The 103402-nt window shown below is 43.0% G+C and overlaps 8 protein-coding genes and 1 long non-coding RNA gene across 11 annotated transcripts in view; 6 read left to right on the forward strand and 3 right to left on the reverse strand.

Moving 5' to 3' along the window:
• The window catches only part of mrpl15 (mitochondrial ribosomal protein L15), a 1975-nt gene extending 1068 nt beyond the window's left edge, over positions 1–907 (forward strand). Inside the window, exons 3-5 of the mRNA XM_062479538.1 lie at positions 1–83; positions 307–430; positions 526–907. The exon at positions 1–83 is cut by the window's left edge and continues 83 nt beyond it. Of these exons, the coding sequence (XP_062335522.1) occupies positions 1–83; positions 307–430; positions 526–863 (545 nt within the window). The 3' untranslated portion in view covers positions 864–907. The remainder of the gene's footprint in view (positions 84–306; positions 431–525) is intronic.
• A 6418-nt stretch (positions 908–7325) lies between these two features.
• On the forward strand, positions 7326–8589 carry sox32 (SRY-box transcription factor 32). Its single transcript, XM_062479857.1, has 2 exons — positions 7326–7643; positions 7832–8589. The coding sequence occupies exons 1-2, from the start codon at positions 7343–7345 to the stop codon at positions 8494–8496; spliced, it is 966 nt and encodes a 321-aa protein (XP_062335841.1). The 5' UTR covers positions 7326–7342; the 3' UTR covers positions 8497–8589.
• A 16494-nt stretch (positions 8590–25083) lies between these two features.
• Positions 25084–27391, forward strand: sox17 (SRY-box transcription factor 17). Its single transcript, XM_062480129.1, has 2 exons — positions 25084–25582; positions 26088–27391. Exons 1-2 carry the CDS (start codon positions 25276–25278, stop codon positions 26996–26998), a joined length of 1218 nt encoding a protein of 405 aa, XP_062336113.1. The 5' UTR covers positions 25084–25275; the 3' UTR covers positions 26999–27391.
• Positions 27392–30610: 3219 nt separating this feature from the next.
• LOC134035311 (uncharacterized) lies at positions 30611–32948 on the reverse strand. 2 transcript variants are annotated; one of them, XR_009932343.1, is made up of 3 exons: positions 32801–32948; positions 31853–31878; positions 30611–31219 (listed from the first exon to the last, which is right to left on the reverse strand). It is a non-coding gene; the product is annotated as an uncharacterized LOC134035311 (long non-coding RNA). The 2 variants fall into 2 exon arrangements; XR_009932344.1 differs by having other exon boundaries at positions 32682–32948.
• A 5252-nt stretch (positions 32949–38200) lies between these two features.
• LOC134035357 (oxygen-regulated protein 1-like) lies at positions 38201–48526 on the forward strand. Its single transcript, XM_062480353.1, has 5 exons — positions 38201–38382; positions 39535–40185; positions 40788–40944; positions 41430–43058; positions 45783–48526. Exons 2-5 carry the CDS (start codon positions 39544–39546, stop codon positions 48524–48526), a joined length of 5172 nt encoding a protein of 1723 aa, XP_062336337.1. The 5' UTR covers positions 38201–38382; positions 39535–39543.
• A 2264-nt stretch (positions 48527–50790) lies between these two features.
• Positions 50791–59364, reverse strand: esco1 (establishment of sister chromatid cohesion N-acetyltransferase 1). Of its 2 annotated transcripts, none has more exons than XM_062479449.1 (10): positions 59255–59364; positions 54517–58690; positions 54308–54395; positions 53990–54146; positions 53788–53896; positions 53500–53631; positions 52687–52776; positions 52371–52514; positions 52066–52250; positions 50791–51725 (listed from the first exon to the last, which is right to left on the reverse strand). In XM_062479449.1, the coding sequence occupies exons 2-10, from the start codon at positions 58687–58689 to the stop codon at positions 51557–51559; spliced, it is 5247 nt and encodes a 1748-aa protein (XP_062335433.1). In that variant the 5' UTR covers position 58690; positions 59255–59364; the 3' UTR covers positions 50791–51556. The 2 variants fall into 2 exon arrangements, with proteins under 2 accessions (XP_062335433.1, XP_062335434.1); XM_062479450.1 differs by lacking the exon at positions 59255–59364 and adding an exon at positions 58955–58973.
• Positions 59365–59565: 201 nt separating this feature from the next.
• On the reverse strand, positions 59566–71751 carry vps41 (VPS41 subunit of HOPS complex). Its single transcript, XM_062479873.1, has 29 exons — positions 71571–71751; positions 71044–71082; positions 69255–69362; positions 67714–67791; positions 67434–67508; positions 66459–66521; positions 66181–66246; positions 64747–64866; positions 64351–64497; positions 64184–64250; positions 63968–64065; positions 63729–63858; positions 63445–63560; positions 63244–63300; positions 63079–63140; positions 62885–62966; positions 62638–62730; positions 62394–62521; positions 62097–62241; positions 61854–61895; positions 61689–61739; positions 61334–61471; positions 61174–61228; positions 60842–60982; positions 60528–60664; positions 60312–60411; positions 60180–60224; positions 59978–60057; positions 59566–59872 (listed from the first exon to the last, which is right to left on the reverse strand). The coding sequence occupies exons 1-29, from the start codon at positions 71589–71591 to the stop codon at positions 59798–59800; spliced, it is 2559 nt and encodes an 852-aa protein (XP_062335857.1). The 5' UTR covers positions 71592–71751; the 3' UTR covers positions 59566–59797.
• A 622-nt stretch (positions 71752–72373) lies between these two features.
• Positions 72374–75102, forward strand: LOC134035358 (B-cell receptor CD22-like). The gene is made up of 3 exons (XM_062480355.1): positions 72374–72419; positions 72664–72738; positions 73702–75102. Exons 1-3 carry the CDS (start codon positions 72374–72376, stop codon positions 74772–74774), a joined length of 1194 nt encoding a protein of 397 aa, XP_062336339.1. The 3' UTR covers positions 74775–75102.
• Positions 75103–79783: 4681 nt separating this feature from the next.
• Positions 79784–99376, forward strand: LOC134035359 (POU domain, class 6, transcription factor 2-like). Its single transcript, XM_062480356.1, has 5 exons — positions 79784–80058; positions 93487–93584; positions 97228–97447; positions 99097–99188; positions 99305–99376. Exons 1-5 carry the CDS (start codon positions 79884–79886, stop codon positions 99374–99376), a joined length of 657 nt encoding a protein of 218 aa, XP_062336340.1. The 5' UTR covers positions 79784–79883.
• Positions 99377–103402: the final 4026 nt, after the last annotated feature.

Genomic DNA, 103402 nt, shown 5'->3' on the forward strand with positions numbered 1-103402 from the left:
TTGACCTGACACAGCTGGTCAACGGTAGGGGCTTGACCATTCAGCCCCTGAAGAGAGACTATGGTGTACAGCTTGTTGACGAGGTAACTTTAGGTCTAGATTTAAATGCTGTTTAACTTCAGCAGAAATGGTGATTCACATGACACTGTCCACTATCCAAAATCACCTGCATACTCCCAAGTTTATTATTTAGTGTGTTTTGCCATTTTACTATACCACTAGGTGGCACTCTCTAACAGCTTGTCCTGACAGATTACATGTTAGTTTGTTCTCATAAATCCATCTACTCTCTCGTTGTTGTCTTAGGGGGCTGATATTTTTGCTGCAAAAGTCAACATTGAAGTTCAGATGGCGTCAGAGGGCACCATTGCTGCCATAGAGAGAAATGGAGGGGTCATCACCACAGGGTTCTATGATCCCAGAAGTCTTAGTAAGTAACATTTCAGTTCATAGACTTCATGCTACATAATTTGAAATGCAAATACAGTATTGGTAACAATGTGCCTCACCACATTTATTTTGCAGCAGTCCTCTGTAAGCCTGTCCCATTCTTTTTGACCGGTCAGCCAATTCCAAAGAGGATTCTGCCAGGGGAGAACTTGGTCCCTTACTACACAGATGCCGTTAACAGGGGTTACCTGGCGGACCCAGAGAAGATCCAACAAGCACGGTTGGCCCTGGCCAAGAAGTACGGCTACATTCTGCCAGACATTTCTAAGGATGAGCTGTACCACATGCTCTCCATGAGGAAGGATATGAGGCAGATCTTCTTTGGCCTTTCACCAGGATGGGTGGTCAATATGGCGGAGAAAAAGATCCTGAAACCTGTGGACAAGGAACTGCTCAGATATTACAACTCGTAAAATGCTAGTCTGTGAAATAAACCTGGTTTGATGTATGTAAATGCCATGGTGGCGAGTCTATGTCTCATTGCGTAATTTGTTAAGTCACTTGCCTATCATGTCCTAATGTATCAGAGCCAAGTGTGTTCTTCAATGTCATTTGACCACTGCTTACTTTTTTTACATTTGATTTTTAACATTGATTCTGTTTCGAATGGAATGGATGATGTTTCAACAATAAAGTACAGAATGTAAAGTAGAAAAGTTGGTCTTGGTTTTACATTTGGTTTAAGGAACTCAGATTATAGGGGGAAATTTATTTCTTTTTGACACTCACCACACTAAGATGAAAGAGCCATATGTACCCTGCTGGTGTCGGAGCTGAGAAAATGACTTGCGCAACTTAATGGAAGAAACGTGGACTGTAACAGGTGAGGGGGAAATAAGGAAAATAAGATAACTCAAAGAATGAAAACAGGAAACAGATGCCTGGTGATGTGTGTTACATGTGAAACAAGCTGCCTTGGCTGTAGATGGGGGAGTTTGAAATTAGTCATAGGCAGCTGTATCCTGGCCTGGACGTTCAAACGACTAACCCCCCTCGGAACACAATCAGAGGCACACACTCCTGTCTTTGCCCCTGTTATGTTGTAAGTACCATTGACAGTATAGGGAAAAGGTATTTTGAAAATGCCATGGAGATATTTCTTGCAATGCTGGCAAAACACTTCCTGATTAAAATGATAATCCTGTCCTGAAGTCACTGAAGGTGTTCCACCGAATGTTACATTCCTGAAATTCCATTCTGACACTTTCACTGTTAAACATGTAGACATACAGTACATTACTACACTAGGCCCATCAATTGACACAATTAAACATTTAAATAATATGGCTAAACCTACATCAGATCAAATCTTCCTGATTATTTTGTAAAAACAGGTATATGTATTTAATTTACTGTTTACCCAATGGAACTTGTAATGTGCCATTAGTATCAAACAGTAACTGTTTTATCTGCTTGCTGTCAGCTGTCATCAGCATTAGTTCAATAATAAATGTCAGAAGCACACACAAACCCCTAAGAAAGGATTTTGCACCACTACTTGAGTAAAACATTGGCTACTCAATCCCACAGTGTTCCCAAATTACTTTTTAAGACCTGATTGTTTACACTTTAATTCCCACAGAATTTCATGTACCACTGCTCCAATATTTATTTTAAGTCTAAATGTATAATGCTGTCTATAAATAAAATGGTATTCTTGGCATAAAATGTCCTTAGGGCCGTTGACATAGCACTCCTGGTGGAATAAAATTCTTTATCAAAGGAAGCATGTGTGTGTGTGTGTGTGTGTGCGTGTGTGTGTGTGTGTGTGTGTGTGTATGTTTGTGTAACTTCTAGCATTCTTCTAGCAAGTAGTACTCATTGCCGTGTTTGTCATTGTACGCCTGATTTCTGAAATATGGTAATGCTTTGTAGGTTTAATGAGCTTGTGGTTATTATTATATTAAAAGGGTAGGGGTTCTCATGGTTAAGTATTTTCCTGTATCTCAAATAATTGACTCTAATAAATGACACACCAATACATGACCAGTCCTGCCAGGAAAACAAGCCCAAACCTTACAGCATTATACTTTAAATAAATCACTGCACAGGAAAGAAACTGCACAAGCATTGTTTATGGCAGAGCAACGGCCCTTATCTTCAAAGCAGCAGAAATCCTTTTGAATCCAAATCTGCTCTACAACTACAGTGTGAAGGTGAAAAGAGAGACCATTTAAAAAAAAAATACCAGAGGGTTTGGGTGGAGAATGAGGGGGCATCAAGAGAATAAACGCTTAATAAGCTAATTTCGCAGAAAGTTAGGGAGAAAATAACTCAAATCTTTTGTTTTTCAAATCTATCAAGGATTGCGTCATAGTTTGTGATCCCATTGATCAAATGCCTGAGTCTAACCAGTTCACACTATCTAATTAAACGTTTAAATATTCGTTGTTTAGTCGTTGTCGAAGTAGACCAGATCAGATTATTGTGGTTATCTCCTAACGGTGAGTAGCCATTGACAGGCAGAAAGACAGAGATAGCACAGTGTCTCACAGGTTTGAGGGCTTCTAGGATACTAGATAATAATTAGAGTGGATTGCTGCTAATTGGAGTTCTGTCTGTTTTGTCGTTTTGTCTTCCTATGAGCCACTGAATGGTGTCTGGGTTCAGGGTCAGGCACCCAGACAGGCGAGAGGGCAGTCAGACAGACTGACAGACTAAAGTCTGACTGTTCTCATTGGAGCTGGAGGAAGAGAGCGGAGACAAGTTGAGCTTGAGACTGTAGACATTGTGCCATGGCCTGCTGTGGCAATACAATACTCCATCAAATGCCAAGATCTCTAGAGCCCAGACAATAAGAGACTTGGGAAATTCACTCAGTTAAGCAGATAAGGGTCTTATCAGAAGACAGGTATGGAATACAATCCCTCATTTGCAAAGAATAGAATTGTATTTGGGCATGTCTATCTTTGATCACTTTTTGCAAGGTTTCTAGAAGCTAGACAAATGTAACAGTGTGAGATATTGTACTGTATGTATTGATGACTCAGAGCTGGGGTTTTTTACACATCAGTCATTTTAAAGGATTTTCTACTGGCTACATTGTGGCACATCAAGGTTTGAAACATACTTGAAAATAATTTTCTTTTAACATGTATTGCATACCTTCTATTCATGTCACATTCTTACTGCCTCCCACTTGACCATTGTATGGAAGCCAGTCTGGCTTGGGGTCTAAGTGTGTCTGCAGGCTTTGTCAACTCTGTTTCGTGTCTAAATGTATGTGTGTGAATGTATGTTTGTGTGAGTGTTATCTGTGTTGAGAGGTGGGGACATCATTGTGTTCAGCTAATGAGGCCACATTAAGCCAGTCTACCCCAGGGTGTGTGTAATCCCTTCAGCTACTCCTTGGTATGGGGCAGGGCAGGGTGCTGTTTACTAGGGAGTGTGAGGCTCCAGCTCAGGGCTGGGGCCTGGGTCCTCTGTGTGGGCTCCAACACCTGATTAGCACGGACTGGCTGCAGGGGGAGAGGTTAAGAAGAAGGGGGTGTAGGGGGCTGGCTAGGCCACTGCATAGAATGGAGTCTTGGGTGAGTGTATCTGATGCCAGCCTGCTGTGTCTGGAGGATGCATACAGTCACCTGAGTCCCTTGTGGAACAATGCTGCTACTTGGAGTGTGTGTGTGTGTGTATGGGGGGAAATGATGAGGCACTGTGTGGAAAACACAGATTTCCGTGGGCTGGCAGTTAAGTGAGGAACCCAGCAGAATACAGAGCTCCGTTACCTAAGTTACATCGGCCGGGAATCGAACTGTCAACCTTCAGATTACTAGCCCGATTCCCTAACCGCTCAGCCACCTGACTTACATACTCTTGTTATTTTTCCCTTCATTCTCTGTCTGTTTCTGCGACATAAAGCATTGAAGTTCCTTTAAGCTAATGACTGTTTTGTTTAATGGATTGGAATAAGTCTGGTCTGCATATAGAACTGACATGGGCCTTCATGGTAGCATACCACATGTATCATCAGAGGTACAATATTATCCGCCCTAAAAAATATTTCCATCACTTTTAAAAGATAATCCTACCTGCAAAATAAAGCATGTAAACTGGTAAAACAACTCAATGTATGTCTGTATCCTTACGAGTATCCTAACATTCAACCTTAGAGATCAGTCCTTCCCTTTAGACCATAGACATTTGATCCAGTTTGTCCTAAGCAACAGGTGTATCCATCACATCCTCAAACACGCACTAACATCATTCGAATTGTTCTTCTTTTTCCCAGGGAAATCCAGTTAGGGGAAAAAATCTCAAAATATTAAGCATAATTCCAGCAATATTCAAGTCCCAGAATAGATGGTGCTTAGTCAGTGTCCTGTGAGTCTGACTGCAGCTGTACGTGTTGCCAGTCTGATGTAAAATGAAGAGGGAGAGGAGCGTCCCACATTTGACTTGTGTCCAATACAATAGAACATTGTGATCGGAATGCCTGAGAACAATCCCCATTCAGACATCATGGTTACAAATCAACCGCTGCCTTCTCCATGTTTGTGCACAACACAATGCACTGTCTTCCTTGAGCACCCCACTGTCCTCCACTAAAGAGACCCACCGAGGGAATCCTGTAACAGAATATCTATGGTCTACCAAATAATAATAGTCATGTTTTGAAAACGGTAAAGTGCACTCGCAATTATTTGTATTATTGGTTGTATGATTATCCAATCAAAAATGATTTTGGTCTGTGCTGCAAAAATTATGCGTAAAAAACACTTTAAGAGTTAAACAGCTTTCAGCATTGTCTAATATTTGCCCTTTTTTACATAAATGGCTGCCGAAACTAAAATTATTGTATTCATGCTGAGTCCTTCAAACTAATTGATTAAATCCATTAGCGCTTTTCACACGACAGCGGGGATGTGTGTTCGATTTGACACTTCGATGTGGATTCCAGCTCTAATTCTGACAGCCTGGCTTTAAAAATAAAATCATGTCCTTGTGTTTGTGAATAACCATCTGGATTTCCAACGTTTTAATACACTATTGTATCACGAAATGTATTACATCTTAGGAATTAATTAGGCTACAACATAGCCTATTCAAAAAAACAAGACGAAACACATCGGCCTTCATGGCCTACAAGAGAATAGCCCTAGTTAATTTCACGTTTGGACCGTCTAGGCAAAGTTAAATAGGAACACTTCTCAAATTCGATTACTTCGTTTTGGTATCTTTAGACAGTCTAAAAAGCAATCTCGATTGTATCGATGAACAATAAACCGGCCTTTAACTCTGATTGCCCAAAGTTTTGTTGAGCCGATGCGCTGGATGATCCCTCTGCTTTGATGAGAGCAAAAGATGATTAGCTTAAATAAAAACCCCTGATCACCCTGTTAATGAAACGATGTCACATTGAACTGTCTGTTTGATCAAGGTGTCAAGTTCCTTCAGCCTAAAGACATCCATCATTGACCATGCCAGAAATCCGTCTGTCACAACACTGTGCAGGTGTGCGAGATGTTACGGTCACCTTGTAATCTAACAATGACAATCATGGACTATACCCTTTCAGACTTGAGATGACAGCTAAATGTGAAAGCACAAATAGTCTGCCAAAACAATACAGTACAGGTGCAGGCCACAGCGACAGGCATGAGGCTAGCCTACTAACCTGTGTATTCTGGAGTCAATAAACTGCCGTAATTAGCTCCATTGTGTGCGTTAAAATGCATGTACTGTCAAATGTGGTCTTGGCTATTCAAAGTGAGGACGGACTATTCGTTGAAACCGAGGAGATTTTTGTTAAGTTTATTGGACTGGCTAATGTGATAGCACATCAAATGACAAGCCTGCAGAACAGATACCTAACAATGTTTATTCCAGCCTGCCGAAATGCTCTACTGCTGTTTGCCACTGAAGGCTCAATTTAGCTGAACAATATTAGAGAACAAATACACGTTCTATACGAAAACAAAACCGTCCTCTAGAGAGTTAACCTCACCCTTGTAGGCTACCACTCACGTCTAGAACTTTATTTTCCTTCCTGACCTTTCAAAACTTCCCGTACAAATCCTTATCACTCCAGAAAACCTGACACTGCACAACATGCATCTCACAGCAAGGCTGAACCAGAGTTGTTATTGCATATGCTTTTTGTGCTTAACACGATGAATGTAGGCTTTATTGTATACCCCGTTTACTTATGTTATAGCCCTTCATTATTTATTTGTAAAATCACATCTGAACTTTCTGAATTCAACCAATTTAACTGTAGAAAATGGTTATTGTATTAACCCTAGGCCTATATGATAAACTCATGTGTCCTTATCGAGAGTTAGATATCTTGCTTGTTAGGTCAATATTTATCCCAGGTAATCGTATAATAAACTTCCCTTGATGATCTTGTTTGTTTCAATCCTGTAAAATGTGCTTCGATAGACAGTGGGCTAGATAAGCGTCGATGTAATGAGTAACCAGTTCCGCCAGAAAACTTTGATGTTGGAACCTTTTTGATCTTAAGTGATGTGATTTCATTGATCTCGTGAGGAAATTAAATGTCATTTTAACATCCTATTATTTTCCTTTCGATAATTCATTATTATCTGTAATCCTAGAACAAGGCCAATAATGCACTAGCCTAATGTAGGCTACTTTAAATCGAAGAAGTAAAATAGACTATACGCAATTGAATAATGTGAAATCGAAGTCGGACTGATTTGACAACACAAAATCTTTAACTTCACTTGTAGATTAGGTTATAAAAAAAAAAGATTTGGTTTCTGGTGTCTGTTGATTGAGCCAGATCTTTCTCTGACTTGAGGAAACACCTGGTTTTCACACCTTAATCCATTCCTGGCCTCCAATTGGTGGATGTAGCGCATATAGTCCGTCTCCATCAGTTGCTGGAGGATAAGAGCGGCCTTCAGCAGACAAACCCATAGACGTAACCATGTACTTTGATCGGATTAAATCCGATTTTGAGCTTTGCGCAACCAAGGCAATATTTGAAAGCGAAAACTTCATTGCAGCGTCGTCCACCAGCGTGACAGACGTGCGGTCTCCAGGCTCCGGCCCCTCCAGTCCGCACTCGGTAAACTCGGACTCAAGCTGCTCCAGTACGGAGGCTAAATCGGTGGAGCCTCGAGTAAGAAGGCCCCTGAATGCCTTCATAATCTGGACCAAGGACGAGCGCCGACGCCTGGCTCTGCTTAACCCGGAACTGGAGAATACCGACCTGAGCAAAATTCTCGGTAGGTTACATTGACATACAATTTTACTTTCAAACAGTAAACATTTTTTTTTACATAATTAATACCAATTTGTTGACTTTGGATGGTTGATACTTGAAAAATGTGGGGTAGGTCTATTGCCTGTGAACACGGAATCAGTTTCAATGTTTTTCATGAAGTTTGATTACTAACTTCACTGTGTTTTTCAGGTAAAACATGGAAAGCCATGTCTTTGGCAGAGAAGCGCCCCTACATGCAAGAGGCTGAGCGTCTCAGAGTGCAGCACACCATCGACCACCCCAACTACAAGTACCGTCCTCGCAGGAAGAAGCAGTCCAAGAAGGGCTTCAAAGCCCAGACTGAGGAGGCCCCTGTGTTCACACTCTGCACCAAGGGCCTCACCATACCCTACGACTTCAACTACTCTTTTCAGAACCAAGTATACCCTGCACCCTCAGCCAACTTCCATGACTCCTCCACCCAATTCTCCAGTATGCACGGGTCGTTTTCAAACGTGTCGGAAAACCCAGAACCAGCAGCAGACTTTTCAAACAAGTCTCTGATGTTCCCCAGTGCTCCTTCCTACCCAGCAGAGCCTCATATGTCCTACCGCAGCCTGCAATACGTGCCTCAGTATGGAGCTACCAGCCCTGCGTGTCCTAGCCATCCGGGAGAGCAGAAGGAAATGATGCCCTGTGTTGGACAGTTGAACTCTACAGGCCCTACCCTGGAGTTCTACCTTGAACAGGTCCAACTGGACATGCTCTATGATCTGGATCGAAGTGAGTTTGAACAGTACCTAGGCCCACCCTCACACAAACCAGAACCAATGGAATCAAGCTATCACCAACAGATCAGACTAAGACATTTTTAGTAATTAACTGTATTGTTGATGTAAAATATGGAGTTATTTTCAATGTATTACTTTTATTATAATTGTGTAAATTTTGTCAAATGTTGAATGTGTCATGTGTCATGTGCTGTTTAATAAAATGTTGTTGTTTCAATAAATTAACCTAAAATAACTGAAAGCATTAATGTCTTGAATATAGTTTGGTCAAAAATAGTTTCTGGTGCTTTTGCGATGATGGATTGCCAGTTATAAATTGTTTTCAAGATATTTATTAGTTAAGTCAACAAATGTAAGGCTGATTGCTCACCCGTTGGCAGAGGCAAAGCTGTTGACACACAGCTTTATCTCTGGCTCTCTGTCTTTCTTAGCTAAGGGAGGGAAATAGGGTGGTGTTGGGGGCATAAACTTCCCAACTTCCTGTTTCATTTTAAAACATCTCACAAAGGCTCTAAAAATATGCCAAATATCGACACAATATCTCCCGACTCATGTGCCATTGGCTGCCAAATGTTTATTAATTCATGAACATGTTTATCTCCGAGCCTGCCCTGCTGGCCAGGGAGCAGAGACCCAGCCCTGCCCTGCATGGAGGCAGAGCACGAGGTCAGCTCCACTGGCCAAGAAATAAGTACTGCAACAGTGAAACCCATCACATCATGACACATTCCCCCCCCCCCCCCCCCCCCCCAGATCACTACTCAGGCAAACCTACTCATCACAAGCGTGAGTGGGCTCCCAGAAGGAAATATTATAAGATGAGTTATGGTTTGTTGGAAGGAAGTTCTTGATAAAGGCCAGGGGGTAAGATCCAGTTGCCTGCGCAGAGAGAGATACAGAGAGAGACAGGGGGAAGCAGTGAGGGTAGAAAAGCAGAGAGGGGCGGCAGCGAGAGAGAGTTAGAGGGGGTGGAGAGAGAGAGAGAAGGAAAGACAGAGAGAGAGCTGATTAGGACTCTGAGGACCTGCACTTCCATTCCTTCACCACCTGAATAAACGGAAGATACCTGACGTCAGGGCTGGTCCCATGACACCCGGGCAAAAACACAACGTAAAATACAACAACAATCTCAAATGGACAGGAAATTTGGGAGGTCAGAAATCTCTTTCTCCCTCTATGCCTCCCTCTCTGGGTCTATGGGTCTCATCATGGTGAACGGAGCTGTGTTTCTCTGGTGTGTGATTTGGTCTCCTAGCAACAATTAATATTCAGTTTCAGGAACTTCCTGAAGGATAAACAAGTAAGTTAACGTCAGCAAATGTGATCAACAACAAACCTGAGAGGAGTGGGTAGTCTTTATAATACCACGCTTATTAATAAACATGCTGAAATAAAGACTGAACATACAGTCATTTAGAAGATGGTGTCCGGAGCTGTCAACGGTTCAATAGGAGGATGAGGATTGACCATCATTAAATATGATGTACTGTATTTTCTGTGACACAGAATATATGTAGATGTATAGTATATCATTATAAATAAGTGATACGTGTCTTGTTGTTGGGAGGAATGTATTAGAAATCCATTCTTAGACCACTAAGGAATGGAAGAACTTGTTATCAGTCCTACAGAATTTATGGAATCTATGCTTGAAATGTGAAATGGTCTGGAGTGGACATTCCAAGAGCACGAACAGTCACATAGTTAGATATTAAATCTCTAAATATTAGAATTATGTAGGTAAAATATTGATATGTGAATAACAGGAGGTTTACAGTAGACCTTAAAATAGAACTGTATTTGCTTACATGGTGCATTCTTCAGATTTAGTGAACTATAATTAAACATGCTCTTCTTTCAACTCGTCCATGAAGGTCATCAATAATTTCCTGCTTCAATCTCAGGGTGTATTTTGGGTGAATTTGGGCCTGTTCTGCTCAGATAGTGCTCATCCGTGAATTCTCTTCCCACTGGAATGTGTCCACTGTCGAGACAAGACAAGGAAACAGTAACAGGAAACATTCCTGAGACACTCAAAAGCTTCTTACTGTAACTTCAATCCTTGTGTCTCCTTAACCCACAACAGGGAGCCTTGATGATGAACTCCTCACGGAATCTGACAGGAAGAAGGATAGGTGTTTTAGTGGGGAGAACCCTTGGTAATCTCTCACAAAGGTCACGTACAGGCATGTCCCGCGGCTTGGTTTCAAATTAGACCTATCACCATCAAATCACCTCCAAACTCAATCAATTATTGTCTGAACTGAATGTGTCCTGATTTTGATGGCAAATCTGATGGTGACACTTAATTATGTCTAATTATGCCTCTAATCAAGGACTCATTTGGACAATCAGGGCTATCAGCCCTAAGTCCTACAGCTTCAATGATTACTGACCTGTGTGTCTCACAGGTCCATGTGGCCTAGGACTGGGCAAGAGGACATATGAACCTCGAGGATGAGTTTATGTGGATGGTATGTGGATGAGTAGAATGTAATTACTGGGACATTTCTGACTGATCTTTATATAAGTTCAAAGAATCTAAGACACGTATCTAATTTGATTCTTAAAAGAACATCCTGAACTCGTACTTTGATTGTCGGCTGGAACACGGAAGGAGGCAGTTGTGTTCCTCTCCTCTGGGAGACAGCGGTCACACTGGGAGACGCTGCCAGGGCATCAGACAGCTGATTACCAGTGAAGGGGGCCTGACACACACTCAGAATATAATAGGGTACTTGGGTGTGTCCCAGTGGCCTGCTGGGCAAATACAATACTCTATCACAGCCTTCTAAAGCCTGTCAACAAAACACGTAGGAGTCCATAACTATACACAATGCTTACTTACAGGAGTGTGTGTTTAGTGTCTGTGTGTTTGTTTGTGGGAGAGTTAGATATATATGGTGTTTATGTGTGTGGTTTTTTATCAATAAATTACATGAAGCTATGACTTAACAAAAGTTAAATAGAAGCTTTTGCTTCATACGCAAACCTGAGATCATTCATTATCATTACCTAACTTTGGACCCATGTCCCTTTCTCTGGAAATAACATCACACCTCTTCCTTAAGCCTAATGAGAACACAATGACTCAATGTAATGGTATGTATATGAGTGTGTGTGTGTTAGTGTGTTAGTGTGTGTATGGGAGGGAGAGAAAGAGAGAGAGAGAGAGAGAGAGAGAGAGAGAGAGAGGGAGAGAGAGAGAGAGAGAGAGAGAGAGAGAGAGAGACAGTGCATGCGTGTGTGTTTGTATGAGAGAGACAGAGAGAGACAGTACGTGTGTGTGTGCCTTAGGAGAGGGTGGTGTTTGTCTGCGTGATCGCAATGGTTTAATGATTCATCCAGATGTCCACATGCCATGCAAAGGATTCCCTGTTTTTTCCAAACAACATGCACCTGAAACACTCAACAGCAAAATGTTGGGTTACAGAGCCATCTTATTACTTTGATGAAAGTTGTGAGAAAGAGAGAAGTATTTATTAGCTAATAGGTGATCCAACTTCTAACATGCTGCTTTGAACCATCAAATAAATCCTAAGCCTCCTCTAAACCCTAAAGTAACCCTTTACAAACACCTAAATTGTATTGTACTTCGACGAACACAACCATACTATCAGTCCTGCTCCAATACATGACAGTTCCTCTAACAGTCTTTGATCTGTCTTGGGAATTTTAACTGTCTGGTTGACCTGTTACTGTTTGGGGTAAAAGGAATCTGTTGATTATGTGTGAATTCGGTATGTGTGTGTGTGTGTGTTAGTTTGTCTTTCCATACAATGGCCCTCCCAGGAGTCATGGTGAACTGCATTCCTCTCAACCAATCACACTCCTCCTCCCCCATCTTCCTCCTCCAAATCCTTTTACTCTTCCTCTTCTTCCTCCTCTTCTTCTTCCTCCTCATCCTCCTGCTCCTCTCAGTAGCATGCACCTGCTTTTTGTTGACATCAGGACTTTAACACCTCTAGTAATTGGTTTAACCGAGCAAGCGTCAGTGATATGGTCCTCTCTGAACTGTATGCCAATGTCCTGTCACCTATGTCCTATCAACCAGGGACCTGGCTACCTGGGAGACCCTACCTGTGAAAAGAAAGACACGTCCTTTCAGTTAAGCTAACTGGCAGATGAATGTGCGTTCATGACTTTGCAGAATTTTATGTGTTGAGAGGAGTATGCATTATACACCGTGGTAAATAACATGTTTTCAGACTTTTGATTTAGTGGGATGTGGCTTTCAGGGCTGTGTGGAGTTGTACAGGGGCATCTGGGTGGAGTTGAGATTCAGGGCAGCATGGCTTTCTATTGGGTTGACTGACAGGGGGTTTTGAGTCACTGGTGGTGTCGGGAGAGTAGAAACCCCCCCCTTCAAACCCTCAACCCGTCAACCCTCTCGCTAAACCTCTTAGACCGAGCAACAGTGCCTTTCAACTTGTATTTGTGTTGTGTTTGTAAAGGCTGCGTTCTGCGGACCTGCCGGCAACCTCTGTTATTCTTCCTGTGCTGCCTGACCCACTTGCAGCTGGAGCGGCAGGAAAACCAATCTGGAAAACTACTCTGTGTATGTCATCGGGCATCGCACGAGACTGGTTGTGCCCGCATGTGCCCTGTGATGGAAGGTCTGGGCTGGGCCCCCGAGACCAGTGGAGTGAGGGGGGTGGTCAGCTGAGTAATGTGCTCCCTAAAGGAGGGGGGTACCTCGCCTCTTTCTCGCTCAAGGCCTCTCTCATTCTTCCAGGCAAGGAACTGTCGGCATATGAGCAGGTCCTGTCCACCTTCTTCCTGTGGAGTAATGGTAGAGGAAGCCATCCACCCTGAGGTGGCCTGGCCAGCAATCCTCCCAACTTTCAGTTTTATGGTCATGCCCTCCCAGAAACTCACATAAACACATTTTAACAATGGCTTGAGTTATTTCATTTTTACTTTACAAGTTCATACTTTGATATCATACACAAGGACACAGCACTTCTAACATCCAAGCGTTTGACCAGTCAGAGCTAGAAACAAACCAGAGCACAGGGACTTCAGCGAAGCAGAAGTGCTTTAAGAGCCAGCTGACTCGCTAAGCAGGCCATTTTCGTGTAAACATCTCAAGGAGATCCCTGGGCTGCAGTTCACCTTATTGTTGGCCTTTCCTTTCCTCAACTGCCACTTTCCCATGCTGAGGTCTTGGAGTGGCAATCCAGGGGGGATGGGAATGACAGAACGGCCCGGCCTCCCATTGTATGTGTGCGTTTACTCAGCATGGGAGAGCAAGGACAGTTAGGCAACAGGAATACAATAGGCTCATATTTATTTACTGCTTAGAGGCAGCCAGGGAGGAACCTGTACCTGATAGCAGTGCTCTGATTCTCAGCCCATAAACTCATCTCGGTGGGATACTGAGGAGGTGGGGTGGCTCTGGGCTCCCTGCCGGAGACTGTTGGGACCAGATAGTCTGATCGGTCACAAGACTGTCAAACTTACATTTATATACAGTACAATTATGTTCATAGTGTGTCTTCATGTTGCTGCTCTTTGATTGATATATATTTTGGCATGTTTTATATGTATATAATCACACAGTATGTGTCTCATATTGCTCATTTAAAGTTCCACATAAATATGTTCCATATCAATCCATCACGTTTATCTATGAAGCATGTTTAAAATAACATTGTGAACCACAGCGCTGTACAATCACACAATCAAATTAATCTATGATGAATAATCCTTTACTTCTCACAACTTCAGGTAAACACACACGTGCGTGCAGGAAGCAGCGAACACACACGCATTCCAGGGTGTCCCACGGAGAGATTCTCCTCTGCATTTTTATCGTCATGATGTTGTCCTGACATGACAAGTTGACATGACAACTGATTGTAATGCTGCTACATTTATGCAGTCTGTTTTGTTATGATGGGCTATCCCCATAAGGAATACATTGCACACTGGAAAAAGCTCCCTTTATGATGGGTTATCCTGATATAGCAGAGTGCAGCAGAGTCCTGCTGCAGTGCCTGTAGACTCCAGTGGAGGGCTCACTCTGATGACTGGTTCACTGTACAGCACAGCCCATTCATTCTCTACGTGTTGAGGTCCACCTAGATCATGGATCCTCAAATTTGTTTCTTCTAACTGAAATCTAAGTGCACGGAACTGAATTATACAGAGAGAGACAGGAGCAAGACTTATTTGACTCAGGGTCAGTACTGACTTGTACTTCCAGAGCCATAGTCCTGAGAGGGTTAGCCAGAATACACAAACCCCTTGATATGAGGTCAGATCTCGCTGCACCCAGTTTACACTTGACTCTACGTTCATAACATTTGGGGCCATCATCTACTTCCATCTCTAAGCATATTTGATCAGACAGGAAAATACCGTGAAAATAAACAAAAAACAGCTGTGACTGTTTGACCTACTTGACCATCGGCAGTTCTCACTGAGCTCCGCAAAATTAATTTCCAGAGAGGCATTATGAGAGCTTTATTTATTGGTCACCTTGATGTTTGTGTCTGTAATTGTGAGAGCAGGACGAAGTTGAGTGGCTTTGATGCGCCCGGCCATCCTCCCTTCCAATCCCAGAGTTTGGGAGATTAACACAGACCCTGGATTAAAACTCTCAGAATAGAGAAATCCTTTTTAGATGAACAGACTGATTAAAAAAAAGGGGAAATACAGAGATATTTGTGTGTGTGTATGTGGTGGAAGAGAGCTTCTGCCTTTCTCAACTTTGACTTCACAAAAGTCCCTCTGCAGTCATTTTACTGGATCAGACTGGGCAGACAGGTTCTCCTCAACATATTGATTATTCAAAGTAACCATGGCGACAAAAAACATTGCTGTCAAATTGGAGGTGCTGTTTGGTTTTGAATGTTAATTTAGTGGAGGTGCATCAGTGTGTTGAGGTAGTGGGGTAGGTATGTTTATAGTACATAATCTCATTCCTTAATCTAGTTCACACTGAGTGAATTTGAAACTTTGTAGGTTCATATTAACAGATTTATTAGCAGATTGATCAACAGTCGTTGACATCTCTGTTACAACCCTAACACAACACTACTGCAACCGCATCTATTGCTGCAGCTATGTAAACAATGCAACAAAAAAAACTAATAGTCATAATGCTTGATATCCTGGTAATTGTGTGGTCTGCTAGAGTTCTGGGAAACAGGTGTAGGTGAGTGTTTCCTCTAACCAACTCTGGCCTCACTGACCAAATTTAGTCATTTGTCCACTTCCCCTCTGCGGCCTCTGCTCTCAACCTTTGCAGCCTTTTCCTTGTCCCTCCCTCTCTTTCTCCCTATCTTTCTCTCTTGCTCTCACCTTTTCCCCTCTCTCGCTCCCTCTGCCCCACTTCTTCTCTCCCCTCCTGTCTCTCTTTGTCCCTGTCTGTCTCTTTGTCTGTTCCTCTTTCTCTCTCCATCTTTCTCTTTTTCTCCCCCTCTCCCCCTCTCCCCCCCCCTCTCTCTCTCTCGCTCTCTCTCTCTCTCTCTCTCTCTCTCTCTCTCTCTCTCTCTCTCTCTCTCTCTCTCTCTCTCTCTCTCTCTCTCTCTCTCTCTCTCTCTCTCTCTCTCTCTCTCTTCCAGAGGCCTGAGCTCTCTTCCTTCCTGCCCTCTTGCGTCTTCCTGCTCCGGCTCTTATCACTAGAGAAAACGTGACAGGGTTCAGCCTAGTCAGCCCAGCAACTCCCCCTCTGCCCTCCCCCCTTTTCCTTGGCCACCACCGCCTTAAATGGAAGCATTCTGCTACAGTTCCTGGGACTGGGGGGCGTAGGTAAGGGAGGGGGCCTGAGGGGGCCACATAGGGGGATATCCCGGGGCCCGTCAACCACCTGGGCCAAACCTGTTGCTGGACTTATTTATTATAAACAATATGGTTCACTACTTCACAGCCCAATGAGAAACAATAAATCTTGAGTGTTCGGATGTGTTTTTATTTATGCATTTTATTTATCTGAGAGGAAGCCCAGGGCTCTTTGGGGTTATTATCAGCACCTTCTCCTCTGAAGGAGGTTTCCTCTCCATGGAGGAAATCAGCAGCTCTGATTTACTCTGCAAATCTGGGCATTATAAATCACAGGGAGTGCATTGATGTGTCATCTCAGAAGAGACGTGGAAATCGTTGTGGTTCTCACAGTGAGAAAGTACAGCACAGTGTGTTATTATCATCTATGACATTGTACACATTTTTATTTTTTGCATCCCATGAAGTGCTATTGATGTCATAAAAGTGTGATGATAAACAAAGCTGTGTCTGATAATGGCATTATTGCATCATGACTACCATTTCTTGTCTGACAATGATGAGTCAATGTGTCGATTTGTACAGTAACAGGAATGCTAATTAGTAGCTTATTATTGTATCACAACACAATCTCATAAAAGTAGACAGAGATAGACTGACTAAAAGATGCACTAGGTAATGTTATAAAATAAAATAAATATGAGAAACAGTGCCCCCAATTAACCCCTGCACTTTCCTCCAGTGCGAGTTTGATTGACACAAAAAGTCAAGGAAGAAGGCTCACCTCACCACGAAAGGCACAACTGGAAAGTATTCGCCCGCTCCAATTTTTTTTATTGTCATTTCACTGCTACTGAGCTGTGTGTTGCTAAACAACTCTCGGAAGGCCTCATAAACTCACACAAGGTGTTTTAGGGGACATGATTTATTTTATTAAAAAATCCTACTATTCCTTTAAAGTTCAGACAGAAGATAATGAAGCCTACCAGAATACCAGCCTACTAGAACGTCACTTACCGTGTGCATCTTTTGAGTTTCTTGTATGCTATATGACATTATCTTTCAAACATACTTCCTCCTCACATTGATTTGTTCCCGTCATCAGTCATTTTGTTGAATGCCAGAATGCCTCTCTAGTGGTTGGTAAATGCACACCCAGAGCCATGCGCATCTTGACTGGGTGTGTGAGTGCATGTGTGCTAGTATGTGCTTGTGGGTCTGTGTGTGTGTGTGGTTTGCATGCTGTATTTATTGTTGTTGTATGGCAGTGTTGCCAGATAACGGCCTGCCCGGCCCTGATAGAGCCTGTGTTATTGTAAGGCCACAAGGCCATCAGATAAGGACCCATACTCCTCAGACCCCTCAAGCGATAAGACATGTTTTGGATGGTTCTGAGCCAGAAAGCCTAACCTGTTTCACAAATGCAACAATAACTGCAAAGTTAAAGGTCCACTTGATGTCCATTGATCGCAATATTAGAGCCTGGAGTTCACTGTGAAGAAGTTCATTCGAGGTCTCCAGCTTTACTCTCAGAATGTGAGGATGCGTGGAAAATGCTTGTCTGTATTGAGTGAAGATAATGGTATTGATGTGTGTTTGTGTGTGTGTGTGTATGTTTACCTTCTTATCTTGTGAGAATATCACACGGGGAAGTTCAGCAGCTGATGCTGTTCACTGGGGATATGTTGAAGGGTCAAAAGTAAACTGGGTGTCAGTGTTGTGACTTGATTCTGACACTGTGCTGTCACACCAGAAGTGAATGGATTTCTATTGTAAAATATGATTTGAGCACTCATGAACCATTAGAAGGAAAACAAATATTTTACACAAAGTTGTTGGAATTTAATGTATGGAGTGTTTTATAAACATAGTTGTGTGCTGAGCACAGTGCTGTGACCTTTCGCATCGAGGTTAAGGTGTCCATGGTGCACTGACTTGGTGAGGGTGATGGGTTGATAGTGACACTCCAGACCATTGTGTGTAAATGACCTGCGAGTAGATAATCTCTGTTCCAACATCAGGCGGACTGAGAAGTTAACCTGAGCAAAGCATTCCCTTGATGTTTAAGATAAAGGAGATATCTGAGCTGGTGTTGATAAAAAAGATTCCTAACCATGCATGTCAGGGAACTTAAAGGCAAAAGAGAAATTTACCATATGATTTGGAGGGGTAATATTTTTAGCCACTGTATGGCATCTTAATTGCACTTTACACCCAAAGTCGATAAGAAAGAAAAAGAAAAAAAGTGTCAGTGTCAGTCTGAAAAAATCGGTACATTTTCACAGGGCAGGTATTGTTTTTCACAATGATTATTGGCACCCAGCCATCTGTTTAAAGATATGATTGAAAATCTATGAATATTAATTGTCTAGGTACAAGTTACTTGTGGGATTTTTTTCCACTGTTGCAGTCTCCCTGCAGTCTTCCGCGTTCGTCAATCAGAAGCAGGTATGAAGTAGTCTTCCTGTCTGTGATACTTGTTTCTTTACCCCGTTAGAGTAAAGGGAACAGCTACGGGAGGAAGCACTCACACTCAGTGCATTTCCTCCATAAAACCACAGCTGTGTGAAAACAACACAGGACGCATTCCTCCTGTCCTCCCTGTGCTTTACCTAACACCATACAGGACAATAGAATCTCACTTTATGCCCCTTCAGCTAGAGATGCATACAGTAATAGCTTGATGCAGAAAAATATGAAATGTTGTTTAGAATGGCAAAATACCAACGAAAATACCTTGCAAAGAAGTCATAACATAGATTTGTAATTTAATCAAAAATCTCCCAAATGCAGTATTACGGTGGGATCATTAACACCATTAATAGTTGGTTTTGATTGTGTAAAGAGGATATGAAGAGACAGTAGTATCAAGCTAACTAACCACAAATAACCAAAACAGAAGTCCATTTGGTCTGTGAGGAAGTTCTGGAAACCAGTATTGACGTGTTATGTCAGTGACACATAACTTCAACACATTATCATGTGAGCAATAAAGACCCAACATAGACATAATTGTGAGTCAAGTGGCTGAGCGGTTAGGGAATCGGGCTAGTAATCATAAGGTTGCCGGTTCGATTCCCCGCCGTGCAAAATGATGTCCTTGTACTTACGGCAAGTCGCTCTGGATAAAAGTGTCTACTAAATGTAAGTCAAAACAACACACCACACAATTTATTGTTACATCATTACAGTGCTATGCAGCTGTTGTCATAAGACAGTCTCAGAGTCCATTCTGTTCTGTATTGTATTGACACAGAAGTCTGCACCTGCAGGAGTGTTTCAAGGGGGATCCAGTGGTCTTCCTCTTTATCTGCAGCTCCAGAGATCATTCTTCCCTTCCAGCTCTCGTGCTTTGTTGTATTGATCGACAGAAGCCCGGCCTGTGCCAGGGATTCTTACTGATCACACACTATTGATCACCTTCAATACCCCCCAGCCAACACGGTGTCTGTTTAGCACCCTGGGGGGGTGTCAGCGTTTTGTTCTGCGGTGACGCTTTAGCACCTTGACAAGGCAAAGGGCACACATGAAAGGGTGGACAGTGTTTGATTGCCTTGGTGGTCGATTCACACCCTGATTGTCACATACAAAGGCCCCACTGTCTCTGCCCACCCATTCAAAGATATAAGCCTGGGTCTGAGATTAGTGATTAACTCATATCAGGGCTCATCGCCACTGCTGCATCCGACACAGATTAAAACACATTTATCTCTACAGTGTGCTGTTGAACCAGGGATGAAAATGAACAGTAATCTGGTGTTCATGCATTGTCCCAGCGGGTTTGCAACAGATTAGATGGATTGAGGGACTTCTTTGGGTAAAGGGGTCAAAAACAGGTCAAGTTGTGGAGGTCACTTTGTGTGGCTGCTTGGTGTCTGATGAACAACACTGCTGTTTTAAGATGATCTGTTTCTCTTCTCTTTTTCTGTAAATTCCCAATATCAATGAGTCTTGTTTTCTTTGTCCGATTTTTTTAGGCACAGAAATAATGACGTTAATTGTAATACTTGATTTATACTTTAAAAGTTATTTTTGTCAACTTTTTTTTCACTAGGGGTTTCTTGGGTAGTTTTATTTTTTACGGCGATGCTTATGGGTCAAAGACAAATTACTCTTGGAGAGAGAACTTAAAATAAACGTGTGTTATCAGTTCGGGAACAATCCTTACATTGGCCAGAACAATCCAAAGATGTGTGATTGGAGCCTGCCGTTGACCCTAATAACGCGATTGGTCCACATTGGAGCATGGAAAGTCAGGAAGTCAGCCATACCTCTGTCTTCACGGATAAAGTCATAAAAATGATGAACACTGGTCTCAATTAGCCCTAGCCAAGACAATGCCCTGGTCATTGGTGGAGAGTATTAAGGTCAGGGCGGTAAAATGGTGGAGATGAAAGAGACGGCCCTCCCTTGGGACTGACCTCCCTGGTCATTTGGGTAAGGAAACCTTGGGTTTTCCCTTTCCCCGGTAACCCCTGTGATTTCACCATCCAATCATGAGACTATAAATAGATGATGATTTATGTGCTAGGCTTTTCTCATTTTTCCCACCAGTGGAAGTGAAAGAATAGTGATGACAGATTTACTAATCAATCACATGGATGGTAGGTATCAAAGACAACTGAGGGTCAGGATTAGTAATGAACCTCAAACTAGCATATTAACCCCAAACCTGGCTGCATTCCAGTCATATATTGTAGTCTTTCTTATCTTCTCCCAGGTAAATTGACCTTTAATGAAACTACTTTTTTTTTCTTTTTTTATACATAGGACATTGACACAAACTTGACATTATTATTGTACCGGTCACTTAAAACGTCAGTTTTAGAAAAACATATTCATTTTCTGTAACATAATTGAAATAACCTTACCATAGATGTACTCAGGGAAGTGACTTTGATTATTTAACTTTTCCTTTCCGTCTTATTGTTGATAGGCCCCAGGCGGCCACGATTCCAGAGGTCATCACAACTTTTGGTGAACAATTTCCAAACATCCGCATGTTAGCATGAGTAAAGGAATATTGAAGATTTGTCTTGGATCCGAGAATCAGTGGAATCAAACAGAAGGAGAGTTGAAGGCGAGACAGGGAGTTAAGGAGGATGGACCCTTCGGAGGTAAACAATAAAAGGTTTAATCATCCAGGCTACCAATGATAAACCAAGGAGATGGTTTCACCATTAGGATGAGTGTGTGTTTGTAGCTGTGTGTCTGTTTTGTGTGTTCTTCTTTGTGTGTGTGTGTGTGTGTGTGTGTGTGTGTGTGTGTGTGTGTGTGTGTGTGTGTGAGTGTGTGAGTGAGTTAGTGGGAATGTGTCTATTTTGTGTGTTTACATGTGTGTGTGTGTGTTTATGGGGTTGGCTAACAACATGCTCCATGTCCCTCATGGGACAGACAAGCCAGTAACAATGGCATGCCCAAGGAGATTCCCACCTGATTCCCAGCAGATCCCTGACAGATTAACGCCTCCAGAACAATGAGAAGAGAGCGGACAGTGTTTCCTATGCGTTGTGCTAGTCTGCAACACACACATCCTTGTGCACCCCTTTTCCTCAGGCTTGCGGTGTGGGCTCCTGCCACACCGCATGTTCCCAGAAATCCCCTGAGAGGGACTAGCCCCCCCCCCCCCCCCCCCCCATAACACACAAACAAAAACACACATACAGACAGATAGAGACTCTCTTTCTCTCTCTCTCAGGGACCACTGACCATTTTGACCAACACAGGGAACTGAGGAAAGACCCCAACCACAGTCAACCAGCCCGCTTTCACAACCGTCATCTCAGCATGAACTGACCCTTGACCTTTCAATTATGCTATCAGTCTTGTGTAGTTCATTCTCAGGAAAATAAATTACATTAACTTGCAGCATGCATGAATGACACTTCCACCATTCAAACATATATACAACACAGAAGGAAAAAACAAACACAAAACATCTCTGCAAATGATACTGAACATAAATGGAGATGGGGATTAAGTCTGACTTCACAAACTTCACAAACTGACATTTACATTTACTCCTTGCGTCAGTGAAGGTGTGACTTCTATTTTCAGTGATGATCACAATGAAGTAAAGGCAACAGGTTTTTTTTCTCCTCAACCCAGCACCTGTTACAGTACTTGCTCCCTCCTCCACCACCTCTTCTCTCCTTCCCTCATCCCCCATTCCTGACGACACCGTCTCCTCGCTGTGCCATCAGGCCAGGTGCAGGAGGATCTGACAGTATGAACGTTCTGTCAGTCACCCTTTTTCTTTTATCAAACTTCTTTTACCAGATTACCATTAATTGTTTCTTACAGTAACTGAGATTGATGAGATCTCATCGAAAGATAGATACGTTGCCACAAATAGGAATTGATTAGGTCCAATTTATCAAATTGAACCATCTAATGTTGTACTCAATCATTTAAAAAATAATGTTGGTACCAACAGCACACCTTTATCTTTATAGTTATCATGCCATTGGTAACTTTGAATCTATAAATATGTGCTTTTAATTTTCGCCTTCATAGCCACCTTAATAATTAGCTCACAGTCAGTTTGGACTTAAATGATTAGCCAATTGGTAACCCTTTGGCCTCCTTTAGCAAAGACCAAGTTCATGCCTTTACAACTGTAGAGTGTCTGGGGACCTGAGCAGAGTGCTAACATATATACGTCTTCCGTCCCAGTGATTTAAACTAACACTACTGCCTCGCAACTCAACACAAAGGGAGCCAGAAATCGCATTGTGCAATTCCCAAGAAAGACGCCCACGGACATTTATACAGTGGGTCTGGCGACCAGCAACTCAACTGTGTGTCAGAACCTCGCTTGGAAGGCGGACAGTTTGTGCTGCTGCGCCAAGGACAGGAAGTGCTTGCGGAGCGACAGGAAGTGCTCACCGCTGCAGTAGCCGAGGCTGGAACTGAGATAATGCCATTGTGTAAGCAAGCCGAGTGACCTCTCCCTGAGCGCGGAGCCCAGAGGCTGGCGTCGAGAGCCTTGGCCCCCACCCAGCCCCAGACTCCCCAGGCACGGGGTGGGGGACAAGGGAGAAGGGAGGGGGGGGGGCTCAAGGCGTGTCGCCTCCCTGTACAGCCGCCCCCCCCGCCCCTTCCCTCCTCTGGGTTGACTCTGAACCTCACCTTGTAGAGGAAATGTGGCCGCGACACCAGACTTTATGACTTCTCCCATCAAACGAAAGTATTTCTCTCTCTTCTCACACACACACACTGAGCAAGAGAGAGAGAGAGAGAGAGAGAGAGAGAGAGAGAGAGAGAGAGAGAGAGAGAGAGAGAGAGAGAGAGAGAGAGCGAGAGAGAGAGAGAGAGAGAGAGAGAGAGAGAGAGAGAGAGAGAGAGAGAGAGAGAGCGAGTCACTGCACGCACACACACTTACACACACAGTTTCACTGCAGTCTCTTGGGGCTTGTGGGGGAAAACTGTATCAGGTCATCAGTGGTAAAATAGACGATGACAGTATTATAGGCCAGATCCTGTCCCTGTGCTGGGCTGGGACTGAGCAAGACCCCCCCGCCCCGCCATCGCCCTCCTCCAACGCCCCTGGGGGGTCAGCCAGGGCTCTCTGGAGCGCCTGCTCCTGTCTGCACAGGGCACAGAGGGGCTGCACAGGCATCTCATGTTTCTGTCAGCTCTTTTTGACCTGTCAGGCTCTGGGAGGAAAGGCCCATGTCTGACACATTGCATCGGACCATATTTACATTGCATGATGGGAATCAGAGGACGGGCAGAGGGAAGACAGAGCGGACAGGTTAAGCCTTGCATGCACTGATAAGAAAACAAGGTAGTCTGCAAGTCTGCAGGGTTCTTTCTGACCACTAGGGACAATTGGGCTGCTTGGTTTGTTGTGTTCCAAACTAATATATCAGCAGTGCTTCTTTTAACCATTTGGTTTTCAAGCCCTCTTATAAAGGGTATCAGCTGAGTACCGTTTACTGGACATAGGAAAGAGTTGTGAATATGCAATGTTTTTAAAGAGTATTGAAACAATCTGGTAACATATGGTAACAGGAAACAAGAAGTGATTTTTGTCTTATAAAAATTCCTATACTTTAAATGGGGTTGTGGTTGTCTTTTAGTTGTTTGTCCTTCCATGTTTTGCAAAAATCTTACTTTTCACTCTTCTGTCTGATCATCACCACTAGGGCCCATAGCCCGACCACATTTTGCCAAAAGCTCCTTGTCCAACATTTTCTATGAACATTTTGATTTCTCATTTTCTATAGAACATTTTGGTCTCAGGACAAGCAGCAATCACGCTTGGCAAAATCCAGTCGGACTGTTGTGTTAAAGGTGGGTTCGTGCGTATACGCACTTCCCACCACCGTTCAGAAGCCTTGTGGTTCCTCAAACGTGGGTTTTCATGTTGCAGACTACAAAGGGCATATACAATTGGTGTTTATCTAGTCAATGTCTACTCTTCCCCAACTTAGTGATGTCCCATTCACTAGCATACAGTCTCCTATACACATTTATAATCCTCAATTAACGCCGTTTTCATTGACATAATTTCGAATGTTAAAGTCTGTGAGCAATGGCTGTCTCCAGACTGATGTGTTAATTGCTCTATAGATAATGTTTTGCATAGACATGTACCACCAGTTTAAAAAACGATCATTACAATACACAAATTCGAGTTGTTGGCTTTGAATGCCTACATCCAATGTTTATCAAACATTAGGCCATATGCTGTTCTGGAAAGTTAATTCATTTAACACACGCCAAAAAAATCGTGTGTTTTGGGGGGATTTATGTTGAACCTCTAGACAAGCCAAACAGTGCTTGTCCATTCTATCTCTCTCCAAAAAAGCCGAGAAGGCGGGTTACTATAAACTTTTTACACCTTTGGCGTAGTGGGCACTCCCACCCCATTGCGATTGGTTGTCTCTGCGCTTAAAGCCTCTGAATCTTTGGTTAGGAAAGGCAGTATAGTCCCCTGGTTCAGTCTCACTGCACTGAGACCATATCGTTTTTTTTTTCAATTTACTCTGGAAAAGTTGAGTATTGCGAATTATCTTTGTAGCTTTCAAATATTTCCACAGCCTGTAAGTAAACAGCAGTTTTTCTGTTTTTGGCTTTTTTTTGCGCGAAGAAAACTGGTGGTCCACGATAACTCACAGCTGGACAGAGATGAGCAGTCCCGATGCGGGTTACGCCAGTGACGATCAAAACCAGGCAAGGAGTGCGATGTCAATCATGATGCCTGGAATGGGACACGGACACTGTACGTGGCCGACAGACTCTATCAGCCCTCTCGGGGACACCAAAGTGAAAAACGAGTCGTGTGCATCCAACTCCGGGAACCAGAATCGTGGCAAGAGTGAGCCGAGGATCCGCCGACCCATGAACGCGTTCATGGTTTGGGCAAAGGATGAGCGCAAGCGGCTGGCGCAACAGAACCCGGACCTGCACAATGCGGAGTTGAGCAAAATGCTAGGTAAGAAATGTTACTTTTGTATACATCCTGAGTTCTGTCTTATTGCCAACGATGTGATGTACCCATTACAGATCTTTTGCATTCATATTATAGCCCATGTTTAATTTACTGCGTCTATTTCACCTATAAAACTCTCGATTTTACGCATTACACGTGTAATCGCTTTTATAGCCACATTTATTATAGTAGATTATTATAGTACTAAGAAAAATGAACATGAACAATTCATATATCAATGTATTGATATGGGTTAGGCTTGTAAGCGGTCTTATTTTAATTGGATATACCTTTTGTGTATTATGATGTTAAACAACTTAAATTAATCAACTTAATGACGTGAACACTGTTGTTATAACCTTCCACCATAACCGACCTTAACTGACAGTGATGTTCTGAAGTTCCCTGTGTGGATGCTAAAATGGTGATGGGCTATTTTTGAGCATATCACCAGACTGCATGCCTGATGGTACAATGTCTGATGTACAACTATGTTCTTGATCTGCAGGAAAGTCATGGAAAGCCCTCCCTGTGACAGAGAAGCGGCCTTTTGTGGAGGAGGCGGAAAGGCTGCGGGTCCAACACATGCAGGATCACCCCAACTACAAGTACCGGCCCAGGCGGAGGAAGCAGGTCAAGAGGATTAAGCGTCTGGACTCTGGGTTCCTGGTTCACGGGGTGTCTGACCACCAGGGCGCCTCACTGAGTGGGGATGGCCGTGTCTGCCTGGAAGGACTGGGGCTGGGCTACCACGAGCACGGCTACCAAGTACCCCCACAGTCTCTCAGCCACTACCGTGATGCTCAGGCCCTGGGCGGGGGCTCCTACGAAGCCTACAGCCTGCCAACCCCCGACACCTCCCCGCTGGACGCTGTGGAAACAGACTCCATGTTCTACTCTCCACACTCACAGGAGGACTGCCACGTGATGCCCACGTACGCCTACCACTCACAGGGAGCAGAGTACCCACCCCAGGACCACCACACCACCAACCACCACAGTACCCCACTCCTACACAGACACCTTTCCCCAGCCCCCGAGCAGGCAGGCCAAGCTGCCCCCCTGCCGCCATCCTTCATGGGCTGCCCCAACCCCCTGGCCATGTACTACAGCCAACACTGCAATCCCAGTCACCCTAAACGCCACGCAAGCCACGGAGCAGGACAGCTCTCCCCCCCACCAGACTCCCACACCCACTCAGCGGACAGCGTGGAGCACATGCACCCATCAGAGCTGCTGGGGGAGGTGGACCGCAGTGAGTTTGAGCAGTACTTGAACTCATCGTCAGTCCGGGCGGACATGACAGGTCTGGCGTACGGGGCACATGAGGCCAACATGCAGGGACCCGAGAGCCTCATATCCTCAGTGCTCTCTGATGCCAGCACAGCTGTGTACTACTGTAACTACAACAACTCGTAGCCTTCCCCCCGCCTGTCTGTCTGTCAACTAATACAACACCGCATATGTTGAACTCAGTTGTGTGTCTCTCATTCTGACACCTCTCTCTGTCTTTAATGACCTCACCAGTGCCCTTCCAAGACAACACAAATATGTGTACTCTTAAAACAGTTCGGCAATACACATGGTTATTTTGGTCTTGATTTAAAAAAAGGTTTTAGTATTTTAACGGAGCAAGATGAATAATTGTAATGTGATATCATTGTTCACACATTGGCTTTCATAATCTTTTTTGTGAGATACTCCTGAGCTGAAATATAAATGCATTTTGTTTTAATAAATGTACAGCTACTATTTCAAAGTGAATTTATATGTGTTTTATACTTTTGCACTTTTGAAAAATAAAGTTTTGAACCTAAATGTTGAATCTTGTCTTGATTTGATATGAGTTTGTTAAAATAATATTTGTACCATATGTTCCAAATAAGATCTATTTCTATTACAGGCCAGTGCTGTTTAATTAAAATAAAATAAAAAGCCACATAATTTCGATTTATTCTCTATATTTGTCGTGATACATGTGATACGTGATACATACTTGTTAGTTTTTTAAATAAAAAAAACCTACTTGGTGGAGTCAGCAAATTCCTCAAATATGCTGATCAGTTGTAACTACATTGATATCTTTTCAACCAGGTCCAACTTGATGACCTCATGGTAAAACACACCTCACCTGGAAGCTGGCTTTCTCCCCAGTGGTGAGCAGTCAGTTGCTCAGTTTCCTGTCCCAGTGAGAGCAGAGGTGATCTCAGGGGCTGACTTACACATGGCGCCTTGTTTTCCCAGCATGGGAGCACGGTTTATGCTCCGGACATCCTGCCTGTAAATGATTTAGTCTTTTGTGATTAATGGTATTTGCCATTAAATATTATTGTGCTTGCTACACCTATACTAAACAATTGAGCTGTTGTATCAATAAATATATTGACGGCACTCCTGTTTTTACAAATAAGGTGTATACATTCTTCCGCAGACATTTTTGATAAATAGCAGCCCAAAAAAACCTAATGACCAAGTGCGCTTCTAATGATGACTGCCTATGCAAAATGAACTTGTTTTTTGAATCATAGCCATTGTGTTCCTTATAGGCCAATATTAACGTGAAAGTTCGAGGCTCGTGGCTCAGATAGTAATATAGGATAAAGAAACAATGTTATCAAGAATACCAAGACCCCCCACAGGTTTATTCATAGCTGACTTAGAAGAGGCTGTTTTATAAATACCAATTTTCCTTTCAAAGGAAGAGCTTCTTCTCCACAGGGTCAATCACCCTGACCTGAGAATCCATTTTTAGCACTTCAGAGGAAACGTGTTACCGAAGCGTATATTCACCCACTTTGTTCATATCCAATGTTTTGAAATCTCTCTTGTGTCACACAAGCAGAGGTTGCATCTCAAGGTAAATATGGCGAGCCCTTCCCACGGTCCTAACGGTGATGTCATCCTACTGTTTTTTTATGTTCTCGACAAAGTGTTTGATCCTGTATTCTTTAGCTGCATTATCCTAGCATGGGAATCCCTCTGTGAGTGTGTATTCTGTTTCAGTCAACTGTGCTTCTGACTTCTTTAAACACAGCTTAGTTGCAACACAACAATGCGCTTGTGGGATGAACCAACCCCTATACAAGACATGGCCTCAACCTCAAAACAAACAGGCTACAGGTGAAATGTTTAACTCAGTCTTCTCATTCCCCCACTCCCCCTCACCCCCTACCCCCAACTCCGCTGGCAGGTGACACACTTCCCCTAGGGCTGGGCCAGGCAGGGGAATCCAGGCTAATTGGTGTGAATCTGTTTAAACTGAGCATACAGCTGGACGGCAGGTCTTAGCTGCTGTTGTGTTAGCTAATGGGTACATAACGACAGGCTCAGGCCACTATCCCTGCAGCAGCATGCAGGATTTGGTGTGGATCACCTGGAAGGGCGGGACGACAACAACCACAAGCAGACCTCCCCGAGCTAAAGTTATCTCTCCCTGACTAATTGATGTTAGCAAACCGTTGAGAAAATGTACTCAGTTGATATTCATGCCAAAGAAAGAGAATGAGATTGGTCGTCAAAAGCCTAGTCTTTGTGTACTTTGGGAATTTTGAATGTCAGCACAAACACTTTGAGAAGATTGGCTAGAGAAGGCTAAAAAAGGCAAGAAAGAAGGACAAAGAGAGAGAGATAGTTAGAGAGAGGTAGAGACAGAGAGAGGCAGTTACAGACATAGTCCGCAGCCCAGGAAACGGGTTTTCAGCAGTGTTCCTGTAGCTGTCCGGCCCGGGGCCTAGCCGACAGGGAAGGGTTAGAGGGAGGGAGCAGGGGAGAGAGGGAGGGAGCAGGGGAGGGGAACAGTCAGGGAGATTACAGCTTGGCGGCTCGCTACATTAACACAGGAGAACTTAATCACAGCATAGAACTAATCTCACCTGAGGTAGCAGCCTTTTACAAACACACAGGCAAATGCAGCATTGTTTAACCACAGACACAATAACAAATACTGCAGTAAGCAACGCTTATATCATCCACTAATATTTGTAAAGCTTTCCTAATAAAAGGCCTTTAAACCTTTGCAAACAATATTGGATTGTAGCAAAGATAAAAACAAAACCTTATCAGTCAAATCTAACTTTATTGATATTACAGGTGGGTTTTTTGTATTGCAAATCAAAGATGTGACTAATATGATTGTATGACACTCTCTTTAAGAAGTCCACTCACCTCAGGCATCAACTATAGTTTTTGTCATGGTTTACTATGACAACAAATCAGCATCGGACATAATCTCGGAGCTACAATCAAAGTCCAGATATTAGATTAGCTGTGGGGTTTTATCAAATTGGCCACCCTGTTTAAGAAAACATACAAATTGTCCTTCCAAATTACTCTTGGTAGCGTACCTAAAGTGAAACTTAAATTGCTCTCTGACACTTTAAACCTTATCTTTTTACATTTACATTTAGTCATTTAGCAGACGCTCTTATCCAGAGCGACTTACCGTAAGTACAGGGACATTCCCCCGAGGCAAGTAGGGTGAAGTGCCTTGCCCAAGGACACAACGTCAGTTGGCATGACCGGGAATCGAACTAGCAACCTTCGGATTACTAGCCCGATTCCCTCACCGCTCAGCCACCTGACTCCCTTATCTTTGCACAAGCCAATCAATCAAACCCCATCACCAAAAGACAAAGAGAGCGACATATACTGTAGAGCGAAAGAAAGAGAGGAGAGAGGAAGAGAGTGTGTGTGTGTGTAGAGTATGTGACCCTGCAGGAGCCCCAGCTGATTAAGTCATTGATAGTAGATTGCATATACAGTATGTGAGACAGCTGCAGTGGAGGGTGTGTCCCCGTGTCTAAACCAGGGTTCTGGGTGGAGGGTTGTTTGTAATCCCAGGCATATGGACTCCTTCTCTGGCCTGATCGCTTTCATAGGCCCGCTGGTTAGTCTGTGGCCCAGTTGTACTGCCACTATATATAGTCCACACATAGTCAATCTCTGCTTAATGCAGTGACTCAACACTTTATTTTCCTTCTGATTCTGGCTCTTGCCGCATCTCATACAGTTATAAATAGTTCTGGTCTCCCACAAGAGTAGAGGACAAGGAAAATAACGTGGGTCCCTCTTTTTTGTTGTCATGACCTCAGTTCGATATTACTTTTTGTGCCATGATTCTTTGAAAACTATATAAAAACACTGACTGAACTTTCCACTCATATACTGTAATGACAAATGTTTTTCATATTTTTGTATGTTTAACCCTTTTCAGAACACTATTGACACCCTTAAACATTACATGTTTTGAAACGATTATATTAAGCCTCAATGTCCTGAATTCACTAGGTGTACAAAAACTCTGCACAATTTCAGACAATGAAGGAAATCCTACAGTATCCGCTGAATACTTATTATATTTTATTATATTATATATGATTGTAACTTATAAGACTAAGTATTTCAAAGAGTTCTCAAACTAGGACTAAAGTCCAGACCAGTGCACTAATTACAGCAGTAGGCTCAACAGTCACAGGAATTGAGTCAGAGAAGTGCATCAGTTCCAGAGGCCATTCTGATCAGCTCTGTGTTCGCTTCTCCCAATCCCCTTCAACTTCCCGGAGCATTTTTAGCTGGTGTCCAGTCAAGCAGTGATTAGAAGATGACTGCATCAGCATTCAGTTTCCTTTCCACTGTGTTTTCCTATGGAAGCCCGAGAGAAAAGAGGGAGGCAGGGATGAGTCCACTCTTCACACACAGACATGTCACAGTGTTTGCTACTGGTATATTTTCTTAACAGGAATTCCCCGTGGGTCAAGGCCTAAGCACTTCTCAGGAAATAATGAGAAATGTTGCAAAGCGCAGGTCGTCACTGTACATTGACATACTGTGAGTAACTCTCACCCGTAATGTCTCTGTTTTACCATAAATAAAAAAGCTGTGATAATATGTAATGATTTAAAATACAATTTAAAAATAGCTATGTTTGAACAATAGAATACATGAACCAAAGAAACATGTTGTTAACAAGTGTGAATGATTTTCATTCAGATTATAAAATATAATTAGAATGATTAGAATGAACTAAATGAAGCTTAATGAAAATGCTTTAATAATATAGTTGCTTTTTCAAAGGCACAACGAGAGGGCGTTCTGTGGCATTGCTGAAATGATAAATGCAGAGGGCCATTGTGCTTTATTCCTGTGGATCTTTCCAAGAGCACCTGTCCACACTTCCTGGTTCCAGTGACTTCTGTTTGCTCCATCCATGAAAGATGGGATGAGAACATCCTTTACCCGACAGGATACCAGGTTCTATAAAATTCACACTCTTACCATTTTGGGACCACCGGTAGGATTTCCTAAAAAACAAGAATAAATGAAAATATAGTCTAAATAAAGTGGCAGAGGGGAAAATGTCATGACCTAGGGCAGGACTCTTTGTTTGTGTGTGTGTGTGTGTGTGTGTTTGTGTGTGTGTGTGTATATTTATGTCAGTTCAGGTGCAACTTAAAAAACACTGTCATAGGATTTAGGGATCCCCCTAACTTGTGTCAAATGATGAGAAAGTTAGTGACCGGATTTACCCACATTATCACAATAGAGGGGATTATATTTGGTGCCATCACACAAAAATTAATTCTGAACAAACCCAGAACATATTTTGATGTTTATGGGATTGCTGTAACGTGGAGGTTTAATGAGCTCCCATTATATAGGCATAAACCATATGTACAGTCTATGGCATAAACATACAGTACTGCTCTTTCTAGAACAATTTGTTTTATTCCACATCAACCCTCTTCGAGGTGCAGCCATTGGTTTGATCAGTGTCTTTCACACACTACAGGGAATGTCCCTATTTATTTTTGAGCTGCAACTACTTCAAACAAGTACACTGTGTCATTAAAATAGCAAACAGTTAACTTCCAGTTCCCCAAGAACAGACTGCGGTTTCCTCCATGATAGAAGCAACGTCTCCTTTCCAGAAGACCCGGCTCATTGTAAGGTCAATATAAATGCAGACGCAACGGCGAATGGCATTGAGCCGACACATTTCGTCATTAATTAGCAATTTGTCTACAAACTGTACATATAATTAACGTCGAGTCTATTTTATCAAATACATTTTAAATATTGTCTTTTGAAAAAAGTTGTTGCCTACCCAAAATATTCTCATCAAACGAGATGCAAGGGAGCCTAGAGATGTCATTGTTTTCCACTAGAGGTCGGTCTTACGCAGTTTGTTGGAGCGGAATGTTAAACATTAACCTTAAACTGTACCTTTCCACAGGTAGAAGCAGATTGGTTCATGTCGTTCTATAGTTGTAGCCTACTCAGCTGATTTAGCGGTCAATTTACACACGTAGACCCATAGTCGGCTTGGCGTTGGCTACTTGCCCATTTCAGAAAGTTCACCCTGCAATTACAAATGGTAAAATGCCAGAGAGACCTCGTGTCAGTTTTCCACTGGCTCATGGAGTTACTGGTAAATTGGATGACGTTACCCTGAAACGATGTTCTCTTGCATATTTTTTTTTTATTAATCTCGAGACTCATTAAATCACTTTGATATTGGACAGTGTTAACTAACTGGATTATGTACCCTACAAATTACACGACATTAAACCAAGTGACACAAGTCAGATTATAAAAACGTTTAGATATTTCTACATTCGTTGTCAGAACGTAAAATTCAATAATAGGATAAACCTAGCGGCCGGACTAAGGTAGGCTAACAATTGTGTCAGTGATCGACGCACAGTGAATTGATAGGTGTCACGGTGGTATACTGATAAGTGCGTCTAACTGTCACATGAATCGATGTCAGTGTTAGAGAGGACAGGTGAGGTGGGGATTTGTTGCTAGGCAGTTCTTGGGAGAGAAGCAGGTGAGATAGAGTTCAAACCACCATGAGATCCAAAAGGAGTGCCAAAGGAGGGGTAACTGGGCTCAGTAATCCCACTCAGAGGTGAAGGTGGGGCTAAATGGCACGCCACAGGGTTTGTTTCACATGACACACTACACGCACTGTTCTTGTTGATAGACTGCTACCTGTCTTATTTCTTAACATATGTTAAACAAATGTGGATTTGTGTTACCTGTAGTAGGCTATTTTATAATGGAGTCTTAAACTTGGAGTAGAGGGACAGTATGGTTAGAGAAAAATGGAAGGAAAGTGAGGTCTGTGGTCATGCATCTGATCATCTGCATCTCACTGAATTTAATTTAATATGGCATAAAGAGTCGAGAAAATAGTTTTGTATTTGTATTAGAGTTGTATAGAATGTAAAAACAACAGTGGCTGTATTAAGATACGTAAGGACACAGTTGCTTTATGATCATTCAATTTAAAATGCTGTACATGACATCACTTATGTAGATCTGTACACACAGATCACTCATAGTTTATTGTTTTAGCATCTAAAGAGAGCAGCTTATCGCCCACGGAAACTGGTGGTAAATGTTCTAGTCTAGTCTAGCCTTGTCTGAGTTCGTATGGTATATTTCCAGGGTTTGTCCTCCATTTCCTGGGATACTGTGGACAAGAGAATTGTAGATTTATGGAGAGGGAGGGGAGAGAGTAGCTGTGTGGTCAGTTTACAGTGTATTGTTCAGCATTTAATCTACCCTGATTAGCAGTCATTTCCTTGAATGACTGGGAAAATATTTCAGACAACATACACTAAGTCTAGTTTGTGATGTGAATTTGCTTTATTTTTCTGTCTCACAATTCTATTTTGAGGATTTTAATGTATGTTTTCTTCCATAGTCATTTGTTTTTGGTCATTTTTTTATTCTTCTGCATTAGTCAATGGCTCATTAGACACTTCACAGAACAGTGAACCAATAATAAAAAATAAAATTTAAATGAAATAGTAAATTGTATGCTGTATTCAACTCGCCAATAGAATGACCATAGGGTAGACCCCCATGCTTGTAAAATGGGAGGCTATAACCTGCAGTTGAACTCAGAGCATTAGGAAGACAGAGATCTTTAATAGTCCACAGGGACGCAAGTTTAACAGAGGGTGACTGAGATCCACCACATCCTTTTGTTGTTGGGTTAAGAAAATGTCAAGGCCAGCTCAATAGGTTTGACTCCTGCCTCTGTGTGTGTGCCCCTGAGCATTTATTCATTCCACAGCTTATGGAAACTCCATTTGTGCCTTGGTCAGGATGTGGCAGTGTTTCACGGAGGAAGGCTACCATTCTCGCCCGCTCCACCCGCGCGCTCCGTAGCTGGCAGCTCCCTGGCTTGGGCTGTTAGCCCCCTAATCAGAGGAAGGCTGTCTGATGCAGGCCTGGTCCCCAGCACAGACGGATAAATCATTCCTCACCCCGGGACGCTATCTGGGGCGAGCGCAGCCAGTCCGGCCCCGGCAGCAGACTGGCCTACCCCCCGCCCTCCACCCGTCTGTCCTCCGCCTGCCCTCCACCCGTCTGTCCTCCACCCGCCCCACGCTCCCCAAAGCTGACAGCATTGTGACGCTAGGCTGGGGGGTCTGGGGGATTCAGACTGGAAACCAACAGTCACATTTATTTTAGTTCTTAAGGTTAAATGGTGATAAAGTGATAAATTACTTTAAAGAATCCAAAGAAAGCACATGGTTAGATAAGTTCAATGGTCTATCAATAGAAAGTATAATTGTAAGTTAATTGAGAGTACTTTGAGAATTTATTATGCATAGTTTTCATTGCATACATGCCGCACTGGTTTTTATGATCTCACTGTTACTCATTGGTGCTTCAGATTTATTTAGTCTTAAGAAGGGCCCATGTCAGGGATCACGTAGTACTCAATGCAAGACCTATCACGTAGCCTGGATCAAAATAACAAACAAAATTGTAGAGGGTAAGTCATTAGGTAATTACAGGCAAGACCTTTGAGGTATTTTATTGTTAGAGGCTGGAAGTTTGGTAACTGTACTGTAAGAGCAGACTAATTGAATAATGCCTTTATGAGTGAATGAGAGTGTGTGTGTGGAGTGATTTACCACACAGAGGAGAATGCTTATCTCTCTCTGCCCCATGCAGGAAACACAGGGATGTCACCAGGCTAGATTAAACGCTTGGCAGAGCTGATACAGAACGCTGAAAATGGAAGGGGTGTGGGACCTCTGAAGTCTGAAATGTGTGTGTATAGGTGTGGTTTGTGTGTGTGTGTGTGGGGGGGGGTGAACTTATGAGCCCTGTTTGGCAGACACTGCTCATTCAAAAGTTGGGAATTCCACTGGAAAATAAAAAGGTGTAACCCAGAAAGATGACGTGGTTGGAATGGAATTTTGAATAGCAAGCATTCTTCTGAAGTTAACCAATTTAGTTGGCCGTACATTTCAATTTTTTACAACACATTCAAATGGCCACTGAGGACTGGAAAGGAATTTGTTCAACTACCTCATATATGTCTGAAACAAAAACAGAATAAGCCTTGCTGTTGTTGTGCTGTATGTTACAGACCTCAGAGAGATGATTACAGGGAATGGCTCAGATAAGACAATAACATGATCCGCTGTTTGACTTGAATTTAAATGGATGTCTCATAACTGTTGTTGGTGAGGGTTCAATTGTATTACATTTAATTGGTTGCCTGGCAGCTGCAATTGGAATCCCAACCAGGCCTTTGAATTCTTCCTACAGTACACAAATATTGTTTTGAAAGTCGGGTCTGAGATCTTGAATATACCTTTTAAATTATAAAGCAAAGTACATCAGTTTTTGTGTAACATATTGCTGACTAGTGGTTGACCTGAACATAATATTATGTGTATGAAACACTGGAGCAGGCAGTATGAGTATGTTGTTGAACTGATGCAGTAAACCAGAGATTTGTTTGATGGGAGTGCAGGCAGACAGATTTTCCCCAGCAGCTGCTTAGAGAACCGCAGGCCAAATATAGACAGAGAACAAGAGCCAAAACATATCACACATTTTTTCCCATTAACAGCATAGGTTTGAATCTAACTTGGCGCCAATACGTTTTAGACTCTAAGGGTTAAAAATAGAGAGTGGTATGGGTGGCAGTGCACATGGAATGTGAGGGACGGATATCTATGCTATGGCAGCCTGTGATTTTAAGTGTAATTGTGTCAAGGAAAAACTGTAATTATCATATCAGCATATGGTTTCATAGAACTGTTTGTGACACACTTGGATAAAAGTTCAGACTGGTAAATGAAAGATTATTGCTAATCTTTGTATTTTGGCATGTTCAAAATGGAAGGTTGTGGGGTCAGTTGTGCATTGGGATCTCTGCTGTTCTGTCTGTGCCCCGCCAACCACGCAAAACCCCCTGATTTAAAGTGTCCCCAGTCTCTTATCACTGGAGCAGAGGGCTGGAATGAAGGGCATGCAGGCTCCAGGCCTACCTGTTTACTCTGAGGGCTTCCTCCATTGTTCCATCCAACTTCCTTTTAAGGATTTTTCACATTTTTGTGCTCCTTGTTGTTTTGGGAACGGGTGAGTGCAGTGGGTGCGTAGAGACCATGCTGTGGCATTCCTGAATTCTTCCAGGTTGGTCTGGTTGAGTTCAGCGGGAATTCTTTCCTGGAACATGTAACACACACACACACACACACACATTTGCACCCACACAAGTATACAGTAGGGACACACACACAAATGTCAATTTCTTTGTGATGTGTTAGCTTTTTGCATTTAAATTTGAATTGAAGACATGTTCAATGAGGAATCTGTTTGTGATTCCTCCGTGGTCCCTACCTTTTGCCTCCAGGTTTAGTGAGAGGTGAAGTCATCCTATGTAATCTCTTTTTTCTATAAATAGAGGCAGTGCAGTTTTAGTTGGTGTTGCCTAACTTCAGTGAAGTAAAACTGTTTTGCCAAGAATACCCTTTGTGTTGCAATCCAACCTTCTAAGATATCTATGTGGCTTTCTATGTGAAACAATAAATATACAGTATTAACATGTTTTATTAATAATACATTATAAAATCTAGTTGTATCAAAATACACTTTTTACAATTATCAAACTATAACTAACAGTTAACGAAATTCCTGTTATTTAAGGGGAACACAAACTATTAAATGTGGGAGAAGGTTAGTCAACTTTTAACCAAGATGGCATTGCGTGTCATCCACACCTCTCTCGTTGAAAATGAAGCCTAACTCACAGAGGGTCGTCGTAATGGAAAGCCCCCTAATCCTTATTATCTAATGAAGCAACCAATGAGATTACATCTTGAAATTACAACTTGTACAGCTTGTACAATCTGCTGTTTGTTGGTCAAACTTGAGAGTCCTGCTTTCTTTTAATGGGGGAAACCAGGCTTATATGAGTTTTTTTCTGTAAATGTTGTGTGTTGTGATGAATAAGTGAAAAGGATTTCTCATTGCTTTCAGTAGTAACTCAGTAGTATCTCAATTAGGCATGTACAGTAGGGATGTTACAAATAGTTTTTATTAGTGTGTCAGCAAAAATCTTCATCTAATTGCAATCAATATACTGTCTAATACATTCAAGCAAATAATTAAAGTATGCAATATCCAAGCTAATAAATTACTTCCCGGTAGAATTGTTCTTCTTTATTTAATTGTTGATTTAATCAAATGATCACTATTATCAACAATAAGAGTCATCAGAGAATTAAACCCATTCTTTTATCCAGCAGTGATATTGTGTGTTTGTCCCATACATGCTCTTCCAGTAAGGACTCCTCACACACAACACTGTTGTAGAGAAGATTAACTTGAAACAAAGATTAAGCAAATTAACCATGATGGTACCTCCCCAAAATAAGCCCTGGCTCAAGCGCAGTTGCTTTAACAGTAGTCATGAAGTAGAGTCCCGAACAACATTTAATGGATACTCAAAACGGGTGGGATTCTATATATAATTATATATATAGGTGAGTTCATTTTGATTGATCATGTTCTGTATGTATATCTTAAATCATGTGTTGTATTCTTAAACTGAATCAGTTGTGCAATGATGTTATGTATTTCTTGGTGTTGATAGTCTGTTGTTGGTTTCTTTTCTGTCTACAGTAGAAACATTCTTCAACAAAAAAAATTAAACCGTTGTTAAAGTATTTAAGTCATTGATATTTTGTAACAAATACAAAAGAGTGAGTGAGGTGATATTTGTGCCAAATATATACTTGGCAAATTATTGTTTTCAAGGTTATATAAACTGTGTCATGTTTAAGATGACATAATCAGGTAATCAACCTTTTTAGCTAGTTCTGATTATTTTATGTTGTAATGGTACTTGAAATGTTTCTCTTAGTAGCATGCAAGTCCTAACCATAGTAGGTAATTAAGTAATTGAATGTGTCAATGGCTTGGGAAAGTGCCCAGTAGTCAATCTGTTCAACCTGAGGGTAGCAACAGCAGCACCTTGAAGTCAAAAACAAGTGTCCTTGAGATGTCACGTGAGCTATTTAGAATACTATTATTATTATCGACTTAATGCAGGATAATATGATGAGATCAATTCTGTTTTGTAAATACATATAAATTAAAAACAATGAAAAGAAAGTCATAATTTGTAATGAGGAATTTGCTTTATCAATATTTATTCAAGACACTTATTTTTTTCTCTAGACAGTTTATAATTCTTTGATGCTCTGACTGCAGTGTATTGCTTTTGGTTGTACTATAAGTGGAAACAATACGCATAGGTGTTGGGAGAATACTATATTGTGGGCTTAAGCAGCTTGAGCAGCAAAAGTGAGCAGACACTTGATTTACCATAGACACTTGCCTGTGGCTGATAAGCAAGTTAATACATTACATTTACATTTAGTCATTTAGCAGACGCTCTTATCCAGAGCGACTTACAGTAAGTACAGGGACATTCCCCCCGAGGCAAGTAGGGTGAAGTGCCTTGCCCAAGGACGCAACGTTATTTGGCACGGCTGGGAATCGAACTGGCAACCCTCAGATTACTAGCCCGACTCCCTCACCGCTCAGCCACCTGACTCCCTACATACATTTTCCCTGAATACATACTTTTTATTAGGCTACTCATAACTGTTTCTCCACTTCTCTCATCCTAGCAAATCATCATGAGTCAAATGACACCTCGCAAGGCCTTTCCGGACCAGTCATCCGGAAGCGGGCACTCAGTGACCACCTCCCGCCAGCCCTACATCATCGACTCCATTGCTTCCAAGAGGGTGTGCTTCTACAAGAGTGGGGACCCTCAGTTCAATGGCCTGCGCATGGTCATCAACAGCCGCACCTTTAAGACTTTTGATGCACTTCTGGACAGCCTCTCCAAAAAGGTCCCGTTGCCCTTTGGGGTGAGGAACATCACAACCCCACGAGGGGTGCATGCTGTGCATAACTTGGACGAACTGGAGGATGGGAAGGCCTACATCTGCTCTGACCAGCGGAAGGTCAAACCTATCAATCTAGCATTGGCCAATAAGAAGCCACCACCCTGGTACCATGCCAGGCCAATCAGTGCCCGGCGTCAGGCCCTACAACTGGCCAGGAAGTACCCAGGTCGGCCCAAGCGTAAGCAGGAACCGGGGGTTGCGAGGCCCCCCAAGAAGCTGACAGTGTTCAGGAACGGGGATCCCAGTGTGAAACACACAGTGATGCTCCAGAGGAGGACAACACCAACCTTTGAATCGCTGTTGGATTACGTATCAGAACTGATGCAGTTTCCCGTGGTTAAACTACACACACCTGATGGAGGACGAGTGAGTGCTTTTACTCATCTGATTTGAACACATGGTCAGCAGCTGATGTCATTCTTGCCTCATAGGTTAAGTTTACACAGTATAGATTACACTATTGTCTGTGGTTTCATATTTTAGCATTATTTTAACTAACCAACATGTGAATCTCACCCCAGACTCTCATGTGTTTGATTCTGGGTTATCATTAATTGTTACCTCACACAGTGTGCCATTTCTGATGACGGTTAGTACCTTGTTTCCTTACCCTGAATGGGTGAACCATAAATAACTGACAGAAAACAGGCTGCATGTTAAGCTCCTTTGTAGTTGGCTCATCCTATTGATGACTGTTATATGGTAAGGCCTTCAAGGATACTGTTGGACCAATGGAAGGGGTTTTCCTGAGGTTTGTTGGTTTGAATGTCATACATCAACCAACAATCAGGTTTAGCTGGTCATTACAAAAAAAGCTATTAAAACTAGAATGTATTGGTATGGAATTAGATGAATTTTAAAATATAAAGATTAAAAGATTTCAGACATTTCTAAAGTTGTTTTTAAGAACAGTGACTTTATATAATTAATTTAAAAACAATGTATCTCTTTGTCATTCTGCCACACAGGTGGATGGCCTCCCAGCCTTGATCTTGTGCTCTGGAAAAGTTGTGGCCACAGGCCGGGAGGCCTTCAAATCTGCCAACTACAACACCCAGAAATCAATTACTCCAACATGGCTTCCTGCCAGTCGTATGGCACCCAAAAGAAAGAAACATGCAATTCGTAAGTCTAACTATGTTTACATCACAAACACATTTTTCAAATTAAAATATAGAATTCAATTGGTAACTTGTAAGTGAAGTACTATCAATTCCTTTCCCAGTCAGTTAACATCATCCTCACATTTAATGCATACATAACTAGCCCCTGCTTGACATATACAGTAAAGTCTAGCTGTCTGCCTGACTATAAGCTTGCCCCTCCCAGTCTACTCACACGATAAGAGGGAAGGTGCTGAGACATGAATATCATCCATAATACCATGGGTGACCTACATACTCTATCAATTGCCAGCCAGTCATTAGCAGTATGAGCTGTGTAGATTGTGGCACTGGTTTCCTCACCCCAGTACCTTTTAACTTTATTTTTCTTCTCTTTCTTTTTTTAATAATTCTGGAATATCCTCCAAAAATCCATGGATCTGGTGTGACCCGTCTGCCTCTCGACATGCACTCTCAACTCTTCTGCTCCTATCAATCTCTCCAAAGGGAAAAAGAAAACCATGTCCAGTGGCAGTAAGTCAAGGAACTTCTCCTCATCGTCAGAGAGATACTTTGTCAATCAGATACACAACTCCGTTGCCGGAAGTCTCTGTGACTTTCCCAGTAACTCTGGGGAAATGGAAACTGGTCAACTGTTGGAGTCTGTCGCAGAAACGGAGGGAGACATCTGTCTGGAGGAAGGGGTGGAAGGGATGGAAAGCTGCATGCCCCCAGATGATGACATTGAAAAGTCCTTTCGGGTTAACCAGGATGGTAGTATGACAGTGGAGATGAAGGTACGCCTGACTATCAAAGAGGAGGAGACAGTCCATTGGACGACCACCCTGACCAGATCCAGCGTGGCCAACCAGCTCAGCGTGTCCTCATTGCCTGAGTCTGACCCAGAGGGCGGCACCTTAGAACCACAAAACTCAACCTCCACTGACACCATCAACAAACACAACTTCAAAGATGATGACGATCATTTGCCACCGGAAAATGGACTCACAAGCAAGGGTGGGAATGAGGAGGAGGAATCCGAGCACCAGGCAGATGTGGTCTTTCCCAGGAGAGCTCCAACACCAGGGCCCAGGAGATCGAGACAGAACCAAGCCTCATTGGAGAGTATTAAAACAGTGAAACCAGAGGAGATCCAGCAGAACACGGTTGGCTCGTATTCTTATAGAGAGGATACTGGAACTGGGAAGGTGACAGAGGAGTACTGCATGGTCAGACAGTGCAGCACCAGGCCAGTGCCCAAACCCAGGAGAGTCAGCTCCTTGGATGTCAACAGTTACGATAGAAACCCAAGCAGTTTGAAATCTGCAGGGGAGGCTGAGATCTTACAGATGGATGACAGTGGGGGAGAAATCACTGAGACAGTTTTACACATATACGAGCAGCAGACCTGTCGAGATAACTCTCTGGCAAATAGCCAGTTTAGTGTACAGGGTGTTTCAATGTATGGCCTGCTTTATGGGCGACCAGCCACCTCAGATACAGCACACTTCTCATCTGACTTTGAAACAGAGCTGGGAAGACCCTCTACAGCTTCAGAATCACTCAATGTGTGGAAGACCGATGACACATCTTCTGAGCTCACCACCCAGCAACTGAAAACTAGAAAAGTAGGTAATTTACCATCTCAAAAACGCAAAGCAGTAAAGGTCTTAAAGGATCCACTCTCTAACCCTTCAAAAAACAAAGTGTCTGGCAAAGAAAACTCACCCTTCAAGGCCGTCAAAAAAGCCCAGCGTCTTTCCTCAAAACCCAAAGCTAAAAAGAACCATTCTCGTCAGAGTATGACCCCAGAAAAAAGACGAAAACCAAGTAATGCCGATGTTCCTGACAAAAAAGCAAAAACTGTTTTTTGTAGCATTGCATCGTTAAAGAAAATTTATGGATTTAGGCCAAAAACAGTCAAAAGTCTATTCAAGCTAAAAAAGAAACGAAAAACAGCTGGTAATGGCAGTATGAAAACAACAACCTCAGAATTGCCTGAGATTGTGACTCAGTTCAACAATGAAACCCCAAATGAGTCATCACCTGTGAAACAGCAGAATGTTTTTGAAAATGAAACTTCAGTCCTCTTCAAGAGTAATATGTTAAATGTTTCACACTCTGAAGAGACCCAAGGTAAAGAAACACTGAAGAGACGGATGACTGTGCATGAAGAGACAGAGGTTGACAAAAAAACTGAGAGTGCATCACTGCCAGAACTAGAATCATACCCCTCTGTTGTCAATGAATATGTTGAACACTGGCTGGATTTAGCTCAACCTAGGCCAACTGTGTACCCAGAAGAAAATTCACGGATGGATCTAAAGGGAGGTGTTTCAGAGGTGTCAGAAATTAATTGTGAAGTGGTAATCGCAGACAAAGAAAAAACACCAAATGTCCCATTCTTGGAAAGACTTCCTTCACCAAATGTAACAATAAAGGAGAACCTAGCACCAGAAAACAAAGCATTGGGAGAAAGTCTGTTAAGTGAAAAGACTCCATCAATAAGTGATCAAACTTTGCATTCTAATGACCCAATCGCCCAAGGTCAAAATGCTCCCACCAGGCATTCAGACAGTCCATCTTCGGAAAATGCAGGAATTCCTATTAAAATATCAGTACAAAAGAGGACACCCTCCAACAGTTTCTCAATGGAGAAGACTTCACAATGTACTGAGCCCACTGGGGAAGAACCTGCACCTCCTGCCAGTGTTTTGGATTTGACTTCAGTAGCTAGTAGTCCCTCGTACTACATGTTTTCATCACCCAGTAGTCTTGCATCAGAGGACATGCCAGCATCAATGAACCACTTTTCAGATGAAGCTTCTTCACCAACTAATGAAAAAACAAAAATATCTAATCAACCTATTCTGAATGACACGTCACTATACAGAAACTCTTCTGTAAAGAAAACTCGATTGGTCAGTAATCTCTCACTGGAAAGGAAAATGTTTCAGAGGAAAGCTTCTGTGGAGAAATCAGCATTAACCAGTGACACATCAAAAAAAGAATCACCAACTCCGGTCGAAACAGCAGTAACAAATACTCCACAGTCCTGTCTCTCATCTGAAAGAAAATGTATACCTACTAATACCTCAGTGGAAAAGACACCGCAGTCCCATATCATCTTAGATATGTCCTCATTAGCTAGTAGTCCCTCATATATCCTTTCTTCACCGCCTAGCAGTCTGGTGTCAGAGGGTAGACTGTCAATTAGTCCTTCATCGGAGGAGGCTCCATCACCAACTGACCGCCCATTAGAAAATAAATCAGTCAAACCACTATTGGTCACCACTCAGACAGATCCCCCATTGTCTCCAAAACCTTCAGTGAAAAAGACACGATTAGTCAGTAATCTCTCACTGGAAAGAACCCTGTCAGCTAGAAAGGCTTCTTCAGAGAAATCTGAATTACAGAGTGATCCTATGACAGTAAAGACTCAAGTTAGTAACAGTCCAACATTGGAAAAATCACCACTACAAAGAAATCACCCATTGGAAACTGCAGGGTTACCTAACAATCCCTCACTTGATAAAACTACCCAATTACCCACAAATCCTGGAACCAACAAGATACCAGCACCACGTAAAAATCTTTTACCAAAGAGACTTTCACCCTATTCTCAGTCTTTGGAAATTGTGTCACCACCTACAAAAGTGAAATTGAAGAAGAAATCATTGACTCGAAATCACTCATTGGACAACACAGCTGATCAAAAGACACCCTCACTGAGAAGAAAACTACAAACTGGGATTTCACCTAAATTGACGCCAAAGTCTACCAGTGCATCTTTGGAAAATACATCGCCACTTCCTAGTCCCACGTTACGAAATCCTAAACAAAAGATGAATAAGGAAGATAAAGTAAGCAAGACCAGAGTAGGAGATACTATGACAGCAACAGAAGTTAAGCCCTCAACAATAGTACACATTACGCCACAGTCATTTATACTGACTGGCCAGCCTGATACAAAGCCTGTGCTTGAGAAACTCTGCTACTCCATTCAGGCAATTAGACAGTTGACACAGAACAAACGTCAGTCCTGCCTGGAGAAGTCTAACAGTTTACCAGACTTCTCTTCCCATGTGGCCTCTACATTCGGGTCTTCCTCTAAAGCTCTCCTGGCATTTTTAACTGTTATGACACTAAAGGAAGGCATTGCTAACTTTAACACGCATGAATTAAATGCTAACAGTGTAAGCTGTGCTGAGGCTTTGAAAATGATTGAGACTCTGAGAGAAATCGCTAGTATGGAGGATGCTGACAAGTTGCAAGCTAGCTTGACAGATTTGCAGAGGTCGGCCTCCATACAACTGCTACAAAGTTGGAGGGGGTTTCAGGAACTCAGCGACAAAATCAAAAGTCGTAGCTCAACACCCAATAGTTCAGAGCACAATGTCTTAATTGTGCCATGCCAGAAGGAAGAGCTTTGCAACGACGAGAACATTATCAATGAGCTAATTAATGAGTTTGATATGCCTGAAGAACTAAAGGAGGAGTTGGCAGCTCTTCCTGTGATTGTAGAAATGGAGAGTGATGAAAGAGAAAAATCTATGGAAGTTATAAAAGACAGTGAAATAAATGGCCATTCAACCTCAATCCTTCAGGAACAAATCGTCAATGTCGACAAAGGCATTTGTAATGAAGAACCTAACGTCGATGTGAAATCCATCATAAAGCAATTCATGAATATTCAGCATGCCAAAGAGGTGATTGACATGAGGGTATCTCCAAACACAGACTGTTTAAGCCATAGACAAAAGCAAATGTACCCAGGCAATCAAATCTTAAAAGAAGACAAAATCTATCTTTCTGACAGACGGTCATCCAAAGATAACTGTTCTGAACATCCGTTATCAGAAGAAGAGCAGACTAACAGTCTTGCTGATCCCTTGGAACATGAAGAAAAACGTCTCAACTTGCCATCAAGCCATAAGGAGAAGATAGACAGGGAAAACTTAGAAGAAGATAAAAAAGTGAACTCTGACAATTACCCCAGCTGTATTGATCCAGGCGATAACCTTATAGAGTTGAACAGAAGCAGCCAGGATAGCTTGTCCAGCCCAGAGGAATACCAGTTGAGATCTGAGGAAGAGATACCAGAGGTTGAGAGTAGCAAGATGATGCAGGTTAGCAATAAGGAGAAACCTTCCACCACTGCAGAGAAACATCCCACATCTGATGAAGAACATGAGAATCCACTTGGTCTCAATAACTGTCCAGAGCAGAAGTTCAGTGAAAGCAGTGAGGAACATTCTGTGGAGGAGCAGGCTAGCTTTGAGGAAGAGGAGCCTGTGGTTAAATATAATGAGCTGCAGGTTAGCAGTAGTAACAAAAGTCCTCCGACCCTTGAAGAAGTACAATTAAACTCTTTGGAGGATGAAGAAAACAAACAAAGCCCTGCTAGATGTTTAGAGCAGAGGATAAGCAGTGAGGAAAGCCTCTGTAGCCCCGAGGATGAAGAGGAGGAGGAAACTGAGGTGAAATGTGAGGACCTAAACGTTATCACTGAGGAGAGAGATTTTAGCCTTGAGGAGAAAGCACGCTCAGAAAAGGAGCAAGAAGTTCACAAGGATCAGCTCAGCAATAAAGAACAAGTTCAGGAGATTAAATATAGTGATCTTCAGGTAGCTGGCAAGGAGAGGGTATCTACCCTTGAGGTGGTGAAGGATAACTTAGATGTGGAGGGATGCCAAGCAGATGATTTGGGTTATGCTGATGTGCAAACCTATGAGGAGCAGAACATTGAAAATGAAAGTCACAGTACTGTGAGAGAAAAGCTGTCAAGCTTTGTTGAGGAGCCGAGAATTATAATCATAGAGGATACAAACTGTTTGAGAAACATTTCCAGAACTATAGAAGAGCATTACAGCTTTGACACATATCAAACAGACAGTGGAAATGAGCACATCAGCTGTGAAGAACAAGATTCTGCAGAAATTGCGAATTTTGAGAACAAACTGTGTAGCTTAGAGGAGAGGAATTCCACCTCTGTGGAAGAACAGTCTAGCTCGGAAGAAGAACATGTCAGTGTAAAGCAGTACATAGAAGATAGCAATGCAGAGTATCAGGACAGCTATATAGAGGAAGAACCTTCTGAAGAGGATATAAATGACCAAATGACTGAAGGAAAAATGTGTTGCACATCAAACAAAGAGAACACAACAATAATTCGTTATGAAATGAATAAAGAAAAAAAGACTTGTCATTCTGTTGTAAAGCCAGTGCCATCTGTTGCAGAACGAGTGGGGATCCTAGAAAAGAAAGTATCAGGTTCAGACCAAAGGAAAACTGTGATTGTGGAGACACCTGGCATAAGACGATTAGCCCAAATAAAAACTCCTATTGGATCTGAGGCTGACGATTTGACAAACATATCCCAACTGTCCAATGAGCAAGGCCAGATTGATGACTTCATGAGGAAAAGCTCTGAAATGCGCATAACTAATTCGGCCTTGTCCACACACTCAGCTCCTCCATCCTCTTTAGCCTTCAGTTATGATTCCAGTGGCTGTTTGACCAGAGAGTCTGAGAGAAACAAAGTCCAGTCTATAAAAGAGATGTTTATGGCTAAAAGTGTTGCTGATATTCAATATGGCCATAGACAGCTTCCTAGCCCCAACACCTCAGATCTGTCTGACTCTAGACCTGAGACTTCAGACAGTGGGGGTCACAGATCACATGCCTCACCTGAAGTGTCCAGTGGTGAAGATGAATCTGTGATCAAATCCATTGCCAAGGGAATTGTCAGAAGAACCATCGAAAGGCTCTATGGAAAGAGAGACGACGAGGTCAAGGACAGCAATGAGGAAAGACCACCATCCCCATCAAAACAGAGGCTAAGAGAAAGGGCCATCAGAAGTATCCTGTCCCCTTTCCATATGGCTCAGAGCAAAGTGCTGTCTGATTTATCATACTTCAATGCCACCAGTTCGTTCGAGTCCTATAGTGAACCAACGCGGTGTATTGCCTTCAATGCGCAAGTTGGGCCTGGAGAAAGCGTCCTAATAGACAAAGGCAGATGGCTGCTTAACGAAAATGCCCCGATCAGAAAGTCCATCTCAGAACCAATTGCAATACACAAGGGCACTGAATTGTGCACCAAAACTGAGAATGAGTGTGACGATACAAAGGAAGAAATCCCTTACTCTCACTTCAGCATGAGCACCCAAAATAAAGACCTGTCTTCTGAACTGGAGGACAAAACGAAGCCAAAGGTGCCGAGGTGTACCTATTTCACTCTGCCCCATGGGAGCGACTCAGACCTCTACCAGGATGAAATGAGGACAGCGGGCAGGAGTGGCGCCGAGGGCGACCTCATGACGGAGAAGCAAGACAAGTCTGAGGAAGGTGAATCCAAAACGTGGGTGGAGAAGAATGGAAAATTGCCTGCTTTCACCCCTACCGACTTCAAGATAATGAAAGATAATAAAGTTCACCCGCTGGAAGATGGCCCCATAGAGGGGCAGGTGGTTGTGGTGGTGCAGCCTGGGAAAGGTCAGACAGGTCTCAAAGGTCAGACTGTGGTTAATCGAAGACCTCAGGAGCCAGATGCACTGGAGATGCTTTATGTCTTCTGTGGCCAGCACTGCCCAGTCTTGTGACATACTGTACAATTAACATAGGCTTCCTGCCAGAGGGAACTAACAATCTTACAGTATTGTATGCCTGAAGAATGTGAAGGATTTTACACTATTCTCATAAAATGAGATTATCATTCTGACACTTGGTGCCTGAACTTCAATGTTGCCATATAGCTTTGAGACTGTGTAGCATTTTGTCATTCAAAATATATGAATTAATATGTAAACTGATACATTTAGAAAAAAGAGAAAAGGTATCACTTAGTACAATTTGTAAAAAATCTCTAATGGATATAACTTGACATACAAACTTTGAGCTAAACTTTAAGCATTATTTTTATATTGTGGAAATAGTTTATAAATAATTGACTTTATTGACTGAAGATTTCTAAGATTTAAATTAGCTGAACAAATTAAGTTGTTGTGTTGAATATTTCTGTTACTGGACCTAAAACCCAGTGTGTTTTCCAATCTCGAAGGCAGCTCTTTGTACTGTAGGTGTGTTGTTCAAAGAAAGAGCATCCTGAGTATTACTGTAATCTTGTTAAAACGCTTAGAGCAGATAAGGTCCACAAAGATGTCACACGACAGTGAGGACCAATCCCCTTCACTCGGTTAGCGTGCCTCTGTTAGGATCTGGCTTGTGTTAGGTTCAGTAAGGTCAGCGATGCTATTTTCATCCTATTCAGCACAAAGTAATTGGACTTACGTTATCTCATACATACAGTAGGCTAATAACATCAATAGCTTCACAAACACAGTAGAGAGATGTTAGTAGTATATTTGATTCTTTGATGTCATGTGCAGCTCTATGCCCTTAAGTGTAATGAATTTTAGATATTTATTTCTATCTTTTAAGCAGCAACTAGACCTGCAATAACATACCTTTCATGTTATGTGTAGATAAACCTTTCTAAACTTGGCAGCTGTGAAGTGTTATCTGTTTATATCTTGTTTCTTGAGATGTGACAATAAAAACGTGTCTGTCAAATATCTGGTGTACGGGAGTCATCAGCCCTGGAGCTCTTGAGGAGCAACATTGACCCCCCCCCTTCCCTTTCCCTACTGCATGTGAGGAAGTATCCATGTTGTTCTAAGGGCCTTTTGTTTCTCTGAAGTAACTGTCCAGCAGTCCTGTGTTGTGACAGGAGAGCTGTGGAATGTACAGACAGGGGAGAGTGTTTACGTCTCCCTCTACAAAGACAAACAACATGAAGGCCCCGCTGTAGGTATTCCCATGTAGACCTGGGCCAGGATGAATCAGGGTGGGTTCTGGTCTGGTTCATTCCTGAGACTGCAGGTGAGGATGATGAGGATTCTTAGTAAATCAAGTTACTTCCCTGTGAGAAGAAATGATTAATTTAAAGTGGAATCCAAGTTAGTACAACACGCATGACTCCCGTTACTGTGAAGCTAGAACACAGCAAGACACCATTATCACCACAACAAGGACATCAGACTAAGGTCTCTGTTATACAGTATATTAGTGATTTGGTCACTGCACTATGAACCTGTGAACACTAGGTGGAATCAGCTGACACGGTCAACCCATTCAACAGTGAGCCATGAGGTTAACGTATTCTTAAAGCAAGTGTGTATCCAAGTGTGTATTGTTTTTTTTATCAAGAAACTGAAAAAGCAACTAAGGAAATGTTTTAAAAAATTAAGTGAGGAAGAACATTTTCCAGTTTATTTTTAAATAGCTATTTACATGACAGCTTTGTATAAATCAAATCTTCTTACACGTTTCAACTGAGAGGATAGAACAACATAAATGGATGAATCCACATAGAAACTAGAATAACTTTCATCTCCACCTGACAGACTATCTGCCTGAACTATGCACACAAACTTGACCTTCTGATGGCATTCTCGATCTTTCAAATACCAATTAATCATAGCCTTTTTATTCTTGGCATCTTTTGATGCAGTAAGAATGTATTCAACCTTTTATTTACGGAATAAACATTGGATGTTCATATATAGATTCTATATAGATCTAAAATAAAAAAGTGAGTATAAATCGAGTAAACAAAGGTTTGTTGTTTTGTCGATGTGAGCATTGTTTCTGATTGAAGTACGTTTACATATCCTCAGTCAAATCCTTGATCCTTAATGTGCACAACCACACAGTAAGGAACTTAAACATAATACAGTAATAGGCTACACTGTAACTTCTTCTGAGGCAATTTGGTGTGAGAACGTTCGGTAAGATCTCTACAGCAACTTCAAGGGGAAAATGCCCCATTTAGAGTTTGAATGATCTTGTCAATGGAGCAGGTCCCTCACAATGAAAAGCGGCTGATCACCATTTTAATAATGGATATGTTACTATAAGACATATTATCATGATACATGGCAGCATAATTTAGAATAACCACCAGTGAACACAGCTAGGTAAAACTGAATACATTATTTTGAGAAGTAGTGACATTAAATTTCATATTCTGAACCTTTGCAGTGATCAAATCACATTCACAGAGATTAACTGCAACACCTCAGCGTACAAAGATTTTAGACATCTGTGAACGTCAACCTTTTGTAAAAGCTACATGAAATGTATTATATGGCCTGACCATCACAGATCATAGGACAAGTGTGAAATCAAATTTAGTGCACCTCTAATATTGACCTGTGCTCATGGATCAAAACAACAGGTTGAATCATGACATAATCATTGAACTCTATTGCTGTCAAGTTTCATGCATGTAAACTCTATAATACTCCCGATAAAAGCAGTTTCTGTACTTAAAAAACACATAAAGAAAATATTATTTGTTTCAAAATACTATGCAGGGATTAAAGGGAGAATTAATCAATTCAAACAACATCTGGTTGTTTTCAACCTGAGATTAAAAACCAAGATTCTCCCCCCCCCCCCCCCCCCCCCCAAATGTCATTACAGTAGGTTTTCGCCTCCTGATGAATTATCCACTCAGTCTAAGAGTCACAAGAGAAAACAGTGACACAGTCAATGAACAGATCCAGATACTGGTCCATGTGGGAAAGTCCAACTGGGCTGGGATAACATCAGTCCTGCCACATGATCCATCACACCACATCGGGCCTTGGTTTGGTTGAACGTGTCCCACTGACAAAGTTATACACCAGGAACTGAGAGGTGCCGCAGTAGTGCGTTGCGAAGAGCTTGCCGTCAGGGGTAGGGTCAGAGAAAGCAATCTCATCTTTGCTCAAGTACGAGCCGTAGATAAAGTTGTTCCTGCGTGAGATGAAAGAACGGAAAAAACATGTTGAGATATTTTGTTAAGACAAGATGCGTGTGTGTTCGTCAACAAGTGAATGTGTCACTCATCATGAAAGGAGCAAAAATATCAGTGTTTACAACATGTATCACATGCATACTTCTTATCATTCCTTTGTAGATTCAGGTTTCATGTGCTATAACTTCATCCTGATAGTGTGAGAGACTATTTCGTGTTTCGAGCTTTCAGAGCTGTGTGTCTTTCCAAACTGAAATGTGTAGTTTTTCTTCAATCAACTCCAGCAGGGTTCAACAAACAAAGTGTCTACAGGGAGAGGGACTGGGAGAGGTTCTGGACCTGAGACACTCGATCATGCGCGACGCGATGCCCTGGCGTCTCATCATGCTGAAGACCCAGATGCGGCTGATCCCACAGAGGGCTGGCTCGGCGGTGGTGGAGCAGCACCATGCTCTCTGTCGCTCAAACATCACCTTCTCCCCCTCGGAACCCTCCGGACTGGGCTCCTCGATCACCCTGTAACCCTGGAGACACACACACAATTATTATATGCAAATATTTGCAAATTCTGTCTCGATTCAATTCAAAATTAAGAATCCTTGTTTAAAATGATTAATTCTCACAAACAATCCCAGACCACTTACCTCCTGAATGTGCTCGGCGATAAGGCATCCCGCCACCTTCTTGTCGTTGGAGATGAAGAGGAAGGTTTTGGTCTTGGACGGACACTTGGTCTCCACCTGCTGGAAGCCCAAGTCATTGTCCACCATCTCCCTGATCTCCTCAACCTGCACAACCAGCCAGCACACTCAGTGAGGATAGAAACTGGCACAGGACTGCTGAGCAACACATTTCGAGACAGATTTATTTTAGGATTACTTGTGTTCCATAACCGTAATGGTATTCCATATAAAAGTTATTTCAAGTTGTCGTTTGAGAGTAAGAGCATAGCAAACATACCTTCTTCAGGGCATACTTGGGGTCATCAGGAAGGACCAGAATGATCTTGCCATCAGGGTACTCCCCCAGAATCCTCTCTTTCTTCCATCCCTGTCGAACACATGGTGGGTTCAAAGTAAATGCAGGGTTGGTAAATTTTGCGAAACTAGCCATTTTGGCTTGAGTTTGAAAGTATCCGATCCAAAACATTACCTACCCTGCATTTAATATGGAGTATTTAGCATTATTTATGTGGGAATTTGTATGTGGTCCATCAATGAGGATGACATGAGAGCTAGAGATGGACTGTGTTAGAGAGATGGACTGTGTGTTACAGAGATGGACTGTGTGTTACAGAGATGGACTGTGTGTTACAGAGATGGACTGTGTGTTACAGAGATGGACTGTGTGTTACAGAGATGGACTGTGTGTTGCAGAGATGGACTGTGTGTTGCAGAGATGGACTGTGTGTTAGAGAGATGGACTGTGTGTTAGAGAGATGGACTGTGTTAGAGAGATGGACTGTGTTAGAGAGATGGACTGTGTTACAGAGATGGACTGTGTGTTAGAGATGGACTGTGTTAGAGAGATGGACTGTGTTAGAGAGATGGACTGTGTTAGAGAGATGGACTGTGTGTTAGAGAGATGGACTGTGTGTTAGAGAGATGGACTGTGTGTTAGAGAGATGGACTGTGTGTTACAGAGATGGACTGAGAGCTAAAGAGATGGCCTAGGAGTTAAAGAGAGACGTGTTAAAAGACTAAGAGTGGCGTGTGGTACAGAGTGAGCAGCTGGCACATGAATGCATGGCAGTGAGCGACGTGTCCCTCTCACCACGTATCTGACAGCGCTGATGAACTGGTTGTGGAAGAGCAGATGCTGGGACTCGTCTTCAGGGTTGGCAGCAGAGTACAGCATCCCGCAAACACTGCAGGCCACAGCGCCAAAGTGCTTCTGCCCAGCATCCTAGGAGATGTCAAACAACACACATACACAAGTAAACACACACACACACACAAGCAAACACACACACACAATCAGCTCTGCACCAGCCCTGATGGTCCACCATAGTTCACATTCATTACACTGAGGGAAGTGTTAAACATGATTCGGTTAACTTACAATGATGGTTTGAGTTCCGTCTTTGTCTGCCTCCTTTAGCTTCTTCACTTCTTTCTGGAGATGTGCGTCAGAGAGGGGAGCACTGTTCTCTCCTGCCTCAACCTTCCCTCTGCAACAGAAGGCATTCACGGTGAAGTGTCCTGAATGTTTTGGCAAATAATGCGTCTGTGAATGGCGTATTCAGTTTGTGAAGGATTCTTACTGGTCGAGCGGCTTTTCTGGTGTCTTTGTCTCCGTAGTTGCTGCTTGTGTTGTTGTTGCTGCTTGTGTTGTTGCTGCTTCCTGTGAAGCTGTTGTTGCTGTTGCTGGTGGAGCCGTCGTTGTCTTGGCATCTGGTGCTGGTGACTTAACCTCTTTAACTATGAGGATGGTAAGAGAGAAAGATATTAAAATCATGAAATGTGACTTAGATAAAGTATTATGACACTGAGTGGGATAGGATGCCGTTCAGCTAATAGGAAGGATTACAACAACAAACAAATCTGACAAGTACACGTAAATTAAAAGAAGTTGAGAATACCAGCAGGCTTGTCTTCGTGCTTCTGTTTGTCGACAGGGCCTCTCTGAGCCTCTTTAGGAGGAGGGGTAAGTACCTTCCTTGTCGATATCTGTAAACGAATGGTTAGGAAATCACTTTGAAACATTGCACATCACAGACTGCATAGTTAGCACACATTTCCGAGTCAATCATTTTCAAAGTGGCTGTATGAAAAGGAGCTTGACAATTACCTCTGGCTTGCCGTTCTTCGCAGTCATGGGTGCCACTTGCGCTGGCACTGGCACGACTAGCTTCTTGACTAGGGGTTTGGGTTCGTCGTCCATGCCGTCCAGCTCAAAGTCGTCAGCGGAGTACCTGGGTCTGGGTCTGTAAGGCTTATAGTCCACCTCAGGCTTGGGTTTCTGTTTGGTCAGCCCATTGGGCATGGGCGGAGGTACCGCTGGCAGGCCTCTCTTAGGACCACTTCTGGTAACTCTGACGGTAGGTCCCTGCGTGGGGGTCGGTTTTGGGGGCTCAACTTTAGGGGGTTCAACTTTAGGTGTTGCAGCCTTGCTGGTGGAAGCTGGAGAGGGAGCGGGAGCTGTCTTGGGTGCAGCCGGACTGGGACTGGGCGCAGGCGTGAGGGGGGAGGTTTTGGCCACCGGGGACGCTGCTGGAGTAGCGGGAGCGCACAGTGATGACAAGGCGGGTTTCACATCCATCTCCGGAGCCATCTTCTGATTGGCCTGGTCCGATTTGAGCTTCTTCACCCTGGTCCACGACATCTTCTCCCGCTGCAGCTCGACCTGCCGCAGCCGCTGGAAGCGGGTCAGCTTCTTCTTCTCGTTGGTTTTCAGGGGCACAGTCACCTGGCTGATGAAGAAGCGCCTCTTCGGCGGCTCCACTGCGGGCTTGACTTCAGCCGGCCGAGCCTCAGGGGGCTTGGTCTCGGCTAGTTGTGCTGGTTTGGGTTCATCGGCAGTGACGGCAGACGGAACCCGCTCCTCAGGGCCAGCCGGAGTCGGGACAGCAGAGGTGGTGTCCGTTTCCTGGGTAACGGGCGGGGACAGTGATGGCTGGCATTCCACATCTGCGGATTCAGTCTTTATGGGCTCCTCCTTCACCTTGATCAACATGCTGTCGGAGGCGATGTCGTCAGCTATCTCTTCACACAGGGCCAAGAGGTTGAGCTGCCTCAGTCGATTGGCCGCTTTCTTGGAGGCCGCTGCCTTCTGCTCTGCCAGGGCGGCGAGGCGGGCTTTGGTCCTGGCCTGGGGGTTCATTTCTTGTTTCTTAGACTTCTTCTCAACACTGACGTTTGTCTTTTTAACTTCGGTGGATACACCATTCGAGCTGCCTTGTTTGGAAGAAACCGGGGCTGTATTTTGGGTACTTGGTTCCTGGATTTTTTGCTGGCTGCGTGCTACTTCCTCTGATCTTATCACTGGAGGGAATTCTTGTTTTGCCTGAATTTTCTGGTCTATGATTTCCAGATCACTCTCCAACTCTTCCAGGCTCTCCCCCACAACCTCCACAACACAGTGCCCAATCTCTATGTCCTCCACAATTATGGGGGTTGGTACTAGGCACTCAAGGTTCTCTGCGTGTTCGAAGTCACTGTCTTTCTTCAGGACCTCTACAGAGCCTTGAACACACACATTTACAACCTCAGGCCTACTGTCATTTATGTCAGGAAAAAGCTCTCCACAAATATTGGACTCTTGGATGATTTTAGCCAATGTATCAAGAGGTGGTGGACTGTCACTGATTTCATTGGCAGAGTTGTCCATAGCATCCTGCTTCATCTCCTGAGTACCTTCACTTTCATTCACCTTTTCAAATGTGGGATTTGGCCCCTGTGTGCCTTCATTTTGATTCAGATCTGGGACAGCATCTGGCATTATCTCTTGGGTCCCCTCACTTTGATTCACTTGTTCAGGTGTTGTATTCAACTCTTTGCTATCTTCAATCTGACTCTGCTGTTCAGGGACAGGATCTGATTCCTGAGTCCACTCACTCTGATTCATTTGATGTTTAAGAGTAGGATCAGACTCTTTTTCATCTTTCACCTGATTCACCTGTTCAGGGGCAGCATCTGATTTGAACTCGGTCCCCTCACTCTGATTCCCTTGATGATCAAGACTGGGATTCACATCTTTCACCTTTTCACCTTTCACCTCGTCCACGTTATCGTGGACGGCATCTGAAGTCAACTCCTGAGCCCCCTCACTCACAGTCACATGATGATCAGGACTGAGATTCAAATCTTTGCTCTCTTCAATCTGATTCACCTGTTCAGGGGCAGCATCTGATTTGAACTCAGTCCCCTCACTCTGATTCCCTTGATGATCAAGACTGGGATTCACATCTTTCACCTCGTCCACGTTACCGGGGACTGCATCTGAAATCAGCGCCTGAGTCCCCTCACTCGCATTCAAATGATGATCAGGACTGAGATTCAAATCTTTGCTCTCCTCAATCTGATTCACCTGTTCAGGGGTTGGATCTGATTTAAACTCTGGAGTCCCCTCACTCTGATGTATTTGTTTTTCAGGAGTGGGATTAACTTCTTTGCTCGCTTCGATCTGATTCACCTCTCCAGGTGCTGGGACTGACCTTTGAGCTCTTTCTTCTTCAATCTCTTGTTTAGGGATGTGATCTGATGGCATCTGTGGGATCCCTTCATGCTTCTTCACATCGTCTGAAACGGTCTCTTGTATCACCTCTTCATCTGCCTCACTCTGATCACCTCTTTCTTTCCTTTGTTCAGGAACATAATCTGATGTGCCCTGTTGGGCTTCATTTTGCTTCAGTTGTGGAGGGACAGAATTCAACTCATTCCTCTCTTCAGCTTCGTTCCCCTGTTCGGGGATGGGATTTGACTCTTGGGTCACTCCACTAGGATTCCCTTCTTCAAACATTTGGGTTGGTTCACCATGATTTACCTGACCAGGAAGAGCCTCTGATGTAATGCCCTGTGTCACCTTACTGTGGCTCACAGTTTCAGGGGAAGAACTACACTCTTGTGTCATCCCTGTCGTATAAATCTCTTCTGGAACGGCAAGCTCATCCAAAGTCCTTTCATTCTGTTTGGTCTCTTCAGGGGCTAGATCCGAGTCGCTGTTCCCCTCACTCTGTTGAACTTGATCAGATGTCTTCTCTTCCTTGCCCTGCTCAGGTGTGGAACTCGGCTCCTGGGTCATCATATTCGGGCTCACCTGTTCAATGACATCAGTAGACTCCTTAGGTCCTTCACTAGAATGGACCTGATGAGGAGTAGGAATTGACTCCTTATGAGCTTCATTCACATTCTCAGGGACAGCATCTGAAGTCACTGGCTGTGTCTCTTCACTATGATTCACTTGTGGTGTGGGATCAGACTTGTTTCTTCCTTCTCTCTCTTTTATTTGAACAGGGACAGGATCTGGAGCCACATCTTGGATCTCGTCCCTTAGTTTGACTTGTTCAAGTATAGGATTTGACTCTTTGCTCCCTTCACGAGCAGTTACCTTCTCAGGGACAGCTTCAGATCTCACCTGTGTCTCTTCCCCTGGTTTTATCTGTTCATGGACCGGTTCTGACTCTTGGACCCTTCCAGTCTCTGTTAATTCCAGAGGTGTGTGAGCCAACTCTAGTATTCCCTCTCTCTCTGCCAACTGTTCCGGGGAAGGATCTGATGTTAACAGTACAGGTGCTTCAGTTTTCACATTCACATCTCTTTGGCTCTCTGGGCATTTGGTCGGCTCCATACATCTGTCCTTTATTGTTTCCTCACCCTCGCTCCCAGACTTGGGCCAGCTGCTTGGAGGGGTTGAATACCTTCCATAGTTATGATCCATTTGTATTGGGTCAGGGGGCACTACTTCGCTGGCCTCCTTCGGGTCACATGATGACCCTATAGCAGAGCGCTTTCCTCTCACTCCATTCGAGTATTTTCTGATACAGCGGGGTTTGTCTCCCTCACTTCTCCCTTCGAACAGCTCGATTTTACTTCCCTCACTGCTAAGGTCATCGTCAGACTCTGTGGAGGCTGTTCTAGAGATGCTGGCTGGTCTCTTAAGGACAGCTTTGGAGTTGGCCGTCTTTGAGAGCGCTTCTCCGCAGGAGGCACTTGTGGCTTTCAGCAGCTTGGCTTTCTTGCCAGGAGAACTGGGCTTGGGCATGGGAATGACCTCTGTTGTTTTCCCCTGAGAGGAGAGGCAGGCACTGTTTACTGGTGTGCTTTGCTCTTCTGGCTCCCCTAAAGACTTCTTTCTAGTCCGGGGAGCAACTGTAATCCTCTCTGAGACTGATGTTTCATCTGATGTGCTGGATGTTTCTGAAGCTGTAGTATTCTTGATTGGTGAGGGAAGATCATTCTGATCTGGTTTAATTTTCTTGCCATCTGTATCAGGAGAGTCCAACTTTCTTTTAGGGGCTGGCATTCTGTTGAAAGGAAATATTGAAATAATAGAGATTAGATGGCAACCTAACGATCTAGTTTGTAGAACAAATCACATACTTTTACAGCTCTAGACTTTGCTTGTTTTCTAGACCTGTACTGTACCGTTAGCTGCCAGCGGCAAAGATATAAACACAGCTAGGTAGCAAGTTAACTTAGCGTACGTCGTTCTCGCCTATGCTGGCTTGGTTATCAAAAACAACAATGGCACACACATTACGCTAAAATAACCAAACCAAAACTTTCACCTTGAGTTATGTAAGTTAATTAACAGCCATATTCACCAGTTTGTTACTATGCATGCTATACTAGTTAACTACTAGCTAGCTAGTAGCAACTAGCGTCACAACCGTGCCATTTGATTTTGTATCGCTAGCTTGTCGGCTAGCAAGCTAACTAGCCAACCTTAAGTGATAGCTAGCAGAATCTGTGCAAAAAGCAAGTCAATATATGCCACTCGATCAGCACCATATGACTAGGGTAAATAATTTAAGATACATACAAACATATGGGAACATAAAACAAACACATTTGCCACTAAAACTCACTTTGATGTTTTCTTAAACAACAGCTGTTTTTTTTATCCTTCTTGTGATGAGAAAATGTTCTATACTTCCGGAGACAGGGTACCGGAAGTGAGCAGGCGGGCTAAGGGGTGTACTGAGTGTCAAAATTAATGACACACAAAAAAAATATCTTGTGCACGGAAGTCACAACCTTAGCGATCGAGAGATCTCTATCGTCACTCTGGTCACAACGACGAGTAATGTTGAAAGTGACTTAGTTGAATTAGTTTATGTGGGTTACATTGGAAATCAACATAGGGAAATGTACTTTCAGACACAAGACACAATGCATTTAAATTGTATTTTATTCATAAACTGATAGCAATTCAGATCAGTCATTTGAAGCAACTAGCAAGGAACTTGTAGAATTACATTGTGCTACCATAATATTTATTTCAGTTTAAAGTGACAATACGTTAATATGAACTGTAAGCATTTGACACCAGAGCAGACACAGTAACAGGAGAAAATCTTCTTTGAAGGTTAAGTAGAGGCCACAACAGTGGGACAGATAAGTGCTTTCTATCATTTTTTCAGGATTCCACTTCCTGGTCCTCTTCTTTTAGCACTGCAGATGTTGCAAAACTGAACTCCAGGAATCTGAAATATAATAAAGTCATACATTGTTAAAGTCATATTTAACAAGCTATATACTGTACACTACTGGCCTGCTTTGATGGCATGTCACATACTGTAGGGACTTACTGTTCCTGGAGATGGTAAACACTCCTTGTGGAACATGTGTCTGCAGTGGAAGACCACCACACTAAAGGGCTGGGCCATGTCTAAAACACAGAAGAAGAAACCCATGAATGCACAAGAATGTCTTGTCAATATCAAACATCTACAGTTCATCTACGTATCTACAGTTTTACTATGCATTACAGTCAAAGGAAATGTCACACACCTGAAGGTAATATCGTAGCATGACAGGATTCGCAGATATTCTCCTCTACAAAGCAAACAAGAACGTTAGTATGTTACATTCTAATCCGGAGAGATTATATTTTTCCAGCGTCATACACAGATTTGTACTCACCATCTACCCGGACCCCTCTCATCTGGGTCCTGTGCATCTTCTGGAGCAAGGACAGGGAGTCAGCCACTAGGATCTTCTTACAGCCCTCCCGCAGCAGAATCTGGAGGACAGGGGTAAAGCTTTTTAATGAGGCGGAGGGACTGTTATTCTGAATTAAGGGAGGGTTATTTAAAAATGCATGTCAGTAATTGTCTTTCGGCTGACTGGCAATGTTACCTGGAGGTTGTAGTCCTGCAGGATCTTGACCAGTGAGTCTCGCAGGTTAGGGATCTCCATGCCCTCCTTAATGCGGTGGATCAGCAGGATGGGATCCACGTGTGTCCCGATGTTGTTCAGGAGTCCAGTGATGAAGGCTAGGGAGGGAAACAGACAATTTACTTCATGTTTCTGTTTTCTACCATCTTGGAGGTAGCAAAAGTGTGAAACAAAATTTAAGAAAAAAGTTTGATTATTTGTAGAATGTTTCATATAATCTTTTCTTACAGTATCATTTCTGTTTATACAGTGTGTTTATGTGTGGTTTGACTTACGCGGTTTGTCGATTGAGTAAGAGATGAGATCCTCCCAGAGCTCAGCATCATCCTGCTCCTTGGCAAACTCGATGGCCTTGTCCACATCTCCAAGCTCCTCCATGATCATTTGCAGAGCACGGCGACAGTTCCCCATTCTACCTGGAAGGAAGCAGCCAAGTTAGTTTCCTGCAGGTAACTAACCTGACTGGCTAGATAATTAAGTACACGTTTACATTAAATATCAATGATTTATTTTTCATTCAGTCCAACAACATATGAAACACATTAGATAGAACAGAGGACTCATCAACTTTAACATGACACGACTAGAGATTGAGTAAGACACTTACTGAGCAAAAACACAGTTTCCCCCACAAAGTTCCTCTGCTGGCATATCTCCAAAGCCTGAGAAGGACCAATACACAGTCGACAGTTGTATTTCAAATAGGATATTTAATGTGAATAGAGCTCTGATAAAGTGTCATTCTAAAATGAGATGCTATGTTGTACCTTCTCCAGAGGACAATGTGTGCTGTCTCTGAGGAATGGCAGCAGGTTGGGGCGATCGTACTCAGCATACAGACCAATCTGTATCTCATGATATTTCTGACCCTTGTGGTGGTCCCTCTTAAACAGTTTATGTAGGTACTGCAAAATAAAAGGGGGTGGGGCATTCTTAAAATTAGAAAAATACTATTTCGATACAGTAAAAGAATACCATCCAAATGTTGCCAATAGTATATTAAAATGGAATGCATGGATACATTAATTTAGTCTTTATTTACAATTCAGTCAATTAAGAAAAATAAATCGATTTACAGTGACTGCCTTTCAACAGGCAACATGTTAAAGAGATGGAACTCACCACATGCAGCAGCTCAGGCCTATCTTTCAACTCCTCCACCACCCTGTCAGTCTGCAGGGCAAAAACAGGATGGATTGGGGTAAGTGAACAGTGGGTGGTCATTAGTGTGTTGTCACTTGAAACCTTCTGTGAAGGATCAAGGTTAAGAGGACAGGCAACGCTTACTGATATTTTGTCTTCGTTATCCAGGAGCATGTCGACAGCTTTCTGACAACAGACAGAAAAAAGTGCTCTTTAGACTGAAGTGCACAACATGAATTATGAGCTTTGTGGTCCGGCCATCCAAACAACGTTATTAGAAACTGATATCACACTTGTATTTAAGTTGACCAAATACTGCACAATTTTGTTCACCTGAAAATATACAGTACAACTGGTCTAAGTGATATGCATTCATGGGCTAGTTACCTCTTTATCAAAATCCATGAGGAGAACAATCTTATCTTCTATGGATGTGAATAGGTTGTGTTTGTGGATCAGTTGGTAGACGTCCTTGTGCCTCAGTCTCAGGTAGATCTCCAAGGCTTTGTCATATCGCTGGTCATACGTGTAACTACAAAGACAGTAATAGGAGAAGGTCAAAGGAAAGGTCAAAGTCTCAAAATCTTTGGGACAGACGTTGTCTTGGGGAAAAGTTCAAAAGGCAGAGTTACAGGAAGAGTTAGAGAAGGTGTTCCATGTTCATTACAGCAGGGGATCACTTACAGCTCAGCCAGCGTGGTCAGCAGAGTGCCGTTTTTGGGGTCCTTCTTGAGGTGGTCTGTGACAGCCTGAACGATGGTCATGTTATTGAACAACTCTCCTGGCCACTCACGAATCAATGTGGCAAAACCCTATCAGTAAGACAAAGTACATCATTACATTATATCATATTACAGTAATTCCTCCAAGTGTATTTGAATGGGGGAATGTGAAAAGCAGGACCAGGTAAAATGACAGAGTAGACAACCTCATAGTCCGTCTTGAGGAACTCATGTAAGATCATCTCATAAATGGCTGGTCTGAGGCGAAGGTCTCCCCGGGGCAAGTACTGACTTATGGCCTGGAGCAGGAGATGGATGCGAGACAGTTTAAAAAGTGAGAGATTAAGTGAAAATGAAGGGAACAAGATGCAAGAAGTCGTGGGTTATAAAATGTGTCCCCACACATTATTTTACTGAATTAACACAACATGTTTTCTACAAGGCCTGACTTACCTTTAACTGGCCAATTGTCTTGAATCTATAGACCTCATTCTCCCAGAGTTCCATGTTTTTTCCCAGAACCTTCTGGCACTTTCTGGATTGAGGGGGAAGAGGGTAATACTCACTTCCTTTCTCAGATACATTTCCTATATTCCTAAATATATTTAATTATATTTAAAGGACAAAATACTTTTTGGATATGGTACCTGGCAGCTGTGTCATAATCTCTTTTTTGCACCAAGTGATTGATGTAAGCCATCCCAATTTTCTGTTTGTGACAGAGAAAAAGCTTTCTTAGGAACATGAAAACGAAGGAATTGATGGTCTGACACATGGTCGTGTGTGTCACTGTCACCAGCACATTAGCATACCTGAACCTCGTGGCGTTTGATGTTTTTGAAGCTGATCTCAGCAGCCATAAGAGCTTCCTGTGAGGGAGAAAAGAGGGGTTTTAAGAGGATACACACTCACATCTCAAATGTATGTCCTCGTGTTAGGACTTCTTAAGTACAGTAAATGGTAATGAAGGAGGGTATGCAGATCCACAATATACTTCCATCCAACACCTTCACCTCATATTTCTTCTTGTCGAGCAGCCAGTCGATATGGTCGTCCTGGTCTCGCTCCTTGGCCACCACTATGTCTTTGGGGCTGATGATGTAGAAGAGGGACTCTCCCTCGGAATGCTCTGGTGACAGAAGCGCACACACAGGGGCAAATTAATCCATCATATTGACATATACTTTGCCGTGGCAAGTTCCTGCACAGTGAATGTGTATAGTTTATGTGCTGAAAATATGACAACTAATTATATTTCTTCTTTTCAAAATTCTGAAGATAGCCAGGTCTATCTTACCTAGTTGGTAGTCCCTACATTCGTTGTCCTGGAAGTTGCGGACAGTGAGTGCGTCTGACGAGATCTCCTCACAGCTCTCTGGGAGAGGCTGAATGATGTCCAGACGAGGCCTTGCCCGGAACTCCTCATCCTGGTTTAAACACACGTATGTGTTAACTTACTCTACGCAAACAATCTTATTTGTAAGCGTCTTTGGATAAAAGACTATATATATAACTATTTAAAAAAAATGAAGTAACCATGTGATCGGAGCTCTCCTTCACAAAGTACAGTGTGACCAGCTGATCTGCCAGAGGTGCCAGTCCACTGATGAAGAACTCGGTTTCAAACGCAGACACTGCCAATGAGAAACCCACAAGACCGTAACCTCGTTAGAGAGCTCAAACGTGCCAGCGTGGAGGTGGATTGAGCTGTGTCCAGTGTACAGCTGCCCGTTCACACCTCAGTCATCTCACCTATCTCTACATAGCGGCTTGGTAGGTCTCTCATCTCTGCAGGGTCCCTCTCCTTCACAGCACAGATCTAGAAAGAAAGCATCATGCTTACCAGCACGCACACAGCGAAGCGGACACACAATTCTTGCACGCACACACAGCACACTGACAGACAAAGACACACACACCTTAATGGAGGAGCCCCAGCCAACAATGAGAGTAGAGTTGTCCTTCCAGCAGAGACTGCAAGGGTACATGTCCGGCCTCAAGCTGACGTTGTCTCGCAGCACGTTGGTGATTCTCTGTCTGGTGCTGATGTCGAAGATCTTCACCCCCTGATGGAGAGATTGACAGAAAAACACTGTTACCCTACGAACGATCACCACAGCCGTGATTTCATTGAGCCCTAACCCTGAACAGACAAGGCAAGGGTTAAACCATAAGCACAGGTGTTCATGGGTGGCCCGTCTACGTTCTTTGTATACTTGTCACTGTATTCAGACAGAATGACAGAAGAGAAGGATGTAAAGGACTGGTTGTCAGGAGAGGCACTGGAATTGGTTCATGCTTGCTGTGAGTCTCACCACATTGTTGGCCCAGGCAATGAGATTGGCCCTCCACTGCACGTTGGTGATGGTTCCCTCGCCCTCGTGTAGCAGGGAGGTCTTCCAGCGGCTCAACCAGTTCCTCTCATACAACAGCAGCTGGGGAGAGAAAAAGGAAAACATGGAAGCTGGCATGCCGCGTTATACTCAACTGCAACACCAGACTTTGTAGCTGTGTCTGACCACTAAGGGGCAGTAGAGCACAGCAACAAAAGATCGTGTTTGACAAAGAGAGTAAAAGTACTGATAAAAACGCTGTTTATAAGTGTTACAAAACCCCAAAGGATTGAAAAGAAAAACCTGTACAAAAGTGATTCAATGCCTGCTATTATGGCTCAGTACATACTTTTAGAGGTAAAGGCAAGATTGTATTCTTAGTAATTCAAAACTAAACTTTTCTCAATATTTCTTTTAAATGATTTTTGAGAAACTTGACTCTTCTCTTTTAAATTTATTTTAGTCCTCATAAATACAAGTTCCCATCAGAGAAGGCCACAGATACAAAAAGCTTTTCACATGGACTGAATACTTTGCTCAGTGTCCAAGCAATGGAGACTAATAAACAAAAGCCAATAGTATACTTATTCCAACCAAGGCAAGACTTCAAAGACTCTTAACTATTCCAGCTAGCCTGGCAATGTTAACAGTTAACAGCTCTGTCCACAAAGAAAGGATGTGAGACTGGAACTATGGAGACAGAATTGAATTTCCTTTGACAGGATGTTTCTCCTGTTGAGACATATTGATTTTCATCGCCGGCACCTTGTGGAGGTCTTCACCAATTGGAGAGGAATACAATGAGGAGCAGCAGAGAGGAAGCAAGCAGCAAAGTAGTGCGCACAATGAGGTTTTCATCAGAATCAAATGTGTTTGATCCTTCTCCTCAGTGAAAGTTGTACAATTCATTCACGTAAAAGTCAGCATTAGCGTAGTCAACAAGGCTACGCTGTGTAGGCATTTGGTTGTGGTGCTTTTTAAATAAATACATAAATAAATGGAAACTGGAAAAAATGGTGTGGAGTGGGTCTCTACCTCCGTGTATGGTTAGAGTGCGAAACACCACTGAGCAGCTGGTCAACGTGCGCCCCAGAAATCCTAAGACTTTGGAGCCTCTTGATAATGATGTCTATTTGCTGTGCTTCTGAGGCATTGCCTTTCAAACACTGTTGAGTGAACAGCACTTTGGGGGAAATGGACCACTCTTTCGCAGTCCACTTTCTCTTTGGAGCACTCCAGAAAGGGGGCCCCAAACCGTTTCACACAAAGGCCTACAGGACGCACAGCCCTCAGCCCGAGCTCCTCAGACCGCGGCACGCCGGCATACAGTAATAATAAACCACCAATGGGAAGAGCCGCCGTATGGAGAATCGTAGCTGGGAATTATGAATGAAGATTGAGAGTTTCTAAAAGTACCTTGTTGCCCCCGGTGACAAACTGTTTGTAGTTGGATCTGCTGAACTGAGGGTGCAGTGCCACCACCTAGAGAAAGAGGAGAGGATGTCAAGAATCAGTGGAAAGGTACAAACAACGGAGGGATAAGAGAAGAGTCAATTTCAATCCATCCAATCCATCCATCCATCACTGCCACAGCACTCACAAGCTACCTAGAAAAGTTGACAGCAATTTCATTACTGGGATACAGTTTCATTTGCAGCAGTGTTAAGATGAACAAGTACTAAGGGTCTGCTTACTTTTATAGGGCAGTCAAAGTTCTCATGGAAGCCCTCTCTAGTGTAGAGACCAAACACTTGAACCTGGAACAGAGACGCAAGGGCAGGTGATCCAGAGGAACGCTCAATGGAGTGTCGTTATTTTTGGTTTTAATTGCACACGTCTGCAACTATCCAGGAGCAACAGCCAAATGATGGTAGTGTGACAGTCTGTTTGGATCTCTTCCCTGGCCCACCTATCTTCCGGGTCACCAATTAGTGGACAGGTTGGTTAGTTGAACCCTCCCCACAGGGTTTTGGTACAGTAACGAGGTCTTAATCTTTCACTTTGTCTGAGCTAAAGGCTGAAGGAAGGCTAGGCTGCAGCAAGGCTAACTATGATGTAGACCATCAGTATGATTATTCTTACAGCCCTTCTCTGAGTCAGAAAAGGATAAAGTAAAGTTTAGCTAAAAGGAACATTATCACAGCTCTTGCTCTCTCCTACTTGCATGGCACAGATGATTTGGGATTATCTGGGAGATCGACATGGATTAACAGCAAACTGAATTGGACGAGGACGAACAATTGCTGCGGCATTGATTTTAATTGTCGGAACCGCTTTCTGAGCGACAAGATCTTGTTTTGCCGCTGGAGTGTGAGCGTGGGGGGGGGGGGGGGGGGGCGATATCAGGGGGCATATCTTGACTGCAAAACCCATGAAGCATGATAATAATGATCATGAGAGGCAAGATAACTGCAAGGTGGAGACTGGGAGCATGGATAGGGTATCCATTCACAGCTGAAGACTGACTGACAGGTGGAGAGATGAGAAATGAAAGAGAAAGATGGAGAGACCCCCCCCCCTCTTTTTTCTAGAAAGGTGCTTCTAGAATTGTGAGGATTTTTTATTTATTTTTTTACAAATAGAAGACATGAGGAGGATCTGAGTCCTGGTTTGCAACATATTTGAGTGATAGATATTATAGATTGATAGATTCTACAGAGATGTCTTACCTTGCCATCCTCGGAGCAGATACCTACATTCTCCCCACTCTCATCTAGACTGATCTGGTTGATCTTCACTGAACTCTGTAGACACATAAGACTTCACATAGTAGTATAGTGTAGACAATGGGTGCAGTTTAGTTACATTTGTATCATTAGATTACTAGCTACATTTATGGACTAACTTGTCCAATAAATCCATGCATCCAATCCAAATACATCCATTTAATGTTGTGTGAACACAACCACACCAATGTTTGGATTAAAATAACCTGCTTCTGCTACTTACAATTTCAAACTTCTGAGTCACATTTCCTTGGATGTCCAGCAAGAATACTTTTCCAAAGTGAGTGCCCAGGGCGAGAAACTGAAATTGAAAGAGCACAGTATATATTAATCCAAAAGATACAAGGAAACAATTCTAGATTTAGCAAAATGTCATTGACGAGTGCTGTGGCTGGAGGATTAAAAATCTAGAATAGCTGGTGTGTGTGTGTGTGTGCGTACGCTTTGTGGTGAAAACGGTGGGGGAGCCGGGGTTCTGGGGCAAAAACTGTGAAATTACAAGGAGTAGGAAAACCCTATTTATTAAAGCAGACACTGTGAAATGGTATTTTTCCTCTCAAATTAAAATGCTTAAACATAATAAATGCATCGTACATCTGGCTTCTCCTGCTGCTCACAATCCAACCGCTTCCCCTGCCCACCACGAAGCCATTATTTCTCCCATTTCTTGTGTTTAAAACACACATGTAGTAGTGTGTGTTCCTGTATGTGTATGTTTGCGCACGCATGTCTGTGCGAGTCCGCTGGGACAAGAAATTATAAAACTGGGAGGCTTTTTGGCATTAGATTAAGTGTGTGTTCTCCCACCCAGGCCTGGCTCCACTCCCTACCCCTAATCCCCCCCCCATCCGCGGCAAACGCGCGTGTGTGCGGTGAGCCCACCATGCTTCACTGCAGTCTATAATGAAATGCTTATATTTACAGGCACAACTGAGCATGTCAGACAGAGCCCCTGCAATCTCCCCCAAATAAAATAAATAAATAAAGGGGTCAACCTTCCGAGGCGGAGCGACTTTTAAAAGGATTTATCAGAATGGAATTGTTCAAATGAAATTCTGATTCAGGCACTTAAAATATAAGGCAACATGGGGTTGATGTGGGTGCTGATGGTTTTAAAGGTGCTGGGAGGTTGGCTGGGGTTGGTGGAGGCTGGCTTGACATGCCAGGTGGTAGGCAAAGTGTACATATGGAAACCAATTCTAGAGAGACAGTCAGATAAAATGTAGAAAAGCTAAATTTCAGCAGCAATGTCTCTCACACTGACATGGGCTCTTTTTTTCACATGAAGGATAGGGGGAGAAAAAGAGGAGAGGAACCGTCAGAGTAAGAATAAATAAATGAAAATCAATAGAGGTTAATAAAACATCAGGTGAGGAGACGTAACGAGGTATGACTCGTCCTCCGCTCAGGCGTGCATGAGTGCACCCAGTTGCCACGACGATTAACCATCAAGATGCGAGCGTCCCACACAACAACAACAACAAAAAACTGTTCAAAGAACGGAGGTAAGAAGCAAAAAGATAGAAGACAGAAAAGTGAGGAATAAAAAGACAATAGCTGGTGGGTGCAGAAGTCTCCAACCCCAGAGGGATGGGAGGGCAGAGCAGAGCAGGGCAGGGCAGGAATGACCTGCCTCTGCAGACTGAAAGGAGAGGATGCAAACTGACTCTGAACGGGACGTCTCGAACAAATGCATAAACAATGAAATGTGAAATCCAGTATACTCAGGGCCTGCACGCCCTGGTGGGTTTTAGTCTCATATACCTTGTCGTGGACGGTCATACAACTGGCCGCATCCTTTTGGAGAATCTCTGTCACGCCATTGGCCAGTCGCTCATACTTCAGCTTTGGCTCCTCCTCGCTGTCTTCTTCCTGGGAAGATCAGAGCATCAGCCATGTGAAAAGCAGCCTCTAGGAGCGACTTACAAAATAAAACGACCGAAATATTGAGAAAGCATGCATTGATTATAAACGATCGGTAACCCAGTCCAAGTCATGAGGTACTCATTCACAACATTTAAACACTCTTCAAGCTCAACAAAGTATCTAAGAAACTTGAGCAACTGATGCAACCAGGAAGCCAACCACTGAAAGTTTAAAAGTTATAGCTGACCTAAACAATTACCGTGCCCTGTGTTTTGCTCACAATGTGTTTTATATCCAACGCTACCCAACCTGTGGTGCATCAACACAAAACATAGCCTGCCATTATGTACCACTGGGCCGGAGGTGGGGGAGACTGATAGCATGGCGAGAATGGCATTTAAAAAACAATCCTTCCCCACTCTTCACCGCCTTGTCTATTTCCTGTTTATCCCGTTTGTGAAATCTCTGCTGCAGGTGAAATTGGCCACGGTACTTCAAGCTATAACACAAAACAAAGACAAACTCCAGCCCCATAGAGAGAAGTGGAGTAGTAAGAGAGGTGGATATGTGCCCATCTGCCTATGGGGTTTGTACAAAGCAAAACACTAGATGCAGGAGGGCTTCCAGGCCACATCTAATTAAACCTACGTATGGTGTGCTGTGTACTCCTAAAAATAGCACTTCAGAATGAACCTGAACCTGTCATTTTCTTCTCTGGTGAACAATGAGAATTTAACACAGTTTTCAAAATATTCTGTCCCAGGCAGGTGCCACTGATGCCTGGTCCCTACAAACACAACACGCACACAATTAACGACATGCAAAACGACCAAAGCTTGCATGAAAGTCTGGAGGTGAATGTGTATCAGGTCTGAGCTAGCTTTCCAAGACCACAGCACTGTAACTTGTTTTCTCCATCTGTGTCTTGCTCACTTCTCTTCGGAAAAGTCTTTCAAGAGAGTCACAGACCTGAGCCCTCACAGCCGTCAGCCTGTTGACAGCCCAGCCAGAGGAGCAGCAGCAGCAGACACATAGCGGATGGGAGAGCTACAGTCACTAATGAAATAAACAGAGCCTTGCGGCCATTCAGAGAGGACACCCAATCATGCAGTGCCAGGTGGCTGTTTGCCTGCGAGTGTAAGTGTGCTAACATTGAGGAGAGGACTCCTGTTTCTGGACAGAAGATGGGGAGAGAGCATCCTTTTCCCATTTACAAGACGGGAAGGATTATTTCTTTCTTTGTTCAGCCCTCTCCAGTTCTCATTCTGAATTGTTTTTCTTTTGGGAGTAGAGGTGAAATTGTTCAATGCCTGACATTTCATTCCATTCTCTGTTTCATTTAAAGACAGGTTCCACTCTCTTGCAGTCTGACATGCTATATTTTATTTAGTGATTCTCAGAGGCACAGTGCAGTAGCACGCTGGAGCAGGGTGATGATACTTAGAGTCCAAAACACAATCTGTAATGCATGAGAGCTTGTCAACAACAACTACAAAAAAAAATGTACTTCTGACATAAAAAGACAGTCCATTTCTGTCATGGCAGACCATGACAATGTGTGTATGCATACAAACATTGAAATACAAAAACACGTAGGCAAAAACAAAGTGCATGAGACCCATTACCTTGTTAAAAATAAATAGACAAAAAGCGTATAGGCTACCTGCCATTTCGAGAAACAGCTTACCTCAGAGTCATCTGCAGATTCTTCACTGGATTTCCTGCCCTATAAGAATGTGGCAAAATTTTGGCAATAATGAACAAGATCATGATTTTTAAGTGGTAGGTTGTAATCAGAGAATAAATCGTGCAAATTATTCTATTTTTACATTGGTGCTCGTATGGACAGATGCAGAACAGGGTAGATCGTTTGTGATAAACTGCTTTTGGAAACGAACTTTATTATGAGACATTTAGTAGTATGCTTGCATCATGATTTAGTCTGTGAACATAACGCAATCTGACTTTCTCGTAGTACATTTTGATAAAGACTATTAATGTATCCCCCATAAGCTATATCTGCTATATGCTATAATATGCTAATGCTATACCATTGTTAGTTTTGATGGGCTTGAACTAGGCACTCGAAGGCACTCGAAGCTCATTAGCAACAAAACACATCTGGCTAAATTACACGGAACTTATAACGTTACTGGCTTGCTTGCAAATAAGCAAAAGCTAGCCTAGCAAACATGCTACTAGTACACCGCTCACCTGCTCCTCTCCGTCTGCCATTGTACTGCCGGGTCTTGGAAATAGATAGCAATAATAATATAGCGATTTTTAATAGTGTGCAAAATATTCACATAAAAAAATTGCACATAAGAGCACAATGTTTACTGGCTAGCTAAGTGGCACCAGTACTCCTTGTTAAACAGCTCCTGTCATACGCAAAATCACATGATAGAAATAACAAACGTGGTGCATTATGGGGGCTGAAGTTATTTTGGTTATCCTTGAGCGTAGACTAGACTGAAGTTGACGACACACAAAAAAATCATGGTCTGTAAGTGCATCATGATCACTTCTGTCTCAATGTGCATCTGTAAAAATATCTATTGTGTCCTACTCTCAAGGTGAATTTGACAATAAGGCCTTATTGCACTTTCTTAACTGTTTTCAATACTATGACCCAATGTTTAAAAGAATGCACCAAAAAGAAGAAGAATTTACTGAATATGAGGACAGGATGTCGTGATTTCCTAGGACACTAAATATAGCTTGCAGCTGTATTTGTTTCAGTCTCTGTCAAACCTTATCACAAACAAATTTCTTCAGCAGGAAACGATCTCTGTCTCTAAAAACGCATAACAATACATCATAATTCCTGGTAGGCAAAATTGGTTTTGACTGCGCACAGCATGCGATCTCTTTATCTTGCTGTCTGACTGACCATCTCTTGAAATGTACGGGAAACAGAACATTTTAACATTTAGATATTCCTTTTTTACCCTCTGGTAGAAACTTTGACTAACAGTACATTATTAGCCTACAGGAAGTTATCTATTTGGTGCACCATGCCCATTTCACACACTCAGGAAACAGATCTTCTGAGCTCAGGCTGTAAGTACAAAATTATGTGTTCAAATGTATTGATGATTATCGTATCATATTAGGTTTGATTTTGGTCAAGACAATTAAGACTACATTAGTCTTCTCACATGGGCTATTTTTATTTAAGATGATTGAGACCCCCATGTTAATTAAAATTTGGAAGATTTATAGGAAGTAAAACTTTCCTGTTTAAAAGTATTTATTTATTTGAGCAGTTAGTATGTTCTGTGTAATTCTGTGTATTCTGCAATAGGGAGGTGCACCTACAGTATGGTGCTGAGAACATCAAGTGTATTAGTGGTCCTCATCTGGTCTCTGGAAGTGGCAGGTAGGATCACTCTAATAATCGCCGAGCGATTCTGCATTATTCAGTCACCTTTATTGTCATTCAATTTAAGATAAGAACGACATTTCATTTCAGTAGTCTCAGGATAGTGCAGGGATGTGCTTACATAAATGGTTATATACACTATGTATCAAAACTATGTCTAAAATATATATTACATATATTACAGCAAGTTATATGTATTAGGGGAGTCAGGTGGCTGAGTGGTTAGGGATTCGGGCTAGTAATCAGAAGGTCGCTGGTTCATGCCAAAATGACGTTGCGTCCTTGGGCAAGGCACTTCACCTTACTTGCCTCGGGGGAATGTCCCTGTACTTACTGTAAGTTGCTCTGGATAAGAGCGTCTGCTAAATATAAATGCAAATGTATTAAGCTATGTATAAAAATGCTAGTAAAATTATGTATAAAAATGCTAACTAATTATATTATATTACACAGTCCAGTGAAGCAATCCTCAATTAATTATCTGCAATTCAATTTTTTTTTTTTACATGTATTGGTGGTTTAGTGAACAGAATTAGTTTAATGAGACCTTTATTGACTTGTGTTTGCTCATGTGCCTTTAGTTCAGGAGGCTACAGATCAGAAAAAAAGCTTTTTAGATGCAAAGTCTGTAGATGGAACTTGTTGGCTCGGTTTCACACGTTACATTTGCATTACACACTCATCTTGTAATCAGCAAGAGGAAGTAAAAAAAAACAACAAAAAAAACACTTTTGACACCAGCCTTCAATTACGGTTGAACCCTAGTCTCAGCCAAGTTACACACTGAACCACCTCCACTACCACTGCACATCAGCCTGTAAATGCTTTACAATATCCATGTGTGTTTTACAGTGGTGCAGAGTCAGAATGGGCAAAAGGAAATCTGCGTCTTGAAAGGCTCATCAGTGGACTTGCCCTGCTCATACAGAGATCCTAGTAGTGTTGCTGTCGCACCAACAGGATGGTATAGCAGATGGGACTCAGGTGCTGATGCTGTCAATCTGAGTCAGAACCCCCAGTACACGGGTCGTGTAGAGTACCGTTGGGATGAGAAGAGTGACTGCACCCTGAGAATCAAGAACCTTAGTCAGAGTGACTCTGCTGAGTATCGCTTCAGATTCAACACTGAGAAATGGGATGACTCCTGGAGAGAACATTTCCCTGGAACAATTCTGACAGTCACAGATCTGCAGGTGGAGGTGACTCCTGCTGTAGTGACAGAAGGACAGAGGGTGACACTCACCTGCAGCACCACCTGTCCTCTGTCTGGTGACCCCTCCTACATCTGGTACAAGAATGGACAGTCTCTAACCAGCTCTCAGACTGGGTGCTTTGACCTAGACCAGGCCAGCATTGAGGACACAGGAAACTACTCCTGTTCTGTCAGATATGAGAAACTCCAATCTTCTGTTGTGATTATTGATGTCAGATATAAACCAAAGAATGTCACTATATTTGTCAGCTCCCATGGTGATATAGTGGAAGGCAGGTTAGTGACTCTGACCTGCAGCAGTGATGCCAACCCACCAGTGGTCAAATACACGTGGTACAAAGAAAATGTTACCATATCTAAAGGAGAAAACAACACCATGAACATCAGCTCTGAGCACAGTGGAGGATACTACTGTGAGGCTCAGAATGAAGTTGGATTCGCAAATTCCACTACATATATGGTCCCTGTTTTTAACCAATCATCTTTAAAAAAATCTGTCATAGTTATAATAACCATTGTTGGGCTAACCCTAACTTTCCTCCTGGTCCTTCCTGTCAGTCTGTGGCTTTGGAAAAGGAAAACTTCCAATCCCTCTTCAATTGAGCAGGACAACCTTTATTACGCCAGCATCAAATTCTCTCATCCCAAAAACCAGGATGAAGTGCAATACTCCACAGTCCAACCATCTCAGATCCACAACCAGGATGGGGATGTGGAGTATTCCGTTCTGAGGTTCTCCCCTCCCAGTGCTGCTCCCAGAGCTCAGTCCCCTGATGATTCTTCAGCAATATACAGCACAGTGAACAAAGCCAGAACTTAAACACAGCCAGCCAACAACACCATAAACCTCCAGCCTGTAAAAATCCAGCGCCAAACGTTAAACAACATTTTTTGTAAAAACTGCCTTTAGTCATTTACGTCAACAGTGTTAAATAGGTCTTCTAGACAAAGTTGTTATGCCCAGTGTCTTTACAAGCCTGTAGATAGAATCTACTTTACGGAGGATTACAAAGACAAGTTATTGTTTTTACATTATTTTACTCACTTTTGAAAGCTGTTTTCTTGCTTTTTGCAGAAGAAGGTTCTTTTTTTTAAAATCATACTGTATTTGTAACCATAACTTTTAGTATGGATACAGCTTGTATAAAACAGACTGTACAATCCAACCAGCCAAACATAAGCTTGCAGATAAAACCTGCTTGTTCATACAAAAGGTCAAATTATGAAAAAAATAAACATATATACATTGCATATCAGAATCCAGGCATTTCAAGTCATTTTTGTTTTCTTGATTTTCTAATGCGCTAATAAATGATGTAGCATTCAATGAAAACAGCATATAATGAATGAAGAGAGAAGGGGGAAAAAAAGACAAATTTGTCAAGACCACAAGTTTCTTCTAGGTTTCTGTAATCTACACCCTTCACTCACCACGACTCTCATCATGTGATTCACATGCAGTGTTGCATGTGTGTTGTTTTTTTCCTGCACGACCATGGTGTCTTTAAAACTGTGACTTGGAAGTCACGCCTTAAATCCGCTCTTGGGTGTTTAAGGCAAGATTTGTCTCTCCACTGTTGAGTCCAAATCTAACTCTAACTCCACCCCCCCCACACACACACACACATACATTTTACAATTTCACACACACACACACACACACACACACACACACACACACACACACACACACACACACACACACACACACACACACACACACACACACACACACACACACACACACACCTTCATCCATTCTCAGGAGAATCCTAATGCACTGACACCAGCTAAGGATGTTTTGCTTTACAATCTGCTTAGCAATGATTTATTGATTGCACCTTCCTCCTCATAGAAGATTTTCAATCCTTTTTGGGAAATCAGATTTTCACACCTTTTGTGGGTGTGTGTATGTGCAGGTCACTGGAGACAGCTGAAGGAAGCTGTCTTTGAGTAGATACAACCCAGGTAAACCTTGCCCTGTGTATGTGCATGTATGTGTTACTGCGTGTCTCTTTTTATCTCTATCTATCTTTTCAGTTCTCTCTCTCTTAGTCTCAGGGAGATTTGATGAGATTGCTTCTTCTGATTTTGAAAGAGTAATCCTGTTATTCTTGGATAGATGATTTTTGAATTATTTTGGAATTATTCTGTATTATAAAGGACACATAATCTCCACACAATTGCATACCAGACAATGAATACAATTCTAAAAGTTAAAGTTTACTGATAGCCTCTAACTGCAGTACATAAATATGTCAAATTTTATTTCAATCTATAATATATTTAATATGATGTGTTTGCGTGGCTTGTGGCATGCATTTTATTTCCTCAGTTAAGCAGAGTAGTGGTTGAAGAAATTAGGAAATGATTGACCGACTACCACTTAGTGCCCTACGGTCTCTGAGCCTGCAGACACTCAAACAGCAGCAGCATCCTTCTCTAGAGGCTTTACAGTTATGCAGGACAGTTTGTTTTCTTGCCCTAAGGGGGAGACAAATCATCATCTCTCACACCATACAGTGGACCAGAGGAGCTGGAGAGCTGTGCTGAGGCATCGCTCTCTTGGGCTTGTAGCAGGACATCAGAGGGATGGTCATTGTCTTATCATTCTCCTGTCAGTATCAAGTCACATCTCTCATTTCACAGTCTCATTTCGACTAGTGATAATATAATTGACACCATGATAATTCTGCAGTGGCTGTTTGACTTCTCATATTTATATGGATTATTGGCTTATGTCTTGTCAGTGTGTCTGTGTATGTTTTAGTGTTTTGAACAGAGTTGTCTGTAGCAAACTGCTAGAGCAGAATTCTAAGAATTTAAGTGACAGTTTATTTAAATTTTTCTTAAACACAGACCAGTAGACCAGTGTCGTGCTTTGCAGAACCCCCTTCTAGATGTTACTTATGGGATGGCACCGGTAAGAACATTAGTTATTAGCATGGATATCTGATGAGAACTGAAGATCCTGTGCTGGCCACTGAATCTACAGCCGCTGGGGGTAAGGGCTGACAACGAGAAGTGGGGGGCTGTCAAGTGCTTTTCCCTGTTTCTGCACTGTGGCCAGGGAAAAAAGGTGACCCCCCCAACCCCTCCTCCTCAACACCCCCTCTTCTTGCCCTAGTCTACCCCAAATCCCAACCTCACCCCCACTGTTTTATCACTCTGACTCTCTCCATCTCCCTTACACACAAACACTGTAGCGATCTCTCTGTTATAAATCTGTTCCTTCTGACTAAAACACTGTACCTAGCGGAGCCCCCTTTTCAATAAGGTAATTAACAGCTGTGGAGAAAAGAAGGACACGGCCATCGTCCTGGCGACAGCCTGTCCTCCTCCTCCTCCAGCCTCCAAGGCCAGTGGCAGATTAGAGCTCTGATCTCATTCCCAGCACTTGTTTGGAGACTGTCAGGAAGAGAAATGCCAGCATTAGAGAGCCACCCTCCTGATATGATGAAATAAGGAGAAAAGAGGGAAGAAAGAAAGAAAGAAAGAAAGAAAGAAAAGGAAGGATGGACAGAGGAGGACCCTGCCCTCTCTAAAGTGTCAGTTGTTTCTTATTCTATTTATTCTGTTTTTCATCAGAGCTTGTGAAAGGTATTGATGGGGGGATGGGGTGCATTCCCCTTTTCTCTCCTTTATTTTTCCTCCCACCTACCAGAGAGAGGCATGGTTCCCATTTTTTTGTTTCATTATATATGTCTTGCAAACTCTCATGCCCCAGTGAAAATTACATTGTGAAACGGGAGACATTTTCAGCGCCGGCCATGCTGCTGTTCCTCTGAGCTTTCAAACAGCCAACAGACTGTGAAGAATAAATAATAAAAAAGTATTGATTATTTTGATGACTGCAAGATTCAATTAGGTATTAATTTTGCCCTCCAGTGGACCTATCAAGCGACTCAAAGCAGGGGGAGGGGGGAGGTGAGGGGGGTGAGGAAGGGGGGACTGGATGCATGCAGAGTGAGGCTTGGCTCAGACAGAGGGGAAAATGTGTTTACCTCTCCAGGCAGAGAGATGCATTGATGCGCAGAATCCCATATTTAAGTGCTCCACAAATGAAGGCCTGATGACGAGTCACATTGTTACCAGGGATATGAGTATTGACCAGCCCCACTCGCCTTTAGATGACAGCTTAAACTATCTCTATTGATTAACATTTTCATAGATTATTGTGTGTCATATCAGAGCACCCTGATTCCCCTGATGAGCGCATTAAAGAGGGCTCTTGGGGGGGGGGGGGGGGACACATCGACTTGACTCCCCCCTTCCCCACCCCACCCCCAGCCGCCAGTGTGAGTTGGAATCTTTGATGGTCAGAGGGGCAGTACCTCACCCCACTTACCCACCCCTCTTCCTCTCTCTCCCTCTCTTTCATATTCTCCCCCCGTTTTGCTACCTCTACATATGCTATGGTCCCTTGTCTTCCTTTCAGAGCTGTCGGAGATATAAACAAGGAGGCGTGAAAGGGACCGAGGTTCAACCCCCCTGTGATCCGGCTGATCTTTGTGTTTGTCTCACAGCCAGACGGAGGGAGGGGGGACCCTGTCTGAGGAACTCTCCAGCGAGGAGACACAAGCGGGAAGAGACACAGGGGAGAGGAGGAGGAGGAGGAGTGTAGAGATAGAGAGAGGGAGGGAGAAAGGGAGAAAGGTAAAAAAAGAGAGAGAGAAAAAAGATAGGGGGAGAGAGAGAGAGAGAGAGAGAGAGAGAGAGAGAGAGAGAGAGAGAGAGAGAGAGAGAGAGAGAGAGAGAGAGAGAGAGAGAGAGAGAGAGAGTGTAGAGGTGACATCTCCAGTGCTTTTCTTGGGAGGCAACCTCAGGCTTGAACCTGCAGTGGCTATTCTGATGCATCAAGCTTGAAGAGACTGTCTCTGGTTTTGTAGCATGCATGCACAACCTAGCTGCTCCCTGGTCTGTGACAAACATGCACTAGTTGGACTCCACTCTGTGGCGGGCATGTTATAGCTGGTTTCTATCTAACGCTTGGACATTCTGAAGAACATTTTGTGAACCCTTTTCTTGACATTTTCTGGAGCATTGTTCAGGTGAGTTTTTGGGTTTGTGTATATTATGTAATTAAAGACATTACATGTGAATAGTTTTACCTGTCATCATGGCATTACTTTAGAGAACAATACTGAAGGTGTAATGAAACAGAGTAGCAGTCATATCCTTACAATTTCTTGGATTTGTTTTGTTAGCAATTGGAAATGATTGAAAATGCTTTTCTATCAATTGTAATAGTTTTGGGGGCACAAACGGTGCTGAACAATTTGAAACAGGCCTTGACTTTTTACTTCTGACCACTGGTATAATCTTAGACTTCCCACTCTTTGAAGTAATACCAACCACGTTCAGCTGCTACTACATATTAATTGAATAATGAATGTGATATTTAAATATTTTTATATGATTTTATAATTTAATTCATAATTTTACTTAGATATTTTTGCAAGTTGCAGATTTGAATTCCTGGGGTAATCCCTGCACTGTGAGTGGCTGTGTATGAAAGTGTGACATGTGCTGTGTGTACAGATGGGTCTTTTGAGCAGTGTGGATCACCTCTAAGGCTGTAGGCAATAATGGCAAAGCCAGGCGATCCGTAACAACTCCTCACCAGGCAGCAGCCAGCAATATCAACGGCAGCAGCCTCAGATAAAGGAGAGAGAGCGAGTAGAGAGAGGGAGGAGGAGGAGGAGGAGGAGAGGGGAGGGATAGAGGGAGAGTGATGAGTGAGCTATAGAAAGGGAGAGCAGGGGTAGAGGGAGAGGTAAGGGGTTACAGACAGACACAGAGAGAGAGAGATTGAGAGAAAAAGGGAGAGAGAGGAGGCAGTGTGAGTGAGACGGAGAAGCAGCATCTAAGCAGGTTGTTTTTGTATTTCCCACCTGGGCTCTCACAGGCAGCTCCGCTCCGGGATCCGATGATTACAGGGCAGCTGAGCAAGCCGCTGCTCTCCCTGCGCAGCGAGATGAGCGCGGCGGAACTCCGGGCGGACGACAAAGCGCCGGCGTCTCCGGACAGTGAGCTGAACGACGACCCGCTTCTCCTGTCCTCTGACGCCAACGACAGAGAGGACACTCCCAACAAGCTGTACGGTGAGTCGGCCAGACACATCTCCATCTCTCTGTCTCTCTGTCTTTGTGCAGCTGGTCAGGGGCTTGACAGGCGAGGCAGATGCCTCTGCTCTGGGTGCCTCCTGGAGGGGGCTCCACAGTAACTTATGTATGGGAGAAAGTGTCAGAGAAGTGAACAGACAGACACCAAACTAAGTTGAAGTGCAGAGAGGAACTGAATACAACAGGACCTGACAGAGATGACGAGGAAGGTAATTAATGAAACGAGTGCGCAAAACAGCTTTTAGTTAGCAGGATACTTTTTGGTGTCCCATTATGATCATTTATTTCAATTATTTAAAATATGTGAAACTGCTTAGTCCTTTACAGATTGATGTTTTATTTCAGCGGTTATGTTGATCAATTAAAAGATAAATACATTTAGAAGATAAGCCTGTTTTTGGTATGAGTGGAAATCAGTCAAGAAAACACACAGGTGTTGTTCAGTCAATAACAATTCAGTTAATTGTGTGAGTAAATTGTTCCTTAAGACATAAAAATGGCAAATGACTGTTTGGATTGTTTACAAAGTGTGGTGTAATGGATGCAATGGATTTCAGAAATTTTTCCAAAACATACATTTAGTTGTATTTAACTGCAAGAGTCGTTGTTTGCCAGAGAGATGTGGTGTGGGCCTCCTTTAGGCTTTCATGCATGCTCATTCTTTCATACTTCCTACCACCATAAAAATCATAGTGAATTCAGACAGCATAGCATATCTGTAATGAACATTACATTTTATTAGTAAATGATATACAACTATATTTAGCATTGTATTGTTGTTATTGTAACACAATAATATTTTTTATAGTACAGTAATTAATTGAAAAAGGAAGTAAATCTATCTAGATATCTGCACTGAGACACCTATTCTCAAATGCTGAGAATTTAAACATTACATTTAAACAGAAAAATTGGAAGACAAATTGCTGGACAACCGATTAATGTTAGTTGTCATTAATTATGTGTTGAGGCTGAAGGCCTCAGTTGTCACCAAGTGAATGGATATGCTTCTGTTCACAAGTTAATCAAATCATTTAGACAGTTTAATTCAATCATGGGGCACAATGATGAATCAATAGGGGCAATGAGGTTGAAATATTTTTCTGCGTAATTAAAACACAAATGTTATTACATCTGTTATGGATCACAATAATGTTTTTATTCAGTGAAGGTTAAAAGATATTAACCTCTTTTACTGTGCTTGTTCATATTTTACTTTTGTGCAATTGTTATTTTAAGTTGTATTGATATTGCGAAATGTTCCAATCTCAGTCATTAATTGGTTATACTTATAGGTTGTATTGCATTGCATTTTCAATTTGGAATCAACTATATTTTCACAACCTTTAACGTACATTTAAAAAAAAATGTTAATTCAGATAAAATATATGCTTTAAAATTCAAAAATAGAATTTAAACTTGTAAATTGTATTAGGTCACTCAACTGTGACAGTTGGTTGTATTTGTGGTGAATAGAATAATAAATATTAAGTGATCTATATAAAACAACCTTTTCTATTGTATTTCCATAAAAGCCTATGTCATGTCATGGATGATATGACTTTATTACCTGTGACACATCTGATCATTCTAGGCAAGGTTGTAAACCACAGCTGGCCCTGTGCTGCACACTCTAAAAAAGACTGCTAGAGTAGAACAATTTGCCACCATTGAACTGCAAAAGGGCTTCCAGATAGAGTTTTAAGGTTCCAGATAGAACCCTTTTCACTTACGGAATGTGTTTGTTTTGGAACAAAAAAAATTCCCATGCAAATCCGCAAACTCAATACTTGTATTATTTGTGTATGATATAGTACTGGGATCAAGCAGTAACTTGAACTTTACCTTTAATTTACCATGAAAGTATTTATGACTAGGTTGGGGAAGTACTTTAAGTAGCATTATACACATTTTACATTTTAGGCTAGCATTGTCATAATTTGGTGGTGTTTATGTAGTTTAAAATAAAACATTTTCAGATCATTTCATCTGGCCAAAAGAACCATAAAAAGATGAGACTGTGAAAAATCTAAATAACAGGCCTAGCATAATACCTCCAATAATATTTAGACATACATTTTCTGTTGCAAAAAGCTGAAATTCTATTTTTTCCTTTAGACTACAGAGAGCAAGCCAATCCCTTCTCTACTCTTGTGGTTTTTCCTCTGTCTGTCAAGTTCTATTTGCAATTCTTGTGACTTCCACCTCAATTTGAGTCAGATAAGAGATGCAGGCACGTTTCTGCAGATAAAACACATTTTCAGAGAGGAGGTGTGTCAACCATCCATCCTTCCACCCCTAAACAGAGATGTTGTGTTTGCTACAGAGTTTGACATCACAGCAAATTATGGTGATACTGAAGCACTATGAAAATGCATTAACAAGTGATGTCTCATCAAAGCTACATATAAGTCACAACTGTGTGTTGCAGTACTCATCGTTAATCACTACAATTTTGCCATGCTGAACATCCCATAATCAAGTAAACAAAGCTCATTGTACAACAATACTGTACTCACACTGACAATAACAGACATAGATCAGAATGGCATATAGACGTTAAATAGGTTTTATTTTTGAAATAATATTTTGAGGAGGGTTTACCAACTGAAAAACCGTTGCTGATCAGTGTGAGTTTTCCAGCTGTCAGTCAGATGCATTTTTTAGAATATCCCTGGGCTAGAATCTCCAAAACAAAGACCAGTGTACTGTTACATGTTCTTCTCAGCAGAGGTACAATTGCCTTTAATAAGAATCAAGCTTTCCTCTCCCTCCTCCATCTCTCTCTCTTTCTCTCTCCCTCCCGCTTTCTCTCTCTGTCACACATACAAATCTCCCTAATAATACTCCTCTTTCAACATTACTGTAATAACCAGATTGAACTATGTTATGCAACTATTATCCCATGATGAAAACAGAGGAACGGTTTGAACTGCCTGAAATGTTCTGGTTTCATCATAGCGTCATATTGTGTTTCAATATGTGTTCGAAGGGCATGGTACATTTGGTCAACGATGATATCTATATGTGGATGGAAAGAGCTCTCCTCCTGTCTGGTGGCACAGAAGGGGGGTGGAGGGGGTGGGTGCCAGCCTGGGGCTGTGCCGCGGGGTTTGCTCTAGGCAGACTGGCCCAGCTCACTCCGGCCCTGGGTACCAATGCTCCAGAGACCCAGGGACCCAGGGACACAGAGACAGAACAAGGGTCCTAGAGATGTAGAGAAAAAGGAAATGACAGAAAGTGACCATTTAATTAAGGAAGTGTATAAGAGAGTGGCATTTGTAAACTAACAATCCAGCGGCTTCTCTATATCCAAACCACAAGGCATGCAATACATTTAGATTTAGTAATACACTACACTAATCACAGCCAAAAATAATTTACTCTTGGAAACAAATTATAAATGTTGGGGTAAAAAACGGGGTTTACAAAAGTCTGTCCTTATAGTCTTTGAGGCTATAAAAGACTTGGAGGTGAGGAACTCAAGAATAAATGTTCAGATTTCATAAACTATCATTTGTGGTTGGTGTTACGATAAGATGACAAGAAACATTTTATTTGGGGAAAAAGAGTGTCTGTGAGTGGGTGTGTAAGAGAGAGAGTAAGTGTGAGAGGTGAGAGAGAGAGAGAGAGAGAGAGAGAGAGAGAGAGTAAGTGTGAGAGGTGAGAGAGAGAGAGAGAGAGAGTAAGTGTGAGAGGTGAGAGAGAGAGAGAGAGAGAGAGAGAGAGAGAGAGAGAGAGAGAGAGAGAGAGAGAGAGAGAGAGAGAGAGAGAGAGAGAGAGAGAGAGAGAGAGAGAGAGAGAGAGAGAAAGAGCGAGAGGAGAAAAGGATAGAGAGGGGTCAGTGGCCAACAGTTCTTTCTGATAATGTGAACGCACACAAGAAACATGGTCATAAACTATTAAGTTGAATACTCTGAAATTTTACAGTACCATAGGCAGTCAATGGCTGTAGCGGCCATACAGTACAATATTGTGTAAAAGTTAAAAGTAAAAACTGTCTATATAAGAACATTTTACTATTCTTTGGCTTTTGTTCCTCTGATGTTAAAAGTATTCCCATTTGCCGTATAGGATTTAATGCACAGGCACAAACTGTCATATGTCTGTGTGAGTGTGTGAGTGTGCTTGTGTGTGTGCTTGTGTGTGTGTGTGTGTGTGTGTGTGTGCATGCATGCGTGCGTGCTTATGTGTGTGTGTGCATGCGTGCATCTCGGGTCTCGCTAGCTTTAAGTGTGATTTGCGTTTGTTGGTATTGGATCTCTGAATGGGTACCTCTTTGAGGCATTGTTAGTTTACTAGCTATACATGTGGGTGCCTTGGTGCCAAGGTTAAACATAATGAAGCATCCACAGGCAGTGGCAGCAGGCCACTGTTTGTCTACCTTAAGCCTCTACTCACAGCACACAGCTCCCTGCTGAAATGGTGGTCCTCTTCTTAGGTGCCTTGTGCAAATAAGTCTTCCACTCCAGATATCAGAGAATGTAAGGGAGCACAAACACCCTGGCAACGGCTCTTTATTCCAGGGAAAAGTGATCATAAGGTGGCAAAGCTGTGGTTAGAAAGTCAAGCTATTCCCTTTTTGGGGGGAGAAGAGGGGGGAGGGGGGGGGGGGTAGAGAACAAGATGGATGGCATGGATGTGTGCAGTTTTCTGTCTTCTCAAGCAAATCTCCCCCTTTCAAACATCAACAGACAAGATAATAAGACACTCTGAGCACAATTCGGTATTATATTCAGCTACCAAAGACTCGTTTCTTGTCAGTTTGCATTTAGTCTCCCAAGGATGTGACGCTTCTATCATCATCCTGTCAAAGAGAGCCCGGCTGGAACGACAGGAGCTCTCTTTTCATACACTTACTGTCCACATGAAATGGCCTGCACTTATACAGACTGCCAAAATGGAGGGAACATTTTCAGAAAGGTCACCTACAGATAAAACAGGGAGAAAAAGGGAACCTTTTATAGATTTATGTGATTGGAGGTCATTCCGAACAACAAAAATGGCTAGACAAATGGACAGACATACTGTAATGCATGATTGTGTGCCCCGTCATGTGTCATGATACATTAGAATATACTGTGCATAACTACTGTACATTATGTGGATCACAGACACGTTTGACGATGTCTATCATTTTGTGTTTGGTGTGCTTTAGCACCAGTTACTTAAAAAAAAGAATTGTGTTCCAAGTTCTGCCCTTTTCTAACAGTGCTTATTGCAATCTTAAAATATGATTCAGCCTTTTGACCCCCCATGAAACGATCATAACCATTTGATACCCATATGCATTGATTAATTTCACAGTCTATTATTCGTAGTTAGATGAGATGGTTTAGAATATAATTTACAAGACTGTCTTGAGTCCATGAAAAATATATAGTTTTGACCAAATCAACTATACCATTGAACCTTATTTTCTTAACAACAGACACACACATTAACACACACACACACATTCACACACTAATGTGCACACATAGAGACACAAGGTACACAGACAGCGCTGGAGGCGGCCTTTCTCGCGTATTATTTTGCGTAATCAGCTTAGTGAACTGGATACACGGGAAAAGAGGGGCTGTGGGTTGGGGAAGGGGGGGGACTGCTAATGTAAAGAGGCTTATAATGTTCTGCGCTCAGAATAAGTAATAAAGTGGCACAAAGCCCCTGTGCCTGAAGAGGGAGTCTGCTCAGTAGGACTGGGGAAGGGAGGAAGAGGAGGAGGGAGGCAGGCCTCTCCATCCGCAGGTCCAGGATCTCATTATGAGGATTTCTGCTCAGCGTTAACTTGAAAACTGGATTAATGCACGCTTGCAAAGCAGGTGTCATACATTCTCTAATACGCTCTGAGCGGGCCAGGCAGAAGTCATTTACTTAGCACGGAGAGCACTGAGGAGACCGGGGGAAGGAGCGATGAACACCATTATAGTACAAATACACTGGCTGGGAGTCTTGTTTGAGGACATGTAGGCATAGAAGGTCATTGTTTTTTTTAATGTAACTTCCAATCATGTTGATACGACTCGCAATGACACTCAGCACTTCAAAGTGAGTGACAGTGTAATCCTGGGGTGGAGTTTTGGTGTGCATACTGTCAGAATGCATTTTCTAAAATGCATGTTACTTTTCAATGAAAATATTCCAAAGGACATGGCAATATTGTAAAGGAAATACTGTATGAATATCAATACCTACTTGCTTTCATATTGTCTCTTTAAGTAATTTTTTGGCGTAGACCTCCATATTGTATGGCACAACATCAACAAGGCCTTCATGTTGAGCACACAGAGACGCTCTTACAACTCCAGCTTTTTGACACAGATAGTGTTGCTGTAATCGAAGCGGGAAGGGTCACATTTTCAGAATGGAAATTACAAATCTTGTCTTTGACTTGTGTGGCGTGAACCAGAGATGTATCCCAGCGCCCCTGTGTCCTTCACCACCCTTTATTATTTATAACTCTAGCTCTTTGAGCAATGACCAGTACTAATGCATAACCTTCTGTCCTTCTGGCTGATGCGCTTCCTTTGAAACCAAAGATTGAGGGAAGAAGAAAAGGGTGTGTGTGGATGAGGCGGGGGTGCGGAGGGAGGGAGGGTGAGAAGAGTGGTGTAGGTGGGCGGGGGGGGGGGGGGTATAGGGCAGGCAAGATCCAGTCTATCGAGAAGTTATTATGTTTTTTTCTCTCCTTCATATCTGAGGATGTGGAATAACACAACGATGGTTCTTTTTTCCGGGAAATGGAGTTATGGGCTTCAAAGCAATAGTCTGTCCCTACCTTCTCGCCGTGGCGGCAACACAGACGGGTTGTGTGGTGTAAATTCTCCTTCAGCGTGTGGAATGGTCCGTTCTGCCCAGTGTTTCCCCTGCTTGCTCTCACAGGCTTGGGTTCCTCCATCTTTTCAAGAGGGGCCGAAACCTGATGACCGAAAGTTAAACATGGCACAAGTCATTTCTGGATTTGGGATCCTGATTAAGGGGAATTAGGTCACAGTGTGTGGAATCCAGAGATTTTAAGGCAGATACATTATCATGGTGAGTGTGTTATGACGGTGTACAGCGTGGGGTGAGGGAGGGAGAGGTGGTTGGAGGGACAGGCGCGGGGGGCAAAGGGGTAGAAAGTGGGGCAGGGAGGCAGGCAGCATTAGTGTTGGTTAGCCTGAGGGTGTAAGGCTGATGTGTCAAGCATGACGTGTGGGTGTCTAGCCCCCTAAGCTGAACCAGTCCTCCACCCCCTCCCACAGTCAACACCACCCCCCCCCCCACCACCACCCCAATTGTCCTGCGCTTTTTCTCACTTAACCAGATACAGCCTGATGCTAAAATCTGTTTCTATCTTCACTGTGTACTTAGGTCTAGAGTAAAGTAGTAGACAATAAAGATAAAGGATCAATTGTTTTCATAAAAGTGGGTAATAATTCAAATGTGAAGAACAAATAATATGCTATTGATGAACCTATCTATGCAGTACCTATTATGTCAAATGCGTATCTGACATTCATTAAATGGATCTATATAGCTATACACCTTCTCCACATGAGACAGGGTGTATGAGGTGTGGTGTGGGCAGGGGGAAGGCAGAAGGATAGGGATGTAGGGGCCATCAGGCTGAATCCTATTTACCTCAAATATCATTTCAGTAATTTAAGCGAGGAGGAGCAGCCTCCCTGGTGATGGAGGCACCTCAACTCTTCCTTGGCTCCTAAAAGGCTTAGAGAGCTCTTTCAGGCAGGTCCTGATCCCAGCGTCCAGCCCTCTACTTATGGCCATAAAAGGATGAGGAATAATTGTGGATTGTTATTTGTCTCGTTCAACCCTGAGGTAATCAGGTTGACATTGCCTGGTGAATGAGGAGACGGGTCTACCACAGATGTGCTCATGAGCAAAGTGTTCTGGTCCCCAGAGAGCCGTCCAAATGTTGCCTTTCTTTTGCTCTCTCTTTCTCTCTCTCTATTTCTCTGTCTCACTCTTGTGAGACTCCTGCACTCCACATCCCACTCCCTTTCTCTCTCATCTTCTTCCGTTTCTTTCCCTCTCTCTGTCTCTTTTTCTCACTCTCTCACCTCCCTTTCTAGCCCCCCCCCCCCCCACTTCTTCCTCTCTGCTTCTTGACCTTTGGGATGAGCACTACCGCTCCTCTCCAATTTACCTCCTCCTGTCCCTCTTGTACTGAGGCCTCTCTTCCCCTCTCCACAGCTAAGGGGGAGCCAGGTAAAGAGCAGAGCCAGGCCTCTTCTCTGTCCCAGAGAGCCTGTTGTCCCCCTGTGGCCAGGCCTGAGAGCATAACTAGGGGAACGTGCTCCCTTCTCTGACATGAGCCACATTACCATACAGATGACCAGTACTTAGAGGCCCCATTCAACTGCGGGAGAGTGTCTGTTTGTCCGTGCTGTTAACATGTAGTGCAAGTTAGTTCTGCTGTGCAAGACAGGGCATTTCTTAATGCACATCTCCATGGAAACTACGTCACACTAAGACATGCTGGTGGTGTTTGCAGTTTATTGGCTTTTTGAACTCTCGTTTATTTTTATTTTACTTCTGTGTGCACATTCTATCTTTTCACTCTCTCTCTTTCTCCCTCTCTATTTATCTCTCTCTCTCTCCCTCTCTCTCTCTCTCTCTCTCTCTCTCTCTCTATCTCTCCATCTTTCCCTCTCTTTTCTGTGATAACGCAAAAATGGGTAACTGCTGAGATGTAAAAATCCAATCCACATCACCCCAAAGCTTAACTTTACCTCCGGTGTCATACCCTCACTCCATGTTTCCTCTTATTGGTTGAAGACTTAATGGGTGGCATACGTGTGCCTGCCTGTGATGTCCAGTCTTTCCTTTAATGGGAATCAGTCCTTAATGACCAGAACCTAGATAGACTGGACCTCTGTTCACTATTCACCATGACCTACTGTGGGTCCTTCATCAATGAAATGAGAACTCTCCAATCAGCCACACGCCCAGTGCTCTTAATAGTATTACATTAATATTATTTGTAGTGGTTTTCAGTGGGTTCTGGACCCTCCCCACAAATGTGTAGCTTTTTTCACCACCCAACGTCCTCTCTACACTGGCCTCTGGACAGTGTTACCCCCACTGCCACCCCCAGCTCCTATGGGGCCCATCCAACCAAGAGCACCTGGGCTTATCAGCATCAGATAATGTGGCTGTGTTATTGGTGAGGGCTTTAGAGGACTAATACCTGATGAAAGATGACAACAAAGAGAAGGTGGCAACGTTTGAAAAGATACTCTTGTCTGCCTTCACCTACAAAGCGTCAAAGGCTTAGGTCCCTGTAGAATCTGAGTGTGTGTTCATATGTTTGTCAAGTGCACATGGCTAGTGTTTCAATGTCAGAGTCATAAAAGCAATTTTTCCAACTGCATTAGTGAAATCAATCGCCAAACAATTTGGCCCAATTGACCACGTATTGACAGAGTTAAACCTTGTGTATGATGTGACTTGTCATTTATTTAGCCAATCCATGACTATCCTATCATTCACTAATGCTTGGATTCACTGTCGATTCATTGATAAAACAATCCAATAAATATATGTGGTTCAGTTTAAAGCATTCTCCTCTATTTGATCAATTAATTTGTCAATATCAATAGCAGTCATTCATGTTGTAATACTGTGATAAAACTGTGATCAATTACGTATTTCAAAATATTTACCAAATCCAATAACTTGCCTTAAGCATTCACATAATTTTCAAGCCACAAAGTGATGTGTTACTGCAGCACTGCAAAATATAGCTAATGCCCTCAGCTAACCTTTTTGAAGAGACTGGCATGGTTCATGTTGAAAGGCTTGAATCATTCCTGTGGCTCTCACACACATTTGACAACTTACATAAGGCATTTCCTCCAAAATAGCTGTAAGTGTTAAAGCTTCTTTTATGGGGCGAAATTGATTCGCAAAAGGCACTGGGGGGCAGAAAGCTGGCCCTGACACAAAGCCTTCAATAACAGCCATTTCATTTAGATGGTCAATGTATGAGGCAGCTGCATTATAAAAGGTGGCCTGCTGATTGCTTTATGAAATCCGGGCTAATTGTTTTGTGTGTGTGTGTGTGTGTGGGAGGAGAGGGGGGGATTGGGGGGGGGGGGGTATCCTTGGGGGCAGCACTCTGCATTGAGACAAGCTACAGATGATGTCAAATAAATACAGCTCTTAACACCCCATAGAAATCCCTCTGCCTGCTGCTGCTTTCAGAGCCCCCCTCCAGTCGGCACTCTGTGATCAATGCAAAAGGAATTTACTGTAGCAGATATTGGCAATATTTCCAAAGGTACACAAACCACTCTAGAACCCACACTGATCTTAGTTGTGGAAACAGTCATAAAAAAAACTATGATATAAATATATATATATATATATATGATAGAGATTATATGTTTAATAAAGTGTTGTGGTTCACATAAATATGAATAAAGCGATCATAATAATGATCCAAACAGCATATAACAAAACCTGACTCTGACTCTCTGAGGTACAAGGTTATCGGTTGTGATTGAAAGAAGCACTGTATTCATACCAAAGTCCCCCTGGGAAGTCGATCGCTAGGCTAGGTAATGACAACACCATACTGTACAGCATGACACTCTCTTCAGTACTGAAGACCACACCTTGCAGTCCAACCTCGAATAAGCCCCCAACTACAGTGGGACAAAAACATTGGAGATCTCAAAGATGTTTATTCATTTAATTTCATATACTTTTTCTTGTGAATGTCATTTAAGTTGATTTGCTTTATAATATTGGTGCAATAGCAGTACATCCCTTTTCTTCCTTTAAATAATCTTTATTGACGGATTTCTAATCAGAAAAAGCTTTATTAATTTCTCATGTCAGAATTGCTACTGTGAGACCTGTGTTAATGTCTGAAAGCAAATCCACTTAACAGATATTCTTATATTAGATAAGCAGGTTAAAAAGAACAAAGGATTTGGTAATAAAAGGGAATTGAAGATGGAGTCCCTCGATATTTCCCCTGTCAGGTTTTAATTTAGTTAAAGGAAGCATACCAGCACCTTGGGGAAAAGATGTGCATGCGCATTTATTTATTATCGATTTCTTTAGCTGGGGATAAATGTGTTAACGTTACAGATATTTGCAAGGGGATCAGGATTTTTCCCAACACACTGCTAAGTTATTGTGAGATGATGCAATGAAAGTGGTAGAGCCCAGTTATTTAATAACCCATCCATCTGCACTGCTTATCAAAAATAATATATTATTCACAACTGGTGCTTAAGCCAGACCACATTTAAAAGCTAGGCACTCATTATTTATTAATTGAATTGTCACAATGTTTTGTAAACTATGATTCTCTCATCAATAATAGAGTGGAATGATTAGAAAAAGTATACCCAGTGTTATCTATTAGCAAATATAGAAAGCAATGCAAATTAGACCATGCTCAAAGCTTGTTTATGCTGTGGATTTATCACAGTTATTCCTTACCATGCACATTTGTAATCAATCTTATTTTGTACTAATAAAATATTAGAGATAGGTAAAAATACTGTTTGAATTAAGTAGTTTTTTTCAGTTGTGGTTGCTACAGGGAGGAAATGAAGACAAAACTAGCTGATGCAACACTGCACCTGTTCTTAAAACAGACAGCTCCAAAGACAAATAGCTCTGTGATGCTGTGTATCCTGACCGATTTATTCTTATTTGTGAACATTTATGCCACTGAGTGGGACTGTGAGTGACCTATAATGGGTGAAATAATGGGTGAAAAGAGGCTGAGCTGTCACAATAGTGAGAGACAGGAAGGTTGACAAGCCAGAGAATGGTGGATGTGGCCCGATATCCAGGCACAGATCCACTCATTCTGAGGTATAGGGACCAGCTAGAAGAGAGGTCTTTGCCCCCCTGGGCTTTCAAATCAACCATCAAACGTTTCAGGTTCATTTGGTAGGTCATCCAATTCACCAATTATTTGGATTTTATGTAAAGCTGAGATGATGTTGGATGGCGTAGTGGAGTTTCAGGAGGTAATGCAAACATGCACAAGCACACACACACACACACACACAGAGAAACAGGCACAGGCACATACTGGCACTGACACATTCTGGGCAGGCAATACGACATAAATGGCAATACGGCAATACAACATAAATGTTCAATCTAAGATTGAATGTTGGTTTAAAGAACACTCAGGAAACTGTTGCTTACTTTTTAAGTTTGAATTGAGATTTCTGCAGTAAAATTGTTTCTCAAGCAGTCCTTACTAGTTGTTACAAAATAGATTTTCTTTATTTAATTCATTACAGCATAGCCTAGAGAAACATTGAGTTCAGTTTGTCTTAAGAAATTCTTCAACTGGAAAACTTAGGGATAAGGTTTACTATTCAACACTTCCATTCAATTCAAGAGTCCTTTACAACCTTTATGAAAAGTTATTTTTATCAGGCTGCACTCTTAAACTACATGTCAACATGAAAGTAAAAAATCATTCTGACTCCCCCTGTGTGAAATGTGAGATATTAAGAGATGAACAAAGTTTGCTGTTTATATATATGAAGTTAGATATAAACTCTATTTAGAGCTGACAGACGTGTTTCCCATCCCTTCTGTGAAACAACACCCTGATAATCAGGGAGATTCACTAGTCCCTGGTAGTAAGTGTTAGGATTGTTTCTCCCGAGGTCCCCTTAACCTGTGTGTTAGCTCTGGTCCCACCTGGAGGCCCATGTGTGGAGCGTTCCCTCCAGCCATCAGCAGACTTATTATCATGTCCCTGTCTGCCTCCACTCTGCTCTGCCCTGCCCTCATTGCAAACCGGTCCTATTATGTCTCATTGCTGCAGGCAGAGAGAGAGAGAGAGAGAGAGAGAGAGAGAGAGAGAGAGAGAGAGAGAGAGAGAGAGGAGAGAGAGAGAGAGAGAGAGAGAGAGAGAGAGAGAGAGAGAGAGAGAGAGAGAGAGAGAGAGAGAGAGAGAGAGAGAGAGAGAGAGAGAGAGAGAGAGAGAGGGAGTGGGGAGGAGAGGGAAGGAGGGGGCAGTGTAGATGTCTGCTGGTACTCAATGATGTAAATGGATGAATAATGTGTCCCCTCACTTAGCTGCAGTGCTCCATCCCTCAGATGTAATCGGCTCCGTCGGGGAGCGTGTGCCAAGCATTATCCCCCATCAATGGGCCTCTCAGCTGGACCAGTAATTTATTCAGCGCTGATTGTGAAGCGCTCTGCGGCGGTTATGAAGCACTTAAACATAAACTTACACCCCCCCCCCCCCCCTTGTACACACACCTCCCTCTGTACTGCCCTACTGGAAGCTTGTGACATGATAGCTTGGTTTATTGTGAGAATGCGCATGTTTGTGTCTGTTTTGGATTGCTTTAGAGGTTAAATGATTTGTCGTTCTCTGTCTTTCTGTCCTTCTCTATCTCTCTCTCCCAGGTGCCCGGGAAGGCTCTGTTCAGTCAGATGCCAGCAGCAGTCCTTCGGAGCAGGGTGGGTTGGGTCAGTCTCACCCTGCCTACTCAGTAGGACCCCAGGTGAGTCTGCTACACCTGCCAGCCTCTACAGGTTGCCCCATCGAGGCCCCATGGGAGTGTACACTCTCAGGCCAGGGCATATCAAATTAACTGAATTATTAAGCCTGCCATGCATTTACAAGGCTTCTGACAGTAAGAGGACTGATCTACAATCAGTTGTACCATTTGATTGAAACTGCATGGACACTATGCAAGCTCAGTGGCAGCTGATTTTGTATCTGTGAGCTGCTATGCAAATACCTCCCCAGGTTTGTTCCAACACACATACGCTTCCCCAACCCGTCAACAAAGACTTCCAACCCTCAGCCTCGCTGGAAGGCTTAATAAGACAGTCGACTCTCTGATTGGATTTATTGGCATTGTGGCTCAGTAGTGTTTAATGAACATCATCTCATTAGTGCTGTGCGCTGCGACCCCTGAGCACACACACTCTCTCACACACATACACACACACACACACTCTCTCACACACACATACACACACACACAGACACACATGCACACACTCTCTCTCACACATACACACACACACACACCACCCAGCATAGGGTTCCCTTAACAGACACGGCTGCTAATGAGGTCAGTCTCCCTGCACTCTTTCTCAATGAAGGGCTCCACATGCACTCAATCAACCCTCATCAGGGGAAACTGAAGGGGAGACATGAAGGGAACTCTGTGACTCACTCCTCTGTGAAAATCTCAATCAGCTTTTCACCAGTTACAAATGAAGTTCATGAACAATTCATGGCATAAGACAATTGTGTTCACTTATGTGCAATACATAGAAAGCACATAGAAAAAGAATAAGTGTAAAAATGTTAAGGATATTTTTTGAGCAGCTGCAGTGTGTAGATTGTGTGCAGCCTGGCCTCCCTCTGTCACAGTCTAATATATTAATGCTGTCAGGCTAGGCTCAGTGAAGCTAACACTTTTCAGAAACAAAGACTCTCCGCATGCCATAACCAATTCTCTTGCTTCTGGATCAATATGTTTTGATAGATCCTCGCTACAGAGCCGGATATTGTGCGAACAGCCATTATCCGAGGGTAGTTTACCCAACATGAATCCACCTTACCTCCTTTCCTACTCGCAGTTAGGATGACAAAAGTGTGCTATCTGGGTGATTATGGGCAATTTCTCAGTGCCAGAGCTGCCAGGTGGATGGAGGGGCGTGGGGCTCCCTGATGGGCAGAGAGGCAGGGTTCCTCATCCAGACACCAGCCCCCCATCCAGAGCCCGGCTCACAGCAGCACACGTGTCTGTCTGGATGCCCTGGGAGCCCACTCCTCGACACCAGACTGTCAGGCCTGCCAGACACATACTGTAGCTACAGACCAGAGGCCCCTCTAGACCTGGACAGAGGAGATAGAGAGAGAGAGGGGGAGGGGGGAGAGAGAGAGGGGGGGGGGGGAGGGAGAGAGGGGGGGTGGAGGGAGAGAGAGAGACAGAGAGAGAGAGAGAGGAGGAGGGAGAGAGAGAGAGATAGAGAGAAAGGTGTGTGTTTGTGTGTGTGTGGGGGGGGGGGGGTGCAGAATTAGTTTAATACCCAGAGAAGTAGATTGAGCTCTTTCCATGACTGTTTTTATTTGTTTTCTAGACATTCATCTCCCTTGTGTGTGAGGGTGCAGGTTGACAAATCAAGAGACACATTCATGAAAATTAATGTATGAAAAATCTATTATCACACTTCAGTCAAACATTTCAGTTTTTGTATCAAGGTTGAACAGTTCTGGATTCCTCTTAACAAAAGACAAGCCACACAACACAAATATTTAGATATTTACTAGACTTGCATGTGATGAAACTACCCGCTATGTTACGTGGAATTGTTTTTTAATGTCATTCCCATCTATGTAGGCTAACGCTTGTCGTATTTGTCAGATGAGAAAATCTCATTTAGGTTGACTCGAAGATGAAATGTTCAAAGGCTGTCTTTGATTATCTGCAGCTACAATTCAAGATGAAATTTATTTTATGAAGATTAAAACACATGTCACTTGTAGCTGATGAGCTGCCTTTGTTCAGGTCCTCCGTGGCTTCTTTGAGCTCTCAAATGACTAATTTATCATTAAACGTTAATGACGAATGTGACATTGACAGTTATCAAATATTCTTGACGTTCATGTTTTCAATTGTCATAAAGCTTGAAAGCAAATGATGATGAATAGGCTACTCTACAGTATGTAAAACCCAAATCATCGTTGTGATATATTTCATATAAAATAATGTTGGGGGGACATCTAACATCTCATCAGTGGACTGAATGCCACTTTAAGGCCACTATTAGCCTATCTTTATTCATCCCAGAACTAACGATCATTAAACACATAAGCAATCACAAATATGTATTTTCCATCCGTTGGACCTCCCCTGGACTGAGTTTAAAACAATGAGACATCGCATTTCCTAAACTGCGATTGCGTCGGAGAGGTTGCGTGGCTTCCGCACCACAAGGATTTATCTTAGTGACACTGCTGTCACCAGCGAGCAGCCGGTGCGTGGATTACGATGCCGTCTTTGCACCAGTCCCGCCCTTCCTCTCTCCGTTTGCTACACATGACACAACATGCAGAACCGATTCAGAAAGCTGACAGGAGGAGTTAAAGCCTCATGGGCTCAGGTCGCCACAGAGGAGTCACCGGGGGCGTCTGGGCCGCGAGACATTCTTAAACTGAGAATCGTTTAAGACCTGTGACAAAAACTAAAGTATGGCCATTCATCCATTGTTTTTTGTATAAAACCTTTGAATTTAAAAAATTCGGGTATGCCACAATGTCTTCACAGATCTGAAATGGTAGAATTGCACCCCCCCCCCCCCCCCCCAAATGTGTTTGTTGTTTCTTTGCAAACCACTTCCTTGGAAAATACATTTGAACTTCTCCCCTACTCTCTCCTTGGTGATACCCCTGATAGCATATCTTAGACTCCCTGGGTTGTGACCGCAGAGATTCAGCTTCAGCTAATATGAGTGAATGCTGACATGAAGACGCTGATGTACTGTATCTCCCAGAAAAAGGAAGAAAATGCTGATTTTTTTCTTCAAGAGAGCCGTGAACAGCCCTCTGGTAGATTCTGTTGTATCTGTGGCGTGTTCATTCAGAGCAAATGTAAACCCTTCTGTATCTCTGAAAAGGAGAATTTTTCCATCCTCCTCATTCTCATCCAAGCTGGATAATTTCCATACACCGCAATACACGTTGCCTGCCACTATGTAACATGGGCAACATAATAAAATACATGAATCAAAGCATTGATTATTAGAGCAGTCCAGTCACCTCTGACATCTGCATTAAGGGTGAGCCAATTTGGCTCTTTCATTGACTCCTCTACACTTGTCTCAATTAGATTTGCTCTGAATATGCGACAGTTATTCAGAGCGTCATTATCTATGAAATCCGAAGGAAAGAATTATCCACTTGCCGCCATGAATTGTGGGGCTCTGTGAAACATAATACATTTGATAGCTGCTGACTTACTGACTGTATAGTACCATACTGTACAATACCTTTTCAATTTTCTTCTCTTTTTTCTTTCCGCATGTGTTTGTGTGCTGAAATTCCATGCCTTTATATGTATGTTTGTGTTTGTTCATCCAATTAGTTTGCATGTAATAATTATGTGCACGTGTGTCTGTGTGTTGCAGTCCCTCCTGGTAGCTCAACAACTGGCCAACGCCGTGGGCGGGGTGATGTCGGGGGCGGCTCCAGGCCTGAACCAACCCATCCTCATCCCCTTCAACGCGGGCGGGCACTTGGGCGGGCAGCAGGGCCTGGTGCTCTCCCTGCCCACCACCAACATCCAGGGCCTGGTGGCAGCCGCGGCCGCAGGGGGGCTCATGTCCCTCCCACTCCAGAACCTGCAAGGTGAGAGGAACGAGGGGTGAGGGGGGGGGGGGGGGGGGCAAGGGGGAGGGCAAGGGGACAAGGGGTGTTGAGAGTAGTTATCCTAAAACAAGGAAAATATGGAGATAGTTTAAGACTGCTGTGGGTTCAGGTTAAAATGCTCTATGATGTTTTAAACTGTTCATGGGAAGAACATGAACATTTGAGTGTATTGAGTTACTTAGTCATTCAGTTTGATCTTAAGATATTGTGTATAGTACAGATAACCAAAGATGGTTGGTGAATGCTCAGTGAATTTGTTCTTACACGATCACCTCGGTTTTAACCCTGCTACACGGTTATGTATGATCTGTCATACATGCTCGGCTCACAATGTACATTTAGATGTAAAGATGTTCTAGAACAATCTGGAACAGGTAAGAAACCTTCAGGGGGTTGTATTCCAAAAAGCTGCCATCCTCAACTTGCCTAGAGGAAGAGCCGTATTAATTACAGGTCAACGTTTTGCGGCACAAAAGCACTTTATGCCCTTTTTCAGCGTACTCTCCCCCTCTTTTCTCTCTCTCTTCTCCTCCACATCCCTCCGTCCACTTGGCTGTACTTATCGGCGCCTTTTTAAACTTTAATGCCCAAGTGTTCTCTTTTGATCATAGTTGTAAATGGTTTTCATTTTAATGTTTAAAACATTGTCTCTTTTATACCATTAGATTGAGGGATGGACAGGGAAAAGCGTGTGTCATGAATCTTAGATGAGGGTCTTGGCTAATGTAAGATGATGCCAGGCTGCATGTAAAGTAGTGCGTGGAGGCAGGGGGGGGGGGGGGTTACTCTTCAGCACTTTGTGCTATCCTGACATTATTGTAATATCCTGCCCCTTCCTCTTCCCCCCCCTCCCCCCCACCCCCCCAATTCTACTGTATGTGAGGAAATGGATCGACAGATGCCCAGAGTGAGGAAATGTTGAAGTCGGAAGCCCCTAATGGACACAAACATGCATAAATAACAGCATCCATCGCTACTGGGCGAACGGCTTTTAATAAACCCACATCTAGCCTCTGAAGATGCACCAGTGTGTCCCGGAGAAGCCGGGGGCACGGTAATGGGCCCTTCGGCCCCTGTCTCACACTTCAGCAGTCTCCTCTCTCTCACAGCTGTGACGGCACAGGGGCCCCCAGTGAGAAGTGATTGACAAACACATTGTCAGAAAGTTGAGTGAAGCAAACAAACACCTCTCAATCACTTTTAGACCGTAGCCTACCACTGTACCACCACTACTAGCACCACAGCTAATAGTAATACAGCTCAGGATGAGGCGATAACACATCAATTGAGGCTTTCCCTCTGTAAATAATTCACTCAGTGGGATGATGAGTGGGAGTAAGAAGAGCAGCTTTTGTGTGAAAGAGGACGAGAGAAAAAGAGAGAGAGAAAGAGAGAGAGAGAGAGAGAGAGAGAGAGAGAGAGAGAGGGGGAGAAAGAAATGCCATTTTGGCAGATTATTTATAAGTGTGCGTCCTGACTGGCAGACTGCCTGTTCACAGGTTCATCTCTCTAGAGAGGGGGGGGGGGGGGGGGGGCGCTGGGCTGTTGAGGGGGTGTGGTGAAGGGACCTCCATGGAGAGGAAGTGACACGAGTCAGGAGTGAAGCTAAATGTCTTGACTGTGTCCAGACCCCTCTGGCCACAAGGCTCCCCTCCCCTCCTCCCTGTCTGGCCTCATCACAGCTCTGCTGAATGAGGCCTGCTGGCACAGCGCCTCTGTTGTCAGATGGCCCCAACTCAGGCAAACCCCCTCACACACGCACACATACACACACCCACCCTGCACCAACCCAGGACTGATTAATCACACGTTTAATGCCATTGCCCCCTGCCTCAGTCGACCATGGACCAGTCAGCTCCTTCTATGACCTCGGGGGCGAGTGTGTTCAACAGCCAGGCACGCTGCTAGCTAATTAGCATCATATCAGACAGAGACAACTGTGTGACGGTGGTAATAAGACTCCGGGTGGAGACCCTGCCCTGACTGTGTTTGTATGTAATGAACCGGCTAATGACCGACTAATAAACTTGTTTCGCTTAATGGAACGGGGGGGCTGTGTGTATCATGTGTGCGTGTGTTTAGTGTCTAAACAAGTCTACCATGCTCTCCCCTATAGGCATGAAACCAAAGAAGCTTAGATGTGATTTCAAGTTGTTTTTTTATCAGAATTAGCTATTCTGTTGTGTTTGCTATCAACGTATTTCCTGCACGGTGCTAAACATTCTCCTGAATTTGAGCAAATGAGTTAAGTAGGAGGAGGGCACCATCCAATCATCTTTGATCACACAACATCTGTAATTACACCCTTAGAGATCACTCTTCTAAGATGCCTTTTGAAAAATACATGTGGAGTAGGAGAGAGCATCGAACAGTCTGGAGGAGAAGAGAAGAAGGAGTGTTCTTTCTATCTGGAGAAGAGAAATAGGAGAGAGTTAGATTCTCTCTTGAGGAGAAGAGGGGAGAGGCAGCTCTTTCAGCTGGTGATGAATAACTGTCATTGTAATGGGGCTGTGTGCAGTAAATTTAGAGCGTTGGTTGTTTAAATAAAAAGCAAAGCAGCGTCTTGCGGCGGACGCTGTAAACACTGGCAACCAGAGTAGCTGGTTATTTGTCAGAATGATTTATGCCTTGAAACATTCTGTAAGAACAAATTCCCATTGAAACTGAACAAGGCAGAAAGTTATCTTTTGTGACAGAGTACACACAGAATTCTAGCTGACTTCACTGAGGAACAAACTGGGTTAGGCTTACGGTTCGGGTGCATAAACATGAGGCCTTAATCAAAAAGGTGACATTTGCCACAAATTTCAAATGTATACTTGAAACAGAGTTTGAACTTGTGATGAGAAGGACAAGCCCCATAGGTATACATACACAGTCTTTTTTTATTGAATTGTTCATCTTGTTTTACATTTCTCATGATCACATAAACAAGTCTATGCTGTATTAGCTTACTTGTATAACAAGTTATATCAGACGAGAACAAAGGTAATACTGCAGGAAGAGGGAAGAACGAGCTGTGGTGTGTGCTCTGCTCTGAGGCTTCTCTCTATGACTACTTCACAGTAATGCAAGGAGCAAGTTTGTCGAAACTCCTTTTATATTAATAAGGATATCCCATTATCTGTCAGTGTTTGCCAAAGCCCTGGCATGCAAGGTGCACATCAGAGAAAGAGAGAGAGCAAGAGAGAGTAAGCGATGGAGAGAGAGATGGAGAGAGAGAGAGAGAGAGAGATGGAGATGGAGAGAGAGAGAGAGAGAGAGAGAGAGAGAGAGAGAGAGAGAGAGAGAGAGAGAGAGAGAGAGAGAGAGAGAGAGAGAGAGAGAGAGAGAGAGAGAGAAATATAGACTTGTAATGGTTGGGTGAGAACCCTGCTCCACTGTTGTCACCCATAAGGAAATAAGGAGCAGCACTCAGAGGTGAACACAGGGAAACGCCGCCTTGCGTCCTCAGCCCTGGTAGTGAGCACAGTCGTGTCAGGACCAGGACCAATCAAAGGCACGGCGACAACAAAGCCTGTTTAGATGAAAAAAGCTCAGCAGTGGTGTGTGTGTGTGTGGGGGGGGAGTGTTAGCTTGATCCAAATAGGGAAATCACTCAACTCATTACAGTTACGAAGGCTGGGCTCCTGGGGAGAAAGCCAAATGTTTCCACGCTACTTAGTTCAAGTCAGACTCCATCTCCTCCACTGTGATGCCTGCTGCCAAGCGGAAGGGAGCTTCTTGATTGGCTGGCCCGACGAGGGCTCAAAAGCAAACCTGTGTGCATGGTGTACATCACTGTCCTCTTCAACCCTTCTCTGTTTTGGCACAGGGCATTTCAAACACGCTGTTCAGCACGGTAGTGTTTTTTAAATGTGTCATGCGTCAGCAGAGTGTGTGCATGCGTGTTAGAGTGGGTGTGTACGTGTAGCAACCTGTGTGTGTGAGAGATGTGTGTCTGGGTGACTGTGTTTGTTTGTGCATCATGCTGTGTGTTGCTTGTGAGATTAAGGGTCTAACCAAGCAGATGTTGTAATATATGTTCTTTGCTACATTTCAATAGGTTGTCTACATCAGAAAGTATGGCAATATCAGAGAAAGTTAAAGGCTCATTTCTCTGTACGCCTACCTCAGCACCTCCGCCTCCTCCACATTATACAACCTGCGTATCCCTCATTGCTGTTTAATTGTGAAGTCTTCGCCAGTCGAATGTATTCCACGTTGTCCTTTAATGATTTAACTTTGCTGCGGTTGTAAAACGACTCGCAGGGGAGAGAGCTGCGTTAAATAAATAACAGTGATAAAATGTAGACCTCATACATTTCAAAGCTAATGCAACTAGCGAGTGCAATAGGCGCAGCTGCGCACACAGTCCTGGAGCGGTAATTTGATTGATTTGTTGTGACAGGAGCCAAATAATTGAGAGTGAGAGGTGCTGCAGGAGATGGAGAGCGGGCTGGGGCTGGTTCCCAGCAGATCTTCTGCCTGCCTTCTCATCTCTGCCATTGATATCTGCCACGGGTTTATTGTTTGTCTTCAATAAGCAGCGTGGAAACGTGCGGGGTGACTGCTGGTGACAGTTCGGGTTGGAAGAAAATCTCCCCCCCCCCCTCCCCCTCCAATCAGAACGAACAGAAAAGCGTTCAAAAGGTTCGAATCAAACATGCACGATTTCACTCGGGCTCAGACTCGGGTGCACAAACATAAGATTATCCCTCGGGATTTACGGTTTCAACTCGTATGTCCCTTTTGAACTAAGATATGTAAACCGCTTCCACCGCGCAGTGCTTTGCTGTCTCAAAACATGTAAAGAATTTGTTCTCAATTTGTAGTAGAATTGTTACCTCATAAATATGATAATAAGCCATAATTGACTGCAGTGTTCATAACAAAACTCCTTATTTAACTCTGGGATGTAAGACATCCGTGTTTACATATATGTAGTTATCTGGCTGGCATTGAACACTGGCTTATGTACACAGTAGCTTTACTCATAACACTGACCTGTCCAGCCACATGTGGACGTTTATTTTTTGAATGGTGGCATTGTCACTCTCGGTTGGAGGGGATGAGAGACAGAATGTAAGAGAGAGAGAGAGAGAGAGAGAGAGAGAGAGAGAGAGAGAGAGAGAGAGAGAGAGAGAGAGAGAGAGAGAGAGAGAGAGAGAGAGAGAGAGAGAGAGAGAGAGAGAGAGAGAGAGAGAGAGAAAGAGAGAGAGAAAGAGAGAGAAAGGGAGAGAAAGGGAGAGAAAGGAAGAGACAGAGAGCATGGGAAAGTGAGAGGAAAGAGTCCTCATGTCAGTGTTGAGGAGGACAATAACAATGCTCATCAGACAGGCTGTAGCTGTTTAACTATTGCAGACCCTGACATCGGCCCTCTGGGGCTTAACACTGAGGGAAACTAACACTCTTACAGATGTAGGATAGACTGTGCCCATCACATACTGTACTGTACCTTCTACTGTGTTGGATTGTAACATGTCTATTTATTCACTAACTAACACAAGAAGGGAGTGACAATTGAAATGATAAGTCTAATGTTGTCTTTGGGTGAAGAAAATATCCAGAGACCCCCCAAACATTATTCGAAACAATGCTTTGAAACAGACATCAATTACCTAAATAAACAATACATATAATACTTTTCACAATAGCTTAATATGCCAGGTCTCATTATAATAACTCCTAAAACGATAATGCATCATCAGCGTTGTCACCAACCATCATTAATCCAAGAGAAAATGAAAAAGTTGATCGTGCTATGTTGCAAGAAGTAATAATCGGTCATGAATTCTTTATCAAATGTTATGTAATTCATTTAGTCTCTGTTCCATTTGTTCAAATATTAGCATCAAGGCAGTTGTTAAAAAAAGCTGAATTACTTGCACTTCTTGTTTTCTCATCCTCAAGGTTTTCAAAAGATTTGCCCTCCTTCTATTAAAGCTCTGTCTC

Source organism: Osmerus eperlanus, chromosome 15 (genome assembly GCF_963692335.1).
Source record: "Osmerus eperlanus chromosome 15, fOsmEpe2.1, whole genome shotgun sequence".
Taxonomy (NCBI): Eukaryota; Metazoa; Chordata; class Actinopteri; order Osmeriformes; family Osmeridae; genus Osmerus; species Osmerus eperlanus.

Coding starts and splice junctions, on each gene's coding strand:
- esco1 (XM_062479449.1), bottom strand. CDS start 58,689: ATGCCAGCCCCTAAAAGAAAGTTGGACTCTCCTGATACAGATGGCAAG. Junction 54,396..54,516: donor CGAAGAACGGCAAGCCAGAG/GTAATTGTCAAG, acceptor ATTCGTTTACAG/ATATCGACAAGGAAGGTACT. Junction 52,251..52,370: donor TCGCCGAGCACATTCAGGAG/GTAAGTGGTCTG, acceptor GTGTGTCTCCAG/GGTTACAGGGTGATCGAGGA.
- LOC134035359 (XM_062480356.1), top strand. CDS start 79,884: ATGATTACAGGGCAGCTGAGCAAGCCGCTGCTCTCCCTGCGCAGCGAG. Junction 80,059..93,486: donor CACTCCCAACAAGCTGTACG/GTGAGTCGGCCA, acceptor TCTCTCTCCCAG/GTGCCCGGGAAGGCTCTGTT. Junction 99,189..99,304: donor GCTGGCACAGCGCCTCTGTT/GTCAGATGGCCC, acceptor CCCCTGCCTCAG/TCGACCATGGACCAGTCAGC.
- vps41 (XM_062479873.1), bottom strand. CDS start 71,591: ATGGCAGACGGAGAGGAGCAG. Junction 62,522..62,637: donor TCCTCAAGACGGACTATGAG/GTTGTCTACTCT, acceptor TCTTACTGATAG/GGTTTTGCCACATTGATTCG. Junction 62,242..62,393: donor CTGACCACGCTGGCTGAGCT/GTAAGTGATCCC, acceptor CTGTCTTTGTAG/TTACACGTATGACCAGCGAT.
- sox17 (XM_062480129.1), top strand. CDS start 25,276: ATGAGCAGTCCCGATGCGGGTTACGCCAGTGACGATCAAAACCAGGCA. Junction 25,583..26,087: donor GGAGTTGAGCAAAATGCTAG/GTAAGAAATGTT, acceptor CTTGATCTGCAG/GAAAGTCATGGAAAGCCCTC.
- LOC134035357 (XM_062480353.1), top strand. CDS start 39,544: ATGAGTCAAATGACACCTCGCAAGGCCTTTCCGGACCAGTCATCCGGA. Junction 40,945..41,429: donor AAGAAAGAAACATGCAATTC/GTAAGTCTAACT, acceptor ATCTCTCCAAAG/GGAAAAAGAAAACCATGTCC. Junction 43,059..45,782: donor ACACTCTGAAGAGACCCAAG/GTAAAGAAACAC, acceptor ATCCGTTATCAG/AAGAAGAGCAGACTAACAGT.
- sox32 (XM_062479857.1), top strand. CDS start 7,343: ATGTACTTTGATCGGATTAAATCCGATTTTGAGCTTTGCGCAACCAAG. Junction 7,644..7,831: donor CGACCTGAGCAAAATTCTCG/GTAGGTTACATT, acceptor TGTGTTTTTCAG/GTAAAACATGGAAAGCCATG.
- LOC134035358 (XM_062480355.1), top strand. CDS start 72,374: ATGCCCATTTCACACACTCAGGAAACAGATCTTCTGAGCTCAGGCT. Junction 72,420..72,663: donor AGATCTTCTGAGCTCAGGCT/GTAAGTACAAAA, acceptor ATTCTGCAATAG/GGAGGTGCACCTACAGTATG. Junction 72,739..73,701: donor CTGGTCTCTGGAAGTGGCAG/GTAGGATCACTC, acceptor TCGCACCAACAG/GATGGTATAGCAGATGGGAC.